The sequence below is a fragment of the Schistocerca americana genome, chromosome 6 (assembly GCF_021461395.2).
Source record: "Schistocerca americana isolate TAMUIC-IGC-003095 chromosome 6, iqSchAmer2.1, whole genome shotgun sequence".
Lineage (NCBI taxonomy): Eukaryota > Metazoa > Arthropoda > Insecta > Orthoptera > Acrididae > Schistocerca > Schistocerca americana.
The window spans coordinates 468,219,309-468,363,487 of record NC_060124.1 but is presented as its reverse complement, the minus strand read 5'-3'; positions in this window follow the sequence as shown (position 1 = coordinate 468,363,487).

Below are 144,179 nucleotides of genomic sequence, written 5' to 3'. Positions count from 1 at the left end.
AAGAACAAGTATTCATTACCTTCGAGATAGAGGGAGAAGAATACGAAGCAACATTTTTGGTGGTGGCTGGATTGAACACATCAATTATTTTAGGGATAGATTGGTTGAATGAAGTTGATGCAGTAGTGAGTTTTGATGAAGGTACTATCAAGGTCAAAGGAAGAAAGGGAGAAGAGAAGAAAGTTTGCTGAGGGGAGTGCAATCGAAGAAGAGGAGGAATTCAGAAGGATAAATTTGTCATGAAGAGGAACCCAGCATGGGATACAGGGAAGAGGAACTAGAAGAAGAAGTGTTGATATACCTTGAGGGATTAGCACGAGAGGATAGACATAAAGAGGATAAGATCAGTAAAAAGTTGGAGGAGATGACACACCTAGATGAGGGGACTAAGAAGAAATTAGCCACAGTATTATACAGGTGTTGTAAGGTATTTTCTCAACGGCCAGGTGTCATGAAAAGGGTGGAGTGTAAGCTAAAGATAAAGAACCATAAACCGTTCAATATAAAGCAGTATTCCATTCCCCAGGCGAAACGAAGAGCAGTAGATGAAGAGATACAGAGAATGATGGACCTCGGTGTTATAGAAAGGGCCAACAGTCAATATAGCAACCCCCTATTTGTTGTTGATAAGAAGGATGGAATGGTGAGGATAGTTTTGGATGCACAAACAGTGAACAAGATCATCGAGCTGGAGCGGGACAAACCTGAGACTATAGAAGAACTGATTCAAAAATTCCGAGGAGCAAAGGTGCTTAGTAGTATCGACTTAACTGCTGGTTACTGGCAAATACCATTGGCCACAGAGTCCCGCCAGTATACAGCATTTACTTATGGAGGGAGGTGCTATCAATTTAGAGTGTTGCCATTTGGGCTTAATGTGTCAGTGTCTGAATTCATAAGAGCGATGGATAAGATACTAGGCGAGGAGTTACTTAAAAAGGTCACCGTATATGTGGATGACCTCTTGATAGCAAGCGAATCGTGGGAAGAACATTTGAATAGATTGGATGCAATCTTGGCAGCTTTTGAAACCGCAGGGGTAATTGTAAACCTGGACAAGTCGGAATTTGGCAAATCAAAGATAAAATTCCTGGGCCATATAATATCCGAGTAGGGTATCTATCCTGATCCTAGTAAAATGGAGGCTATTAGAAATTTTCCGACCCCCCCTAGTAAGAAGCAGTTGCGAGCATTCTTTGGGGTTTGCGAGTTTTATAGAAAATTTGTCAAAGGATCTGTACTTAATGCCCCGAGTATGAGGGAACTGACCAAGGTGAGGATGCCGTGGCATTGGAGTGCAGAGTGCCAAACCGAGTTTGAGAATATCAAGGAAGCACTATATAGTGCAGATATATTGTACCACCCGGATTTTTCCAAGGATTTTTATTTAGGAGCAGGCAGCTCTGACTATGGACTAGGAATACATTTGTACCAAATGGAGAGGAGCGGAAATGGTGAGAGTGTAAGAACAATAGCGTTCGGTAGCAGAAGTTTAAATGCTTGGGAGAGGAAATATTCGATTACTGAAAGGGAGGCATTGGCAATTGTGTGAGGGTTTAAGCGTTTCCGGTATTATTTGGCCGGGAGGCATGTGAAAGTAGTGACTGACCATAAGGCCCTTACATTTCTGACCACAAGCAAGTTGAGGCATAGCAGACTAACGCGATGGGCCCTGGCATTACAGGACTATGACTTCGAGATAATTTATGAGCCAGGAGCAACACATATACTACCTGATGCTTTGTCAAGATTACCAGCTGACTCGAGAGGAATGTTGGTGGACAGGCCAGAACGAGAAGGAGTTAGAATTAACCTGATGAAGGGAGTACAGTATGAAGAATTCATAAGGAAGTTCCTAAAGAATGTGCGCAGGGAACAGAACGAGGACGAGAAATTAAAGACAATTAAAAACAAATACAGGTGTGCAGGAGAGGAAAGAATTCGCACATTTTATTATATTCATAATGGGATACTTTATAAAAGAAACAAGGAGAGTGAGGAGAACTGGAAACTCTGTGTGCCTGAGCATGTGGTAGAAAAATTGATTTGGTATACGCACTATAGTAATGCACATTATGGACCGAAGAAGTGTCTGAAAAAGTTGAAGTTAGATTGTGCATTCAACAACATGGGAAGGCGTATATGTAAGATACTGAGTACATGTGACACCTGTCAAAAATCTAAAACGACTACAGTACAGCACAAAGGATATATGCATCCAATTGTACCAACAGCAATTAAGGACATAGTTGCAGTGGATCTCTTTGGGCCACTTCCTGCCTCACGAGGGAATTACACACAAATCTTAGTAGTGGAAGAACTGGTTTCCAAATACATAAAATTTTACCCGTTGAAGAAAGCCACTAGTAGAGCCATCATTAACCATTTTGAGAAAGACTATTTTCAAAAGGTGTGTATTCCTAAGCGAATTTTGAGCGATAATGGGTCACAATTTAGGTCAAAGGAGTGGACAGAGATGCTAAATGAGCACAGAATAGAGCAAATTGCAATTTCTAGGTATAGGCCAGCTTCTAACCCTGCAGAACGAACAATGAAGGAATTGAACCGTTTATGCCGAACATACTGTCATAGGAAGCATGGTTCATGGAAAGAATATCTGGAAGAATTTGAGCGGGTCAGGAATCACCACCCACATGATTCTACAGGGTTTGCACCATGTGAAGTATTGCTCAATCAAGAACCCGACAGTATTTTTTGTGAGTTGCTAGTCTACCCACCAGGAAGTTCATTGACTTGGGAAAGGAAATTGGAGCTAGTGGAATTAAGTATGAAGGAGAAGGCTAGGAAAAGACAGGAAAGACATGACAAGCTAGTGAAACCGATAACTTACCGAGTGGGAGACTTCGTACTAGTAAAGGTTCATGCAAAATCAAAGAAAATAAACTCTGAAATACATAAATTCCACCACGTTTATAAGGGACCATACAGGATTATAAAAATTAGTCAACCTAACACTGTGGAGTTGGAATATGCACGGACAAAGAGAGTGCATGGTAAGGAACATGTGGAAAACATAAAAAGGTACTACTCACGTGAGAACAGGGATAACCCAGATGAGGAAGGGGAACTCGATTAGGGCGAATGTCTGAAATGAGAGTCTTAAAGCTCCTTGATGTAGTTGGGTAGGACATGTTTAGAACATTTAGTTGTTAAACGGACATTTCAAAAAGGAAAATGTTTATTTACATTGTGTTTTCTGATGTATTATAATTAGAATTGCATATGTCATATCAACGATTACCTGAGAATGGGTATAAAACCTGTAACAACTAATTTGTAGTATAATAATTCAAATTTCATGTGTTCAAGTAATAATTTTTGATTGTATGTTGTGTGTTTCATTCAATATTGGACTATAGAGGACTACTGCTGTTTGATATAAAAAATTGTAATTTGGACAATGCCATGTTTATGAGGTGTAATAACCTTTTGTAGAATATTCTTGTGGAGGCAGCCCACTACCGGAGTCGAGGGATTATTTGGTGAATTGTAATTTCATTAATTATTTACACTATGTGTTTTGTTCAGATGTAGCAATATCCTTTCCCTTGCCGATTCTTTTACGCCAGTGGCTCCATAGAAGTTTTCCAGGGCGGGGATGTAAGGGGCCCGTAGGCCCCTTACAATATATTGCCCTCGGCACAGGTCGATAGGGCAAACAATCGATAGTGTCGTATTGCGAATGAGAGTGTAGAGTTGAGTTATTTCGCAGGTTGGGGGCCGAGCGGTGTGGAGGCCTATTGCTCTAATGCAAGGTTTACCGACAAAGGGAGTGGCTATCGCCGCAGTTTAACCCCTTTGTGTTAGAATAATACGGGAAAGTGAAGAAGTATAATTACAAGAGTGATCAGTGATATTTCTGTGCCGATATTGGTGGTTCCGCGTCTACCGCGCCGGCATCATTTGGATTGCAGTGTTGGATTGCAGTGATTGAATTTTGCGTGTGACAATAATGAATAGCGAGGAAGCCTGTGCTGAGATTAGCCGTTATTAAATATGTATGATGGAGGCAGTGGCTGTCTCCTTTTTCTTGTGTTTTAGAGACGAATATAGGTTCTTGATTAGTGAAGCTGTGTTGTTGTTCTTCTTGTTACCGGACATTACATTATTACAGCATTTGAGAAGGACAAAATGGAATGTAACAACTCCGCAGCAGTCCGTTCCGATTGCCAGCCCCATTAGGTACACGGTCACATTAATTAATATTTATTTGGGCTGCTATCAGATCCCGATCGAGCGGGATACATAAATCAGAGGTGTTACAGACTCCATGCAGTGCAGAAAATAACAATAGACGCTGCTTAAAATTACTCTGGTAATTTAACTACTAGCTATACTCAGAATTTATGACGCCGCATCCTATAGAAGCTTATCAGTGAAATCATTAGCACGTGGGTTTCTGTGAGACAAAGGTGAATTCACTATCTGTAAGGGAACTATCACTGAAATTTATTTAAACCGACTCAAAAGCAAACACGGAACTTAGCATGAGACAGGATAGAGCACGCTTTTGCTTGCTAGTTGTGACACTGTACCACATGGGATGCTGCCACACAAAGGTATGTTCACTACCCACAATGAAAACATAACTGAAGTTGTCTTGAACCGACTTCAGAGCGTACAAGCAGTAGCTATGACATTATCATCAAAGCATTAAAACCTGAAGCTGAAAGCCTGAAACACTTGGACACTTACACTGGTGGCTTACTGTTCGCACAAAGGTGTGATATCCAAGCTACACTTTCTCCACGGAATTCCTAGAAAATATTTAAAATTAGGGGACCTCGCAACACCTCTCTGACATAGAGAAGTTTGAAAGAAAGGCCTGGTCATCACCCAGGAAAACGAATGACCATCAATGAGAGGGGGGGACCAGACCGAATGTGAGCAAGTATTACACGACAGAATTCGAGTCTACTGTGCATGTTTGACTCATCCCCTAGTCTCTACTCTCTGCAAAAATTCCGGAAGGCGTCATGTTCGCAATGATTTGTTTCCCACTCCTGTATCTCTGATTACCTCCTTCATACATGCAAACTTGCGATCCACTCACAATAGTTCACATAGTAAAACAGAAGGAAACAAAAGGTTCATGATGGATGTGTACCAATAAAAAAGTGAAACAACTGTGCCCATTCCTTCTCAACAGGCTACTGGTTCGGTGAATAGTTCATCTTTTCCAGGTTATTAGCTTTCGGGCCGTACCCATGCAACCATCTCAATAGTAATATGCTGCAATATAAATTGTTCACGACTTTCACCACAACTGCAACTTTGCATAACTGCACATTGCACATTTAATGTATCTGATGATTTTTTGCCTTCGATCTCCCCATCACAACTCATAATATCACTCCTCTGTTTTAAAAATGAGCTTCTGAGTGGCTTCTTCACAGAGTGTCGAAAACAGTCCTTTTCGTAAATAGGCTGTAATCCTAAATTTCTTCTTAATTGCTTTGGTTAGCTTTAATTTTTGCATGGATTGCTCCTTACTTCACAAGCAACTACGTACCTTGAAGTTTTGCTCTGAAATTTCATTACTTCCCTCTATTTTGCCTGTATGTCTTGGATGCCCACCTTCACCCTACTTTTACCTAGCTGCCTTCCTCTGTATTGAAACTACGGCGATACATTACGTTGTGCAGCGTCAAACGCAATTTGTTTGTCCGAAAAACTTAAACTGAACTTAATTTATTTTATCCATAATGGATGCAGTTGCACCCCTAACAGTTCCTTCGCGCAAACACCCACTCAGTTCTCTTGATGAAAAAAAAAATACATTATCAGAGGAACTGCACACAGATGTACACGGGAACGGGTACAACTCAGCTATAATTGATGAACTTCACAACAGTACCAAAAAGAAACAATGTACCCATCTCAAATCAGATTCAAGACAAAAAAATACACAAATTTCGTCAATCCAGTACACAGGAGAAATTTCAATGCATGTAGCTCACCTTTTTCGTAACAGTGGTATCCAAATACCCTTCAGCACTAACAGTAAGCTTCAATAGTACATCAATCACTGCAGCAAGACAGACATACAGGGTGGTCCATTGATAGTGACCGGGCCAAATATCTCACGAAATAACCATCAAACAAAAAAACTACAAAGAACGAATCTCATCTAGCTTGAAGGGGGAAACGTGATGGCGCTATGGTTGGCCCGATAGATGGCGCTGCGTTTTTAAAATAGGAACCCCCATATTTTATTACATATTTCTTTACGTACTCGTAAAGAAATATGAATGTTTTAGTTGGACCAACTTTTTTCGCTTTGTGATAGATGGCGTTGTAATAGTCACAATCGTATATGTACGTAGCATCACGTAACATTCCGCCAGTGCGGGCGGTATTTGCTTCGTGATACATTACCCGTGTTAAAATGGACCGTTTACCAATTGCGGAAAAGGTCGATATCGTGTTGATGTATTGTGATCAAAATGCCCAACGGGCGTGTGCTATGTATGTTACTCGGTATCCTGGACGACAACATCCAAGTGTCCGGACCGTTCGCCGGATAGTTACGTTAATTAAGGAAACAGGAAGTTTTCAAATGGTTCAAACGGCTCTGAGCACTATGGAACTTAGCATCGGAGGTCATAAATCCCCTAGAACTTAGAACTACTTGAACGTAACTAACCGAAGGACATCACACGTATCCATGTCCGAGGCGGGATTCGAACCTGCGAAAGTAGCAGTCGCGCGGTTCCGGTCTGAAGCACCTAGAACCGCTCGGCCACCGCAGCCGGCAGGAAGTGTTCAGCCACATGTGAAACGTCAACCATGACCTGCAACAAATGATGATACCCAAGTAGGTGTTTTAGCTGCTGCCGCGGCCAATCCTCACGTCAGTAGCAGTCTAACTGCGCGGGAATCGGGAATCTCAAAAACGCCGGTGTTGAGAATGCTACATCAACATCGATTGCACCCGTGCCGTATTTCTATGCACCAGGAATTGCATGGCGACGACTTTGCACGTCGTGTACAGTTCTGCCACTGGGCACAAGAGAAATTACTGGACGATGACAGATTTTTTGCACACGTTCTATTTAGCGACGAAGCGTCATTCACCAACAGCGGTAATTTAAACCGGCATAATATGCACTATTGGGCAACGGAAAATCCATGATGGCTGCGACAAGTGGAACATCAGCGACCTTGGCGGGTTAATGTATGGTGCGGCATTATTCGAGGAAGGATAATTGGCCTGCATTTTATCGATGGCAATCTAAATTGTGCAATGGATGCTGATTTCCTACGTAATGTTCTACTGATGTCACTAAAAGGTGTTTCACAGCATTACAGAATGGCGTTGCACTTACAACATGATGGATGTCCGGCATACAACTCGCGTGCGGTTGAAGCGGTACTGAATAGCATATTTCATGACAGGTGGATTGGTTGTCGAAGCTCCATACTATGGCCCACACGTTCACCGCATCTGACGTCCCCGGATTTCTTTCTGTGGGGAAAGTTGAAGGATATTTGCTATCGTAATCCATCGACAACGCCTGACAACTGGAGTCAGGGCTACTCGCTGTTGAGAGGAATGTCGTTACACGTATTGGCTAATGCATTGAGGTAGACGGACATCATTTTGAGCATTTATTGCATTAATGTGGTATTTACAGGTAATCACGCCGTAAGAGCATGCGTTTTTAGAAATGATATGTTCACAAAGTTACATGTATCACAATGGAACAACCGAAATAAAACGTTGAAACGTACCTACGTTCTGTATTTTAATTTAAAAAACCTACCTGTTACCAACTGTTCGTCTAAAATTGTGAGCCATATGTTTGTTAATATTACAGCGCCATCTATCACAAAGCTAAAAAAGTGCTCCCACTAAAACATTCATATTTCTTTACGTACTACACGAATATGTAATAAAAAAGGGGGGTTCCTATTTTAAAAAACGCAGCTGATATCCGTTTGACCTGTGGCAGCGCCATCTAGTGGGCCAACCATAGCACCATCAGGTTTTCCCCTTCAAGCTAGACAAGTTTAATTGTTTCTGTCCTCCCTTCCTTGTGTTTCCTTTCCTTTTTTAGTGCACTCCTTCTCCTCTTGTTTTGCCTCTGTATGTGAGGATTTGGAACTGCGTCAGGTCTGTGTCTTTTAGCTGTTCCCCTTGTTCGTTGTTCGTCTTAGTCCCTTCACTGCATGTGTTCCTGTTTTTATGCGTTTGGGCGCTGATGACCCCGCTGTTTAGCGCCCGTATACCTCAAACACACACACACACAAGTTTCGTTCTTTGTAGTTTTTTCGTTTGACGCTTATTTCGTGAGATATTTGGCCCGGTCACGATCAATGGCCCATCCTGTACAGGGTCACAGAAATAGCTACTTACAAACTTTTATTTTACAACTGCCCACAATTCTACATAGGTAAGACAGGAAGGAGTCTCATTATAAGATACCAGGAACACAGGTATGTCTTCCAGTTAAATAACTTTGATAAGATCACGTTTGCAACACATTTTAAAAGAACATGATCACTCAGCCACAGCCATTGAAGACAATTTGCAGATGCTACATAGTGTCAGCTAAGGAAAGAAGATAAATGTTATTGAAGGGCTAGAAACTTACATCTATAGCTCCATACCACATACCTAATCCTAAGTGAACGAGTACACTTTGCAAAGAAGTCACATGTTTAATGAAATATTTTAAAAATCAAAAACTGCTTCTCATTGCTCCCTCAGAAGTAGCAATTTTTTTGAAAAAAAAAAGAAAAAAAGGGAATCACAACGTCTGTTTAATCTGATGTAATTTGCCACCAACCAGATGTGTAAGAATTTCATTTTCGTAATTTGTTGTATCTACTCTGTATATGTAAGATGTGTGTACTTTTTGACCTAAGCTCTTTGACAATAATGTCTGTTTTCAATGTAAACGTGTGTTGGCTGTTGTGAATATATGTACCACTGAAGTTACTAACATCTAAGTTTCAACTACTTCATGAGAGACATAATATCGATGCACAGTAATTAGTTTGGTGTCTGATACAGTTAAGGTGGAAGGAAAAAAAAATAATTTTTGCAAAAACTGTGATAAATATAATGTGAAACAGATACAGATACATCAGATATATCGAATTACTATAATATTTTAGAATACATGTTGCCTAGCCACCTCCAAATGTGTTATTTGTGTCCATTTATTCATCAGCACATAATATGTTTTTTATTTAAACACCATCTCGAAGACTGAATATGAAAACATGTACATGAATGTAAACCATCTGGTTGTGTGTTAAGTAAAATCACCTTCTACTGTGACTGGTAACACCTGTTACTGTACACACTATGAACGTAATTTCTTCAAATGTAAGAATCTGGTCTTTCACTTTGTTTTGAACTTCATTGGAAAACACATCCCTGCGGCAAAAAAAGTTTTCCATCTTTGCCTACATTACTAACATTGTTTTAGACATCCTCTTAATGTATACATTCATTCAATCCTTTATTCCTATTTAGATGTACTGTTACAAATAAATACAATTCGTTTTTTGTCCACTTTCCATAACGTTGCTCTCCTGCCGTACTGTAATACAAAACAATTATTTAATAAATAATTTAGGGTACAAAACGCATTAGAATATTTACCACGTCATTTTTACCCATTATGTTGGTATAGAACTACTAAACGCATGCTTAAAGCTCGCTACTCGAACATGTTTCTTCAATTGTACCGGCACAATATTGGAAACTTATAGTGACACAATATAGGAAACGTCGCCGCTTTCTCTTTGTCAGTAGCCTACAATCGAACCGTACGATTACAGATTTATGACTTAAAACTAAGGTAATGTACATTCACCCATGAATAATGTATTGTATTGTTATTTACCGTATAACAGCAGTTCTGTTCGACATGTACACAAGAAGTTATATGGGAGCAACAACAAAATCAACGCTCTCATCAGACGCTCGGTTCCTCATCACATGGAACACTTATCTGACAATGTGGCTCCAACAAACGCGTGTTGTCCCCCGTGTAGATGCTGATGTAGAACTAGCAACGATAGTGCAGTCCCAGGTTCTTTGAGTACAAAGACGCCAAGAATGTCAGTGTGACAGAAACTATTGGGGCCTATGGTAGAGTTGCTCAGTCTCTTGGCACAATACTGTGGTTGTCTCAGAGTCACAGAGCAATACCACAGCAGACGAGGAATGGGTGGTTGATGTCGTTGGTGAGTGTAAGTGCAAGCATTTCCAAGATCTTCCAGTTACTTCAGATTCGATTTCCTGATTTTAATCGGTAAGCCAACAGCCAAAAATTCCCTCAAGACGATACCTTCTTCACTGGAATGTACTATCGTCACTATCGTCAGGTACCAGTGCAGTACGGAATACGCCATCATAATTTGCAACTGTTTTTGATTTCTAGCAGATTGTCAATTACTCTCTCTTAGTAGATCTACTCCTTTCAAGATCACTTTCTAGTTGAATGTGGCCATACGGTAACTTTGTAATGTTTATCCGATAACTTAATTTACGTTTAACGTATTGGCATACAAACTCTTATTATAATACAGGTACTAGTCAGTTTTCTTTGCAAACGAAGCAGTAGAATTACAACATGAGATATCACACTACTCAACACAGCAAACATTACAGCTGCAATGCTGCCATGCGAGTACAATAGAAACTAAGGACTGGATCCTTGTTGCTATTGTCTGGAATGCCGGCATATTCCGACAGAGTTTTCAACCAAAATTACGAACTTCATGAGTGTCCCTCGTGGTATTGTGTGTAGCCAGCGGGCGACGCAAATGCCGCAACTTCTGTTGTTGCAGCGTCACATTCTGCTGGCGTGCGCATGTTGCGAGTTCCAGGAATTCCGGAAACGGCTCCCACTCCGTGCCAAACAACAGCGTAATGCAATCCCAGTTCGCTCGAATTTTATAAAAAGCCATCAGCAATGGCGGTCGAAAACTCCCGGTATGTGGAGACAGTCTTGTTCTGTTAACGTCCTTGTCAAAGACGACGGAAACGCGGAGTGATTTTCACCGAAACCTGTTGCCTTTGGTGTGGTAAAATGTTCTGAAAACCGGAACAATCAGCAATGATCGTCGGAATGAAGAAGCTAAAGGCAATAGAAAACACTGTACTACAGACACATAAGGTGAATCCATAGGGCATGGGGCCTGTAATAGAGAAAGTGTCACGAGATCTCCCTCGTGGGAAAAGATTCTGCATTATTCCATCCACTCGGATCATCAGTATGATGTCATAAATATGGTTAACTAGTTTAACTGCAAGGGTCACATTGTCTGGTAATCTGCGGTATTGTGGTCGGAAGCGATCGCCGGAAATGCGTTTGACATCTTACTACTTTGGCAAGCAGTGGCTTTGGTAATATACAGAGCGCTGCGTCCTCGCTGCTGGCCGCTGTGGCACTGTCTGGTGAAGTCCGCGGGGAGAGTAGAGGTCAACTGCGCGCTGCTGCAGGTGTCCTGCAGGAGTTTGATGCGGCCGTGACTGAGGCCCAGGGGCAGGTGCTACGTACTTGGGTACTTGATTACTCCCTGCGGTTTGAATATTCTCCATCAAACACGTGACAACTGCTGTAGGAAGGGGTGGGAATAGTTCCTGATTTCCCGCATGAAATTCAGGAGATTTCGCGGCCTGGGGATAGCCCAGGTTCTATATTGATTGATGGTCGCTTGCAGCAGAACATCATTCATGACCTTGAGATAGATTCCATTAGCAAATCTGAGCACCCGACCACACAAAATGTGCTGCAAACAAAGGTAACTCTAGCGTTGCCCATATAAATCTGTAACATTTTCTTTATTATTTCAATCACAGAGAGATCATTATCAATGTTAAAATAAAATAAGGACACACAAAGTCGAACTTAAACGTCAATGCACAAACATCTGGGTCGAATTGGAACAGGGAATATTGAGTTGGGCAAGTTAAAATACATACCAAGACTAAGTGCAGGCATACACAAAATACAACTTCAAACATAGGCGTTCATAGTGAATAACATACCAACTAGCTGATAAGATTTTAAATAAACATATTTCGGGATCACTTTTTAACTACTTACATGATACCGTAGAACATTATAAATGAAAGACTTTTTACTCTTTCAATAAACCAATATTTATATTACGGTCACCCTATTTTCCAAATGAAGCTTTCCTGGCAGATTAAACTGTGTGCCGGACCGAGACTCAAACTCGGGACCGTTGCCTTTCGCGGGCAAGTGCTCCTCTTCGTGGCAAAGTAGAAGAAGAGGTAGTGGCGGAAGTAAAGCTGTAACGAGCGGGCGTGAGTTGTGCTACGGTTGCTCAGATGGTAGAGCACTTGCCCACGAAAGGCAAAGGTCCCGAGTTCGAATCTCGGTACAGCTTTAATCTGCCAGAAAAGTTTCATAACAGCTGCAGAGTGAAAATCTCATTCTGGTGGTCTGAAAATATTTGCTTGAAGATGCTGCCTGATAGGTGTACTGATACAGTGTAATTCTCGTTATGTCAATATCAAATTTCTATACTAACAGATGAACATTACGAAAAATATGGTAACATGGTTTGATGCTATGAATCAGTAGGAATACCCGCCTTAACAACAAATTTTCGAAGTAAACATTCGAAATACGAATTTAAGGAATCCAGACACTGATGGTTGTAGTCATACAAGTATCGTTGTATCTGACTATCTACGCATCGATCGCACAGGTGGTGGAAGACGGCTTTAATGAGATGCCGAAACTGGTCTTCTAAATATAATAACTTCTGAAAACATACGGCTGTTTGTCGATTTTTGTTGGGTAAATACTTGAGCGACCGCTGCCTCGTGTCGATGACCAACAGAGATCAAAGAGATTCTTGTCGTACGTAAAGCACACCAGTAGCAAGATGCAATCAATACCTTTACTGCACGGAAACAATGCTGATGTTATTGATGACAATACCACTAAAGCAGTTACTAAACACGATTTTCCGAAATTCCTTCACAAAAGACAATGAAGTAAATATTCCAGAATTCGAGTCAAGAAAAAGTGCCAAGTTGAGTGACTTTAAGGTAGATATCCTTGGCGCAGCGAAGTAGCTTAAAACACTCAAGAAAGGCAGGGCTCCCTGGCTAGACTATATACCAGACAGGTTCGTTTCAGACCATGCTGATACAGTACCTACATGCCTAGCAATGATATACAACCGATCACTCATAGTGAGATCCGTACCCAAAGACTGGAAAGTTGCATAAGGTACACCAATACACAAGAAAGGAAATGAGAGTAATCAGCTGAATTACAAACCCATACCACTAACGTCTATTTGGAAGTGCTCTGAGCACTATGGGACTTAACATCTGAGCCGGCCGGTGTGGCCGAGCGGTTCTAGGCGCTTCAGTCTGGAACTGCGCGACCACTACGCTCGCAAGTTCGAATCCCGTACCGGGCATCGATGTGTTTGATGTCCTTAAGTTAGTTAGGCTTAAGTAGTTCTAAGCTCTAGGGGACTGATGACCTCAGATGTTAAGTCCCATAGTTCTCAGAGCCATTTGAAACATTTTTTTAACTTAACATCTGAGGTCTTCAGTCCCCTAGAACTTAGAACTAATTAAACCTAAGGCCATCACACACATCCATGCCCCATTCGAACCTGCGACCGGTAGATGTAATCATTTCACCTACAAAAAGACTGGCAGAACATCTTGCAGGACCATTAGCGCCGATGTGGGACTAGCCGGCCGCTGTGGCCGAGCGGCTGTAGGCGCTTCAGTCTGGAACCGCGCGACCGCTACGGTCGCAGGTTCGAATCCTGCCTCGGGTTGGATGTGTGTGATGTCCTTAGGTTAGTTAGGTTTAAGTAGTTCTGAGTTCTAGGGGACTGATGACCTCAGAAGTTAAGTCGCATAGTGCTCAGAGCCATTTGAACCGTTTTTTGAACAAACAAAATTACTGCGACTTTTAAAATTATTTATTGGAGAACAGGACCAGTTTTGGAAATTAAATTTGTATCTTCAGGTGCTTCATTGTATTCAAAGGTATAAGGAACTTATCAGAAACTTAGCCATGCCAAGAAACGGACAAATAAAAGCAATAAGGCCTATGCCTACTTACAATCAAAAGAATAAAAGGTCTGTTTAAACCAGATAACGCCATTCCCAATATTTATATCCAGGTATTTAAACCTTCAGTCTCACGAATGCTTGAGCGTCTTCGCAGAATTACGGCGGGCTTCCATGCTGCTAGCACGAATTGCTGCAAGAAGCCACATCGTGCATGGCCGGTGTGTACGTGCTGCCGCGCAGACCCTAGACGTCAGCGTTCCTATGGCTACATCTGCATCTACCTACTTACTCCGCAATTCACATTCAAGTGTCTGGCAGAGGGTTCATGGCTAAAATGGCTCTGAGCACTATGGGACTTGAATTCTGAGGTCATTAGTCCCCTAGAACTACTTAAACCTAACTAACCTAGGGACATCACACACATCCATGCCCGAGGCAGGATTCGAACCTGCGACCGCAGCGGTCGCGCAGTTCCAGACTGAAGCGCGTAGAACCCCCGGCCACCCTGGCCGACACAGAGGGTTCATCTAACCACCTTCAAGGTACCTCTCTGCCGTTACACTCTCGAAACGCGCGAGAGTAAAACAAACATTTAAATCCTCCCGTGCGAGCTCTGATATCGCTTCTGACTTCGTAAGCTTTCACGGCGTAGTAAGTGTTGAAATTCTGTTGGGGTTTGCTTCCGGCTCCTAAAATCAACTAAATTCGATATTTCGGCGATCCAGCGGGACTCATCAGCAGAAGCAGCATTCTCCTGAAGATGCTGAACAGTTGGATCGCCGAAATATCGAATCGAGTTGATTTTAGGATCCGTCAAATTCGATATTTCGGCGATCCAGCGGGACTCATCAGCAGAAGCAGCATTCTCCTGAAGATGCTGAACAGTTGGATCGCCGAAATATCGAATCGAGTTGATTTTAGGATCCGTCAGCAAACCCGAAGAAACTTTCAAGTTTGATTTCTCTTATTTCATTATGATGCTCATTTTTTCCCTATGTAGATGGGGGCCAAAAAAATATTTTTACATTCATAAGAGTAAGTTGGTAACTGAAATTTCGTTTGAAGGTTTTGCCGCAGCGAAGAACACCCTTATTTTTATTTACTGTAACCACATCTGACGTACCGTATGCGTGGGACTGTCTCCCTTATTTCGCGGTAATACAAAACGAGTGACCTTCTTTGAACTCTTTCGATGTCCTCCGTTAGTCCTATCTGATTAATTCTATCTGATGCGGATCCCGCACCATACAACAATACTCCAGAGGAGGGCGGAATGTCACGGCGTAAAGTCAGCGCCGGCACGCCGGTCGGGAACGACGAAGAAGAGAAGGCTGTGGGAGAGATCGGCCTATTGCACGCTGACCGACCTCCCTCCAGGACAACAACGCCGTAGCAGCGGTCCTAGATGAAGACGATATAAGCGCCGGTCCCGATTGGTGGAGCCACTTCGATATCAGCCGCAACGTTAGCCACTTTCTTTGTAACACAGACTTGTGTTTATCTATACTGAAGAAGACTGAATTATTTTCTATATCACCCTTTGTTTGCGACACATCAATCAAGTACAAATAATTGTATCTTGTCTTATTGTAATAAAACTCATTAATTCGAGTTGTTTGATTGTCTGTGTAGCTAACTGAGTATGCGGGATTCCTAGACTTAAGACAGACAAACTTAGTGTAAGCAATCTCTTTAGCAGACGTGTTATATTTTGACAGAAATGAAAACACTCCATAAGACACAGCCAAGGGAATTGCTTGCTGATCTAAAGTGCAGGTTCCGGCGGTTTACCTGGACTTGATTGGTAAATGGTGTCTCATCACAAGCTGCATAATATATCTGGAGAATCCTCTTACGTTGTTCAAGTGTTAAACTCCCACTTTCAAGTAACTGATACAAGAGGTTGATAAGTAATTGCCGAATTGGTTGATGTCTGTTGGGGTAACCCACCACATACACAGTAAAGGAACAACCTGTATACTTCCTACACCCTGCGTACACTGCGAGCTTCCAGGCTCTTTCAATCACAACAACAACTTTAATAAAAAGGCAAAGGTAATGTAAATCAGAAGACTGGGACGAGTTGTGGTCTAGCAACTGATTTATTCTTGCTTAACATCATATGACAATTGATGGCTGAAGAAACGCCACACAAACATTTTATCTGACAATGGCTTTCAATCATATGGGGTGTATGATTAACAAAGTGATCAGTTGGGGATCAATTCACCACACTAACCAGAACTAATCGCTTTATCTGACTTCATAAATGTGAATCTGTGGTATGGACCGAAAGCTGCACTACCATCAAGCATATGTACTCTATTATTCCATAAAGAAAAATGTGGTTCCGTAGAACAGGGTGCTGAGAAACATATATAGGAGCCCTACGCCATAGCAGAGAACACTTTACCGCTCCGCAGGTGAGGGCGGCAAAGCACGACGCGCTCGGCGAGTGCAGTCACGGACGGCGGCAATTTGTTATTAATGGCGCGCGCCCGGAAATATGTAAGTAGGCGGTCTCTCACAATCGGCTAATTCGGAACGCAGGTACTTCCCTATGATCCTCTGACACCCCAGTGGATTCCAGTGTGCAGGTGGACTCATTTGCTGGTCTGACAAACCAATTTGACTCTGTGACACGACTATGCATGATGGAATATGTCAAGTGTTTAGACGGCCGACTCAAAATTAATAAGTACACCCAAGCATAACTCATTGTGTGCATGATGCAAGAATCAGTATCTCTGACGGTTAAGATGATGACGGGCACAGGCACTAAGTGGGGCACTAGCAAAGGACACAGGTCTCTGCTGTTCTTGACTTCATATGGTTCAAATGGTTCCAAGCACTGTGGGACTGAACATCTGAGGTCATCAGTCCCTAAACGTAGAACTACTTAAACCTAACTAACCTAAGGACATCACACACATCCATGCCCGAGGCAGGATTCGAACCTGCGACCGTAGCAGCAGCGTGGTTCCGGACTGAAGCACCTACAACCGCTCGGACACAGCGGCTGGCCGTTCTTCACTAACGAAGCGCCAATACAAGAGTGATCTTCTCTTTCTCTACAGCCTTCCTACGCAGCTCCATAGCATAGCATATTTGCATGCCACCCACTTTAGCACAAGACAATTACGAGCTGGGGCTCGACTTTCAAAGCTGGGAGACCGCTCCCCCCCCCCCCCCTCCCCCCTGCTCTGCATAGGCAGATTTGACCAATCAGCGACATTAAAAATTATTTGGGAGAAAAGGAAAAAAGATTCAGCAATACGCTCTCTTTCCCACGCGTTCACGCAGTGTCTTTGATAAAAGCGTGACCTGGATGGAACCACAGCCCTCCATAAAAAGATCGTTATCTCCCCTGTTGCGTCCATTTCAAAATTTCCAAAGAACGGCCATAAAATCGCTAAAAGCATCGTGCCTTCACAAATATGTTCTGTAGTGGAGTCTGGACCCCTAGACGTCACTGTCTTGTCCCACGGTACTCGCAAAATCTCTCAGCCGTCTCGTCTGCTTTCTACCTAACAAGGGCCCAAACTCTGCTTTATTGCTAGCCATCGGCATTTGTCAGCCTACCTGGACACGGCCGCCGACAGACTGGCGCCACCCAATATGTCTGCACAATGAGACCGGAGGACGAGGCTGTTGGCAAACGTTTTTATCCAGGCTCCGCAGAAGAAAGGTCCCCTCAGCTGCCATACACTTTTACTGCTAACAATTAACTCGGCACCCTCTTCCTTCAAACACAGGTAAAGCATGCCGCTATGCCTTCACTAGAGCACACAAGCAAGAGCCTGAACTACTGCCAACTATTTTATCATATGAATGAAGTCAGATCATATCAGATGTAGCAACCAAGTAATAAAGATAACCTTCCCTATGAACATTATGCAGCATGACACAGTATCGGAAGTGAGAGTGCCCTGCCATCTCTCAACACCATGAGCATGTTGGTTTGTTCTGCGATGGAAAATCCCATCGTCCACAAACGATCTGTTGGGTGACTGTCACATGCTAACTAACTAGCTAGTCGCAGTGTACTCAAGGAACACACAAGTACTCTTTAAACACACATAACAATGTCGTACCTAGCATCTACATAGGTTGAATGACACAACGAAATGTCACTGTTAAAACTTTTCAGAATGCGATACCTCAGAAACGGCTCATACTAGACTCCTGCAACAAACACCACTGACATTCTAACGTGCTTCATGTATAGTGCCTTAATATCAATTGCCACTGTTTTATTTACAAAGAATGGTTTGCACAAAAAGTATACTTTCTAAGTATCAGTATAATTTGTTGATTGTCAAAGAATACGAGCTCCTAATAACCAATCCATTTTGTGAAAACTGTACTTCAATAGCAAGTTTTACGTGATTCACCCTGTATATGTTGGAAAGTTGGAAAGTTGTGGTAAGAAGCTTCCTGGCAGATTAAAACTGTGTGCCGGACCGAGACTCGAACTCAGGGCCTTTGCCAGGCTGTGGCTAAGCCATGTCTCCGCAATATCCTTTCTTCCAGGAGTGCTAATTCTGCAAAGTTCGCAGAAAAGCTTCTGTGAAGTTTGGAAGGTAGGAGACGAGGTACTGGAAGAATTGAACCTGTGAGGACGGCTCGTGAGTTATGCTGGGGTAGCTCAGGTGGTAGAGTACTTGCCTGCGAAAGGCAAAGTTCCCTAGTTCGAGTTTAGGTCAAGCACACAGTTTTAATCTGCCAGGAAGTTTCATATCAGCTCAAACTCCGCTGCACGGTGAAAATCTCATTCAAGTTGTGGTAAGTTCCTATGGGACCAAACTGCTGAGGTTATCGGTCCCTAGGCTTACCTACTACTTAATCTAACCAACTTACGCTGTGGACAACACACACATCCGTGCCTGATGGAGGACTCGAACCGCCGATAGGGGCAGCCATGTGAACAGTGGCAAGGCGCCCAAGACCTCGCGGATACCCCGCGCGGCCCTGTGTATGTATTTAAAAGAATTTCTCATATTGTGTGTTGTGACTAAAATGTTCAGTCTGATCTGTGTTTACTGATAATTAAATTCTGAGCCCCCAATGCTAACTGTTGACACTTATTTCAGTTTTATATTAGAACTACAGCATTAAAGAATTGCATTTGCCAGTCTCCTAACATTTTTGTACTATAATAAGCATATAACTACTGCTATTCAAACCATACTAGATCTAGTTTTTGTACGTCCATCCTTTTGGCAGGCGGTCTCTGGGATGACGGCCGTTTACTGCTGTGTCGAAATAAAACACCTACAGGCATCCTTATGATTTGATTTTATTTTGTTGCAACCAGTTTCAACGCTTCAGTGCGTCATCTTCAGGCTGTTGTTGATGCGGTACGGGTTGATATGATCCCCATATACATCACATCAGTTGCCAGCGTTACTGGATACGCAGATAACTTTGAGTTGGCAGTTGATGGTTGGAGTGCTGACACATTATCTGCGTATCCAGTAATGCTGGCAACTAATGTGATTTTTGTAGGGATCACATCAACCTGTACCGCATCAACAACAGCCTGAAGACGACGCAATGAAGCGTTGAAACTGGTTGCAACAAAATAAAATTAAATCAAATCATAAGGATGGCTGTAGTGTTTTATTTTGTCACAGTACTAGATCTAGGTATCACACGTACTATTCAGCTATGTAGTATGAGAAAGTGAATGCTCCTTGAGAATGCAAACAATAACCGCTAAAAATATATAATTATATGAAAACCATCTTCTAATAATTCAGCTGATAAGAGAACCTCGTGTCCAACTTAGTTGTGATCCACCATAAGCAAGATTTTTACTTGTAACGATCTGTATTTGCTGACTTTTTACACAGAAAATGAAGTTTATTGAGAGGCAGTGGTTCATGCTGTGTTGTTTATGCCAAACAAGTGTTACAGTGCTTGCTTAAGTGTACTACTATCTTTTATCCTATTTGCAAAACAAAATTTCAGTAACAAGTATGGTGAACCCTAAGAGTTAATTTTCTTTGTGAAAGGTGTTAGTGCTGATACAACTTTGCTAATTAGGCTGGCGACCGTTCTCTTTTCCCGTAATTGCAGATTACTTATAACTGATAGTATCTTGGATCGAATCCAGCTTCTTCCGCTATTGCTTGCTTTCAATAGTAATTTTTCGAGAACCGAAAACAGTCCGATACCTTTCCATCACCCACGACAATAGTCAAATTAAAATTATTTCACAGAGTAATATAACCGGTCTATTGATAATTTAGTATTAGCCGGTGTTATAACCTATCTGTCATATCAAATTAAAATATTCGAGGAAAATTTCGTTTGACGCTGTTGGCAAATGTCGAAGCATGCAGTACCGAATTTGGTTGTGACCAGAGACAATATCATGAGCTTCAGGCAGTGCAGATTCAACCTCTCACGTGGAGAAACGGCAGTGGTAAGGCTCAGAATTGTGGTATCTGAAGTCAAACTTACCCCCAATCAAAAGTCACACGATGGCACCGAAACGCCGGATCCTGGCTGGTATTGGCAGCAGTCGTTGCAAAATTCTTTGCCTTCGTCTGAGCGATATCTCCGGCTGTTGCTTGGAGACACCCCTGTGTCAGCACTTCTGCTATCGGTGTTTACTGGAAGCCCTCCTGACGGCTTCCCATACTGTTTTTAGAACAAATGGAACGGTTGATAGAGCCGAGCAACGTTTGCCATGACCTTTTCTTGCTCTTTTTGATTATGTATCGAGCTTTGCCTCTCGCTACTCGAAAGGCTGTGAGCTTGAGTGCTGTTGGGCGGCATTTAAACTGTCGAAGATCTGCACGCCTTTCCCGGGAAGACAGAAGTCCCTACTCAAGACAACGTGATCCCCATAGCAATTTACACACTCTGGTGAAGAGGCGAAACCGTGCAGTCATGGGAGACTTTGCCACATTTGTCAAAAGTTGTTTCACTCTTACACCTTAAGGTGGTGTGCCGAAAGCGCTGACATTTGAAACACACCACTGGACTGAAGACATAGGGCTTCACTTAGGCGAATCAAACCTGCCTTTATATGCTCTGGGAGTTTTGCACTACTCAAGGTAAGTAAGGATGTAGAAGCCATATATTACTAGATATCCACCCACTATTTTCAGTATATTTTGCGCATCAACGATCTCTTCTTGAGCTCACTCACCTTTCAATTCCTCCTTGGAAATGTCTACCGAATCACTACATGACAACACCTTTGTTGTAACATCTTGGGTTGTCGGGTGTTCTGCCGGATATCAGCGTCGTACTTGCACGATATTTCGGTCACGTAGCTCGAGACCTTCATCAGGTGCGACCTGAGACTGCTCCTCCAGTGGACCTGGTATAGTATTTATGCCATAGGCCATAGGCCATAGGCATAAATACTGGACCAGGTCCACTCGAGGAGCAGTCTCAGGTCGCACCTGATGAAGGTCTCGAGCTACGTGACCGAAATATCGTGCTAGTACGACGCTGATATCCGGCAGAACACCCGACAACCCAAGATGTCATTAGATCGCCGGGAAAGCCTGAAGAGTTACACCTTTGTTGTAGTTCAATGTGTTGTGCAGCTCCGTTTCTATAGCTTATTTACCAAGTCATTTTTCTTTCCAGAGCTTTGTCGCTTGTTGGAAACTAGCAGTTTCAATTAACAGTGTTCTGTTATTGAATCGCTTCGCTAATTTCAATGTACTTGCGATGCCGCATAAACATTTTTGAATATAAAAAGGTGAAAGCTTCTCAACGCTGCTCTCCTAAAGTTTCAGAATCAAAACCACATTCTGACTAGCAGCATGCGTTCTGTAGCTATTCACTGCAAAGCTCTGTGTAATTTATGAGCCTGAAGGATTGGCTACATGAGCCGTCTTGTTATATTAGGTGTTGATACCTACCAGCGACCCGCCCATTGCGCTGGGAGGAATAAGAGAAAGTTTCCAGGGTCCCATCCATGTCCCACTAGCAGCTAGTGCAATGAAGGTCGACCTAAACAGAGACCCACGTACATAGGTAGCCTTTAACAACTGAGATACAGCACGTTCCCCAAACGTTGCTCGCTAACGACTGTTCAACCGCAACAACCATGCGCCGGTCAGTGTGGCCGAACGGTTCTAGGCGCCTCAGTCTGCAACCGCGCGCCCGCTACGGTCGCAGGTTCGAATCTTGATTCAGGCATGGATGTGTGTGATGTCCTTAGGTTAGTTAGGTTTAAGTAGTTCTGATGACCTCAGATGTTAAGTCCCATAGTGCTCAGAACCATTTCAATCAACAACCATGCAACTCTTCGGCGAGTAGCACACCTTGAGACTGAGGGACTTTTTGCTGAGGTTTTTGTCATCCTCGCGATGCGGGCTGTCAAGACAAGATTCCCATTCCCTGTGACACACAGCGTTCCAGCACCACGCTATACAGTAGTTGCTGAAGGATGCCCAGAGCTTACGGTGACAGAGGGCTGACAGCACTTACCAGTCCCCAGCTCAGGAAACTCGGCATAATCAATCCTGTATCCAGAAAAGGAATGCTGGCCCCCTGAGGGCAATAATACCGCTCCAAAACAGCGGTTTCTTTACACTTTACATATATTGATATAGCAGCACTTTCGTCAACGTCTTTGTGACAGTTACAGATCTAACGCTGGACGACGCTAATGGTACGGGCAATGCCACATCAGTCAGATCATATGCCATTGACATACTCGCCGATGTTGAAAGCGTAAGCTCCACACTGTTACTATCATCTCCTATTTGCGACTGCCTCTGTTTATTTCCTGTCGTATTTTGCGAGGAAATTACAACATTAATGGACTGTGGACATACTGGACACTCATTGAGGTGTTGGCACAGTCGCAACGCTAGGGCATAGTGATAGTGTTTATCACAGTATCTGCATCTGGTCTTTTTATTTACGTTTCTACAAGTCCTTTCTCATATTGATTTCACACACTGTCACGAAGCTATATCGCTGTATAATTTATAGTTATTATAAAAAATGATGTACACTGGAAAGCATGTATGTATGTATGGTCCACAGCTTCTCCTAAACCACTGGACCGATCTGAACCTGGTAGACATGTCACTTACTGTCTGGAAAGACGCCTGCCTGTCAAAGGAGTGGGGGGTCAAAATGTAGTGTACCTCACGAAACTCCAAAGAATGAGAACTCTTGATCGCTTTTAGTAAACTTTACACGTAATTTCAAACCTTATAGAAACTTTTCCCCCAGACAACCATCACAGAACGATGAACGTAAAAAAGTTTATCGCTTACCACATTTTCACTGTTCATGCAGTAAAACTGCCACATGAAGCGTTTTCTTTTAATTTATTACTTCTTTAATAATGACTGCCTTCGCGACACATTTTACATACAGTATTCTCATTTACCACTGAATGTACCAGCAAAATTACATCCCTGTGCGACACATAGTATAGGATAATGACGTCATAAAGTTTGAGATGCGTGAAAAACTGCCGCTTCATGCACGAACGGTGCCCGTATATAACACTGTATACAACTGAAAAATCGGTCACTGCAACACAAAATACAGGAAGTACGACGTCATGAACATTTAGCTGTATGAAAATGAAATTCGCAAGAAATATAGGTGAAAATATGTGAAAATACGGGTGAAATATGTAAAATATACATGAAACATATTTGACGCCGGTCACTGTGGCCGAGCGGTTCTAGGCGCCTCAGTCCGGAACTGCGCTGCTGCTGCGGTCGCAGGTTCGAATCCTGACTCGGGCGTGGATGTGTGTGATATCCATAGATTAGTTAGGTTTAAGTAGTCTTACGTCTAGGGGACTGGTGACCTCAGATGTTAAGTCCCATAGTGCTCAGAGCCATCTGAACCATATTTGACATATGCGTTCTTGGAAGCCGGCCATTGTGGCCGAGCAGTTCTAGGTGCCTCAGTCTGGAACCGCGCGACCGCTACGGTCGTAGATTCGAATCATGCTTCGGGCATGGATTTGTGTGATGTCCTTAGGTTAGTTAGGTTTAATTAGTTCTAAGTTCTAGGGGACTGATGACCTCAGAGTTTAAGTCCCATAGAGCTCATAGCCATTTGAACCATATTTTGCGTTCTTGGGCAAAGCCACAGGTAGGAAGCTCATCTTAAAACCCTTGAACGATGTCAGCTGACTTTGGTACACATGTTCATCTGGAAAGAAATTCTGGAGGGGTAAGAACCTCCAGCCTCCAGTTGCGGTGAGGGTGCTAACGTGGAGATTGGAAGGGTTCGTAGATGGACAGCCAGAGAGGGAGAAGGAGAATTTGGCACAGACAGGGGGGAACGAGGAGATGGACAGAGAGAGGAGGAAGGTGAAATGGATAGAGAGAATGGAGAGCTGTGCAAAGAAAGGAATGAGCAGAAGATAGACAGGGGGAGGAGGGGATGGACAGAGACATGGACGAGGAGGAGATGGCAAGAGAAACTGTGTGGTCGAGATGGACAGAGAGAATGAGAGGAGGACATGGACAGAGAGCGGGGAGAGGAAGAGGTGGACATTGACTGAAGGAAGGAGGAGATGGACTAATAGAACCTTGGAATATACACATACCCAGGCAATGCTTGGTATTCAGCTGGAACATCATAATTTTAATGGCCACAGATTTTTTAAACCTTTATTGTTGTTTCAGTTCTTTATGAGAGAGCGAGCTGGCCACGAGTAAAACCGTTCTTCAGTCCAGGGTTACACATGGGTGAAAGATATTCTAAAATGCATGAAAATAGGTGACAATGAGTTATGTTATCTAACAAAGACAATGATAGACAAAGTATTTGTATTTTAAATCTTTTTACATGATTTTATATTTGAAAAATATTGCTGGAAAAAAAGTATTCCGCCCTTTTAGAGGTTTCCGATTCGCTCAAGATTTATTACTGCAGCATTGCATGAGGAGTTGATTGGGGGTTGTTTGGGGGAAGAGAGCAAACAGCGAGGTCATTGGCCTCATAGGATTAGGGAAGGAAGTCGGCCTTGCCCTTTCAGAGGAACCATTCCGGCATTTGCCTATAGCGACTTAGGGAAATCACGGAAAACCTAAATCAGGATGGCCGGACGCAGGATTGAACCGTCTTCCTCCAGAATGAGAGTCCAGCGTGCTAACCACTGCGCCACCTCAAGGAGTACATGAAATCATTATATTTACAGATCAACAGCACAACTGTTCTACGGTACCAGCTATTGACTCATGCTGAAACAACCATATTAGTATGTAGCGTAGCCTCCATGGACGGCAATGCAGTCGCTGACTCTGGCATCCAGTCGATCGTACAGATGGTGAGTACTGTCCTATGATACATTATGTCAAGGCTACGGCTGCTCGACCTGTTCAGGTAATTCTGCAAGTGGTGTTGGTTGACGAGTCTCACGAGTCACTTTTCGTCCCATCATATGTCATACGTGCTCGCTTAGAGACACATGTCCGGAGATCATGCTAGCGAGGGAAGTTGTTGCACATCTTACAGAGCATGCTGAGTTTCAAGGACCGTGTGCGGGTGAACATCATTCTGTTGGAGCAATACATCACCTTACTGTTGCAAGAATGGCAAAAGAATGTTTCTAACTACATTCTGCCCTACTGAGCGCTGGTTAGTGTCCCCTCTAGAAACATCAAAAGTGAACAACAAACCACAAAGCTTGGATTGTGGCCAGTGTACCTTGGATGAATGCACTCTGCGAGTCAGCATTCAACATGTCTACGTAGTAAGCGCAGACGACTGTAATTTACATGCAGGCAGAAACTGCTTTCTTCGCTGAAAACCACCGCTCGCCATTACTCCTTCCAAGTTATCCTCTGACGGCACCAATCAAGCTGTACACGTCGATGCTGTGGTGTGAGTGTCAATAACCGATTCGCAACAGATCGTGTTGACACGTTTGGGCTCAAAAGTCGTCTTATCTATGATACGCTGGCTGTATAATCTACCACTGCTGTCCTTACAAATGCGACAATCCTCGCGGGTGTCTGTGCTGCGTAGACGTCTACAATATCCCCTAAGGGTGCAAAAAAGTTCGCATGAACACTGATACCGGCATTGTTGCACAACTCATACAGCACGTCCAACTTGTGTGGCAATTCTTCGAAGGACCACCCCGCCACTCAGTAGGCCACAGTTTGACCTCTTTCAAACTCTCTCACTTGGTTTTAGAAAGCACGGGTGTGCCTCTGTGGCATGGTTGCCTGCTTGCTTCACATAGTTATAGCACACTGAAACTTTCGGCTGTGAGCATTCTCTGTTAATGGGTAGACACAAATGACGTTCTGGCTGAAATCATTATCACTACATCTAAACACAGGTGGTGCTGTGGTAGCTACGCCACTGCGCTATCTGTTGGTGGACGACTTTGACACCATAATCAATACATCTAGTATCCCCCAGGTGGCATATGCCATCATCGGATCAAAATCGACGTCGTCTCCTGTGAGTACTAATTTTTTTCCCGCAGTGTATAATCGCAGATGAAAATGTTAATGATGCTATGTTGTAATGCTTTTGCTGATGGTGTGCGAAAATGATCATGGTGATGGTGATGGAATTTTGAGTATCACTACTGGGCCCTATGAAACCACAGGTAGTGACTAAAAGTCAGTGAGGGGAAGAAGTGATGGGGGAAGAAAGTGGAAGGTTGGTGTGAGGTGGAGGTTTGGGCCTAGGGTTCGAATGAAGAGTATATATCGAGACGGATTTCATCGTTGACGAGTGGAGTTATTAGAAACTGTCAGGAGAGGAAGGATATGGTCTTAATGTGCATGGGAGATGGAACATATATATATAGTGGTGCAGTAGGACTCCTGGATTTGTTATAGGTGGGTAGGAGACTGGGTGATGGTAAAGGGTTTTGCGGTTAATGTATTGATCCGAAGGTACTCTAGGAAGAGAGGAAGGTGTGGGAAGTGGATGAGACTATACAAGATGCGAGGTGGAGAAGGTGGGCAGACAAGGAAGGCAGACAAGGAAGGCTAGCAGGAATGTAGGTGGCTGAATGGATGTTTCCTGGTTTTCATGGGACCTGTTCAGTGTAGAACAGGAGGAGACCCAGACAATAATGGCGTAAACTAGGGTGGGGCGGATGTGCAATTTACAGGTGAGGACAAGGTAGGCGGATGTGGACCCCAGATGTGGCCCATTAGTTTATGGGGTTTGTGAGGAGGTGTGCAATTCATGCTATTTTTCTGTCAAGTATTAGTACTAAACAACTTACTGTGTTGCATACTGTGTTGCTGTGTAGACGGACATATGGACATATGGATGACAGAAAAGCCGAGCGCTGGGACCAAAGATGGTAGCTTGGCTTTTCCGTGTCTTTATTTGAAGTTCCTCGTATTGCACCACTCGACCAAGATGTTCAAGTAGCGCTCGAAGAAGGCAACACTCGACCAAGGAATTCAAGTGGCAACGGAGGGATGTGAGGGAGACCTGGAGGTGTGGTGAGTAGGTACATAGGTAGCCGCTGTCATCAGCATGTTGGTGAAAGTAGGTGGGGAATGCTGTTAGTGGTTTTGGTATGTCTGTGGTGTACGGAATGTAAAGGAGGGGAGACAGGACAGAGCCTTGATGTGCATCTACTGTGAGGTGGAAAATGCAGGAGCAGGTGTGGTTGATCGTGACACATGTAGGACGTTGGTGGAGGAAGGATCGTCTGATACCCTTATAGCTGACTGAGAGTGCATATGTTTGTAGCTTGATGACTCATCCAAAATACAATCCCAACTCAGAGGCTCTGTGGATAACAACGGAGACAAATATGGCTGGTTTTCGTTTATTTATTTGAGAAATAGGGTAGGTTAGGTAATGAAGTTGGTCGTAACGGAACAGTTGAGACGGAAGACACATTGGCTGTTGAGGATAGGTAAAGTAGGGATCTGGCTTGCTTCTTCGGTTTCTGTTTGCAAGCTTAAGAAGTAAGATAGATTCCTACTGTACCTAGTGAATAATGTAGACAGACCGAAACTGAAATGGTACAATTTACCTTTTATAGTTAATGTTTGAAATAGGATACCAACATTTTAAAGGCGAAGTGTTCCACAGTCATCAGATAGATGTTCCTTCAATTCAAAGTACAAACAAGCTGCCGTCGTGAAAAGTGGGGTTTATAAAATGATCTGCCAAGAGCGTTACTACTGTTATGTAGGAGAGATTGGGCATTAATCTGTAACAGGTTCAGAGAGTATCACAGAAGCTAGAGATTAAACAAGCCATAATCTCAAATATTCTATGTATGTAGCTGTCCCATACACAGAGGGAAAGGGTGGAAACCCAGTACATTTGAAACATCAGAAATAGAAAAAAAAGAAACTGATGTTTGCATGTGCCAGTAAATGAGCAGACTCAGCTTAACTGTTCACCACATTTATACTTATAATATTGCAATTTCTACACAGGAGGGGAACCTTAGTGCATTCATTCATACATAGGTAATCATACAAATATCCATTTTGTGTAAATAGCTCTACTGTGTATTTTTGTTCGTAGGTAGAGTAACTGCTGTATGTTTGCTTATTCATAGAGTAATTGCTGTCCTAATTGATTTTATAAAGCTATACAATACAAATGTACCTTTGTCAAAACAGTCAACAAAGTTACCTTTTACAGTTTAGGTCGGAAGTTGATCGATTAAAAAGGTGACATGGTCTTACGTTTTATTGGTTCCCATCTCTGGAATCAATTGTATACTGAAAAATGGGCTGACAACCCCGGCGTACAACCGTCTCCCGAAACAAGGCAAAAAAGTTTCTTTTAGTTAATGCAGTATACAATGTTTTAAAAACAACCCACAGTTGAATCAACTAAACAACTTCATCTTACTTTGTGAGGTCTAGGAAAAGATAGCCTGCTTATTTTTATGTTTCGATTTGTTAACAGTAGCATGTTTTCAAATTTTAATTGACTATAGATTAATAAAATTACGAAGCTTTTTGAATGTAATGAAATCACCAAATTACACGGCATGGAAAATTCTTACTGATCACTTAAGTACAAACTTCAGTGTTGACCAAAACGCAAAAATTTAACCTTTTCAACGCTGTATTTACACGTCCTGACCCTCTATCTTTGACACTCCAACATTTCTGATATCGTTGTGCAATATTACTTCATTCAAAGTAAGTTTGCAGTAGACGTTTTACAGGATTTTCTAAGTAAAAATACAATTTGCAGTTGTCTGAATAGGTATACTGCTTTTCCCATTTGAAGCAAATAGCTTCGGGACAGTCGTAAATGTTTCTATCGTCGTGTTTCAGCGTACATGAAGTTGAAAACGTTCTTTAATATCTTGCCCTTTAACTTGTTCACTCAGTGCTGCCTCGGTTTACCTGTTTTGGCAACACAAATCTTTTCTCTCTGCAAATGCTAACTCAATTTCCCTGAGTGTTCTTTTGTTTCAAAATACAGCTGTTAGCAATATTAAATTTTTCATGACACCCCGACATCGGTTGAAGTCGAATAGCACTAATGGTTTCCAGCTATGCGTACTCAGTGTAAAGTGTGCTGGGAAACGGTGATAGCAGCACTGTAGCGAAATTCAACTGCGTGGAAACTCTCGCTTCCAGTATGACGATAATTTCAGATAGGAACGATCCGAGAGGCAGGGATGTTGCAACTTTTTCGTCTAGCTGACGTGGCGCTGTGAAGCCACCGGGGAAGGGCAGCTCATTAATCATCCGACAGATAGGGGCGCCTCGATCGCGCCCAACTTCCGCCTTGTCCCCGGGCCGAGCTGCGTGAAATTTATTGCGTCCACCGGCGCCGCCCTGTACTCCTCATAAAAGCCATCTCTTTTTTTATCCCCCCGCCAGCCTCCCCTCACCATACTTTCTCCTCTGGTATCTACCATTGTCATTTTCACCTCCGACGACCGATAAAAAATTCCCAATTTAACGGTCAGATGCTTGAAGAGAGAAAAGATTCTAAGTCTTGGTTGCCGCTTCATAAATTTCCAGTTTCAACTTCTGTGCCACTTCTTCTAAACGCAAATTTAATTTACTGCACCGAAATGAATGAAGATGCAATGACACGAAATAATATTTTCGGTAGCCTGTCGAAAATGATGAATTCGCGATGTAATTAACATGTTGTATTGGAACTATCTTAATATTCTACGACTTTTATATAGAAACAATAAAACAATTCTGGATCGTAAGATAATTTAATAGAGTTGAAAGAGAAGTGAAATAAAATGGCATAAGATGGCCATATTTGGAATGGGATGATATAATTGAGACAAAATTAAATTAAAATTAGGACATATAATCTACCACAGAGGAATAATTTGGTGTGAAAATTTCTGAAAATAATAATTTTAATATCAGTATTACACATACTGAAATAACTTCGTAGACGATAGTGACAAGTAATCGAAATATGAGCTCACTTTCTTTTGAGAGAGTAGCGCTGGGGTTCGAACCCAGGTCTCCTGCTTATTAGGTAATTGCGCTTGCAATTACACCACACTGGCACTGCAGCTACCATTCTTGCACAGAATACCCTTGTATGTCTCTCTCTCTCCGATACATTACTGTTGTAGACAAATGTGACACTCAGTATGTCTCAGGTACATCAACTGGGTACAATTGATATATCACCCATGCTTGAGATACAGTCAAAATTAACCCCATTTCGCACACGGGTAAGGTTCTGTTCCAGAACTGGAGAGTCTCGGCAATACTTATGCGATTTTGGAAGTGGAACCACTATCGGCTGAGCGTGAGTTGCATTTTGTCTCATGGACCAAGATGTACCAGGAGAGTCTGTGCAGGTTGATAGCCACAGATTCAGGGTGGCATAACAGCTAGCGCGTCTACTTTGTTATCAGAAGACCCAGATTTGAATCCCACTACTGGTAAAAATTTTAATTGATCGCTTCGACTACAACATTGTCGTGCTTGATATATTTCTTCAGAAGAAGCCAATGACCAAATGAAACCAAAAATGCTTTGAAGCAACAAAGGAATACTGCACAATATGATGATAGTTTTAGAAAGTCATCAGAGTCTCTAGAGACGGAGAGTAAAAGCATATGCAACCCAGCAAACCAACAGAATCATGAGACAAACATTTTAAATGTAAATTATGGGAATTCATTTGCGTCCAATAAAATTATGCAACAAGATCAAACTCTTAGAAAAAGATGGTTCCATCGACATAAACGAAAATGTGTAATTAGTCGACAGTAAAAGTTACTGAACTAGCAGAATATGTTGTAAGTACGATGGTAGTCGAAGAAATTTATAACTCAAATGAAATGAGGTAGCTGTTAAACAGAAGCCACTTTTCAGTCACTCGATGGTTACGAAATGATAGAATATACTGAATTGCACAAAAGTAATTGAAATTTTTTTCGCGAGGATGGGGTAACTTCCTATGAAACAATGGTACACGAAACAAAAGAATTATGAATACTTACCTGGAACTCATATTTCAAAAGTTAGGGTACTTATTTGCTTATATGTAAGATGTTAAGCTGTATGTTAGTTACTTAATAATGAAAATGAGTACTTCGCAAAGCAGCACAAGCTGAGTTTTATGAAGCCATTAGAAATATGTAGAATGGAAAGCTCAGATGTGATGATATTTAGCAGAGTTGGTTAACGGTGGAAGCAAAATAATAAAATAATACCAGACCTTCAGAATAGTTTACATGCTGTGTGTAGGGGAGGACATTTTCCCAAGACAGGATCTACAGCCATTTATGGTACATTAGACGAAAGTGCTCAGATAAGGCACGAAAAGCTATAGGCGTGTTCGTCTCCTCTCTAAAATGTACAAAATTGTAACTAAAATTACTTCTATTGGCACAGAGAAAACACTGAATTGTAACTATCTGAAATAACAGCCTGGATTTTGAGGTGGATACAGCATATGGAATACTTGCAAATCGCAAACATATTATAAAACGGAGCAGTGAAAATGAATTTACTCTTTATTTGGACATTAAGAGAATCATTTTGTTTCTATGTACACGGAACTAACAGCCCTGAACAGGGAAAGCATAGCTTGAACGTATGTGAATCCACTGAAGAATATAAACAGTCTCTGCTGTGCATTCTTTTAGACAGGATATTGAGAAAGAACTGAAACAGGAGTCAGACAATCAACCAGAATTTTTCTCAACTGTCGGTGGAATATTTTTCAGATTCTTCAGCTGGAAAATGAATATGGAACAAATGATAATGAAACTGGTTGAAACTTTCTTGGTTTTCTCGTTGACATTCTGCTGTTTATCCAAAGCGCGGATAAACTTCAAGAATGAATGGAGGAAACAATAGAGCAATGTCTCAAATTATCGTGAAGTCAGATAGTATGAGGCTAAAATAACGTATAACTTACGAACAGAAAAAAAGTTAATACAAATTAACACTGAATTCCCATGTCGAGAGGTTTTGTATTTGGGGCAGTTGTTGATACTGATTGAATGGACAGAAAATAAAATAAACATCGTTAAAATGATATCGAGTGAATTTAGTTAAGTAACTATTCTTAACGAATGGTCACACGTGTCTAACGCAAAAATTTTGAAATCTTTGTGCGTTGGCTGTTTTCATTTACTGCAGTGGAGCACGTACTTTCATCTGTCAACTACTGAGAAAGAGGACTGCTCAGCTGTCACTGCGAACATTCATATTGCAATGCAGTAGTAGGAGCACGAAAACAAGCAAACACAGAACAGACCGACGTGGAAGGTATGAAATGAAATGTTTATATGTCATATTTCGTAGGGAGTCCCCTTTCGGGGAGTTCGACCACCTTGTGCAAGTCTTCTTATTTAAAGCCACTTCGGTGACTTGCGTGTCGATAACACTGCAATGATGAGAACAACACACCACCCATCCGCCGACCGGAGAAAATGTCCGATCCGGCCGGGAATCGATCCCGGGCACTTCCCATTGAATTCAGCTGCGCTGACCACTCAGCTTTTAAGTTTTCAGTGAAAATAAATGCTAAATGAAAAATATTTAAGTTATGAACAATTTAATATTTAATGATATTCTTTTTGACTGCACTGTTATGTACAGTATTCAGCTGATGGTAAATAGATAATGTTATAATAACTGATCTCTACTTGTTAACTGTGATCAGTGTCTTATCGAACGAATAATACCTTTTAAAACACATAAATGTTTAAGAAAAAAATTTACAGGTTCCATGGGTTGACCAGTCCATCTATAGCATCCAAATGGTTCAAATGGCTCTGACCACTATGGGACTTAACTTCTGAGGTCATCAGTCCCCTAGAACTTAGAACTACTTAAACCTAACTAACCTAAGGACACCACACACATCCATGCCCAAGGCAGGATTCGAACCTGCGACCGTAGCAGCCGCGTGGCTGTAAAACTGTATCTTGTTTCTTCTACCTGTGTTAAGAGCGATTGGCATGGCAGTGACGGAAGGAACAGCCTTCCTATGTAGACGCAGCCCTCGAATCGACGGCAGTTTTCGAAAGAAAACACCCTGAAGCAAGTCGTCCTATCCTGCCTTACTAATGATAACAAATTAAATATTTTTATTTGATCTGTGATGGATTAAAATATGTATCTAGTTCATCTTCAGATTTGTCCACGATCAGTTGGAAGCTGTCAATACATGTCGTTAAGTTTTGAGACGTAGCTCTATTACTGAAGTGTGTAATAATTCTGTAACAAAGTTTTAAAAGTTGAACAAAAGTGTTTTGGAGGATTTGGAATTCTATCGAAGAGCAATTTTATAAATTGTTGACTTGGATTTTTTTTCTTTAGATCAAGTGAAATGTTTTTTCGAAGTTAGGAAGTGTTGTTTAGTATATGTTTCGCAAAAACTGATAAGAGATAGTAAGAACTCTAGATTATTGAGATTATGTTACTGCCTGTATTTCAGGGTATTTGCGTGAAAGTGACGTTAGCTTTTTCGAGGCTAAACTAACTTTATATTCATTCTGGAAAGAAGCGAAGCGAAGCATAAGCAGTCAAAAATATTGATATCACTGACATTAGAAATTACGATAAATGCAATATTTTTGTGGAATATCATCGTACTTATGAAAATACCAATATAAATAAGATATTACAGACAAACCATTTCTTAGAATCGATTGTACATGTTAACTGAGTTTATACTTCGTGAGATGGTTACTGACTGTTTCAAAACTGAATATTGATCGACCAGCGATACCAAACTGCGTCTTGTTCGCATGAAGTGAATTGCTACATCGACAAGTAAACAAACACGTGATAAGGGCCGGCCGCGGTGGTCTAGCGGTTCTAGGCGCTCAGTCCGGAACCGCGCGACTGCTACGGTCGCAGGTTCCAATCCTGCCTCGGGCATGGATGTGTGTGATGTCCTTAGGTTAGTTAGGTTTAATTAGTTCTAAGTTCTAGGGGACTGATGACCACAGATGTTAAGTCCCATAGTGCTCACAGCCATTTGAACCATTTGAACGTGATAAGGTAATTTTTAAATATTGAGTATTAGAATTGTTATTAATGATCAAAATCTTACGCTCCCGACGATCGACCATCAAAATAGAACCTGCGACCTCGTTAATTTCATCTTCTAAACTATGCAGTGTTGTGCGCCTGTGGTACGAGTATAACATTACAGGAGTTGCAGTTGTAAGCGACAAGGTAGCACATCCTTATATGATGAAAGAAAACCGATGGGCCACTCCAAGGCGTGGGATCAAATTTACAAGCATTTCATTGAACAAAAAATATATTCCTACAGAACTGAAAAATAATGGTAAAAAGAAATTAATTTACGGCCCGCTTCAGCTCTTGAAAGCGCAGTTCAACAAAAGAATAACGACACAGTATATCCCCAACACAAAAAAACTAAATTCAAATCCGTTTCGCCTCCGCAGATAGAATCGGAACAAAATGTTTACAAGAACAATTTATAATATCTGGCCCTCGTTGACAGTCAGAAAAGCGACAACAAAATTAATTTCTTTAATTAACTGCAAGAGAACAAACTGGAAGATAACTCTCTGATTTAGTTAAGATGCTAAATAAGTATCTTCGACTACTCTCATCACTCACTAAAGCAAATATACTATCAGCCATCAATAGGATCACCTACACAAATTCCCCGATACAGTTTTCTGTACGCTATGACATAGAAAACACATTACTCTTGCAGAGGAAAATAAACACATAATTTTCGATAAAATGACACATATGAAATTAGTCATGCTCAGTCCGCCCCTGGTAGCTGAGTGGTCAGTGAGACGGAGTGTCATACCTAACGGATCGGGTTCGATTCCCGGCTGGGTCGGAGATTTTCTACGCTCATGGACTGGGTGTTGTCTTGGCTTTATTGTGGTGTCACCGCCAGACACCACACTTGCTAGGTGGTAGCCTTTAAATCAGCCGCAGTCCGTTAGTATACGTCGGACCCGCGTGTCGCCACTATCAGTAATTGCAGACCGAGCGCCGCCACACGGCAGGTCTAGAGAGACTCCCTAGCACTCGCCCCAGTTATACAGCCAACTTTGCTAGCGATGGTTCACTGTCTACATACGCTCTCATTTGCCGAGACGACACTTTAGCATAGCTTTCAGCTACGTCATTTGCTACGACCAAGCAAGGCGCCATATTCAGTAATTAGAATGAATTGTGAACATACAATATTGTGAATCATGTACCGTCAAGAGCGACGTTCCTCATTAATGGATTAAAGTTAAGTATCAAACTAATTACGTCCGCTTTCTGATTTCTAATTCCTTGTCATGTTCCAGACCTCACGTCAGTATAGTTCTTCCCTCCTCACGCCAGCTTGCGTGAGCTAAAACGCGTGCATTTCGGCATCCTCTAGTAACACGGTGTTGGCTCTTCTGCCAACACAACACTTACCATCATCTTTCATCCCCATCGACACGAAAGTAGCCGAAGTGGCATCAACTCGAAAGACTTGGACAAGTCGAACAGTCTACCCGACGGGAGGCGCTCGTCACATGGCATTTCCAGTCATGCTCGCGGTGTATAAATAACAAATAAATATGGCTCTCGTTTTTAGAAAAATCATCCACACACCCCGCATGCCATCACACACCGAACATAGTACACTCTGCTCATGAAACATCCATGTGTAAAATGTCTGTTCACCCGATACAGTCATTGCAGAGTTTTCACCTTTCGCTGTACGTTAGCGGGTGGTTATGATGAAACTTTCCCTATTCAACACGTTATAACACGGAAACTAACTGCCGTACTAGGACGAAACTTACAGGGTGTCCAGAAAAGGACTCCCTGATTTCAAAATTAAATATCTCGAAAACAAAGATCGCTAGAGGAATGCAGTAAACGGTATGTTTATAATGAAAGCTGTAAGAAGTTTATACAGCAGTTTGAAATAATAGTTACAAGAGCTGCTAACAGATGGCGCCGTACGCTGTATAGCTCATATCAGCATACATAAGTGAAATAGTCGTATGAAAACAATATTTGCAAACAATCTCATCACAATGTTTTCAAAATGTTCACCATTGGCACTACAGAGGCGGCGCAAACGAAGAATGAAATTCGCCATCACATTTCTAGATCTACATCTACATTTACATTTGTACTCCGCAAGCCACCCAACGGTGTGTGGCGGAGGGCACTTTACGTGCCACTGTCATTACCTCCCGTTTCTTTTCCAGTCGCGTATGGTTCGCGGGAAGAACGACCGTCTGAAAGACTCCGTACGCGCTCGAATCTCTCTAATTTTACATTCGTGATCTCCTCGGGAGGTATAAGTAGGGGGAAGCAATATATTCGATACCTCATCCAGAAACGCATCCTCTCGAAACCTGGCGAGCAAGCTACACCGCGATGCAGAGCGCCTCTCTTGCAGAGTCTGCCACTTGAGTTTGCTAAACATCTCCGTAACGCTATCACGGTTACCAGATAACCCTGTGACGAAGCGCGCCGCTCTTCTTTGGATCTTCTCTATCTCCTCCGTCAACCCGATCTGGTACGGATCCCGCACTGGTGAGCAATACTCAAGTGTAGGTCGAACGAGTGTTTTGTAAGCCACATCCTTCGTTGATGGACTACATTTTGTAAGGACTCTCCCACTGAATCCCAACCTGGTACCCGCCTTACCAACAATTAATTTTATATGATCATTCCACTTCAAATCGTTCCGCACGCATACTCCCAGATATTTTACAGAAGTAACAACTACCAGTGTTTGTTCCGCTATCATATAATCATACAATAAAGGATCCCTCTTTCTATGTATTCGCAATACATTACATTTGTCTATCTTAAGGGTCAGTTGCCACTCCCTGCACCAAGTGCCTATCCGCTGCAGATCTTCCTGCATTTCGCTACAATTTTCTAATGCTGCAACGTCTCTGTATACTACAGCATCATCCGCGAAAAGCCGCATGGCACTTCCGACACTATCTACTAGGTCATTTATATATATTGTGAAAAGCAATGGTCCCATAACACTCCCCTGTGGCACGCCAGAGGTTACTTTAACGTCTGTAGACGTCTCCCCATTGATAACAACATGCTGTTTTCTGTTAGCTGAAAACTCTTCAAACCAGCCACACAGTTGGTCTGATATTCCGTAGGCTCTTACTTTGTTTATCAGGCGACAGTGCGGAACTGTATCGAACGCCTTCCGGAAGTCAAGGAAAATACCATGGAGGCTGTATCTAATATTTTCTGGGTCTCATGAACAAATAAAGCGAGTTGGGTCTCACACGATCGCTGTTTCTGGAATCCATGTTGATTCCTACAGAGTAGATTCTGGGTTTACAAAAACGACGTGATACTAGAGCAAAAAACATGTTCTAAAATTCAACAACAGTTCCACGTCAGAGATATAGGTCTATAGTTTTGCGCATCTGCTCGACGACCCTTCTTGAAGACTGGGACTACCTGTGCTCTTTTCCAATCATTTGGAACCTTTCGTTCCTCTAGAGACTTGCGGTACACGGCTGTTAGAAGGGGGGCAAGTTCTTTCGCGTACTCTGTGTAGAATCGAATTGGTATCCCGTCAGGTCCAGTGGACTTCTCTCTGTTGAGTGATTGCAGTTGCTTTTCTATTCCTTGGACACTTATTTCGATGTCAGCCATTTTTTCGTTTGTGCGAGGATTTAGAGAAGGAACTGCAGTGCGGTCTTCCTCTGTGAAAAAGGTGTTTAGTATTTCAGGTTTACGCGTGTCATGCTCTGTTTCAATGCCATCATCATCCCGGAGTGTCTGGATATGCTGTTTCGAGCCACTTACTGATTAAACGTAAGACCATAGCTTCCTAGGAGTTTCTGTCAAGTCGGTACATAGAATTATACTTTCGAATTCACTGAACGCTTAACGCATAGCCCTCCTTACGCTAACTTTGACATCGTTTAGCTTCTGTTTGTCTGAGAGGTTTTGGCTGCGTTTAAACTTGCAGTGAAGCTCTCCTTGCTTTCGCAGTAGTTTCCTAACTTTGTTGTTGAATCACGGTGCGTTTTTCCCGTCCCTCACAGTTTTACTCAGCACGTACCTGTCTAAAACGCATTTTACGATTTCCTTGAACTTTTTCCATAAACACTCAACATTGTCAGTGTCGGAACAGAAATGTTCGTTTTGATCTGTTAGGTAGTCTGAAATCTGCCTTCTATTACTCTTGCTAAACAGATAAACCTTCCTCCCTTTTTTTATATTCCTATTAACTTCCATATCCAGGGATGCTGCAACGGCCTTATGATCACTGATTCCCTTTTGTCCACGAGTCTCAACCGAAATGGATTCACATGCCACAGAGATCGGCGATTCAAGCTCGTCCAGCGTGGCGGGATGCTTCCGGTAGACCATGTATTTCACTCTGCCCCACAAAAAAAGTCACAGGGAGTCAAATCCGGCGAATATGCAGGCCAATCCATGCCTGCACCAGTAAATTTGGTATATTCCAAAGCAATGACTCCATTCCCGAAGTATTCCCCAAGAAAGCGAAACTCATGTTCGGTCCGATGTGGTCTGGCTCCATTTTGCATAAACTATTCAATACCCGGTCTATCCTCTAACGCTTGCTGTGTGGCGACAAATTGTTCCAAAATTGCAACGTAACATGCACCAGTGACCGTTTCTCGAATGAGAAAACGGCCAATAATGCCTCTGCTGCATACTGCGGCCCACACAGTAACTTTAGGAGAATACAGGGGTTTCGCTTCACACCAATATGGCTTCTCGGAACCCCAAAATCGCCAGTTCTGCTTATTCACGTATCCATTCAGGTGGAAGTGTGCTTCATCTATAATCCAGATGCAGCCAACATCAAATCCTTCACTATCAATTGTGAGCATCTGATTAGCAAAGGCAACCCTTTGTTGCACAGCTCGTACGGGTATGGCCTGGTGCGTTTGAATTTTGAATGGAAACATGTGTAAGCTCTTTCTCAGTATTTTCTGCGTGCTGGAACGCTTCAAACCAGTCTCAGATGCAATTCTACGGACGGATGACATTGGATTTCGCTGAATAATTCCAGAAACCGTGGCGATATTTTCAGGCGTAACTGCGATTTGCTTGCGGCCAACATGCCCCACTAGATCATTAGTTACGCTGCCTGTTCGTTGAAATTTTGCGAAGAGCGTACGAACGGTTATCGCATCGGGTCCTTTTGGAACATTAAATCGTGCTTGAAAACTTCGCCTTGTTGCCGTAGGACTCTCTTCTAACCTGCGGTACTCTAGCACCAGAAAAACGCGTTGTTCAATGGAGTATATGGTTTTAATCTCTTCCTTCGGTACGCTAACCTCCTTTCACGTTTCAATAGTGGAACTGATCGCTCTGGGCTTCGGATCACTATTTATACTAGGCATTACGTATGGCGATTACAACGCCATCTGTTAGCAGCTTTTGTAACTATTATTTCAAACTGCTGTATAAACTTCTTACAGCTTTCGCAATAAACATACCATTTACTGCATTCCGCTATCTATCTTTGTTTTCGAGATATTTAATTTTGAAATCAGGGAGTCCTTTTCTGGACACCCTGTAGTAACATTAATGTCAAGGAGATGAGGAAGAGAAATAATGCAGAATCAATTGAACTGGAACACTCTCACTGTTCTGCTACGTTACATCATACAAAGGCTCAGTATGGTGCCCATCAGTGTCCAGAGGAGTCTGAAAGCGCAGGTTTGCCTTCTACATGGCAGAACGAAGCCTGTCCGTAGTTATGCTGGCTGATTCTCGTGATGTGCTGCACTTCAGATAGGCACATGTGTAAATGTTCTCGTGGTAAACCCTGTCCTTCGGGTAGCCCCGTAACCAGAAATGACAGGGAGTGAGATCAGGTGATAGTGCCGGCCAAGCATTCGTAAACGATCAACTGATAATTAGATCGTTTCCAAATGTGTTTCGGAGAAGCAGGTGAACTTCACGAACGATGTGCAGTAGAGCCCCATCTTACATGAGAACAGTTGATTTCAATGCATCTCTCTCCTGTAGGGCGGGTGTAACCTGCTGACGAAGCATATCGCAGTAACGTTGGCCAGTCATACTGCACGTCCTTGGTCCTTGATCGCCAACCTGATCATAAAGAAATGGACCAATGATGGACGTAGCCGTGAAGCCACACCATATGGTGACACGTTCATCATACAGAGGAAATTCATGCACAGTGACTGGAGTTGAAGATCCCCACACTCGGTAATTCTGTGTGTTCACCTCACCTTTGAGACTGAAATGAGCTTCGCCTGTCCATAGGATGGTCAAGGGCCAGCCCTCGTCAACTTCAGTTCTTGCGAGAAAGTAGAGAGCGAAGTCAACACGCCGTTGTTCGTCTTGAGGTGCAAGCTGGTGTACGATATGGATCTTGTACGGATACCATTTGAGAATGGTTCGAAGCACCTTCCGTACAGTGGACCACTGGATGTTCAGCTGTCGTGACACAGCGCGCGCACTGCCTGACGATCGGGAATTGGGCGCAGCAGCGATTTCATTAACCACCTGTGGTGCAACCGGTCGTCGGCCTCCTTCCCGAGCGACGCCCAGTTCTCCAGTTGATTGGAACTTTTTCATCATGCTCCGCACAGCAGGTGGAGAAAGAGGACCCTTCCGTAATCCTTTCACTCGGCGATATTCTCCAAGCTGCAGCATCGGTGTTGTTTTGATAATAGAGCTTCACCAATAATGCCTTGCTCCTTTTGCCCAAGATTGTGTTGACACGTCAACAAGTGTGACTGGTCAGGTGGAAATCACGATGACTGATCGCAGCACCTGGTGGCCATAGTTGGAAATAGAGGGAGGTGCTGTGATACATGGAAATTATGCAACTCATAAAAAGAGCACTGCGTCTTCAGGCCACAAGTAGCCCATCGGTACCATCCGACCGCCGTGTCATCGTCAGGTGAGGATGCGGATAGGAGGGGCATGTGGTCAGCACACCGCTCTCCCGGCCGTTATGATGGTTTCCTTTCACCGGAGCCGCTACTATTCGGTCAAGTATCTCCTCAATTGGCATCACGAGGCTGACTGCACCCCAAAAAATGGCAACAGCGCATGGCGACCTGGATGGTCACCCATCCACGTGCCGGCCACGCCCGACAGCGCTTAACTTCGGTGATCTCACGTGAACCGTTGTATCCACTGCGGCAAGGCCGTTGCCATGCAACTCATACTCTGGACATTAATGCTAACAGGCTTGGTACTCGTACTGTAATTAGTTTCCGTATTATAACGTGTTAAATAGGGAAAGTTTATTTATAACCACCCGTTATATTGTAACACTCGACTAAGCAAAATATTGCTGCCGGTCACTAAAGCACCAAGCTAGCGCTCGTCTTGTTATGTGGACCTCGAGTCTGCGTCTGTACTGGAGTCGCCGTCTTCTCGCCCGGGAAGAGACAGCAACCATCCCACAGGGCTGAGTGAGCCCACACACTGGCCATTCCCTGCGCTGTCAGTCGGTGATGTTTTGTAGAGAGCTCCTTTGCACACCAGCTCTGAGGAGACATCCTGTTCGTGGCTGTCGTCTAGCTCAGGGACTCCAAGTGCTAGCCAGGCAGTCTCCAGACTGCACGAACGGCCCTGTTCGGGCACGTATGGCACCAGGAAAAGTCCCTGCTGACCGCAAGACAACGCCAGACAGCGGACACTTGTCACCACTGGAATAAAGTGGAACGCGCACAACCGGTCACCGACTGCTCTTTCGGGCTCGCCCGCTGGTCGATCCATGCTCGGTGCGGTACCAGCAGTGCCAAAACACCGTGGACCGCACCTCCTATCGGCGCCTAAAGCCGTCGGCACACGGACCGTCCTTTGGAACGTGCTGCTGAACGCTCAGTGACGATGCAGCTGGTGTAATACGATACACGTAACTAAACGTGGTTTTACGCATCGCACCACGCTCCAGCGGCAGTTGTCGGCTCTGTCTGGCTCGCAAATCACACTGTTTACGAAATGGGCGGTCGAACTGCCTACATTAGCTGTAACCTGTAATCACTCACATGTCCTCCTTTGTCTATATACTGCCTGTAATACACACGAATAAAAAAATCAATACCCGTGAACACATTATAAGGCAAAAAAGAAAATAACATGTGTACGTAGGCTGTTAGGTTTTCTTATTGGTAACGCCACGTAGCGCTCTGTATGAAAAATCACTGGCTGTGCTGTGCGCAGTCTGTGGGTAGTTTGCATTGTTGTCTGCCATTGTAGTGTTGGGCAGCTGGATGTGAACAGCGCGTAGCGTTGTGCAATTGGAGGTGAGCCACCAGCAGTGGTGGATGTGGGGAGAGAAATGGCGGAGTTTTGAAATTTGTAAGACTGGATGTCATGAACTGTTATGTACATAGTGACTTTTCGACACTATTAAGGTAAATACATTGTTTGTTCTCTATCAAAATCTTTCATTTTCTAACTATGCTTATCAGTAGTTAGTGCCTTTAGTAGTTTGAATCTTTTATTTAGCTGGCAGTAGTGGTGCTGGCTGTATTGCAGTAGTTCGAGTAACCAAGATTTTTGTGAGGTAAGAGATTTGTGAAAGGTATAGGTTAATGTTAGTCAGGGCCATTCATTTGTAGGGATTTTTGAAAGTCAGATTGTGTTGCGCTAAAAATATTGTGTGTCAGTTTAAGCACAGTCATGTATAATTGTTCTAAGGGGACGTTTCATATGATCCTGGCAGGGTCGCCATATGAAACGTCCCCTTAGAACAATTATACCGTACGTGGCGTTACCAATAAGAAAACCTAACAGCCTACTTACACATGGCCATAAAGTAACGCCGTCAGGTTATACACTGAAGAGCCAAATAAACTCGTACCGCTGTCTAATATCGTGTAGGACCCCAGCGACGACGCAGAAGTGTCGCAACACGATGTGGCGGGATCGAGGGAACTGACACCATGAATCCTGCAGCGATACCCATAAATCCGTAAGAGTACGAGGCGGTAGAGATCTCTTGTGAACAGCACGTTGCAAGGCATCCCAGGTATGCTCAATAATGTTCATGTCTGGGGAGTTTGGTGGCCAGCAAAAGTGTTAAAATTCAGAAGAGTGTAGCAATTCTGGACGAGTGCGCTGTTGCATTATCCTGCTGGAATTGCCCAAGTTCGTCACAATGCACACTGGACATGAATGGATGCAGGTGATCAGACAGGATGCTTTCGTACGTGTCACCAGTCAGAATTGTTGATACGAGAGTCTTTAATCGTACTATGCTTACACACAATATCTTAAATATCATAAAAGAGGAAGTAGGATGGAATCATGGTTGGTAGTCACACTTTATAATTAAGACAATTTTATGACATTACGCCTTTGAAAAATATTTGAGAATTACAAGTTGTGGACGAGCCACTAGATAAAGCCTTGCAAATACAGTTATAAACCCAATGTACGCAGTACTCAAACAGTCTCTTATTAAGAAAGCAGAATTACTGACAAACTTCAGAAATTCAATCTCCCATATAGGATTTCCCTGAATATACATATAATAAAAGAATTACAGGTAAAGGGTTACTGAATGACACTTGAACACTAGTGCCAAGCTAAGATCCTAGTACATAACATGATAGAACCACTTAAATAAAAAACTACAGCAGAAGCACTGATCTTTAAAAATAAACTTTCACGCGCTCAGGCGTATTAATAATAATAAAAAAATACTAGAAAAGGCTGCACAAGGAATTCAGAAGATGCTATGCAGTTTAAGGTTTAGCCACCTGCCAGTCCCTAATATGTAAGGAAACAAGTTCATATACGAACAGGTTACATACAATATGTATTTATGTATCCACCAGCTTAAACCGCCTTGGTGGAAGGAAGATAAATACTAAACTTTGGAAGGCGATATGTGAACAACTCCCAGCTGTGGCCAGGTTCATAAACACTGACAGGCCTAGAGCTCGGATGACATTTCACTGCCCGAGTCACGAAGACATTCCAATAACTCTGAAACATAGAAACATTCGGGAGAACCTTTGACTCACACATGGACAACTGTATTAATAGAGTGCCGGCTTTAAAAACGCAACATAAAATCATTTGAGTGCAAGAGACACAAAGCACTAGTAAAACTTTTGAGAAAACTTTCAAATGGTTCAAATGGCTCTGAGCACTATGGGACTTAACATCTGAGGTCATCAACCCCCTAGAACTTAGAACTACTTAAACCTACCTAACCTAAGGCTGGTTCAAATGGCTCTGAGCACTATGCGACTTAACTGCTGAGGTCATCAGTCGCCTAGAACTTAGAACTAATTAAACCTAACTAACCTAAGGACATGACACACATTCATGCCCGTGGCAGGATTCGAACCTGCGACCGTAGCAGTCGCGCGGTTCCGGACTGAAGCGCCTAGAACCGCTTGGCCACCGCGGCCACCCAAAACTTTCAAATAACGGCCACCATATATCTAGGCCAACTGAACTCTTCCACAACGTCTTAAGGTTCGACTGTGAAAGTCGCACCATAATAATAAAGTTTAAATGGCTCTGAGTCCGTCGGTGAACAAACACCATTACGACGACTTGCTTCATATCAGGTACACAATACGAGGGAGCGGCTTCCACAGCTTCACCCCTTCCCTTCAAATTGTGTTCCCAGCGAAGTCTCCGAGCTGCCCATATCGGCAAAAAGCCCAACCAATTTCACCCCACAACATGAAACCGTCATCACGCCCGTTCGGCAGCCGTTGACACTCGCCTCCCCGAGAATGTCACGAGATCTCGAGGGTTCCCGTCGAAGGCTAGCAACCAACTCGCTTCGCCCGCCAACCCCGAAGATAAGACACGCGAAAAGCAAAGATAACTTAGCTCAACCACAATCGATCCCAACGATACATGAACAAAATAAAACTGGCGCCAGCTCGCTTTCTCAGTTGTATCTAGACATATAAGGAGTCCCATATCAATCCAACTTGACTCGCCTTACACCATTACACAGCGGCCACCAGCTTGAACAGTCGTCTGCTGACAGGCACGTCCATGGATTCATGAGGTTGTCTCCATACCCGTACACGTCCATCCTTTCGATACAATTTTAAACGAGACTCGTCCGAACAGGCAACATGTTTCCAGTCATCAACATTCCATTGTCGGTGTTGACGAGTCGAGGCGAGGGGTAAAGCGTTGTGTCGTGCAGTCATCAAGTGTACACGAGTACTCCGAAAAATAACATCGATGATGTTTCGTTGTATGGTTCGCAGGCTGACACTTTTTGATGGCCCAGCACTGAAATATCCAGCATTTTACGAAAGGTTTGCACTTCTGTCACATTGAACTGTTCTCTTCAGTCAACGTTGGTCCCGTTCTTGCAGGATCTTTTTCCTGCCGCAGCGATGTGGGGAATTTGACGTTTTACCTGATTCCCGATATTCACGGTACACTAGTGAAATGGTCGGACGGGAAAATCCCCACTTCAACGCTATATCGAAGTTGATATGTCCCATCGCTCGTGCGCCGCCTATAACATCAAATCCAAACTAACTTAAACCTTGATATCCGGCCATTGTAGCAACTGTAACCGATCTAGTAACTGCGCCAGACACTTGTCTTACACAGGCGTTTCCGACCGCAGCGCCGTATACTGCCTGGTTACATATTTTTGTATTTGAATATGGATACCTATACCAGTTTCTTTGGCGCTTCAGTGTATAACTAACATAACAAAGAGTGTGATACAAATTGTCTGTAGTTCTCCACTTAAAAATTATTTGATCATTCTCAGTTTTCTGTAACGTCATTCTTGCTTGACCACTATTCCTATACAGTATGAAGATCCTTACAACATGAAAATACAGAATTTGAAACAGAGTGCAAAATGTATTACTGGAAGTAGTGCAAGCTGTCTTGTAGATAAAGCCAATAGAACAAACTCACCCCTCAAAACGAGCGCGCTTATCGGATTCGAGTATTTAGGCAACGCCAAATATTATAGCATATACTTTGATTAAACTAATAAGAGAATCTGAGAACCCATTAGAAAATACGAAGGTTAATGAAAAAGTCTTGGATATTAAAAATCACTTCAGCTTTATTTATTGGTCCTTTATTACATATATTCAGGTGACATGGCTTTAACGCCACGAAACCTGTAGTGGTACAATCATAAAGTATCAAAATACAGCTGAAGCGATTATTAATACCCCAGATACGTATTCATAGTTGTGTTTGCCCCACTTACGAGGTCGCCTAATGGAAAAGTATTTGCGTCTATTTGTACGAGAACGAACAACACATCACCTGTTACCTTAAAATTCTGCGTCTCTACGAATTTCACTATACCTTTACTTTTCTTATTGCCATATCCTCGAAAGCTTTAATCGTAAATGTGTTATTAGGTATCATGTAATCGTAACCGATTATACCACGAACAAAGCGTTTTTATAGGGGCAAATGTGCCTTTTCTTTGAAAGGACATACATTCATAATGCCGATACGCAAGTTACAGTAATTCTTTAACCACCAGTATGCCGTTTCACGTCATTTTATTACAACAAATCCTGCAATTATCCACCAGTTTTTGGAGAGGTCCTTAATTTGCTGGTGCTGAGAAACATCATATATAGAATATATACACATCGGCTTCACCGAAAGCCAAAACGGCGTCTCGCGGCTCTACACTGAAGTGAAATAGCATCACGCGACGTAGGTGGCGTTCTTACATCTCGTCGGTCTACCGTCCAGTGCACGTTCAGAATATCTAATATGCTAGCTATTGCTCTGCAAGTTCGGAAATACTCCCCAACGCTCTGTTTCCACGCTATGACGTCAGAAACTAGGCACGTTCAACGCTCAACATTCAAATGCACAGTCTGTGCGCCGCCTGATTTACGGCGGTAGCAGTGCTAAAGCTGCCGTCCAGAAGGGAGAGGAAACAAGATCTGCTGCGAGCTATAAATTTATGACACATTTCCAGTTCACAATATATAGACCCAATAGTTCATTTCCATCTTTCCGATAATACCTGTGTTTCGTGTACTATAAAAAATCAATTCTGACGCTTCGTCGAGGCTCATTAAAATTCTCCTGAGAGTACTACAGTGAAATACGTAAAACGTACAAAACGGTCAAGGGCGGCAGTCATCGATTAGGCAAGGTGCTTCGCTGGGGACACTTTAGACTGGTTTACTGGAGTGGCTACAGGGTTCAGGATTTTGATGCAGTAAGACCCCTCAATACTGCACGTGTACACGGGATCCTGTAAACTGAATTAAACCCTTACGGGCTACAATTACGGATAACTTAAAATAGAACGATCTAATAGAGAGTGTTGTGGGCAAAGCAAACCGAAGACTGCGATTTATTGGCTGAAAACTGCAACATGTCTACTAGAGAGACTGCTTACACTACGCATGTCCGTCCTCTTCTAGAGTACTGCAATGCTGTGTGGAATCCGCATCAGATAGGCGTGATAGAAGATATCTAAAAGGTTCAAAGAAGGGCAGCTCGTCTGTATTAACGCGAAACAGGGGAGAGAGTGCCATGGAGTGCCAATTGGGGCGGCAATCATTAACACAAAAGCGTGTTTCGTTGCGGCAGGAACTTCTCATGAAATCCCAATCACCAGTTTTCTCCTCAGAGTGTGAAAATATTTTATTAGCACCCACCTACATTGGGGGTGGTGATTATCATAATCAAATTAGAAAAGTCAGAGCTCGAATAGAAAGATTTAAGTGTTCATTTTTCCCGCGGGCTGTTCGAGAGTGGAACCGTAGAGAAATACCTTTACGATGGTTCGATGAATCCTGTGCCAGGCACTTAACTGTGAACTGCAGAGTAATTATGCAAAAGAAGATGTAGAAGACACATTGTGAGTGCGGTTGCGCCTAAATTGGACAAACCGGAAGATCTGTTAATACACGCATTGCAAAGCACGAGAGCTGTGTTCGGTTGCGGCAACACTACAAAATGGTTCAAATGGCTCTGAGCGCTACGGGACTTAACTTCTAAGGTCATCAGTCCCCTAGAACTTAGAACTACTTAAACCTAACTAACCGAAGGACATCACACACATCCATGCCCGAGGCAGGATTCGAACCTGCGACCGTAGCGGTCGCGCGGTTCCAGACTGTAGCGCCTAGAACCGCTCGGCCACTCTGGTCGGCGGCAAAGCTACAGATCGACATTAACGGAGAGCACCATCGAGGCTGCACATAGGCACTAATACGTGCAAGGTAATCATGGACGTACACTCGCACAATAGGGGAGGCAATTTACATTCTGAAGCAGGCAGACAATTGCGGTGTCAGCCGCTATCCGGTCGCAGCACTTCGAAATATGTGCGACGCAGCTTTTCCTAGAGCTGCCACCATGCCACAAGAGCGCTGCCATGAACGATAAGCCTACGCCACATCCAATCACATGCAATCAACCACTCTTCGGACCTCCGGCGGCGGGTATACTAGCGCTCGAACATCCATATGCTGATCCCGTTTTGTGTGTTGGACACAGCAGGCGATGTGAAATTTTTTTTATAGGAGGTTTTTCGTCGATGTATGAATTTCCATGAAATTTATTAAATATCCGATTTTGTTCTTAAGGCAATCCGATAAGGAGCCATAGTATGTCACCTTGCTTAGAGCCTTCTTCATGTACGTTTTGATCAGCCACTCTGATAGTCCCCTATTATGTCCTCGGCGTGGTGATTCTCTGCGGTAGCTTACGTGACAGTAATTAGTATGCTATCACTAGTGGGAAAATTCATTTGGAATACCTGCAGCTTTGTTTATATCATTGTTGTATGTACGGACACTGATTGATTGCTTCCGTTCGTCTGGTATTCGTGCTCCCCGAAGTGTCAATTAACTGACCGCGTGATAATGCACGACCAGAAGTTTATCGCCTAAATAACACTTACATCGGCTCAACCCTGTAGCTCGGATACTCCACACGTAAATTTAAAGAAAATGGTAGTATGCAAAATGAGGAGTTATTTGTTGTATTGGTAACTGATGTATCGCACTGTCTACATAGAAATGGCACTATATACCTTTTTACGGCGTCGGGGACCACTTGGAAAGTGCCGATAAGACTTCGCAGTGAAATTTCCACAGAAGTAGCTATCTAACTTTTTCAATACAAGTTGCAAGTCAGGCCGCAAGTCACCAACCCTCCTTCGCAATGTTCCCTTTACGACATCTGTGAACCAAATACTAACACATGTTTAAGTAGACACACATTTTTCAGTTAAACCTGAGGGAAAGTGTGAACACTTATTAGTCCTGGTGTTTTGCTGCTTAACCGAATCGTAAATTAAAAAGGCTATAGAATGAATACCCTCCGATATGTACGAGTGGACTTCAAAAAGTAAGTTACGCGTTGTTATGGCAGACCAAGTAGCATTTTTTGTCACTTTAAAGTGACACACACACATAACATTATTGTTAAACATTGTCACCAACTCACTGTAAACTACGCTTGGGTCTTTCTACGCGTCCTTCAGTTCCTCAACGATAAAAATCGACTCCTTGGTCATACAGTCATTCGACAACCGCTGTGTGAACGTCCTGATCACTGGTAGTTGGAAAAATCTGATTCCCCGTATGTTCCTTCAGCTTGCCGAAGTGATGGAAACCAGATGGTGCAAGGTCCAGAACAGCATCACACTCATTTTGGCGAGACTGGTCAAGTTGTTGGCATCATTTCATTACGACTGTCCGGAACATTGCATTTGGTAAACATTTCGGCATAATTTCGCGTAATGCGTAACTGACCACCAGATGTGACGAAAGGCAGTATAAAAAGGGGCGGGTAGTACTGTATTGGCAGCAGAGAAGAAGTAACTGCGGATAGGACAGGTCGCAGAGCTCAAAGACTTAGATCACTGAGTACTCATGGGATGACACTTGAGGAACACACTCATAAGTGACATTTAATCCTTAAAATGCTACTCAATTGTGCTGTTGGTGATGTGACTGCAAAGTGGAAACAACCGCAGCTAAACCAAGACCAGCCATATTTAATTTACTTTATTTAATTTAATCGTATTGCTAGGGCCCCCCATCGGGCATACCATTATCCGGGTGCCGGTCATTGAATTTGACGCCACTTTGGCGACCTGCAGTCGATGAGGATGATAGGACGATGATGAGGACAGCACAACACCCAGTCCCTGGGCGGAGAAAATTCCCTGACCCAGTCGGGAATCGAACCCGGGGCCAGAGGATTGACAGTCCGTCACGCTGACCATTCAGCTACCGGTGGCGGACATTTCAGGTACTGGCGGAGAGGGACAGTCGTGCAGTGAGGAGGGCGGTACTAAAAAATGACGTGAAATTAGCGGAAGGAATTCAATAAGGACGTTCATAATGCTACCAGCAATCCAGCTAGCAGGATGATTGTGTGTACTCATTTAAAAGAATAGTCCAACAGCTCATCATGAACTACACATTTCTGTAGTAAATATTAAAGGGCGTTTGACATGATGTAAAGGGAGACCCCACTGGACAGTGGATGAGTTGAAACGACTGTTTTGGAGTGATCAGTCACGCTATACCCTGAAGCAATCCGATGCAATTGTTTGGGTTTGACAAATGTGTCAACAATGTACGGAGCAGGTGGCTTTATGATGTGAGTATGAATAAAACGTTCTCGGTTTTCCAGCCGCGTCCATTCAAATAAAATCCTCGAGCTTTCAATGGCCATCTCCACCATCATCGTCAGAAGTTCACTGACTGCCGGGGCTGTTTTTTTTTCTTTATTGTGATTTCATTCCCCTGCCCCATATGAACAGGGGAGGGCTGTCAGCGGCACAATCCGCCGCTCTTCAGCCGAGTGGCATGACAACTTAAAATAAGAATAAAATGTTACATACATAAGGCTATAAAAAAGGGGAACTTTTTTTTGGTCATCAGTCTACTGACTGGTTTGATGCGGCCCGCCACGAATTCCTTTCCTGTGCTAACCTCTTCATGTCAGAGTAGCACTTGCAACCTACGTCATCAATTATTTGCTTGACGTATTCCAATCTCTGTCTTCCTCTACAGTTTCTGCCCTCTACAGCTCCCTCTAATACCATGGAAGTCATTCCCTCATGTCTTAGCAGATATACTATCATTCTGTCCCTTCTCCTTATCAGTGTTTTCCACATATTCCTTTCCTCTCCGATTCTGCGTAGAACCTCCTCATTCCTTACCTTATCAGTCCACCTAATTTTCAACATTTGTCTGTAGCACCACATCTCAAATGCTTCGATTCTCTTCTGTTCTGGTTTTCCCACAGTCCATGTTTCACTACCATACAATGCTGTACTCCAGACGTACATCCTCAGAAATTTCTTCCACAAATTAAGGCCGGTATTTGATATTAGTAGACTTCTCTTGGCCAGAAATGCCTTTCTTGCCATAGCGAGTCTGCTTTTGATGTCCTCCTTGCTCCATCCCTCATTGGCTATTTTACTGCCTAGGTAGCAGAATTCCTTAACTTCATTGACTTCGTGACCATCAATCCTGATGTTAAGTTTCTCGCTGTTCTCATTTCTGCTACTTCTCATTACCTTCGTCTTTCTCTGATTTACTCTCAAACCATACTGTGTACTCATTAGACTGTTCATTCCATTCAGCAGATCATTTAATTCTTCTTCACTTTCACTCAGGATAGCAATGTCATCAGCGAATCCTATCATTGATACCCTTTCACCTTGTATTTTTATTCCACTCCTAAACCTTTCTTTTATTTCCATCATTGCTTCCTCGATGTACAGATTGAAGAGTAGGGGCGAAAGGCTACAGCCTGGTCTTACACCCTTCTTAATACGAGCACTTTGTTCTTGATGGTCCACTCTTATTATTCCCTCTTGGTTGTTGTACATATTGTATATGACCCGTCTCTCCCTATAGCTTACCCCTACTTTTTTCAGAATCTCGAACAGCTTGCACATTTGTCGAACGCTTTTTCCAAGTCGACAAATCCTTTGAAAGTGTCTTGATTTTTCTTTAGCCTTGCGTCCATTATCAGCTGTAACGTCAGAATTGCCTCTCTCGTCCCTTTACTTTTCCTAAAGCCAAACTGATCGTCACCTAGCGCATTCTCAATTTTCTTTTCCATTCTTCTGTATATTATTCTTGTAAGCAGCTTCGATGCATTAGCTGTAAAGCTGATTGTGCGATAATTCTCGCACTTGTCAGCTCTTGCCGTCTTCGGAATTGTGTGGATGATGCTTTTCCGAAAGTCAGATGGTATGTCGCCAGACTCATATATTCTACACACCAACGTGAATGGTCGTTTTGTTGCCACTACTCCCAATGATTTTAGAAATTCTGATGGGATGTTATCTATCCCTTCTGCCTTATATGACGGTAAGTCCTCCAAAGCTCTTTTAATTTCCGATTCTAATACTGGATCCCCTATCTCTTCTAAATCGACTCATGTTTCTTCTTCTATCACATCAGACAAATCTTCACCCTAATAGTGGCTTTCAATGTATTCTTTGCCCGCATCTCGTGGTCGTGCGGTAGCGTTCTCGCTTCCCACGCCCGGGTTCCCGGGTTCGATTCCCGGCGGGGTCAGGGATTTTCTCTGCCTCGTGATGGCTGGGTGTTGTGTGCTGTCCTTAGGTTAGTTAGATTTAAGTAGTTCTAAGTTCTAGGGGACTGATGACCATAGATGTTAAGTCCCATAGTGCTCAGAGCCATTTGAACCATTTTTTTTGTATTCTTTCCACCTATCTGCTCTCTCCTCTGCATTTAACAGTGGAACTCCCGTTGCACTCTTAATGTTACCACCGTTGCTTTTAATGTCACCAAAGGTTGTTTTGACTTTCCTGTATGCTGAGTCTGTCCTTCCGACAATCATATCTTTCTCGATGTCTTCACATTTTTCCTGCAGCCATTTCGTCTTAGCTTCCCTGCACTTCCTATTTATTTCATTCCTTAGCAACTTGTATTTCTGTATTCCTCATTTTCCCGGAACATGTTTGTACTACCTCCTTTCATCAATCAACTGAAGTATTTCTTCTGTCACCCATGGTTTCTTCGCAGCTACCTTCTTTGTACCTATGTTTTCCTTCCCAACTTCTGTGATGGCCCTTTTTAGAGATTTCCATTTCTCTTCAACTGTACTGCCTACTGCGCTATTCATTATTGCTGTATCTATAGCGTTAGAGAACTTCAAACGTATCTCGTCATTCCTTAGTACTTCCGTATCCCGCTTCTTTGCGTATTGATCCTTTCTGACTAATGTCTTGAACTTCAGCCTACTCTTCATCACTACTATATTGTGATCTGAGTCTATATCTGCTCCTGGGTACACCTTACAATCCAGTATCTGATTTCGGAATCTCTGTCTGACCATGATGTAATCTAATTGAAATCTTCCCGTATCTCCCGGCCTTTTCCAAGTATACCTCCTCCTCTTGTGATTCTTGAACAGGGTATTCGCTATTACTAGCTGAAACTTGTTACAGAAGTCAATTAGTCTTTCTCCTCTTTCATTCCTTGTCCCAAGCCCATATTCCCCTGCAACCTTTTCTTCTACTCCTTCCCCTACAACTGCATTCCAGTCGCCCATGACTATTAGATTTTCGTCCCCCTTTACATACTGCATTACCCTTTCAATATCGTCATACACTTTCTCTATCTGTTCATCTTCAGCTTGCGACGTCGGCATGTATACCTGAACTATCGCTGTCAGTGTTGGTCTGCTGTCGATTCTGGTTAGAACAACCCGGTCATTGAACTGTTCACAGTAAAACACCCTCTGCCCTACCTTCCTATTCATAACGAATCCTACACCTGTTATGCCATTTTCTGCTGCTGTTGATATTACCCGATACTCATCTGACCAGAAATCCTTGTCTTCCTTCCACTTCACTTCACTGACCCCTACTATATCTAGATTGAGCCTTTGCATTTCCCTTTTCAGATTTTCTAGTTTCCCTACAACGTTCAAGCTTCTGACAAAATTCACGCTCCGACTCGTAGAACGTTATCCTTTCGTTGATTATTCAATATTTTTCTCATGGTAACCTCCTTCTTGGCAGTCCCCTCCCGGAGATCTGAATGGGGGACTATTCCGGAATCTTTTGCCAATGGAGAGATCATCATGACACTTCTTCAATTACAGGCCACATGTCCTGTGGATACACGTTACGTGTCTTTAATGCCGCGGTTTCCATTGCCTTCTGCATCCTCATGTCGTTGATCATTGCTGATTCTTCCGCCTTTAGGGGCAATTTCCCACCCCTAGGACAAGAGAGTGTCCTGAACCTCTATCCACTCCTCCGCCCTCTTTGACAAGGCCGTTGGCAGAATGAGGCTGACTTCTTATGCCGGAAGTCTTCGGCCCCCAATGCTGATTATTTATCAAAATTTAGGCAGTGGCGGGGATCGAACCCGGGACCGAAGACCACTTAAAACAGAATAATGGGAGAAAATGGAGGTAAAAATAGACTAACATGGAGACGTTCATGGAGGACTGTTAAAAAAGTCACTAGAAAGTTAAAAAACACAGTTGGCGATTCTTAAAAAACAGAGAAGACACTGAAGGGACATGCACAGGTTAAAAGTCGTCCATAGTATTAAAAACACTCCAGAACAACACACTTAAAAACCACTTCGAGCACACACGACGAAGAATAAAACTGCCAGGTGGGACCTGCCGAGGGAAATGTCAGAGCGGTTGGAAAAGGAGGGAAGAGCAAGGGGCAGCAGGGGAAGTGGCGGGATGAAGAGAGGAGGGGCTCGGGGATGTTACGGTCTCTCACTTATATAGGCATGATGACATCATCAGCAGCCAATCAGATCTATCCAATGTGGCGCGCGCGTGTAAGTCGACCTGGGCAGCTAATGGAGCTATTGGCCGTGGCAGCACCGATGACGTCAGGTGACGCCAGGGGCAAGCGCCACGTTTGAAACTGCCGCTCCCACGTCGCGCATCTGTCTCTGCTTTCTTTCGATGTCCAACGCCCGTCCCCATGCCCTGCTGAGTGTGTATCCCTGGTCTCTGTCGAAACTGTTGTTGTTTAAGCGAATCTCGGCCACTTCCTTTATAACGGAGTCCCAATATGTAGACGCATGAGCCAACACTTTTGTATTTCCGAACTGTATTTTATTTTTTAGGCAATGCTCCGCTATGGTCGACTTGTCAAGCTCCCTTTGTGCTTGTACAACGCTCCGCTACCGTGCGAATTGTCTGTAAAATGTACATGCTGCCACATTCACGGGGTACACCATACACACCGGACACATGAAGAGTAATGTCGTCATTTTAACAATTTTTTTCCTGTCTTTTATCTCACAAGCCGTTCAAAACAAACCGATGACTGACGACACGCGAATTTACACTATTCAGGTACTAAAACGCGATGCTACAACTCTCAAATACTATAATACTCCCGAAATTTGTGAATTAAACTACGCAAGTGCCAAAAAACACGCAAAGAAATTAAGAATTAAGCTATGAAACAAATAAGTGAGCTGAGAGTGCAACTTGCTGCTGGCTGCTGCTTATCCAACGGCGGCAGGGAGCTTCTCCCTCCCCCAAAATTCTTTGAATAATGGAACTCCCATCTATAAAACAGTTTCAAACGTCTGATTACTTTACAAATGACGTAATATGTCAAATATTTTGAAGACACAAAACCATAACGAATTTTGTTTTATCAGCTATGGATTATTCACGGGAAAACAAAGGAAAACGCGAAATCCAAAGGATGTGAAATCATGCACAAAGTTTTTTGGAAATCACTAAGTGCTCTCAATGTTGAATACGCATGAATAGATTCTATGTAATTTGTATGCCATGAGGTACGCTAGCTGAAGACATATACACAATTTCTAATTTTAATACTTCGCTTACTGTGTTAACTATACAACACAAGATTATATCTCTTAATGAGTAGATAACGAACGCATTTACAGTTTTTAAATTCGATCAATAATCGTATGAAATACTGAAATTCAACTTTTTGTTCCTTCTGAGAAACGTTAAGTGGGCAACAGGAAGAGGGTGACTGGGTGTTATAGGTGTCATAGCTTCTACTGATAGTAAAGTCAACTTGTGTAAAAGTCACTTACCACAATTTTAATTAAGTTCATATTAGTGCAGTGGAGCACATTTATGACTATTACAGCTATTATTATAATAGTCTACTCATACATTGCCTCTATTGTAGTGGTAAGCTCGGTAAGGAAGCCTGTCCGATGTAAGGTAGGGGCTGAAGACCATGATATTTCTAGGTGAAACAAACGCGCAAAGTATGCAGGATATACTTCAAGAAATGGTAAATATTCAGAGATGTGACAGAAACTACGTTTGGAAGTAAATATGCCTAGCAAACATGAGCTCTAAAATATACACCGTTAAGAGCTATCAGCGTAGCTTCATCTTCGATACTGTGAAACCAGTGTGTTCTATTGCAAGTTCTTCCCTTTCCATACATTAAGAGGTGGTAGTATGGACCAAACAAGAAACAAATATCTAGTCAACATGGGTTCTAAGGTGCATAACTTAACAGTTATGAGCAATTGTTCACCTTGGGTTCAGTGAAGCGTATGTCGTCTATTAAACAAATGCTCGTAGCTCTTAAAGTACGCATTTTAGAGCGAATTCCTAGTAGAACATTCTTTCTCCAAATTATGGAAATCAAGAATCTTACAGTAGAAGAGATTTGTTTTACAGTAATGAAAATGATGAAATGTACATTCCTTTTAAGGTATGCATTTTGGAGCTCATGTTTACTGGACTTTTTTGCTTCGAATGATCGTTCGAGTCATATCCCTTAATATTGATCATTCCTACTGATATGCGTTCTGCAAAGAAAAAAAAGGACATATACATGTTGTACAAATGGCAATACCAATAACATCAAGCTTTATTGGTTTGCAACCAACGATCGAACATGTCAAACACACTATAACGTTAGGTTACTGAGTTTCTTTCCTTTTGTGCTGAAACAAAGGGTTATTTCTGTGTTGACACTGTGTTTCTCATAAAAATTAACGTCGTGCCTAGTGAGCTCTGAGCTGTTCTGGGCCCGCAGTGAATGACATCTCTCATCCTGAACACGTGTAAACCGTAGTGTGGGCGGGGTCAGTGCTGGCCTTCGGCCCAACTGATTGTATCGCACCGGAAAGAAGGAAAAACGCCGACAGCCTGCAGTCGGTGGCTGAGATTAAAAGCCGTACATCTGGCGGGCTGTCGCGCTGCGCCAGGGGACCCTTGACAGGCCAATTAGCGGACTCGAGCTCCCTGGGTCCAGTGGTCAGCCCGTAGCACGGTCTGTCTCCAGCTAGCCCCACCAACCCTTGTGCCAAGAGAGGACCAATACGACGCACGGTCATTGATTTAGATAACTCCCGGTCCTCATTTATTACAAAAATAGCACGTAGCATTTCCATGCCTTCCAATCATACCCAATTTGAGAAACCCATTTCTTCATCCCTCATTAACGTAGTGACACCTCGTTAGTGTTAATCGATTCGAAAGAAGAGAACAAAACATTTCAAGTTCGTTACGCCATGCAGCGTTTTCGAGCCTGATATTTGATTTCTTGGGGTACTTACAGTTGCATTCTTCTCTAATACGGTACAAGAACTGTATATTGTAGCGCATGTAGTGAAACATATATACAGTAGTGTTGGGTGACGGGGGCTTGGAAGTAAACATGGGACATTGTACGTAAAGTTTTCAGGTCCCTAAAGCAAAAGTCCACCATTCTCAACTTATCAGTTCTATTCTAGAACCTCACAGCAGTCAGCCACTTACAAAAATGGTTCAAATGGCGCTGAGCATTATGAGTCTTAACTTCTGAGGTCATCAGTCCCCTAGAACTTAGAACTAATTAAACCTAACTAACCTAAGGACATCACACAGATCCATGCCCGAGGCAGGACTGGAACCTGCGACAGTAGCGGTCGCTCGGTTCCAGACTGTAGCGCCTAGAACCGCACGGCCACTCCAGCCGGCGGCCACTTACAGTTAGATAAAATGCGATAGTGCACTTTTGTACGTTTTCGACATGAAATTAGTGTAGTTTTGAGTGTTAGGAGAATCTAAATGTAGAAATTGGATAAATTCGGTAGTGTAACAGGCGGCTGTAAGCATACAAAATCCTTTCTGAACTCCATGACACCAGTTCTGTGTGTTATCTGTAGAGTTCTGAAAAAAAAAAAACGGAATCAGATTAAGGTACGCAGGTTTTTTGTGGCAGAAGGTCGTAGGGCGTCCTTTAGCCCATAAAGAGACTACTTGTGAACTTTTACCCCATAATCTGTACCTTGACCTTTTAGTGCCTTCTAGCGTATTCAGTATATTTTGCTGGTGTTTACTTACCTTAGACGCTTCACTATTCATCTCAGAGAACTTAATTCTGAAGTTTTTCCTTCGTTGGGTTGTGGTTTTTTCAAGCATACTCACCTTTCAAACTCACTTCATGTGTAATCAGTTCTTCCGTACTGCCATACCTCTTCCCAGATACTGAGAACATCAACTCATCAACCACTAACAATACTCTTAACATTATTAAAAATGGGAGCTGAATACGGCAATCATTCAAAGGTACTGGGTTTACAGAGGCAGCCTTTAGAAAACGTCTTATAACTGGCAAAGGTAGACAGCTTCTAGGCCTAATCACAACTACCTTTTCATTGGAGGAAGTATAGGGATAGTGCTGCACTATTTGTTTCGATAGAAGTTTCTTCGGCCTTACTCCCTTACTTTTTGAAGTCATCGAAAAACAAAGAGTTCCTAAATTGTTTCTTCATGTATTTATTGTAACCCTTCTTATTTTCCTTGGGCGTAAAAGTACGTACTATGTACTTTTGCCCAGGCTCGTCTACTCTTACCCTGCAGCATGGAGTAACTCTGTCCAGAATTTATTTTTCAAAAAATGGCTCTGAGTACTATGGGACTTAACATCTGAGGTCATCAGTTCCCTAGAACTTAGAACTACTTAAACCTAACTAACCTAAGGACATCATATACATCCATGTCCGAGGCAAGATTCGAACCTGCGACCGTATCAGACACGCTGTTCCGGACTGAAGCGCCTAGAACCGCTTGGCCAACGCGGCCGGCTTTATTTTCCAGGAAAACTTTTGTTACTCCTCTAATACTAATCACATTACAATGAAACTTTTACACAATATTACCAAGACGTTAAACTATTTGTTGTATGCACAGTTCATATTATATTGCTGGAAGACTTTTTAAAACATGTAGTGCAACCAAGAATGCTTACTCTTACACCTACCTACCCTATTTAAATCTTCCCCAAGTGACAATTTCACTTGTCTTCATGGAACTACTGCAAATAAATATTAAGAAATCGTCGCTGACACAAAGACTAACAATATCCATAGTAATAATTTCAAAAGCCTTACGTTTCAAGTGATCGAACATCATCTCAGGAAATTCTTATGGAATTTGTCTTCGATAGCATTGTTACTTAGATCACACCCAAAATAAAATTAATGAGAGAGATTTCATGAAATAGTGGGAGTCACCCCAGGTACTTCTGCCCCTAATGTTCAACTGCGCACTTGCGACGTCATCGTTGAGTGGTGAAAAGGAATGACAGTGGTGTTGAAAGAGGGTTTCGCGATTGGCTTTAATCACATTAATTTGACAGTTTACTGCCTGGCACTTGGAAGCGACCTCGCATATTTCTCTGATTCGCTGGACACAGCTACAAGAGACCAGAAACGGAATGAGTACTAGCCCAGTGTTTCGGGTTCCATTCACTATAGGTCCGGTCAAGCATACTGGCGGGTGTGTGCAAATGAGCTGAAGCCACAGTTGTACCTAATCTGGCGTAGCGCTCCGTCTGTAGTATTCGAGAATGGCAACGCTGCCGTCCGTAGTCCTCTAGTTCGAGCGCCGGCAGAGCATCATTGCGAGGCCGTGTATAGAGTTTCGTGCAGTTCTTCTTCCCCATTCTTGCTTGAGTTATTAGTTTTGACAGCTGGCTCGAAATAAAAAGTGTATTTTCTCGTATTATTTGTGCAGTTTTTTTACTGAGTGGCAGTGTTTGTTAAACTGAAAATGGAAAAGCAGGAAAAAGAGAGATTTCTCTTGTGCTATGTAGGTCGGGTTTACAAACAACTCCAACAAAACGCACTTTGACAGCAGGAAGAATGCGACTTAAAAAGGCAGCTGAGCTTCGGCTGCAAAGCAAATGCATAATCCACAGAGTCTATAGATATTTAAAACATGTTTTAGGCAATAATGGTGAAGTGTTGGCCTCTAGATGGACGTTCATTATAAAAGCTTTGCTAAGGGTAGACATAATCAATAGCTATGATCTCAAGAAATAGAGCGATATATTACCGAAAAAACAACAGTAGGAAGAAAAAAAAACAGACTTGCCAATGTATAGGTCATTTGTTCTGCAGCTTGTGGCGTTGGTTTAAGAAGTATCCATCGTATATGACGTGAAGGAAAATACACGACTGTCGATTCTCCCAGGAAAAATTGTAAATAAGGAAGCTCTTTAACCAAACTGAACGACTTTGATGAAGACATTGTGAGGTGGACACACAGAGATGTCACATTGGGTTCCAGAGAGAGCTGGTGTGCTCAGCGACTGTACAGTGATCAGAAAATTAAGATAGCAGTTCTTCACGCAGTAATCTGGCTTTATTAAAAATCTAGAGTTCATATGTTTTGTAATTAACATCATGCATTTTCATTAGTGTACTGGTTTGCTAGATATTCCGGTAGTTATAATTTTTTACACTGACTTGCATTTTTTCACTGATTTACGTACATTCATACTTCATAGAAACGTACAATATCTAGTATTGTCTATAATAATTTTGCACACTGTAGACTGCAGATAACGAATTGAATGACGAGGCTTCTAAAATGTTTTAATATGCAAATAATGTAAATGTAACGTGCTTAGGTCACGGGCAACTCGTTCCCTCTTCTAGCGTGGCGGACTCAGGCTGGTCTTCACTTAGTACGGAAGCTGAATGCACGAGCATGTTGTTATAAAGTAGCACTGCCAGGGCGAAAATGACCGAGTGTCGGGATCAGATGCTCTCCAACGAAGTTGTGTTTTGAGAGACTGGGGACATAAAAATTAAGTTTTGCAGAGTATGCAGTTGCAGATGTGGTCCATTAAAGGAAGAGCGAAGTCCTGTGAAAGTTGGATGCCAAAGCTTACAATTTAGACAAATATGTAGAAATTTCGCTTAATACGTACGAAATGGTTGTACACTCCTGGAAATGGAAAAAAGAACACATTGACACCGGTGTGTCAGACCCACCATACTTGCTCCGGACACTGCGAGAGGGCTGTACAAGCAATGATCACACGCACGGCACAGCGGACACACCAGGAACCGCGGTGTTGGCCGTCGAATGGCGCTAGCTGCGCAGCATTTGTGCACCGCCGCCGTCAGTGTCAGCCAGTTTGCCGTGGCATACGGAGCTCCATCGCAGTCTTTAACACTCGTAGCATGCCGCGACAGCGTGGACGTGAAGCGATGTGCAGTTGACGGACTTTGAGCGAGGGCGTATTGTGGGCATGCGGGAGGCCGGGTGGACGTACCGCCGAATCGCTCAACACGTGGGGCGTGAGGTCCCCACAGTACATCGATGTTGTCGCCAGTGGTCGGCGGAAGGTGCACGTGCCCGTCGACCTGGGACCGGACCGCAGCGACGCACGGATGCACACCAAGACCGTAGGATCCTACGCAGTGCCGTAGGGGACCGCACCGCCACTTTCCAGCAAATTAGGGACACTGTTGCTCCTGGGGTATCGGCGAGGACCATTCGCAACCGTCTCCATGAAGCTGGGCTCCGGTCCCGCACACCGTTAGGCCGTCTTCCGCTCACGCCCCAACATCGTGCAGCCCGCCTCCAGTGGTGTCGCGACAGGCGTGAATGGAGGGACGAATGGAGACGTGTCGTCTTCAGCGATGAGAGTCGCTTCTGCCTTGGTGCCAATGATGGTCGTATGCGTGTTTGTGCGCCGTGCAGGTGAGCGCCACAATCAGGACTGCATACGACCGAGGCACACAGGGCCAACACCCGGCATCATGGTGTGGGGAGCGATCTCCTACACTGGCCGTACACCACTGGTGATCGTCGAGGGGACACTGAATAGTGCACGGTACATCCAAACCGTCATCGAACCCATCGTTCTACCATTCCTAGGCCGGCAAGGGAACTTGCTGTTCCAACAGGACAATGCACGTCCGCATGTATCCCGTGCCACCCACGTGCTCTAGAAGGTGTAAGTCAACTACCCTGGCCAGCAAGATCTCCGGATCTGTCCCCCATTGAGCATGTTTGGGACTGGATGAAGCGTCGTCTCACGCGGTCTGCACGTCCAGCACGAACGCTGGTCCAGCTGAGGCGCCAGGTGGAAATGGCATGGCAAGCCGTTCCACAGGACTACATCCAGCATCTCTACGATCGTCTCCATGGGAGAATAGCAGCCTGCATTGCTGCGAAAGGTGGCTATACACTGTACTAGTGCCGACATTGTGCATGCTCTGTTGCCTGTGTCTATGTGCCTGTGGTTCTGTCAGTGTGATCATGTGATGTATCTGACCCCAGGAATGTGTCAATAAAGTTTCCCCTTCCTGGGACAATGAATTCACGGTGTTCTTATTTCAATTTCCAGGAGTGTATTTTTGTTTACTCTACCTTCACCATCAGAAAACATATATGCTCCATCAAACGAAAACTGCGCACAGAACAACGTCGTTATATGTCCTGTGACCAAAAAGCGCACTATTTGCGTATTTTTTTGGACTTGCCAGCATGTTTTTATATCCTAATAGTGAGCTATGTATATTATCATTAATATCTTTAACCTTTCGTAGAATTCTCTAAATTTATTTCAATAAGTAATCACCATTACAGAACACTTATTATCCTCAAGTTCTGTATCCTTGTTCTATGGGCACAGACTCCGTAAAACCTCGAAACTGTGTGATGTCGACGTAATTGTTACAGATTATGTGAATTGATATTAAATATGAAAATAAATTGGTAAAGTTTTGTGTGTGAAATGTGATGCCTCTGACTTTATGTGAAAGCTCTTAAAACTTTTTAAATAAAACAAACATCATTAACATTCTACATCTATATCCTTCAAGTCTCCATATTAATTTCCCAACACAGTAACCCTGGAAACCAACACATTTCTCCCAAGGGGAGACCAAGTTCTTGATAGATGAAGGAGGGTGATCTTAGATGATAGAATGGACAACAATGACAATAATGATACGGGTTTCTTTATTACATTTTTCAGAACTAAGAACACACAAGTGGTAGGAATCGGTTTCGACTTCTTCGTAATGTACAGTCAGATGATCTGTTTAAAAACGAAGAAAAATGCGGATATCATGATACAAAGAAACTAAACTAAAAACGATTTATACACCAACTGCATGTGCTTGATTACGTTACATAAAAATATATGTTTTGCTATCCACGTCGTTTTTGTTTTCTTTTCAAACAGATGATCTGACGATGATTCGTAAGAGATCGAAACAGTACCATTTGACATCACTGTTGTGATATATCATTCATAATATTGCATGCTCGGTGTGTTCCAGAGTAGTTATTGTTTGAGATCGTGATATTAAGCATGGAAGTATTAAGGACATCACAAACTGGAAGCAGACGTCCGCCATGTTATATGCAGAAAACATTAGCTTTTGGTGAAAGAGTTTTGATCAAATCTGCCAGATTACGTCATTTTCTGGTGTACCAATCATTCTGATTAAGGTCTAAATGAGAAAGGAATCACATTTCATTCGGAAGTGAGCTCATTCAAGCGATATTTTCTTTCATGTACATGAATTTTTTTTGCACTGCTTACTTTTAGTGTAGTGGCTCTACACGATACAGTCACATTAATGTGGTCACCGCCTATGTTCGCCGTCAACTACTCACAAACGCATGTGGCAGCACTACCAGGGTAGTGTAGGTAAAGCTTATCGTAGTGACGGGGGAAACAGTGGAGTCGTTATCGTAATGCGGAAACGGAGCGATTTATGTAATATGCAAAAGGATAGCCGGCCGAAGTTCCTTCTCTAAATCCTCGCACAAACGAAAAAATGGCTGACATCGAAATAAGTGTCCAAGGAATAGAAAAGCAACTGGAATCACTCAATAGAGGAAAGTCCACTGCACCTGACGGGATACCAATTCGATTCTACACAGAGTACGCGAAAGAACTTGCCCCCCTTCTAACAGCCGTGTACCGCAAGTCTCTAGAGGAACGGAGGGTTCCAAATGATTGGAAAAGAGCACAGATAGTCCCAGTCTTCAAGAAGGGTCGTCGAGCAGATGCGCAAAACTATAGACCTATATCTCTTACGTCGATCTCTTGTAGAATTTTAGAACATGTTTTTTGCTCGAGTATCATGTCATTTCTGGAAACCCAGAATCTACTCTGTAGGAATCAACATGGATTCCGGAAACAGCGATCGTGTGAGACCCAACTCGCTTTATTTGTTCATGAGACCCAGAAAATATTAGATACAGGCTCCCAGGTAGATGCTATTTTTCTTGACTTCCGGAAGGCGTTCGATACAGTTCCGCACTGTCGCCTGATAAACAAAGTAAGAGCCTACGGAATATCAGACCAGCTGTGTGGCTGGATTGAAGAGTTTTTAGCAAACAGAACACAGCATGTTGTTATCAATGGAGAGACGTCTACAGACGTTAAAGTAACCTCTGGCGTGCCACAGGGGAGTGTTATGGGACCATTGCTTTTCACACTATATATAAATGACTTAGTAGATAGTGTCGGAAGTTCCATGCGGCTTTTCGCGGATGATGCTGTAGTATACAGAGAAGTTGCTGCATTAGAAAATTGTAGCGAAATACAGGAAGATCTGCAGCGGATAGGCACTTGGTGCAGGGAGTGGCAACTGACCCTTAACATAGACAAATGTAATGTATTGCGAATACATAGAAAGAAGGATCCTTTATTGTATGATTATATGATAGCGGAACAACCACTGGTAGCAGTTACTTCTGTAAAATATCTGGGAGTATGCGTACGGAACGATTTGAAGTGGAATGATCATATAAAATTAATTGTTGGTAAGGCGGGTACCAGGTTGAGATTCATTGGGAGAGTGCTTAGAAAATGTAGTCCATCAACAAAGGAGGTGGCTTACAAAACACTCGTTCGACCTATACTTGAGTATTGCTCATCAGTGTGGGATCCGTACCAGGTCGGGTTGACGGAGGAGATAGAAAAGATCCAAAGAAGAGCGGCGCGTTTCGTCACCGGGTTATTTGGTAACCGTGATAGCGTTACGGAGATGTTTAATAAACTCAAGTGACAGACTCTGCAAGAGAGGCGCTCTGCATCGCGGTGTAGCTTGCTGTCCAGGTTTCGAGAGGGTGCGTTTCTGGATGAGGTATCGAATATATTGCTTCCCCCTACTTATACCTCCCGAGGAGATCACGAATGTAAAATTAGAGAGATTAGAGCGCGCACGGAGGCTTTCAGACAGTCGTTCTTCCCGCGAACGATACGCGACTGGAACAGGAAAGGGAGGTAATGACAGTGGCACGTAAAGTGCCCTCCGCCACACACCGTTGGGTGGCTTGCGGAGTATCAATGTAGATGTAGATGTAGATGCGGTTAAAGGCGCTGCAGTCTGGAACCGCAAGACCGCTACGGTCGCAGGTTCGAATCCTGCCTCGGGCATGGATGTTTGTGATGTCCTTAGGTTAGTTAGGTTTAACTAGTTCTAAGTTCTAGGGGACTAATGACCTCAGCAGTTGAGTCCCATAGTGCTCAGAGCCATTTGAACCATTTGCAAAAGGATAAGAGCATGGGCTTCGGGGGAAGGGTTGAAGCTTTTCCGAAATGGCTAAGTTTGTAAACTGTTCGCTTGCAGTCGTGGTTAAAGTATACCATGCATCACAACTGTACTGCCTACTGGCCATAGGTATGACTGAGGGTATATGTATGGGTGAAGAGACGTGTAACTGTTGAGCAACTGAGGGCCCAGGTGAACCGAGGGTATTACCTTAACGGCCGTCCCGTGAACACTGCTGCATATGGGCCTCTACAGCAGGCGGGTGATACAGGCGCTCTCACTGACTCCTGTACATTGGCGACGAAAGCTGTAATTTTCATGCCTGTACCACAACTGGCGTCCACTGAGTGGCAACAGGTGGAGTTTTCTGACGGATCATGTTTATGCTCCATCGTCAGATGGCGTGTACGGCGTGAAACGTCTGAAAGACGTCACAAGGGTGCCGGCCGGAGACATTCCATGGTATAACTGCCCACGTCGTGTTGTGCCGACTCCACTGTAGCTTGAATGGATTTTTAAGTTTGTTTTATATGCCCGACTTCTAATTTCACCACACAAGTCTCCAGGGTTGAGCACTTATTGCCCGATGACGACACGCCATACAGTTTGTTAAAGCGGAGTTGGCCGTTATTAATTATGTTTTTAGATTTAATTTTATTACTCGTACAGAGACTCAACTTTCCTTTGCTTAATAGCGCGTCGTCAAAATAAGTATGAAATGCTAATGTCTTTGCAATACATGATGTCGACTATTGAGTTAAAGTTCGTACCCATTTTGCCATTTTAGAGAAGAGAAACCTTAAGCGCTTCTGCTTCTATAGCCTCAGTATCAAATGTTCACTAATTTCAATTTACTTCCTATCTCAGTTCAGTATTTAACACAAATTATATATTAATGTCATTTCAGAGACATTACACCGGTTCCACACTAACGGAATAACACGTAATTGTCATTTGACATCACTTTTATTACTAATCCTTTTCCTTATGACGTAAATGTTAATGATTGATCGCTTTCTAGGAGGAAAGAGGGATTGATCCTAATCATGAGATAATAGCTTTTAATGAGCTCGCAATCGTTAATTAAATAAAAAGTCACGTTCAAGGGTGATATGGGAACAACTTTCGTTACGTCCGTTTTCACATATCTGTCAAAACTAATCCTGTCGCCCACAATTCAAATTAACACTGTCGTTAACCCCTTTTGTCGGAACATCGAATCGTAACTATTATGTGAAAGTTTATTATAGTCCCCGAATTTATTCCTTTCAGATACGCGCACGACCGAACAGCAGAACGGAACACGAACGATTTGTTTTAACAACCGATCAACGCAATGACGTTACATTACGACAATGACCGCCCAATGAACATCTCTTTAACTTTATCTTCTCTACTCTGCTTAATTAAATTATTCCTAATTACAATTTACTCAGCTATTTAACGAAAACATCTAAGAAAAAATAAAATAAATTTATCCCAACGTAAAAGATCCGTTATAATGGGCGATGTCGTTATACTGGAAGGCAGAATGAAGCAACACAAATATGCATCTATCCTTAGAGACCATGTCAACCTCCATATGCAATATGTTTTTCATCAGCTTGATGGTATCTGCTAGCAGGATAGTACAACGTTTCACACAGGTCGCAATGTATGTGCGTGGTTCGGAGAGCACCCGTATGAGTTTACTGTAATACCGTGGTCAGTAAATGCCCTGGATTTAAACCTGTGGGACCGGTTCTATCGGGCTATTCGCACCATGCGGAAACTAGCGCATCTGGCCACGTCACAGGAGTCGACATGGCTCCACATCCGTCTCGGCACCTTTCAGAACCTCACTGCCTCGCTTCCTGCACACCTCAAAGCGATCCGCGCTGATAAATGTCAATATTCCTTTTGATAGTGTATTTCGGTCATTTGCCTTTAGATGTTCCATTAATGCAACTGGAAAAGCTCTCTGGCTCGTTGTGAGAAGGAAAGATTGAAAACCGACCACACAAAGCAGAATATGTTCTCAGCGTTTTCAGAACGAGGACGTAGAGCAAATAGCAGTATCATGAGTCAGTGTTAAGAAAAAGACGGGATTACGAAAGGAACTTTGTTACATTACATACTTCTCTTCTCGCCCAGTGGAAATGTTAAAACGGAAACAAAGTTGCATTAAGGGGAGGTTTACTATCTTTGGCCCGAAAAAAGCACGTTCTTTGAGAATTTTTTCTCGGGATGTGTCATAGATATCAATGTCAAATATAGTCAAAATGTTTATTGATATTTCCGCTACAAACTGGAATTTTTTCGAGTGGAAATGTCGAAGATCAAAGGCGGAAGGGCCGATGGAACGAAACAAAATTTCGATGTAGACCTCCACGCGCGGTATGTCACAGGTCATCCGGCTCGTCTGAAAACAAAATTGAGTTGACGTTAGCGAAGTTAGGAGTTGTACCTCGATTAAGTTATTTGGACCATAGGAAACAAAATGGCGGCCATTTGGAAAAAAATAGGATTTTTTCAGGGATTTTTCGACTTCGTCGGCCTTGTAAAAATATTTATAGTTGATGGATAGGAACAAAAGTGGTACAACTCCTAGACAATTTGGTTAGCTTCGTCGGAGACAAAGAATCATCAAATAGATTCAGTAGATTTGGAGTTACCATACTGCACGATAAAAAAGGAATGTCATTTCGAGAAAAACGCGTTTGAAGTTTTGACTACATATAAATGCAATATTATGCAACTCACATTCAATCTGCTACTCCGGGCCAATAAACTAGTTCTTCTTCTTCCTCATAGAGGGCGTGCTGCTCGATCTGGGGCTTTCTGCGCTGCTCCAGAGCCGCTCGTACGACCGGTGAGAAGCGGTTTTCGGCCGCTTGAATCCGGTGACCGTCCGAATGCTTGGTGAACTGCGTCGAATAGAGTCCCAGGGTGACAAACATTTCCGTTCCGTATTCGTAAAAATCTTTTCAGGGGTGGATTATAAACACTTTTAAGGATCCAAAAATGCAATTTCAAAAATCTATTTTTTTAACCAAAAGACAGTAAACCTCCCCTTAACGAGGCTAAATTAATTCTGTTACTCTATCAGACCAAAAAAGTCTGAAAATTTCCTCTGGCTAGAAAGCACTTTCACGTTTACTGTCCGAATCAACTGATGCATTCACTCGAAAGATATGTGCGTGTGAAAATCGCATTAATGGGGTTACTATTGTCTGTATTAGCCACTACTTTCTTTTTGTTAATTATACAATGACGGTAGTTGAGGACTTTATTTTTTTACCCGTATTAATAACAGCATTTGGCACGTTTTGCACTACAGAAATCAATCAGCTTGGTTTATTTGCTTCTGCCTGTTCGCTGGCCATTGACAACCAAATCCCCTTTTGTCAACAATGGCCGGTGAGAAAACAACTAATTTTTCACAACGTGTGTAAAGTAATTTCTAGCTCTAAAGCGATCATCCATGTAGTGTACTGTCGCTACTGTTAGAGCCTTAGCAGTTTCAACATCGTAATGTACTGAATCTCTACATGTCACTAATAAACAGCAATGGATACTAAGGTAAAGTTAATGTTCATTGACATACTTGCGCTATTAAATAAACCGACAATCCAAAATATCAAATAACAGACGTATCGGAGTGAATATAGCTCGAGTTAGAATTTTTGTATTATTAATCAAACGTGAAAAGTCAGAGGTGACCGCCAGTATCGCAGTCTTACAATAAAATTATGACATATTTGGCATCTGTCGTTTTGCAGAAGAAATTGCTTTATGTCTGATTTATCGCGACATGTTCATTGCACGTTTAGACATAATAATTTATATTCTTGTGTAAAGAATGTTACATCGGCTGTGATATTCCCGCGTAATTATCGTCATACCATGTGTACGCGAGAAAGTAACGAGACTCGTTTATCTATATTTTTTGTATTTCAGCGGACTTGTATCCCCTACAATAAAGCAAAGACTGGAATATAAGAATGTAATACAATATGTAATGTAAAATAATAACATATTGTAATATAATGTAGAACAGTATCAAACCCGTCCACAATGTCAGTTTTATAGGTGACTAAATTTCGAAACTTATACTTTGAGGATGAATATATTTCGTTACATTATTTTCTCTTAATACGGGTTTCTGCTTCTTCTTGTTCTTCTTTTACGTAGACTCCTGAATGTTGGTGACTACTGCGCAAAACTACGGTTGATCCTCGGTAACATTGTGGACCTATTTAGTGTTTATGGTAACTCAAATGTCTAATATTTTCTTGAGGTGTATCGTAAATAATAATAATAAATTAATTAAAGCTATAATGAGTGTCAATATCTTTCTTTTATTCATTCACAACATTTATTCATTGTTATTATCTGCTAGCCTGAAGAGTCTCTACTTTCTCATGTGAGACGATGGTTACAAAACTGCCGACCGGCACCACGTTAGTCGTTTATTATTTTTTTTTTACTTATTTAACATTTGATCCTGGTTTCATATATACAGTACCTTTTCACATCAAAGTTGCCTAAAAAATAACAATTTCAATAAGATAAGTACTATTAAAGTGATCTGAGTGTCTATAATAACAGTGAGAATAAACAATACTTACTATGAGCTAATAAAGTTAATACTAGCAGTATTTGTACTGCTTTTTCTGGTACCACTAATAGTGATAGTAGCAATGACGAAAAAATGGTAATAATGACAGTAAAGACAGTGTCAGGTATAAACAGAATTCCTACTTGTACAAAATAGATGTTTTCTGGTATAGCGAATTCTGGGGAAAGGAAATTTGAGGAGTCTGCTCCAGATAAAAATACTGGAAATGAGAAACATCTGTTTGGAAAGAAGAACGTTCAAGGGTAAGTAGTGCGCACAGGGACAGTGGTAGTAGGTACATCTTTCGCTGTCTTCAAATGATAGAGATGTTATTAACTTATCTACTATAATGAACATGGCCGCTCTACAGTCGCTTTAGTGCTACTGAGAAGGACTTCGAGAAAGTTACTGAACGATGGTGTGGGACAGAAAGGATTTTGCTCTGATGGGAATGGTGTTTCTGCTGTGTTGTTCAGGCAACACCGTTAGGGTCGGGCAGGGATATGAGGGATGGTGCATCTGAATAACACAGTTGACAAGACTGAGAGTATTCTGTTGTGGATTGGCAAGACAGCCAACCCACTATGAGAGGAAGCCGAAAGGCACGCGTCTTAGCTCACGCAGGCTGGCGTGAGGTCTGGAACAGGTCGAGGAAATGAGACTAGCAAAAAACGTACGTAGCTGCTGGAATACTTAACTTTAATCCATAATTGGTGAACATCGCTCTTGACGGTACATGTTTTACAGCATCAGTAGTAACTGGTAATGGCGCCTTGCTAGGTCGTAGCGAATGACGTAGCTGAAGGCTATACTAACTATCGTCTCGGCAAATGAGAGCGTAATTTGTCAGTGAACCATCGCTAGCAAAGTCGGCTGTACAACTGGGGCGAGTGCTAGGAAGTCTCTAGACCTGCCGTATGGCGGCGCTCGGTCTGCAATCACTGATAGTGGCGACACGCGGGTCCGACGTATACTAACGCACCGCGGCCGATTTAAAGGCTACCACCTAGCAAGTGTGGTGTCTGGCGGTGACACCACATATTCAAATATCTGTTCTTGTCTACACGCAGCCAGGATAGCGTAGGCGACACCTGCATATAAGGAGGGTAAAATAACAGACCTGCTAAATAACATTAAAAAAATTTTTAACATCGGTTAGCTGCAGAATCCTTCATCATATTCTCAGTTGGAATATAGTGAATTTCCTTGAGACAGAAAAGTTTCTGTCCACAAATCAGCACGGTTTTAGAAAGCGTCGCTGGTGCGGAACTCAGCTTGCCCTCTTCTCACAAGAGATCCTGCGAACCATAGATGAAGGGCAACAGGCGGATTCCACATCGTTAGATTTGCGTAAAGCATGTCACACGGTGCAACACTAGAGACAGTTAACGAAGTTACGAGCATACGGCAGATTCCCAGGTGTGTGAGTGGCTCCACTGCTTCTTACTTAACAGAACCCAGTTTGTTGTCCTCAACGGCAAGTGTTCATCAGTAGTGCCCCAAGATAGTGTGATAGGACCGTTGTCATTTTTTTGTACACATAAATGATCTCGAGGACAGGGTAAGCAGCAGTCAGAGGTTGTTTGTTGATGATTGTGTGTTGTAGTGCAGGGTGTTGTCGTCGAGTGACTGTAGAAGGATACAAGTTGATTTAGGCAAAGTTCCTAGTTGGTGCGGTGGATGGCAGCTAGCTCTAAATGTAGAAAAATATAAGATAACGCAGGTGAGCGGCAAAAAGAAACCCATAATGTTTGAGTGCAGCATTAGAAGTGTGCTGCTCGACATAGTCACTTCGTAACGTTGCCAAGCAATATGAAATGGAATGAGTGTGTACTCACCGCAGCAGGGAAGGCGAATATTCGACATCGGTTTATTAGGAAAATTTAGAGGGGACCGCATATGGGACTCAATTGTTGAGTACTGCTTGAGTGTTTGAGATCCGCACCAGGTCGGATTAAAGGAAGGCATCGAAGCAGTTCGCTTCGGGAACTTAAACGGGAATCTTTGGAGGGAAGGTGACGTTCTTTTCGAGGAGCATTTTGAAGGCAAACAGAGAGCAGACATTTGAGCCTGAATGCAGAACGATGCTGCTGAGGCCAAGTTGTATTGCGCGTAAGGACCATGAAGATAAGATTTGATTAGGGCTCGGAGAATGAAATGACTAGTGGTAATAAAGTACTCTCCGCCACGCACATTTCGGTGGCTTTTATGTAGCTGTAGATGTAGTGTAACTGTGAGTATAATGGTGAAATACGATCCCAGAGTCCAGCATCACAGACATAACGAACACGGGCATTCATAACCATTTCCAGGTAACTTGAACTTTTCCTGAGAAGACCTCGAGAGATAATATCGCTGTAATCGATAATTGGAGGTATAAGTGATTGCAAAAGTTTCTTTTTCAGGTCAAGAGGAAAGAGCTTTTTATATTTTTGTATGACATGGAGAGATGATGCTGCCTTCCTACGCAATGCAGTTACGTGCACAGTACAATTTAGATTTTCACCTATTACTATTCATATAGTCTGGTCGGTGTCAGTTGATCACTGACAACTGATACCACTGTTGTCGGCTTCAAACTATAGAGTGCAAATAGCTGCACATGAAAACAATAGCAGCCGGCCGAAGTGGCCGTGCGGTTAAAGGCGCTGCAGTCTGGAACCGCAAGACCGCTACGGTCGCAGGTTCGAATCCTGCCTCGGGCATGCATGTTTGTGAAGTCCTTAGGTTAGTTAGGTTTAACTAGTTCTAAGTTCTAGGGGACTAATGACCTCAGCAGTTGAGTCCCATAGTGCTCAGAGCCATTTGAACCATTTGAACCATTTGAAAACAATAGCCGCCTACAGAACCCGGTGTAAGGTTTCCTACAATTGTTACGTACCCTCAGCTCACAAAAATTTATTATAATTCAAATGGTCATGATGACAAGGGTATTGAAATGAAATGTTAATATTGATCTTTTCGGAGTTAGTTTACTGAAGATCCAACATGGGCGTTCCCAGAATTAGCATACTGATCAAATGTATGCAGATCCAACATGGGCGTTCCCAGAATTAGCATACTGATCAAATTTAAAAAAAGAAAAAAAAACGAGAAAAAATACATGATGGCCGATGATATGGCTAGCAAAGTTGTTTAGCAAGCTAAAACGATGTTTCCCTCAAGGTAATAGCAACAAAGCTTTTTGAATATGTGAGGTAATAAACGAGATTGTGAACAGCTAGCTGAGCGTCAGTGCGACAGATGAACTCGCTCAGTGCAGACTAAGCCCTCAAGCAAAGATTGCTGATACATCCAGGCTGTCGATATGCTCACCAGCGAACTGCCCAAAGGACGATATGGAGATTGGCAGCCGGCCGGTGTGGCCGAGCGGTTCTAGGCGCTTCAGTCTGGAACCGCGCGACCGCTACGGTCGCAGGTTCGAATCCTGCCTAGGACATGGACGTGTGTGATGTCCTTAGGTTAGTTAGGTTTAAGTAGTTCTAAGTTCTAGGGGACTGATGACCTCAGATGTTAAGTCCCATAGTGCTCAGAACCATTTGAACCATTTTGGAGATTGGCAGTAGGAGTACAACTGCAAAGCCCGCAGTCAGCGTATCGTCGCGCTGAGATGTGACTCTCCGTCAATTTGCCCAATGTACAACATACCTTACCCGAAACACTCTGACAATCCATTACAGTGGACATCTGCGGAATGCCTTGAAAATCTCTCCTCTCATCTCTCCTCGACATCAAATCGTCGTTGAGTTGCCAAAATTTGTCCTCTCCAATGGTCAAACTGCCCACGCAGATTGCGCCAACGGCATCCTTATAGCACCACGCCAGATCTCCCTCCTTGACACAGAGGAGTGGTATTCGTTCAATTGGAAAGTTTGCCTCAAAAATCTACGCTCTCCCCCAGTAATCTTGGCTCCAAGGAAACGCACATGCATTTCACATCTGCGGAGGATAATGCTCTCCTTTCCACAGCAAACCATAAAACTCTGTCAGTTGCACACCCGAGGTGGACAATACACCTCCAGAAGGCACGTTGCTGGCCATTGTAACGCTGAAGACCGGGCCGCCCTCGTGGGCTTACTTTATGCTGAGATAGCACCACCTGCGCTCACAAGCAAAGCGATCACACTCTTGTAAAACCATGAATGCTTTCCTGGAAGTGCCTACGGCTGTTTGACTTCGGCAGCCCTGGTCATGTCTCACTGCAGTCCCCACCAACATAGAAAAAAATCTAACAGAACTATTATTGATAGCGGCAAACAAACTTTGTCATTCCCTGTCATACCTATATTTACTCATCCTGATCTCTCGGTACGTAGCTGTGATATCTGCAATGCTTCTGCAGAGACTACGTAATTAACAAAGGGTGAAAGATGGCGTGACCAAAGTCTCGCCACCTTACACTACCCCCTACTGGCAGAGATGTTTTTCGCTTAGGAAGTGTCACAGTTAGATTACAGTAGTTTGGCATGAAAAAGGAATAAAAAATAAAGTGCATAAAACCATTCTTGTTCTTTTTATCTAAAAGGGGAAAACGTGGGGAATGCTTGGGCGTCTATCTGAATCTACCAGTATTAACACTGAAGAGTCAAAGAAACTGGTACACCTGCCTAATATCGTGTAGGGCACCCGTGAGCACGCGGAAGTGCCGCAACACGACGTGGCATGAACTCGACTGACGTCTGAAGTAGTGCTGGAGAGAACTGACACCATGAATCCTGCAGGGCTGCCCATAACTCCGTAAGAGTACGAAGCGGTAGAGATCTCTTCTGAACACCACGTTGCAAGGCATCCCAGGTATGCTCAATAATGTTCATGTCTGGGGAGTTTGGTGGCCAGCAGAAGTGTTCAAATTCCAAAGAGTGTAGCAATTCTGGACGAGTGTGGTGTCGCATTGTACTGCTGGAATTGCCCAAGTCCGTCAGAATGCACAGAGGACATGAATGGATGCAGGTGATCAGACAGGATGCCTACGTTCGTGTCACCTGCCGTAGTCGTATCTAGACGTATCAGTGGTCCAATATGACCACAACTGCACACGCCCCACACAATTACAGAGCCTCAACCAGGTTGAACTGTCCTCTGCTGACATGCAGGGTCCATGGATTCATGAGGTTGTCTCCATAACCATACACGTCCATCTGGTCAATACAATTTGAAACGAGACTTGTCCGATCAGGCAACATATTTCCAATCACTAGCGGTCCAATGTCTCTGTTGACGGGCCCAGGCGAGACGTAAAGCTTTGTGTCCTGAAATCATCAAGGGTACACGAGTGGGCCTTCGACTCTGAAAGCCCATGTCTCGTTGAATGGTTCCCAAGCTGACACTTGCTGATAGCCCAGCATCAAAATCTGCAGCAATTTGAGGAAGGGTTGCACTGCTGTCACGTTGAACGATCATTTTCTGTCGCCGTTGGTTCTGTTCTTGCATGATCTTTTCCCGGCCGCAGCAGTGTCGGAAATTTGACGTTTTACCGGATTCCTTATATTCACAGTAGACTCGTGGAACCGGTCTTATGGAAAAATCCCCACTTCATCATTACCTAGGGGATGCTGTCTGCCACTGTTCGTGCGACGACTATAACACTACATTCAAACTAACTTAAATCTTGTTAACCTGCTATTTTAGCAGCAGTAACCGATTTAACAACAGCGCAGACCATTGTTGTCTCATACAGGTGTTGCCGACCGCAGTTTCGTATTCTGCCTATTTACATATCTCTGAATTTGAATACACATGCTTGTACCAGTTTCTTTGGGACTTCAGCGTATATGTGTCACCAATGTCAGATACGTATGAAAGGAGATCAACCCACTCATCACTTTCACACATACTCTCTGCACACATGGGCTGAAAGCCATGTAAGAATCTGCAACGAATAAATTCATGAATCTTCTGGTTACAGTAACCACTTCGAATAGACTTACCTTTTTGCTGGCAATCAGTATTAAATGGGAACACGGATGTGTGCAGTAAAGCAACAGTCACTCGCTTGTGGAGGCCAGTGTTATAATTATTCCAGTAAAATCGTAAGTATGGCACAAAAACATCTTTTGACGATGATCTGCCTGAAAAATCCAAATTAGTACAAAATTTCTCCTTAACTGAAGTTCCTTTCATACCAAATACTTTTCACAAAGGCACTGATGTAGCTCCATATACACACACATATCTTGCAATAAAATAACGGAAAATAAGTTACCAAACAGCGTAAAGAATAGTGAATATGACATGTGTACATCATCTGTCACTGTGTCGCATGTGAGAAGGAAAGCGTAAATGCGATAGGTTAAGAACAACATTACATAAGAGACAACATGTTTACGTCGTGGTTAGCACATACTGTTCCAAAAAATTGACTCTTGTCGATCGCTGTCACATCAGTGTCCTAGGCATGGAGATAAACGTTACTGACAAAGAGGTTTTCGTCACTCATTCACACAACATTGAAAACTTTTTTTTGTATCTCACTTACTTCTGGTAGTCGAAGGAAGCTGTGTTTTGATGCGGTGCCGGAGGGAGAGTGTAGATCTCACAGGTAGAAACAAGATTATCTGCGGATGTACCACGGAGTGTGATATCTTCGTAAGCGATGTCGGACATCCTTCCTTCAGTCGTGGGAGATAGCTCGACTGGACCGTGGCGTTCTCCGTGGAGGCGAAGCCGTACATGACTTCAGCAAGCAGCGAGGTCGACTATTTGCGAGGCAGCACGGTAGGCTCAGTATAAGAGGCTCGTCGACAATGCTGTAACTGAGGGCTTGTTATTTCATGATGATGTCGTCGGTCTTGTCTGGGAGATTGGTATTTCTTTCAACTGTCAGATGACAGTGAGAAGGAATGTCTCCTGTACGTGCAGATAGTGGGTGACTGGAATAGTTCTTTGAGGTTCAGGATACTACCATACAATGTGATAGGCTGTTGATACTGGTGATAAAAAAGAACTTCGTTATGGCCGATAAAGGGCGTAGTTCTCCCAATGAGAAAATTGGATACTATATGAATTCTGTTCCTAGGTCAGACAGTTACAGGCTGGCCGAATGGTCGCTTACGTACACGCTCGTTGTACGGATGTAATTCTGTGTCTCTCTTCACCTCAGTCTACCCTCCGTTGCTAAAGTGGGCGTTTAGTGGAGAAATCGGTCTACATTATAGCTCTGCCTTGTCACTGCCCACCGTTCTCCCTTGTGGTGAAAGGGAAGACGCGTGTCTCGCCAACCTCCCGCACGACAGTCGATTTCCTCTCTTCTTAGTCGCAGATGAGGATCTGACGGTGAGCCGGTTCGACACGTGACTGCGAAGTCCCTCAACAGGCTGGCCACGTCGAACTGCGGCCATCCACCGTCCAGGAGGACCGCTTTTTGCAGAGGCCTCTGCGTGTCACCTCTTCTTGACCCCGTGAGGTACTTCCCTCACTCCTCTCTGCCTCGCGTGTTGACTTCTCGTGTCACCAGACTCCTGAGCGCTGCGTCTCTTACAATTCATATACGTCACATAGATGATTACACATCGACATTGAAAAATAAATCCCTTAAGGTAGAAAAAATACATAATTCTATGATTTAAGCAAAAGTTTTGCATCAGACAATTAATAATAGTGCAAGTAAAAATGTGATATGGAAGTAACTGTGCATGGTGTCAGAGTCCGATAATCGGTTAGTCCTGGCTCTTCTATCTACTAGCCCAAAATGTGTCAAAATGACCCCAGTCTCCATCACCGTTGAAGCGTTAGTGTCTTCATCATGAATAAAAAATGTAGTTCCTCTGACCAATAAGCATGGCAACTTGGCCTAACATGTACAAAATCACCTAAAAGTAATATTAGTCGGTATCTCAATTACGCTCGTTTCTCTCTTTTCACCAACTCATCCTTGTCTTTCTTTGGAAAGACCAGATGATTGCCTTGGTCCCTCTGTGTACAAGATAGGGCACACAAAAACAAAACAAACAAAATCGTAAATCCACATGTCTTAATTAGCCTCGAAGGGTCTGGTCTACTTCAACTCCTACCTCTTATCCTTCAGTTCACAGTTACCGACTGAGGTGGATATATGATGTGGCAACGACATTGAAGTGCCTATCTGTGTATAAGCTAACGATTTTCTCATCATGGTTCCCCCTCCCCCTTTGTTTTTGTTTCTGAAACTCACAAAGCCACGTTAACCAAATGCTTCAAATTTCTAATTCAGTGAGATAAAATACAGCGATCAGACATTATAAGCATTACAGCGTTCATTTGTGCACTACACTGCTGCTCCTTCCATCGAAACCAAACCGTCATATTCCTCCTCTTGGTTGACCTATTTTTTTCGTCCTCCGTCTCATGCAGTCAGAATTAATGGCGCCCTGGACTCAGTGCGCGATAACCGACGTCATAGCGAGAGAGAGAGAGAGAGAGCGACCGCGCGATCGCCTTGCACGCGTGCTAAGACGTACGACGTTCAGAGATATCTCTCACAGCAAAAATGGGGCCGGACCGCTATCCTTGCGCGGACCAAGCCCTTTAGGCTTGCCACGAGTAATACCCGCTCCAAAGGCGCGAACACATCAACACACCCACGACAGGAAAAAACAGGCACAGCGCCTCAGTTCTGTGGCCAAACACATTGCCACCAAACAAAATACCTAACACATTGACTATCGGCAATAAACGACAAAATCTAGCCCCTTTGGCTCATCTCGAATAATACACGCGTCCCTGGTACAGACACAACCGATGACGCCCACTTAAATCTAAAGCAGAACACTCAGTGACGTGGGCAAACGAAACGACACAAAACGAACACAACACCGTCTCTCAGCAGAAAGCCGAAGATGACACGGAAACTAAACAGTTTGGAACACGGAATGTGGATGAGGGCAACAAATTACCTCATGTAACACGCAATATAAGTAGAATGTAATGGTCCAGTTCACATTCCTGAACCATCTCTCCAGAAAAGTAACGAGAGTGAAGTCTGATTCTGATTTCTGCCACCTAACTGTTTCTTTTCTCTATCTACATTGGACAACCTAATTAGCCACAACTTACAACTACAATGCTGAATTTAGTCCAATAGACACATACACAATCTATTAATGACATAATTAAACATTCTTAGCCACAAAGCTCAAAGGAGAAACCTCAACTCTTTTTGTTCGCATACAAGCTTGTCCAACGGTAATCTACATTGCAACGTACCATAAAACTATTCAGTTTATCATAACAGCAAAAAATGCCATCTTTCACTTTCTTCCTTATTCTATGAAACGTTTTGTGTGGCTGACATAGTGGACGCCGTTTGACTTCTAGCACATGTTCGTAATTCACGACCTGTGGCGGAGTGGTTACACGACAATAACGTCCCTGTAATGGACTGGCCTACACAGAGTCCTGACCTGAATCCTACAGAACATCTTTGGGATGTTTTGGAACGCCGACGTCGTACCAGGCCTCACCGACCGACATCGATACCTCTCCTCAGTGCAGCACTCGATGAAGAATGGGCTGCCATTCTCCAAGAAACCTTCCAGCATCTGATTGAACGTATGACTGCGAGAGTGGAAACTGTCATCAAGGATAAGGCTGGACCAACACCATACTGAATTCCAGCGTTACCGATGGAGGGCGCGACGAACTTGTAAGTCATTTCAGCCAGGTGTCCGGATATTTTTGATCACATAGTGTACATCAGTACATACCACACTAGCAAGTTAACATTATCGCGAGACTAATTTTTTCACAATCTCTTCCTGAAACAAAAAATGACTATATGACTGCGTATCATTAGATTCAGCCAGTAAGATCCTGGCTGGCGACGTCAACTTGTGAGGTTTCCTACCCATGTTACGTATCATTAGCTCACAAAGATTTATTATAATTCAAATGGTCAGTACGAGCAGGTTACTGAAATGAAATATTGCTCTTTCCAGACTCAGTTTATTATAAATCCAAGATGTACGTTCCCAGTTAGCGTACTGATAAAAAGAAAACGAGAGAAGATACATGATGACAGATGATATCGATGTCTAGCGAAGTTACTGAAAGGGGGGCGGGGGGTCAAACTAAAACGATGCCTTCCTCAAGCTAATACCAACAACGTTTCCTGACTATATGTCAGGTAATAACCGAGATTGTGTACCGCTAACTGAGTGCCAATAGGACGCAGATTAGTTGGAACACAGGGCTGCAGCAAATATTGACTCTTTTCAGTGAAGACTAAGTCCTCAGACAAAGACTGCTAATAGGTCAGTGCAAAGTCTCTACATGGCAGCGAATGACGCACATGGTTTACTGTAAGCAGTGGCGTATCCACCTTGTGCCGTAAACTTTCCCCCTAAGATACCACTCTAAAATATATTCCGAAATTTTCAGCTCTAACGTTCTAGTAAGATCACGTTGCTGCTACATACAGGGAAACATCCCAGTTAAGCATCCCTTCGACCTGCTTTAACTTGTGTCACTTCTTTCCTCGCCGACTCCTCAGTAACCAAGTTCGTAATACCTGTCCACAGAAGATCCTTAAAGTATCTGATTGTTATATTTTAAATTGCTTTATAGTTGTGCCCCTTATTACAGCATTTATGTCTTTACTTACAGGACTTCATATATGGAGAAACTGTCCCGCAAAATCTGCAAATTTACAAATATCACAATTTTCAAGAAATAAACAGTCTTCAGTTGCGTTTTGTTTGTACCACACAATTATTTTTCATTTTGTATCTGAGTTATTGTAACATGATACCAGTCACTCAGATAGTAAATGATTTGTATGTCCAGGTTCTAAAATTTCAGGTGCTTATTTATTTGTGTACAAGTATTGATGACCTTTAACTTGCCAAGATAAAGAATAAATAAACATATATAGAAAACTCTTTGCCACATTTTCCAAAAATGAATAACTGTCCTCCGTCAGATTAGGTTTGTTGTGTGTGTTCACCAGTTTCAGTGCGTATTGCGAGAATAATAAGCAATATTGTCAGGTCATGATGCGCAAATACTACAATGGAGGCAAGAGTGATCTTTACGCAGTCAGTTACATCTACATCTACAACTACGTGATTACTCTACTATTCACAATAAAGTGGCTGGCAGAGGGTTGAATGAACCACTTTCACGCTGTCTCTCTACCGTTCCACTCTTGAACGGCACGCGGGAAAACGTGCACTTAAATTTTTCTGTGTGAGCCCTGATTTCTCTTATTTTATCGTAATGATCATTTCTCCCTATGGAAGTGGGTGCCAACAGAATGTTTTCGCAATCGAAGGAGAAAACTGGTGATAGAAACTTTATGAGAAGATCCCGTCGCAACGAAAAAATCTTTGTTTTAATGATTGCCACTCCAATTCACGTATCATGTACGTGACACTATCTCCCCTATTTTACGATAATACAAAACGAGCTGCCCTTCTTCGTACTTTCTCGATGTCATCCGTCAGTCCCACCTGATGCGGATCCTACACCGCACAGCAAAACTCCAGAATAGGGTCGACGAGCGTGGTGTAAACAATCTCTTGTAGACCTGTTGCAATGAATCGAAGTATTTGGTGTTCTCTACCCACAACATAATCTAATTGATCGTTCCAATTTAGGTTATTTGTAACTGTAATCCCTAAGTATTTAGTTGAATATACAGCCCTCAGATTTGTGTAACTTACCACGTAATCGAAATTTAGCTGATTTCTTTTAGTACTCAGGTGAATAACTTCGCACTTTTCTTTATTCAGGGTCAATCGCCACCTTTCACACCATACAGATATCTCATCTAAATCATTTTGCAAGTAATTTTGATCATCTAATGACTTTACAAGACGGTAGATGACAGGATCATCTGCAAACAATCTAAGACGGTTACTCAGATTGTCTCCTATGTCGTTAATATAGATCAGGAACAATAGAGGGCCTGTAACACTTCCTTGGGGAACGCCGGATAATACTTCTGTTTTACTCGATGACTTTCTGTCTATTACTACGAACTGTGACCTTTCTGACAGGAAATCACGAATCCAGTCGCACAACTGAGGTGATACTCCGTATTCACGCAGTTTGATTGGAAGACGCTTGTGAGAAATGGTGTCGAAAGCCTTCTGGAAATCTAAAAATATGGAATCAATTTGACATCCCATGTCGATAGCACTTATTACTCCATGAGTATAAAGAGCTAGTTGTGTTTCACAAGAACGACATTTTCTGTATCCGTTCTGATTATATGCCAATAAATCTTTTTCTTCGAGGTACTTCATAATGTTCGAATACAGTATATGTTCTAAACCCCAATTGCAAATCGACGTTAATGATATAGGCCTGTAATTCAGAGGCTTACTCCTATTTCCGTTTTTGGGTATTGGTGTGACTTGAGCAATTTTCCAGTCTTTAGGTATGGATGTTTCTGTGAGCGAGTGGTTATATATAATTGCTAAATATGGAGCTATTTTATCAGCATACTCTGACAGGAACCTGACTGGTATACAATCTGAGCCGGAGGCCTTGCCTTTATTAAGTGATTTAAGCTGCTTTGTTACACCGAGGATATCTACTGCTATGTTTGTCATCTTGACAGTTGTTCTTGATTGGAATTCAGGAATACTTACTTCGTCTTCTTTGGTGAATGAGTTTCGGAAAACCGTGTTTAATAACTTTGCTTTAGTGGCACTGTCATCAGTGACTTCACCGTTGTTATCGCGCAGTGAAGGTATTGATTGCATCTTGTTTTATGTATGTGCTTTATGTATGACCAGAATCTCTCTGGGTTTTCTGCCCGGTTTCGAGACAGAATTTCGTTGTGGAAATTAATAAAAGCATCTCGCATCGAAGTACGCGCCATATTTCGAACTTCTGTAAAACTATGCCAATCTTGGGGATTTTGCGTTCTTTTAAATTTGGCATGCTTTTTTCGTTGCTTCTGCAACAACGATCTGACCCGTTTTGTGTACCATGGGGGATCAGCTCCATCACTTATTAATTTATGTGGTATATATCTCTCAATTGCTATTGATACTATCTCGTTGAAAACATTCCACAACTTTTCTACGCTTACATGATCAGACCGGAAGGAGTGAAGACTGTCTCTTAAAAAGGCGTTAAGAGAATTTTTGTCAGCTTCTTTAAATAGATATACTTGGCGTTTCTTTTTGATGGTTGTAGGTGTTACGGTATTCAGCCTAGCAGCAACTGCCTTGTGGTCGCTAATCCCTGTATTCGTCACAACACTCAATATTCGTCCCGGATTATTTGTTGCTAAAAGGTCAAGTATGCTTTCGCAACCATTTACGCTTCGAGTGGGCTCATGAACTAATTGTTAAAAATAATTTTCTGATAAAGCATTCAGTACCATTTAGGATGATGTTTTATGCCTGCCGCCGGCTTTAAACGTATAATTTTTCCAGCATATCGAGGGTAGATTAAAGTCACCACCGACTATAATTAAACTGGCATACGGTTAGAAACGAATGGACATAAACAATAGGGATGATTACGAACATCTGAAAACCATCGTACGTTTACAAAATACTTGCAACATACAAAGTGCACCATAAAACTAATACAGTTCCCATCTAAAACGCAAATGAGCGAGTGGCAGATACCGTTCTGCTCCGCTCACAAGGCTAATAGCCGGAGATGACAAACAGATAAGCAATTACTGCAGCCCGGCTTTTACAGCCGTTGAGTCGCTGCCTCTGTCAAACAGCACCTAGCGCCGATCAAGTAAACCATCTCGATCTTCAGTTGAAAGTAGTACTTCGTCTCTCTAGAGAATGTTTGCAGATAACTCTCACACAAGCACATTCATCCAAAGGAATTGTGACATGCTGCAGTTAAAAATATTTTTAAAAACGTCATTAACTACCAACACGTGTCCGCTATATGAAGCTTTTGCATCATACCAACTGAACAGTTCTAAAGAACGTATTAGCCGGAATGTTCAAAAATGGTTCAAATGGCTCTGAGCACTATGGGACTTAACATCTCTGGTCATCAGTCCCCTAGAACTTAGAACTACTTAAACCTAACTAACCTAAGGACATCACACACATCCATGCCCGAGGCAGGATTCGAACCTGCGACCGTAGCAGTCGCGCGGTTCCGGACTGCGCGCCTAGAACCGCTAGACCACCGCGGCCGGCAGCCGGAATGTCCACCACGAAAGTATAGAGGTATGGTTTCTTTCAAGACTGCAGCACTACAACCCTAGAAGCTTTATCTGTAAATTTACTCACACGACACTGGGCATTAAATTTCATACTGACCGCGAAATATGGTTATCGACTGTTCCGAAACAATTCTTTCAAATTAGTACAGGACGTACAGAACATCGAAATAAATGTTTCGGTGAGGAACTTATGGACTGAAGTCATCTTGCAATTCCAGGGAATATATTGTTGGAGGTACTGACGTAAACTGCAGTATCAGGGTCTCTGACTGAGAATGTGTAGTGACATTAGAATATCCAATGTTTGGGCACGTGTGAATCCACTGAAAGGGTCCTGTAGCCACCTTTGATTAGTCCGGTAGCCCATTTTCACTAGCATTTCTCTTTCCTTGTTTATCTTTTCTCATAACTCTCATAGTGGTGTGATTGAATGAATGTGGTTGTGTCACGCTGCTAGACGGTGGCGTAGTCTGCTGCAGGAAGTCTGCGATAGGGATACAGATTCAGCAGCAATTGTACAGAATAGCCAACTCTCGTAGTGGTCAAGTAGGCAAAGAGGTTTGCACTACTTGTGAGAAATCCACCTGCGTTAGGTTGGTGGCGGAAATGGCATCTTTGGGTTTCCCGGGCCACGCGGAGCGTGGAGGAGGCTGGAGATGAAAAATGGAGGCAGTCTGCCGCCGGTACGGGAAGCGTCCACAGCTGTGCTCCAGTCGAAGAAGGGTGAGTCAGACTGACCGCCTGGCGCGTTGTTACTTGGCGAGTGGAGAGCTGTTAGCTTTTGGTCTCGCTTTTCAGCTCTGAAGGATTGCTTTGCCTTGTCGCAGCGAGGAATGCAAAACTTCGGCACATTTTTCTTTTAGCAAATTTCTATAGCAGACTTGGATCCGCCGGAAGAGCGTCACACAAAGGTGTCGATAAGAAGTGAGCACTCGCTTCTGTATGAATGTCTGTTTGCCTTCAGCTGTGCCTGTGTAAGCTTTCATTTTTCTAAATATAGCTTTGCCTTCTCGTAAATTTTCCTTGCTTTATGTATATTTCGTCCGTGGGGAGCCGACCACGTGGTTGACATTAGAGTTTGTTGGGCTACCGTCATCACTAACTGTCCGGTCTCATGTTTATTTTAAAGAATGTTAACAGTTCATGATTGTGTAATGTGATATTGTTGCAACTTGGCCACGATACCTAGAAATTGCGTCTCCACAAACCACGTGGGCATCCGACCTCCTGCTCAACAACAGCGATTCTGTGTTATTGTGTGGGCCAGCGCTCTTCGTGGTATGTTGACTGGACCGACGGGGGACATATGTTGCCAGATTGCCAGAACAACTGGAGGATGCAGCTCTGATTGTTATACAAAGGATGTAATTCCAGCATTATGGGGCACCAGCCTATTTCAGCACTGCTGTGAGGAATCATCTAAGAGCCACCTTCGGGAATCAATGGATGGGCCGATGTGGCCCTGTGAGCTGGCCACCCAGGTTACATGACATCACATATCTGGATTTCTTCTTGTGTCAGCATGTGAAGCAGGTGGTGTATGAAACCGTTTTGGAAACACAGTACCTCGTCGGTAGAATTGCTCTCGCTGCTGGTGCCATGCCATTAATCTTCGAACGGTGACGACAGTCAATAGTCGGACGATGTACTAGCGTGCATGCAGGCCAGAGGTCGCACGTCTGGGCAGTTCCTGTGAATGCCACTGCTGGTTCAAAAAATGGCTCTGAGCACTATGGGACTCAACTGCTGAGGTCATTAGTCCCCTAGAACTTAGAACTAGTTAAACCTAACTAACCTAAGGACATCACAAACATCCATGCCCGAGGCAGGATTCGAACCTGCGACCGTAGCGGTCTTGCGGTTCCAGAATGCCACTGCTGTAATTATACCCGGGCAGGGGAAACATGTCACTTGACAGCTCGCGTGTGGTTGGCTGCACTGCGATTGCGAGGTTGCAATATCCGCCACCGCACACTCCCACATCTCCGAAGTACGTTCTGTAAATGTAAGCTACACCCGAAGTTAATGACGATTTCAATGAAAAGTCGTTCCAAATTGTACAGTAATAACTACATGTAAAACGTAGTATAATAATGTAAATCTAAGCATACCAAATAACACGCTATCCACACTCATAGAAAGAAATAAAGCAAAACACGCTTAGCCTACCGGATTGCAGAGAGAAAAAGAATTAAATCTGTATTCATTTACACTCACCAGTTTACGATGTCAGTTGCGCAGTTTGATCCAGTTTTACTTCTCTATCATCGGCATCGGCGCTAAAACCGTTGTCTCCGTCGTCATAATCATCAAAAGAAATCATCACTTGTTCGTTTTCGTTTATAATTCCATCTGTGGTGTCACCGCCAGACACCACACTTGCTAGGTGGTAGCCTTTTGCCGACCGCGGTGGTCGTGCGGTTCTAGGCGCTTCAGTCCGGAGCCGCGGGACTGCTACGGTCGCAGGTTCGAATCCTGCCTCGGGCATGGACGTGTGTGATGTCCTTAGGTTAGTTAGGTTTAAGTAGTTCTAAGTTCCAGGGGACTGATGACCTAAGATGTTAAGTCCCATAGTGCTCAGAGCCATTTTTGGTAGCCTTTATATCGGCCGCGATCCGTTAGTATACGTCGGTTCAAATGGCTCTGAGCACTATGGGACTTAACATCTTAGGTCATCAGTCCCCTAGAACTTAGAACTACTTAAACCTAACTAACCTAAGGACATCACACACGTCCATGCCCGAGGCAGGATTCGAACCTGCGACCGTAGCAGTCCCGCGGTTCCAGACTGAAGCGCCTAGAACCGCACGGCCACCGCGGCCGGCTAGTATACGTCGGACCCGCGTGTCACCACTATCAGTGATTGCAGACCGAGCGCCACCACACAGCAGGTCTAGTCTAGAGAGACTCCATAGCACTCGCTCCAGTTGTACAGCCGACTTTACTAGCGATGGTTCACTGTCTTCATACGCTCTCATTTGCAGAGACGACAGGTTAGCATAGCCTTTAGCTACGTCATTTGCTGCGACCTAGCAGGGCGCCATATTAAGTTACTATGCGTCTTCTGAGCAGATAATATTGTGAATCATGTACCGTTAAGAGCGACGTTCCTCATTAATGGATTAAAGTTAAGTATCAAACTAATTATATCCGCTTTCTGAACTCTCATTCCTTGTCATGTTCCAGACCTCACGTCAGTATAGTTCTTCCCTCCTCACGCCAGCCTGCGTGAGCTAAAACGCGTGCATTTCGGCCTCCAGTTGTAACACGGTGTTGGCTTTTCTGCCAACACAACACCATCTATAGTCTGTGCTTCTCTTATCAGTTTAGCAACATGGTCTACATTTCCTCCATGAGGTAGCGTCTACAGTAGCAAGACCTTCACGTAGCAGTCTTTCCACTTCTGTTACAGTAAAAGTCTTGTTGTTACCTCTGATGTACGCCTTAACTTCACTCCAAACCAATTCAATTGGATTAAAATGGCATTAATAAGGCGGTAGCCTAATTACCAAGTGACCCTGTTTGCTTGTAATTTCATCAACAACGTATTTAGGCGTCGCAGGCTTATTTTGTTTAAGGAGAGAGTATAACAGCAGCTTTGTCATGCTCATGTTCGCAGCAATGTCTCTCGCCTGCAAGCATCACAAAAACTGTCGGAACACTAAACTGGATCAACAATTTTTTAAATCACTGTAGAGACCGTGGGTGATCCATTTCCTCATGACAGCCACCGTTTTTTTTTTTTTCGATCAAAGAACTAGAAGTCCTTCAGGCAGAAAGCCGTTAGGAGATCCTGCATGGGCCACAATTAATGGGGATCCTCTTCCTGTTGGCTGATGACCGCAGCTATTCGGAGTATCATCTGTCCAGCATTTCTCAACTGATTCTCCAGCGTTGACCCAGGTTTCGTCTAACCATATCACTGAGTGTATGTCGTTTCCTACTGTTTTGCGTAAGAAAATGGTACGAGCTGCAACATGAGCTTTTTCTAGTACAGTTTTCGTCCATATAACTTTTTAAAACGAAGGCCCATACTTTGTAATATCATCTTAAGCGACGTTTTCCCCCCAGAGAAAAGTTCACTGTATTTTAAAGAAATTAGCAACTTCGCCATTGTGGGGTATTTCTTCCTTTTATAGTATCCGTGTGTGTGCCGACGAATTGCATCGGATTGTATAGAATCAATATCTGTTATTACAGAAGCTGCTTTTATTTCTTGCCCAGAGTACTTAAAAACACACTGTTTCTTCCACAGGGGCTTTCTTCTACACTGTTTATTTCACTGTCTCGTAAGTCTTGAAGTAGCACCCCTTTCCTTATGACTGTTCTTTCACTGAGTCCTAGAGTTTTCGAGGTACGCTCTGAAACTTTATCGGCAGGAATCGACGCATGCCCATGAACAGAAACAAATTCTTTTTTTTTCTCGTAAAACTCACGCGTCCTCCGTAGCAATTCCAAAGCCTGACTATTTAATGGCACTCCACGGCGCAACGGATTGTCGCTTGGTGAACGACATCGTTTTGGAGACATTGTTTAACAAACAAAAACTGTAGTCGAGGCGGTAACACAACACAGCAGCAGGCGTTCGTGTACTAACAGACAATGTTTACACGGAAGCCGGCAACGTGGTAGCGTCGACGTCGGAACCGGCTTTTGTTCGGTGCTGCTATTGGTTCAGAAGACGCGGCGCCTCCCGTTCCTCACTTGTTTCTTAGTTATACTACGAACTCTGCGGCGCTTGGGGAGTGACCTTGAAGCGACATGTTTCATCTGCCCAGGTATAAGATGCTGATTCACCTATACTGTAAAACATCTCTTGCATCAGAAAGTGCTGTCATGGGCCATAGATACCATGACTAAAATATATTAGTTTTGATATTCTGTTCTCTCGTATTGATTTTAAGGAGTAGCTTCGAAATAATCTGTATAAAAGACTTGAATGACTGGGTTATGTGGGAATGACAACACGACTAAGACACACGTATTATTGTACATAGTGTTTGTCGAATATTTCCAACTGTACAAACTAGGATATGGTTGGAGCATCATAGCCTGTCAGAGGGCATGATACATTTCAAGACTGGCCGTTGTCCTTAAGCATAATTACTTCCCATATACCACAAAATAGGGAGGAGCATTGACAGGAAGATTAGGTTTAAGCGTCACATCGACGATGGGATTGTTAGACACGGAGTACAATCTCAGACTGTGGAGAGACAGGAAAGGAGATCAATGGTGCCCTTTGAAAGGCACCGTCTGGACAATAGCATATAGTTATTTAAGGAAAACAAGGAAAGCCTTACTCTGAATAGCCACATGGGGATTTAAACAGCCATCGTCCCGAAAATGAACCTAGTGTCTTACCATGCGACGATCACACAGGTCTGCAACAATTATTTTTTTTAAGTTGTTTGAAATTTGGTAACTGACTTTTATGTACTTTTCAGCGGTGATTTCAAAAATGCAATCAATGTTTTGTATCACGTCAGGTTTTTTCACAAAAAGGGAATATTTTTTGGTATAGTAACAAAATTTAAGCCATGTATCACATTTTTTACAACGTCATAAAATTTATTTTATTTATAAATCACGATCCAAACTAAATTTCCAGTACACTTCCATTTCTCTTTAAGCTCATAAATCCTTATTATAACGCTTTCGCTCTCTATCGAAGCTTCTTTTACTGCTTTTCCTGCTGTGGACTCCTTGAGAATCGTCTCTTTTTACGATACAGCAGTAGTCCGCTATCATGTTGACGTTCCATCTTCTTTGATATCTTTTTTCTATTTCTTTGATGCCTTGGTGGAATCTTTCGCCCTGCTCTTCACTTACATCACCAAGGTTTGCAGGGAAGTAGTCAAGATGTGAGTGGAGAAAATGAACTTTAACGCTCATGTTACAGCCCAGCTTCTTAAAGTTGTCAAGCATGTCTGTGACGATTGTCTTGTAATTTGGATCTCTTTTGTGTCCAAGGAAACCGGTAACAACTAATTTAAATGATGCCCATGCTGCCTTTTCTTTTGTTTCCATTTTCTCCACGAAGTTGGTATCTGTCATTAGTTTTCTAATGTCTGGTCCGACAAAGATTCCTTCCTTCAGCTTTGCCTCGGATAAACCAGGAAACTGTCCACAAAGATATCTGAACCACTCCACTTCTTTTTGGCAATGGCTTGACAAATTGTTTAATCAGTCCCAACATAATGTGAAGTGGTGGAAGTAACACCTTTTTGGGATCCAGAAGGTTTTTCCTCTAAACATTTTTAACTCCTATCTGTAAGGTTTTTCTCAAGGGCCAAGCTTTTTTATGTAGTATTGCTTTCTGGCTCTGTTGTCCCAGAGAAAGCAAGGGAGATAGCCACTTTGTTGATCAAGCAGCATTGAAATCTCTTTTAAATCCCCACATAGTGTCCATTTGTGGTCTGAATAGCAGAGTTTGCTTAAAACCAGTTCAAGGTTTTCGTAACATTCTTTTAAGTGAACCGAGTGTCCAACTGGTATAGAAACACACTTATTGTCGCTGTGTAGAAGTACTGCTTTAAGGCTTCTTTTTGAAGAATCAATGAAAAGTCTCCACTCACCAGGAGCATATTCTATTCTGAAACGTGCCATAAGTCCAGAAACATCACTGCAAAACACCAGGTCACCTTCTTGAGAGAAGAAACATACAAACTCCTTTTCCCTCGATCGATACCAAGAAAGGGATATAACTGGTGCCAACATATATATATCTTTCAGCCTAGAGCCTAAAACCTCTACCGATTCTTTAGAAAGGCCTAGGTCTCTCAGTAAATCGTTCAGTTCAGATAATGAGAATGGAATGGGATCGGGTGTGCCAGAATGCCAGGATCGTAGCAATCCCTGTCTTCTTCACTATCACATTGCCAAGCCAATGGCTTGTGATCATCTATATCATCCAAAGAACCAGGGGGAGAGCGTATTGGTACTTCGGGCCCATGAGGAACAGGTCGAATGGCTGATGATTGAATGTTAGGGTAAGAAATGTCTTTTTTGTTTTACAAACTGAAACGTCATACGCTGCAAGAACGAAAATAGCAGTCATCACTATGATTTTTGGGGTCCCTCCAAACCATTGTTATTCCAAAACGCAAGGGCTGCTTTTTACGTTGAAACAATTGCCTCAGTTGTTCAACACGCACTGAACAAACTTTGTGTGGGGCCCAAGGCTTATCTTGATCGCCTAACTTTATACCAAAATAGGCGAAATATACTTTTTCAACAAAATCGGAAATGTTTCTTTGTTACTTTTTAACAGTATAGTTACCACAAATATAACAGAAGCAATCTGGCGAGTTTATACATTCCCTGGTAGCTATTGTCCATTGTCCATAAAACAAATTCACAACACAAGAAGACAGTCACTGCTTTAAAGCACTAGTAACATCAACTCGTGAACAGCACAGAGTGAAGACGTACTGTGAACTGAAGAAGCTCACTGCTTGGTGATGTTGGGGGAAGGGGCAGCGCGACAGACAGGCACTGACATGAAAATACTACTTGTTTCTCCTAATTACTCATTATTTTACGTATATCTAGTATAAAAACGTCTAAATAACGGTTTATGGAGACCCTGAAAACCAAAATTCAAACTCACTAGAGTGCTGAAATATCGAAAAAAGCTAAAACTAGACAGGCAGTTTGTGAAATATATGTATGTGATGGAAGCATTTCACATCTCTAGAAACTAGATTATTGCACTGAAGAATAATGCAGGATTCATTCTCTCTGGCATTTAATAGAGTTGCCTAAAAATTATCTGTTACAACTACCAATTTTAAAGAATGTCATACACTCGTCTCTCACAGGAGAGCAGCTTCTGTTATGATGTCTGTGTCCACTAGTCGATATCTGTGTAATCACTCCCGACTCAGCTACATTCATTTGTCTTAGCTAACGTCTTTGCAATGAGCGGTGGCTCAGCGCATGAGAAGTGGAGCTGGCTTGAGGTTTTGAACAAGAATAAAGATTCTTATTCTGTTCTAGTTTCCGTCCTGTGGGGTTCTTATGTGTTTCGGTGTGGTAATAGATATGGCTGCTCTAAAATGTTCCGACAATGATGGGAGAAAGGATTGCAACGTAACCTTCCAGTACTGGTGGTGGTAAAACTCTACCTAATTAGGAAGATTACCGTCAATTTGTCATGTCCTACACCTCCTGCAAGCTACTGACTGTAGTATATGGTTTCTTAAATTCGTGTGATCCACGGAATTACTGGCCCCTGCGAGTTATTGCCGGGTATTAATAATTTATAGCGAAAGGTTTTAACCAACCTGTAAAAATTTGAACGCAACGGATAACGCAATATTTTTTTGAACCACTACAGATGCCCCCCATACAGGGCTTAATAGGCAGTATATAGGTTTTATTTGCTTTCATGACCAGGAATCGACTGTGGTACTGACTTTCACCTATTCTTTGTGATGGAGGGATCAAATAATCAGTAAGGGTAGAGATTAATTGATATTTATTTAGTACCAATGGCATTTCAACAACTAGCCGTGTTTCTGTTGCCATATATTTCATCACATCTCGTCTCTCTAGTTAACGTGATTGAGTTTCGCCACGTAATTATGGAATGGGAGAGAGGAGCGCACTCATGGCTTCAATAAAATTTTATACAAACACACAATTATACCTAAACCTATGCTTACTACATCCAATTGCTATAGGTGACTCTGAACAAGTTCAGCAAAGACACTAAAAGCAAACTAGGTCAGGGCCCAAGAGTGTTTCGGAAGTCTTTATCAAATCAGTGCGCATTAAAATCTGATACTTTACCTAGTGGCTCGTGTTTATACTATGTCTTTTTTTTTAACGCACAACATTACCAACAAATCAAATAGCTATGGGGGAGCACAAGAAACAACATCACCTCAATGCTTTTCAACACACGTGGCCAAGTTTTGGTAGCCTACAGAAATCCAGAAAAATACGGACACACAAGATTATTCCTTCTCTATTTTACACTCGCCCACTATCGTAGGGTTATTCATCGCGTAAAATACATTTTCAGATCTAAACTACAATTTATGAATGTTGCGGTTGCTGCAACCGACCACGTGGCAAGCAGGCAAGTTCACAAAGGAAACATGTGAAAAATAAATAAAAAAAACCCAAAATATTACTGGAAATTAAAGAGCAGATTAAAATACATTAACTGAGTGCAATTCCGTGAAGCACAGAGCAATAATGTGACCGTGACCTTAAGGCCGATGGTGCGAGGCCTGACCAAGGCACAAACGCAACGTTCTACTGAAATTCGAATAAATTATGAAAATAAATTCCCTTATGGGGGTTTAGTGGTAACCTCACACCAGATTTCAACATCTGGATTTCAGACAAAATCGAGAGCTGTGTCTCCACGTCCGTCCAGCGAAGCGACCCAGGAACAAGTGGACCTCCAGACACCTCGCCTAACCGTTGTTCGTTCAAAAGGTGGTGGAGGCTATGGTTCGCCAACCTAACACAGCCAATACTCGTGCCTTCGCGACCTCTCTGACCTCATTCGCCCACCACCTTTGCCAAACTTTTTCACGTTTAGGGGTTGGTACTATCCTACTACAGAACGACTCTACACATGCATTGCTACGACCTCTGGCCAGAGCTTTCTGCTACATCACATACTATCTCATTCACACAATACAAGGTCGCACACGGGAAAGGATACAGGGAAACGTGGCACACAAGAAATAAAATGAATAAATTAATAAACACCACTTGGTCCATTCTCTTCTGTTTTTACACAAGGAATTCACTTTTGCAGAGTCAGAACACTTTGGTTAGGTTCTCCTGTACCGGAATTTATTGGAAAAATGTGGAACGGGACAACAATTTCCGTCTCAGGATGACTGCAGCCTTGGTCTGTATGCTGAAATTACAATGAGAAATGGTGACAGTATTTCTCTGTCTATAGTGCCGGATAACAAGGTAACATTTCTACAAGTGCGAGCTGGGTGAGCCGCATTGAGGCAAGGGGTCTTGTCTGTAATGAGGCTTTACTGGTAACGATGAGGGACTTGCAGTTTCTGTTAATGTGGGTCAGGATTTCGTTCCCTCTACACAATATATATGTGTAGAACCGAACTGAGTAAAGACATTCTTTATTCACCTAACACTTCTTTGCATTACCATTTTCCTCAGAATACTTTGTAAACGAGGTCTTTATGTTGCTATGGAACAGTCATCACATGGTTCTTGCAATGCTGATTATGGTATTTCATGTAAACTGACTGTGTCTTTTAGGTTTCAGTTATTACAAAGTGATATGAAATCTACTGCATTTATTTACATAACATACCGTAATTAAACTGAATCTATACTTATTTGTTAGTTAAAGTTGAAACAAATGAGCCCTCGGTCACAATTTTTAGTCTTAAGTCTACACATACACCTGACTTCAACATCTGGACTTCATTACCGAGCAGATTTCAGACAATCTAATTCCTTTGTTAACAATCTCTCACAACAGACAACGCAGTGACTGACGGCCTTGAGTTAACAACCAAGAATAGCAGAGATTGCGTAGAGTTGTCAGTGTAAAAGACAAGCATCACTGCGTGAGATAACCGCATAAAACAATGTGGGACGTACGATGGCGTTAATGGGCTATGGTGTTAGAGGACCGACGCGAATGCCGTAACTAACAGCATGACATCGCTTGCAGCACCTCTCGTGGGTTCGTGATCAAATGTGTTTGTTCCTGGACGACTGTAAATTGTGACCCGGTCGGATCAGTCCCGATTTCGGTCGGTAATAATTAATGGTGGGGTTCGAGTGTGGCGCCGACTCCACGAAGCCATGGAGCCAACTTGTCAACAAGGCACTGTGCAAGCTGGTTTTGGCTCCATAATGGTGTATGCTTTGCTTACATGGAATGGACTGGGTCCACTGGTCCAAAGGAACCTGTCACGGTCATTTTCGGCCACTTGGAGACCATTTGCAGCCATTCATGGATTTCATGTTCCCAAACAACGGTGGAATTTTTATGGATGACAATGGGTTCTGTTACCAGGCCATAGTGGTGCACGACTGATTTGAAGAACATTCTGGACAATTCAGGTGAATGATTTGGCCACCCACAACGCCCGATATGAATCCCATCAAACGTTTACGGGAGATGTCAGTTCGTGCACAAAATCCTGTGCCAGCAATTTTCCCCAATTATGGGCAGCTGTAGAGGCAGCATGGCTAAATATTTCTACAGGGACTTCCAACAACTTGTTGAGTCTATTCCACGGCGAGTTGCTGCACTACCCTGTGCAAAAGGAGATCCGACACGGTGTCAGGAGGTATCGCATAACTTTTGTGACCTCAATTTAGGCCTATGTAACTAAGTTGTAAGTCACAAATATTCTACAAAATTAATAAGAATATTCACATCTCCCTCAGTTAAATCATACACGCAGCACCATGAGGAAATTGATGAAACCTTTAAGAACTGTCTTGCTTCTAAACGGCACCAGTAGACAGTGGCTCACACAATTGTGTCAGTTCCTACTGTTGTTCCGTAGATGGCGTTACCAACCAGAGCACTTCAGGGCGAAAGTTTTATTACGATATCAAATGACCGACATTGCACATATGACTGGGATTCCTGCCATTACTCCTACCTTCACGGTCGTATTCTATTGATGCTTTCATATTCATGTTGTGTTAATTACAAAGTGGCTACTGGCACTTCGCCTACTGGTGGGCTCATAGATCCATTAATTTAAAACAATTCGACTTGTATCCAAAGCCTGCATTCCTAGGTGCGCTATTTTGATTAAATATTTGTCGTCATATTCGATAATCTGTCTGTAATTTGAAGGCTCACACGGTAACATATCGCCCACGCGGCTTCTGGCAAATGCGCACTAAGATTTCCAACACTTCAGCTATAAAAAAAAAGCATTTATAACAGTGGAGTTCTCACTGCCAGGCTCAAAGCAAGGTATAATTGCTCAGATGTCTATTATGGAGAATGTTCTCAAGATCTCTGAAAATTTTTCTAATTAAATAATCCGTAAAAGCTTCTTTCACGGCCTTGCTGAGGAATCGCTTTGTAGGTCTAGATCTCGGAGGATTGTATTCATTTGCGAGAGTGAACTTTGAAGACAATTGCTTTCTCTAGTAGGAGTGTCGTGATTCAATGTAGAAACTGAACTACTCTGTTACACTCTCTTCCAGATTTACTAAAGTGCAAGTTACATCCCCTCACGATTCATTACCTACTAAAAAGCAAAAAAGTTAATGTCTTGAATTAAAATTACGAATAACCAATAAACAATAGTTGTATTCTGATGAGGCTCCACGCCAGAGTGCTGAAACAGGTGGACGGGGGATACTCTTACAGGGATGTACAAAGACACACTATGTGATAAAAAATATCCGGACACCTGGCTGAAATGACTTACAAGTTCGTGGCGCCCTCCATCGGTAATGCTGGAATTCAGTACGGTGTTGGCCAAGCCTTATCCGCGATGACAGTTTCCACCCTCGCAGGCATATGTCCAGTCAGGTGCTGGAAGGTTTCTTGGAGAATGGCAGCCCATTCTTCACGGAGGGCTGCACTGAGGAGAGATATCGATGTCGGTCAGTGAGGCCCCGCACAAAGTCGGCGTTCCAAAACTTCCCAGAGATGTTCTATAGGATTCTGGTCAGGACTCTGTGCAGGCCAGTCCATTACAGGGGTGTTATTGTCGTGTAACCACTCCGCCACAGGCCGTGCATTGTGAGAAGGTGCTTAATCGTTTTGGAAGATGCAAGTGCCACCCCCGAATAGTTCTTCAACAGTGGGAAGCAATAACAGGCTTAAAACATCCATGTAGGCTTGTGCTGTGATAGTGCCACGTAAAACAACAAAGGGTGCAAGCCCCCTCGATGAAAAACACGACTACACCATAACACCACCTACTCAGAATTTTACTGTTGGCACTACACACGCTGGCAGATGAAGTTCACCGGGCATTTGCCATGGCCTCACCCTGCCATCGGATCACCACATTGTGTACCGTGATTCTTACTCGACACAACTTTTTCCCACTGTTTAATCGTCCAATGTTTACGCTCCTTACACCAAGTGAGGCGTCGTTTGCCATTTACTGGCGTGATGTGTAGCTTATAAGCAGCCACTCGACTATGAAATCCAAGTTTACTCACCTCCGGCCCAACTGTCATAGTACTTGCAGTGGATCCTGATGCAGTTTGGAATTCCTGTGTGATGGTCTGGATAGATGTCCGCCTATTACATGTTACGACCCTCTCCAACTGTCGGTGGTCTCTGTCAGTCAACAGACGAGGTCGGCCTGTTCGCTTTTGTGCTGTACGTGTCCCTTCACGCTTCCACTTCACTGTCACATCGGAAACAGTGGACCTAGGGATATTTAGTAGTGTGAAAGTCTCGCGTACAGGCGTCTGACACAAGTGACACCCAATCACCTGACCACGTTCGAGGTCTGTGAGTTCCGCGGATCGCACCATTCTGCTCTCTCACGATGTCTAATGACTACTGAGGTCACTGATATGGAGTACGTGGCAGTAGGTGGCAGCACAATGGACCTAAAATGAAAACCGTATGTTTTGGGGGGTGTCTGGATACTTTCGATCACATAGTGTATATCACACTGAAATCACGAAGGTGTGTGAGAACGAACTCATCTCTGATGCTTCTTCACCATCCTTGTAAAAGTATTATTTGTTCATGACGTCGTGGCCGAGTTTATTATCCGGGTGTGGGGAGACAAAGAAGCAGGCTTTGCCCCCAGAAGCTCAACAGTGGACAGCGCGGGGAGAGTGGAAGTGTGTGTGTTTTGCGGGAAGGACAAAAGCTACTCCTTCCTCATGCAGTGCTGGCATTGAACGGCACGGCACGTTGGTCACTTCTTAATCGTTACTGTACATACGAGTACTGGGTTTTTAAAGTGCCAATGTTGGCAGCAACTGCCACAAAACTCGTGTGGTCGGAAGCCAACCGAATTTCACCTCCTTTACTCGATCCAGATGTGGAGAGTGTTCGGTGAGGACGCCTTGAGTTAAATATTTGTGACAAGATGCTCTGTAAGTCACTAAGGCTCTGTCTTGTCACCTGCTTCTTCTTTGTAGACCATTAATGTTTCTGCTGGAACAAATACATAAAATTCACTCTTAGATGGTAAATTGCAGGACACCAAGTGTGACGACAATGGATAGACTGAAAATAGCCTGTTTAATGTGTGATGCAAATTTGCATCTGCTGTTGGTTAGCGCTAGATTGAAAAATTGTTATTCATTATCCACTTTTTAAGTTTTGACAAAAAATGGTTGATGAAAATGGACGGTGGGAACTGATAATGACGAATCAGACTGGCCTTAAGAGAAAAAGGGAGATTGTAAACCGGAATTAGAAAGGAAGTAATATCGAAGAATAAAATTCATTTGTGATTTAAAACGTAGTTTCAAGGAAGGACATTTTATTCGATTACCTCTGTTGTCGCCCTTCTCTAAGTGAACCGAATTAACTGGTTTCACCAAGAAATTGGAAAAGTTTTCCAGCTGCGTAGGCGCACAAGAAAATCCGGAATTCAAATTAACACAGATACAATCTTCAAATGAGGTACTTGCGACGGAAACGGAAACTGCTTCCGGGAATACGTCCAAGTCAGCAAGCTGCTTGCCCTGACAAATAAATGACATTTTCGGCGTAGGTGATTGAAGATGCAGTGAATTTTCTGTTTCTTTTCCACTCTAAACACAGTTTGATTTTAATAATGTTGCACATACGTTTTTGATGCAGTAGTACTAGTTAAGGCTTAATAAAACTGTTCCATTTACTTATAAGTCCGCAGCTCGTGGTCTCGCCGTAGCGTTCTCGCTTCCCAAGCACGGGGTCCCGGGTTCGATTCCCGGTGGGGTCAGGGATTTTCACCTGCCTCGAGATGACTGGGTGTTGTATCGTCTTCATCATCATCATCATCATTCATCCCCATTGCGGTAGGGGGAAGGCAATGTCAAACCACCTCCGCTAGGACCTTGCCTAATACGAATACAGCGGTACGGGTCTCCCGCATCGTCCCCTACGCTCTGGCAAGGAGTATGGGAGTTCATCATCATCATTTAATTATAAAGGAGTACATGTCCACCTTAAAGCTTCATATATGAACTGTAGTTTATCGAGTACCAAGGTCAGTCAAAATTATTTAGAAACACATAAAAATAACAAGATAGAAAACATTACTCTTTCTTAAACATTTAAATTATTTTGACACTATTACTACGCAGGTGCGTTCCGTGAATTATAAGAAGTCAGTTATGATTCAATTCACGTGAGGACCTTTGCAGTTATTTGACATTAAAACGACACGTGCATCGTGAGAACACACCTCAGGACCGAGCGAGGTGGCGCAGTGGCTAGCACACTTGACTCGCATTCGGGAGGACGACGGTTCAAACCCGCGTCCGGCCATCCTGATTTAGGTTTTCCGTGATTTCCCTAAATTGAAACGAGCGAGGTGGCACAGTGGTTAGCACACTGGACTCGCATTCGGGAGGACGGCGGCTCAATCCCGCGTCTGGCCATCCTGATTTAGGTTTTTCGTGATGTCCCTAAATCGCTCCAGGCAAATGCCGGGATGGTTCCTTTGAAAGGGCACGGCCGACTTCCTTCCCCGTCCTCCCCTAATCCGATGAGACCGATGACCTCGCTGTTTCGTCTCTTCCCCCAAACAACCCAGTCCCTAAATTGCTTCAGGCAAATGCCGGGATGGTTCCTTTGAAAGGGCATTGCTGACTTCCTTCCCCATCCTTCCTTAATCCGATGGGACCGATGACCTCCCTGTTTGGTCCCCTCCCCCAAGCCAACCAACCCACACACCTCAGGTAGGAACGTGTCCTTCAGTCGGTATAAACTGTTCTGTCTGGAGCGACAGATGCGCTCTTAGCCACTCTGCCACGAAGATTCGACTGTTGGGGAAATACTCTTTTGTTACACTCAACTCATATGAGACATTTTTTCCTGATGGCATGCTAGAAAGTTGAAACAATCTGTAAACCCAATATTTATGTCGTTATGAGAGACCACTGTAGTAGAATTAGTCAATATTTTATATTTTCCCCACATCTGCCATGGTCACAGATATAACACCTGGATTTGTTTTAGTTTTGTCTTCTATTCGTTTACAGAGATTTATAATTACGAAGTCCACATCGTAATTTCATAGATTTTAAAGTACACCAGGCAGTGTAATATTAAGTGAAATCTCTTTTTAAAATGGCAGTGATTTGTGTTTCTTGTAAGTTTGCCTGAAGTATTCCTTGTAGATGTGGAAAATTCCTGTTGTTCGTAACACATCTTCCTCTTCTTCACTAATGATCATCTGCTTGTTTTCAAGTACTAACTTTTTATGTGCTCGGCAATCAGATACAGCTGTTTGCTAAGCCTTTCCACCCCGACGGCACCTTGATATGGTTGAAACTGTGTACATTCTTCACTGTTACTGCAATACCTACAGAAGGCGGTACATTGCAGTTTGCACACATGAATTTCTTTGGTGACACCTGGTTGCAACAAGCATTTGATGTATGCATGTATGATAAATGTGGTGTTTAATTCTTTGCTGTTAAACTGAATTTAGTGAACTGTTTCTACACTTTGATAATGATAACAGTGACTGGCCCGAATTGTGAATAATTACCTGAACGCACTGCCAAATACTCCTTAATGTGAAAGTAATATAAACAATGCTCAAAAACTTCCATGGAATGTTCGTGGGCAGTAATACTACTATATGCCAGTATCAAAATTCTTTTAATGTAATGGAAATGGTAAATTTCTGTGTTTGCGATGGACAGCATCAAGAGATTCACATATTGTTTCAAGGCATAGAATGGAACCACATTCATTTCTTTCCTTCGTGTTCTTCTGTGCCTCCTACATTCTCAGGGTAGTGAATTCCGTAAACATTACGGCTTTATTTTCATTGTTTTTCTTAAATATTCCAGGATTCAGTTCTGCATGAAGTGAAATGTTTACGAAGTTTAATGCATATGACTAAGAAACACAATTAATCACATGGTACACATGGTCATTTGATGGGTAAAATCCAGTTAGAATTACCACATCAAGTAATAATCATCATTATTTGAAAATTTAATACAGCACAGTTCTTTCCATTCACTCTTCATGATTTTATATTTATTCCCACACAGAATCCTGTATTCATAATAATGTTAATACAAAGCATCATAATTTGTTTAAAAGGCCACCCAGAATCACAATGGTTGGGCATCATTCACTGAAGTCATTGGACAGTGTTAGAGGCGCATTATTGGTGTTCATATACATTTCCCTAACCTCACCCCACCAGGGAAGCAAGAATTTACAAACAAGTGAGAAATTTATCCCAACAGGCAGATTCAGCTCCCGCACTCTGTTGGTGAAAACCAGGAGACATGGAGGAAGAAAATGTTCGGGATCTTCATTTCCATCAAGACTGATTATTAATTCCATTTTTAAAAACTCGGTCCACACGGGCCCATTCTAGACAGCGATCACCGATTTTGACAGGCTTTGTGAATAACTCTCCCATTGTTTATAATTATGTACCTAAATTACTACTTAGTTTCAAAGTCCACAATATCTACAAAGTTTAGCCTACAAAGACACTTATTCATCCGTCTTCGTCTTCCATCGTGTGCCAACTACTGCATCCCTTCGACCACTGCTCGATCGGGTATTATACGACAGCTACTTGCAGATTCAGCAATACTGAATGAGAAGTATCCTAGAGTTACAGCAAGTTAGGTGAATTTCTTTGCATTCATAGATATGGTAAGATGTGAGTAGACGGCAAACTGTCAAAATCAATGTACCTCAGAAACTATCGTAACGAGTGCCTCAATGGTAGATCATGGCCCGTTTCACAAAGAACAAGATGAATAAAAAATGGAAACACGTAAACTTGTTGGTAGTAACTTTCATGTGTGAGCTGTTTTGGTTGCACACTGCTACATGGCTTGCTATGCCTGGTTGCCTTGGAATAGGAGGGACTGGACCAAAGGGGCACTGAACACCATTAGTGGCACCAAAAGGTTTTAAAATACATTACTTGTACGATCATCAAATCAGAAAACCAATGATCTGACTTATTAATGGAAAATTATTCAAAAGGTAACACTTGAGTGAGCAACTAGTGTTCTTGACGTTAAGGAAAAATCACTGAAAACGTTGCTAGTTACGGCAAGTTAACGAACTTAGCAAAGCACATAGAGAGAACTGGAAAAATATGTAGAAAAGTAATCTCTGCTTGCAAGTAAGGTATTACTCCCCTTCCCAGTTTCCAGGCTCCACCTCTCTAAAACATAAGTACCAACAGATCACATACATTTGCAGCCATTTTGGGACCCGTCCCGAGGTCCAATTAGCGTTAAGTGACAACAAGTGATGAAAGCCCACGGATCGGCAAGTTTTATTAAAGTCCAGAAAGGGTTAGAACAATTATTTTGGATGTATTTAAATGTGTCGATAATATTTACAACGACAAGGCTTCGACTCAGAACATTACGGAACCCCGCGATGACAGAATTAATGTATTACTCGTACACGATACAGGCAAAATACAATAATAACTATATCAAAATGTAATAACGCTTAAAAGGCCAGCTTGGAGATGGGTGCCACATGCAACGAGAAAGTGAGATCACGACGTTAATAATTAACTTAAGCCTGGGAAAAGAGCAGTTCGTTTCGCAATTTTAGTAGGTGAGAATTGCACTACAGGCCAGAAAAAGTTATTAATTCTTGTCGAAGTTTACAGTCTTAAATGGCGACATAAGCGCTGGCCAGCCAACAAGGCAACACAAGAATATAGTTCATTCGAAGCTTGCAATTAAATCCAAGCCATTTTTACGAAACCGCTACCAAAATATAATTCCAGGAAGATTTCACAAAATTTAAGGTACAAGCGAAACACATCCTGAGATGAAACAATCGGCCAGAATACCCAATTCGCGTATCAATGGTTCCTCTCTTCAACAAGCAAATTCTAAAACTAACACTCAGCGAATTTATACACCATTACCACTTCTAGTAATCATGGAGAATAAATGATTGAAATTCGACCGTTAATGTTGTTACTCTGAAACTCAAGGGTACACGGAATCAACAGTCTTGCGAAGTAATACATACACGTGTATAACGATACTGTGTCAGACGGCTTAACACTGAACATGAAAATTTCCGAGGAAGAATTTCTCGAAGCTGCTCACCGGGCGTAATGCAGAAAGGTCAGGGCGGAGACAAAGAAGCTTAGAGAGGCTAAACATGCTCCCATTTGCTGGAGATTACACTGCTTTCCAAAACAATGTCCCATGGAAGAATTCCGCAATCTAACGGCGGATGAATTCCTGCTGACCGGACGGCCCAAACTCAATCCTTAACCGCCAACGAAGTACGCACCTCGTACTCTGGCCAACACCAGGGAACGGACCGATGGATCTCTAGAAGAGGCCCACTCGGCCACAACACTGACCGACTCGACCGTTGTCTCCGTTAAGCCACTTCCTCTCTCACCGCGCACGTCATCGGTCGCTGCCCAAGTCGCTCTCACTCTCTCGACACTCCGCCACGCCTCGCGCCCTCTTCTCCAAAGTCCATACCGAAATATGACTTATCATTTTTTACTTATTCGGGTTTGTTATGAACCAAGTAAGCTTTGCCTTTCTTTTTATTGAAGAGTACATTCCACAAGGCGCTTCTCAGTAGTTAGTTGTAGCTCGGCAAAGGCGACGCGCTATCAAGACAAGAGCAGTCTCACAGTGTTTTCATTGTGCAGCAGGTAAGCCGAAATCAAATAATAAAAAAAGGTGAACACTGAATTTTTCCAGTGCAAATGTATTGGTTTAAAAGTTTAATGGTCAACAGTCTCAAATTCCGACAGTATTCTTACCATTAAGAATGTTTAAACAGACGGGGGATCAGATAGGCGCTTTGAAGTTACTTTCTTATGTTCAAAGTTTACGAATTCCTGTGTTGAAAGTTAACATAAGCTTCCAGATAGTTTACGCTGTTAGTGAGCAAACCTTTTAATGAAAAACAACAATCGTATTATTTTTCAGAAATCAAGAACTTTGCCCAGTTCATAACCTCATCTGAACGAGTCAGTGTCATACTGCGGGACCAACGAGTGATTCAAAGTTCTGATGAAATGTGCTTTCTTGACTATTGTATTTTGTACTGCAAGAGAAGTGACGCTTTCATAGTCAATGACAGTTGTATACTATCGAGCAATCCTGTGGCAAAGAACTGTATCAAAGTTAAGATAATCTTTAATTCAACTACGTAATAAACTGAGATAATATTTTATGTTTTCTAGTTTAATGAGCCTTCTCCCAGAGCAACAAAGAACCCTCAGTTATAGGAAAACGAAAGTAGTTTCATCTGGTTTCAACAAGGTAGTATTTCAACCAGGAAACAATTAGACATTACAACGTACATAAAGAGTTCGGTGGAACAAAGGTAGATCATTTCCTCAATTATTTCCGAGCAGTCAAAGAGGTAGACTGCCCTGATGAGGGACAACGAAAGTGTGCACATAATATCAGTATCTCGGAGCCACAAATGACTGAGGCGGTGTAAAAGTGAGCGGCATTTGCAAATGTAGAGTTCGCACTTCCCAGCGTGTTTGCTAAGAACTCGTTTATGATATATTGCAGTTTGGACCTAACTTAGTCAGTGGTACTAAGAATACAAATTAAGCGAGCGTTTGAGTTGAAGTCAACACCCCTTGAGGATAAATTTAACACTGAGACAAAAAAGATAAAGAACCGTTCGTGTGCCTCATGGGGGGACGTTGATGAAAAACACATACTAGTTCAAAAATGTAACAAATCCACAGTTTTGGAGATATCGCAATGAAATTTTGTACCAAGCTATACATGAATGTAACACATTTGCATATAAAATCCTTTGATTATATTTAATCAACTTTTTTGAATGAAATTTGAAGTTTTATTTTCAAAAAATAATGTATCTTCCTTTTTATCAGAAAGTCCCAAGAGATTTCTACAAAAATTTCTCTCTTTCACCTATTTTTATGTTGTAAGCTTCTCTTCTGAGGTTTTTGGAATAGGTCAAATAGGAGAATTTTCATAATTTTTTAATTATAATTCCACAGGTACAATTTTAAATTCATGCAAAATTCCAAGCACTTTGCCCCATATCTCAGCTTTCAATCAGAATTTCAAAATTGGCTCTTGACACAACGTTTATTAGATTTACGGAAATATGTGTACCAACTTTCATAATTCTAGCATTCATAGAATCTGAGAACAAAGTACATAAACTTAAAAAAAAAAAAAAATTTCAGACGACGCAATTTAAAGTTCAACCTAACTTTCTTCCTTATGTCACTTCTTCAGAGGGCACCACATTTGTACTTTGGGTTGTCTTTCCCTTCAAGGCTTCTCTTCTGGTTTCTTGTTGTCTGTCTTCTTTCTTTTATCAGGTCTCGAACTGACTTTTAAGCTGCATAGACACGGTGTAAATCTATTTTTCTCAGGATGTCTTGAGTAAAATTTCCTATTTTGAAGCGAATTCTTTCTAATACCTTCATCCTTCCGACGTTCCCATCATTAAATACAAAAATTGAATTATAAGTTGCAATTCTGACAAATGTAGCAGATGCAAATGTGTTTTGAGGGCATCGTTTCCATATGAGTGAATTTAGTGACTCATTTGGATTTTGGGTTTTGGCATGAACACACTTTTTGAGAAGTGCAGGATCGCCCAAAGATGTTCTATAAAACCAAGGAGTATTCTCAAGGCCTTCTAGATGTATCCCGCACACGTTTGGTTGAAAGTAATAGACAGAATCGTTGTTCACTGAGCTGGTATTGAAGTGCTGCTTGAAAACGTGGGCATGGCAGTGAGGCCGCGTCACACTTTTAATTAATTTTCAGGCACTTAGCATGCGATTTCAACTATGGGAACATATTGTCCATGAGTTGTACTAACAAATAAAAAATAAATCTGAAAATGACATTTTTGGTCAATTTCATCAACATCGCCCCTTATGTTGGACCAATCTCCGGAGAGATTGGTAGACTGCAACGGAAACGTAACAGCCAATATATTTCGGTCCACTGAACAAAGACAAAAAGTCTTCTTTGTAATATATTGAGGTGATAAAAGCCATGGGATACCGATATGCACATATCCAGATGGCGGTAGCATCGCGTACACAACGTATAACAGAGCAGTGCATTGGCAGACCTGTTATTTGTACTCAGGTGATTCACGTGAAAAACTGTCCGGACGTGACTTCGTCCACAAGATGAGAATTAACGGATTTTGAAGCTGGAATCGTAGTCGGAACTAAATGCACGGAAAATTCCATTTCGAAAAACGTTACAGAATTCAGTATTCCGAGGTCCACAGAGTCACAACGGACAGCGCAGTGGCAGACGGCCTTCACTTAACGACGGAGAGCAGCGGAAATTGCGTAAAGCTATCAGCACCAACGGATAAGCAACACTGCGTGAAATAACGGCAGAAATCAATGTGGGACGCTCGACGAACGTATCTATTAGGACAGTGCAGCGAATTCTGGCGTTAACGGGCTATGCGTGCAGACGACCGATGCAAGAGGCTTTGCTAACAGCACGACGTCACCTGCAGCATCCCTCCTGGCCTTGTCACCCTAGACGACTGGAAAACGGTGGCTTCATCAGACGAGTTGAAACGTTCCCGTCTCCTCTATATCTCTTTTGTTACGCAACCTTCCCTTCTACAATAACCAATGAAACCTTCCCTTAGGATTTCTTGCTTAATAATAACAAATGAAATCTTCCATCTGAAATTAATTCTCTTTCTCAATAATAATAAGTGCAATCTTCGCATACAAATTTAAATGCTGTTTGTTAAAAGTGATTTGCTGATTGTTTCGACGAAACATAGAATGTGTCGTCGTCGTGGCCCTCAGTCGTTATCTGCAATAACCCAAAACTGTTCCTTACCTTTTTTACTGTTACTGGATCGCTATCTGACTGCTAGATCGAACTGCGACATGAATATACTTACTCTGTTTTGCTATACTCTATTAGCTGCTGGTGGGCTGTCATAATAAGTGGCTGAATTTATTACCAAAGCTGACGTTAAAAAAATGGTTCAAATGGCTCTGAGCACTATGGGACTCAGCTTCTGAGGCCATCAGTCCCCTAGAACTTGGAACCACTTAAACCAAGCTAACCTAAGGACATCACACACATTCATGCCCGAGGCAGGATTCGAACCTGCGACCATAGCGGTCGCGCGGTTCCAGACTGTAGCGCCTAGAACCGCTCGGCCACTCCGGTCGGCAAAGCTGACGTTATTCTTTAATAAAAAAAGCTGACGTTATTCTTTTATTAATTTGACTGAAGTTACGTAATTCGTAGTTAAACTTTTTCTTGACAACAATAAAATTTTACTAAATTTTACGTTGATGGTTTTTGGGATGGATTACAATTAGTAATGCAAACTGCTGTCAAAAATTAATTATATTCTGAAAACGATTCTTCAAATATTTACTGTTGGTAATGAAGTGATTACAAACCAAATAGGACTTACTTTTTACAACAATCTTAAAAAAAAAAAAAAAAAAAAAAAAAAATTCAATAATATTAGTTCCTCTTATGATAATAGTTATCTGATGTCTCTGTACATCCGTTTATAATCTCTTGTGAATCATAGATGGTGGCTGGCAGGCACACCGCTCCTCTCAACCTCTCGCTTCAGACCTGCTACGGACTCGCTTCACATCCCGCTTACTACTGACTTCCTACGAACGCTAAAGTGCGCTCTCTCCCGCCAACAATGCTTTCTGGTGCAGACAATCCCTGCTACGATTACAAAATGTATCAATGCGCGGCCTTTCCCGCTATTTTCTAATAATGTATCCATACGCGGTCTCTCCCGTGTTTTTTAAAATTATATCAATGTGCGGTTTCTCCGGCCAACAATACTTTGGTGCAGATATTCCCTGCTACCACAATTATTTCCAAAATGACAAATATTAATTATTCCTACTTAATCCTGTTAACAAAATATAAACATCTTTCATAAATTGTGGTTTGACGGTGGACAATAGAAATATACACCTCTTAGACAGTGAGGATTTTATTTGGTGAGATACAGTGGTAGGGTTCGAGTGTGGCGTAGACCTCACGAAGCCATGGACGCAAGTCGTCAACAAGGCATTGTGCGAACTGATGGTGGCTCCACAATCGTATGTCCTGTGTTTACTTGGAATGCACCGGATCCTGTAGTCCAGATGAACCGATCATTGATGGAAATGGTTAGGTTCGGCTACTCCGAGACCATTTGCAGCCATTCCTGCACTTCATGTCCGAAACAAAGATGGAATTTTTATTGATGACAGTGGGCCATGTTGCCGGGCCACAACCGTTCACGATTGTTTTGAAGAACATTCTGAAAAACAGCAGAGAATGATTTCGTCTCTCATAGAGCCCGACATGAATCCCATCGAACATCTATTGGACATAATCAAGACGTCAGTTGGTGGACATAATCAAGAGGTCACCGAGGTCAGTTTGTGCACAAAACAGCGCACCGGCTACTCTTCCGCAATGATGGGTGGCTATAGGGGCATCATGACTGAATATTGCAGCAGGAATCTTTCAAAGACTTGTTAAGTGCAAGATACATCGAGTTGGTGCACTACCCCGCGCAAAAGGAGGTCCGACACGATATTAGGAGGTATCCCATCACTTTTTTATTTACACTACTAGCAAAAAATGGTTCAAATGGCTCTGAGCACTATGGGACTTAACATCTATGGTCATCAGTCCCCTAGAACTTAGAACTACTTAAACCTAACTAACCTAAGGACAGCACACAACACCCAGTTATCACGAGGCAGAGAAACACTACTAGCCATTAAAATTGCTACACCACGAAGATGAGGTGCTACAGACGCGAAATTAAACCGACAGGTAGAAGATGCAGTGATATGCAAATGATCAGCTTTTCCGAGCATTCACACAACGTTGGCGCCGGTGGCAACACCTACAACGTGCTGACGGGTATTCACTGGACAAGTATATTACACTAGAACTGACATGTGATTACATTTTCACGAAATTTGGGTGCATAGATCCTGAGAAATTAGTACCTAGAACAACCACCTCTGGCCATAATAACGGCCATGATACGCCTGGGCATTGAATCAAACAGAGCTTGGATGGCGTGTACAGGTACAGCTACCCATGCAGCTTCAACACGATACCACAGTTCATCAAGAGTAGTGACTGGCGTATTGTGATGAGCCAGTTGCTCGACCACCGTTGACCAGACGTTTTCAATCGGTGAGAGATCTGGAGAATGTGCTGGCCAGGACAGCAGTCGAACAGTCTCTGTATCCAGAAAGGCCCGTACAGGACCTGCAACATGGGGTCGATCATTATCCTGCTGAAATGTAGAGTTTTGCAGAGATCAAATGAAGGGTAGAGCCACGGGTCGTAACACATCTGAAATGTAACGTCCACTGTTCGAAGTGCCGTCAATGCGAACAAGAGGTGACCGAGACGTGTAGCCAATGGTACCCCATACCATCACTCCGGGTGATACGCCGGTCTGGCGATGACGAATACACGCTTCCAATGTGCGTTCACCGCAATGTCGCCAAACACGGATGCGACCATCATGATGCTGTAAACAGAACCTGGATTCATCCGAAAAAATTACGTTTTGCCATTCGTGCACCCAGATTCGTCGTTGAGTACACCATCGCAGGCGCTCCTGTCTGTGATGCAGCGTCAAGGATAACCGCAGTCATGGTCTCCGAGCACATAGTCCATGCTGCTGCAAACGTCGTCGAACTGTTCGTGCAGACGGTTGTGTTCTTGCAAACGTCCCCATGTGTTGACTCAGGGATTGAGACGTGGCTGCACGATCCGTACCAGCCATGCGGATAAGGTGCCTGTCATCTCGACTGCTAGTGATACGGGGCCGTTGAGATCCAGCACGGCGTTCCGTATTTCCCTCCTAAACCCACCGATTCCACATTCTGCTAACTGTTATAGGATCTCGAACAACTTGAGCAGCATTGTCACGATACGATAAACCGCGATCGCAATAGGCTGCAATTTGACCTTTATCAAAGTCGGAAACGTGATGGTACGCATTTATCCTCCTTACATGAGGCATCACAACAACGTTTCAACAGGCAACGCCGATATACTGCTGTTTATGTATGAGATATCGGTTGGAAACTTTCCTCATGTCAGCACGTTGTAGGTATCGCCACCGGCGCCAACCTTGTGTGAATGATCTGGAAAGCTAATCACTTGCATATCACAACATCTTCTTCCTGTCGGTTGAATTTCGCGTCTGTAGCACGTGATCTTCGTGATTTAGCGATTTTAATGGCTAGTAGTGTGTGTTTCACACAGCGCGTTTTCGGAAATGACTTCCATTTTGAAGTGGATTTTCTATGTGCTACCTCATTTATTCGTGATGCGTTTGATGGATGAGGTGCTGCATTGCTATGTCGTCGTTACTGGAGTACATTAAAAAAGCGCCAGTTTATGTTAATAGATGTTTATAAGGAGTCAGTGGCGAAACGTAGAAGAATTCCTACTTACTACATTTTTGTGATCCACTAGTGCAGAAGCTCAAAACATTAAATAATCACACATAATTTCCTGTGCTCAGTACATACTGAAAGTAGTCAGCGTACATAAGCAAACAGTTAACAAGACGTTCTTACATGTCTTCAACAGAGATAACAATATAGGCACCAATATGGTGTTCGAAAGAACAGACCCCATTAGTGATCTTGTAGCTCTCGAAGAATGAAATTACAGTGAAATATAGACTTTTGTATCTGCTTACAGGCATTGATAAATACAAACGTGGACAGCCGAAAATGTGTGCCCCGACTAGGCCTCGATCACGGGCTCTCCTGCTTACATGGCAGACGATCTATCCGACTGGGCCATCGAGGACACACATGACAGTGCGACAACAGGGACTCAGGGGAGCGCGTCAGAGATAAGTCCCTGCAGTCGCAATTTCCTCTGTGCCCTAGATGGCTCAGTCGGATAGAGCGTCTGCCATGTAAGCAGGAGATCTCTGGTTCGAGTCTTGGTTAGGGCACACATTTCCAACTGTCCCCGTTGACATTTATCAATCCCTGTAAGCAGCTACAAAGGTCTGGATTTCTGTGTAATTTCAACGATATAGGTTGTCCACAGAGTATGACATACTTTCGTTCGGAGAGTACTTACCTTAATATCTTGGATGATTCTTTGTTTACATACTTTTAAAATACTGCTTACATCTATGTGGCACTATTTTTAAATGTGCTGTCGAAGCAGCTGAATTAATTCACTACGTCACTTTCCAGTTTTCATTGTAACATTTTGTCTTCACATTTTTGTAATGTGAATATATCTGCAGTTCTCCTAACAAATCCATTTTGTGAACTTTACTCAGTCAGTGGAGTACCTTGACATTTTGATATACTTTTCCAGATGAGTGTCCTGTAGGGAGTATACGTGTTGCTATTGCAGATGTTTTGAGTCTGGCCGCGCGGGATTAGGCGAGCGGTCTCAGGCGTTGCAGTCATGGATTGTGCGGCTGGTCCCGGCGGAGGTTCGAGTCCTCCCTCGGGCATGGGTGTGTGTGTTTGTCCTTAGGATAATTTTGGTTAAGTAGTGTGTAAGCTTAGGGACTGATGACCTTGGCAGTTAAGTCCCATAAGATTTCACACACATTTGAACTTTTTTTTTGAGTCTGCTGTGTGTAAAGGCTTTTATGTGCTGTCTATACGTGATGCTGAAATCTCGGCCTGTTTGCCATAGGTAGAACATGGAGCATTCCTGCCATCTAATTTTGTACACTGCAGAGTCTTAATGAGGGTCATGATTGCAATTTTTTTATTTATTAGATTTATTGTAGTATATTACTTGTAGAAAACTAACATTTTAATTTGTGGTTTTTGAAAATATTTGCAATCTTCTGTGATCTACAACATTGGCTATGTGTGGAATTCTAGATTTACATACGCCTTTGTCTTGTTCTTCTGTAGCGTTATTTGTGTCTGGATCTTTATTCACTTTGCCTAGTACTATGTTAACCAAGAAGCACCACATTCATTAGCAACACCTATCTGTTACGCTACATCTGTTTCTTGTCACTCATTTTTTGATAACAAAGGTATTTTATTTTTCCTATGCACGCTGGCCTGTATTCTGCTTGTTTCTGGATGCTTATGTTACATGAAGTTGTCGAGATTGTTGTGTTGGTAGCTGTATCTTTGCTATAAATTTTGAAGTGCGCGTGTTGTTGTGTGTTTTGTGATATTTAAGTCCAGCGAATTGGTGCTTTTGTCTCGTTCACGCCCACTGAAATTTAATTTTCTGGTGTAGACTATGAAAGCAATTTAGAATGTCTACTATGTCTTTGACATTTTCTTTACTAGTAGCAGTGTGTCTGTTAAATACCTCTTATGAAATACAAATTTCTTTAAGCAGCGTTTTTTGCTGTTAGTTAATCTTTGCTCCAAATAATTTATGTAAATATGATTAGCACAGTTACGTATACATGTAACTGGTTGCAAATAGAGGGTACCCGGTAATTCACTATAGTTCATTGGTCTCACATCAAATTAGTATATACAACGGAACAAGGTGTGAAAGAAATGTAATGGAATAATTCATTGTGGAGTATTAGTATGTCTGTCTTTTTTTTGTTGATTGTTTTCAATATTCTTAAATTGCTGGTGTTTATAATTTGATTTGTTTCACCTATCTAAAGGAGAATGGATGTTAACTGCTTCATTTTCCAGTTCCTCTTTGTAACCACCTATTTTTCTTCGTTTGACAATACAGCTCGCCATGAAACCAAACTTTTTTAATCTTCTAATTTAAGGTTTGTTCGGTTGCGTGTCAGAAACCATTTAAGACACTGCAGGCACTGGCGAAAACCTCAGTATAAATATGGTTTGCAAGTGACTAACTACAATATATTGTGTATCTGTTACCCCAGAACTTTAATAATATACCGAATCTTAAAAGGCGAAATAAACATTAATTATTTTGTAGAGGGACATCCGACCCTTCCTCCATGTAGTGATATAAGAAATGCTCTTTAGAGGAACCATCTCGAAACATTTAATATTAGTTTCAAGTGCGGGTTGCACTTCAGACTCTCTAGAAGAATAAAGTGTCAATGGGATCGTGATGCTTAGCATCATTTTATCCTCTTTCCTTGCTCACGGAACACCGAAACACAAACTTGTCCTTTGCTGGTTTAATTGCAGAGAGACAGCAAGCTTGTAGCAACCTGGATAGCCCAAAGGAATCAGTACATTTTCATTTTACCACAGTCTAAAATGCGGAAGTACTCGTGCCTTGTACCGTACCTAATCACACACAGTATGTACGCCATTCAGTTCAGTGTGAACGCTGGTCAGCGTAGGTGCATACTGAGGCAGTGTAGGGGATCTGTGTTTCCTATTTTTGTGTTCCGCACAGACGGACAATATCAAGGTGGGTAAAAAAAATGGCGTGAGACTGGTTCTAAAATGGGAAGTGTAATGGACATGACAATATCGGACGAGTTAGTTCAGGTCTACAACGAAACCCAGAGTGATTGGTCGGTCGCCATCACAGACCATTACAAATAACGCTCACGTCTTTCCACAGGATTGTAAAACAGGTTTCAAACTTACATCATTATAAGCTGCTAGTGTCTCGAATGTGGTGCAGGGAGATAAAGTGAATACACGCAATTTCTGCAGAGCATTTCTGGATAAAATCGACCAGGATGACGCGTTTGACAGTAATTTTGTCATGTCTGATGAAGCAAACTTTCATCTGAATGGGTTTGTCAATAAACAAAACGTTCGATGTCATTTGGTTTTAAACCTGTGTGTCATTCATGAAAAGGCCCAGGGAAGCCCAAACGTCGGTGACTGGTGTGCTATTGGACCGTCAGCTGGAATCTCTGGGACGTATTTTATTGAAGAAACCAACGGCCAGCCAGTTAGTCTCATTTACGAGTAACATGTTGATATTACTAAAGAATTTCTGCACAGCTGTTGGGAAATTGCCGTCTAAAAGCGATGTGTATACTAAGATGGTATCTTTTCTTTCGGAAAGAACAGATACCATCGGTGGCCATGCAGCTCGTTGCAATGAAATGAAAACCCTTAGCTGCTTACAAGCGTTGACATACGTCAACCGGGACAGATGAAAATGTGTGCCCCGATCGGAACTCGAACCGGTGACCTCCTCGGTGGCTCAGATAGATAGAGCGTCCACCATGTAAGCAGGAAATCCCGGGTTCGAGCCCTGGTCGGGGCACACATTTTCTCTGTCCCCGTTGACGTATGTCAACGCCTGTAAGCAGCTAAGAGTTTTCATTTCGTTGTAATTAAACGCGATATCGTTTCAGACATGTCGGGTTGCAACCCACAAGACCTTAATTCCATGATAACATTGGGTCAGAATCCACATCTGCCCCTGGAAAAGTCTTACAATTTAAAACCTGATTCCTAAATCTCTGTCTTACCATTATATAATCTATCTGATACCTTTTGGTATCTCCTGGATTCTTCCAGGTATACAACCTTCTTTCATGATTCTTGAACCAAGTGTTAGCTATGATTAAGTCATGCTTTGTGCAAAATTCTACAAGGCGGCTTCCTCTTTCATTTCTTCCCTCCAATCCATATTCACCTACTATGTTTCCTTCTCTTCCTTTTCCTACTGACGAATTCCAGTCACCCATGACTATTCAATTTTCGTCTCCCTTCACTACCTGAATAATTTCTTTTATCTCGTCATAAATTTCATCTATTTCTTCATCATCTGCACAGCTAGTTGGCATGTAAACTTGTACTACTGTAGTAGGCATGGGCTTTGTGTCTATCTTGGCCACAATAATGCGTTCACTATGCTGTTTGTAGTAGCTAACCCGAACTCCTATTTTTTTATTCATTATTAAACCTACTCCTGCATTACACCTATTTGATTTTGTATTTATAACCCTGTAATCACCTGACCAAAAGTCTTGGTGGGAATTTAAGGAGATGGGACCTGGATAAACTGAGAGAACCAGAGGTTGTAGAGAGTTTCAGGGAGAGCATAAGGGAATAATTGACAGGAATGGTGGAAAGAAATACAGTAGAAGAAGAATGGGTAGCTCTGAGGGATGAAGTAGTGAAGGCAGCAGACGATCAAGTAGGTAAAAAGACGAGGGCTAATAGAAATCCTTGGGTAACAGAAGAAATATTGAATTTAATTGATGAAAGGAGAAAATATAAAAATGCAGTAAATGAAGCAGGTAAAAAGGAATACAAACGTCTCAAAAATGATATCGACAGGAAGTGCCAAATGGCTAAGCAGGGATGGCTAGAGGACAAATGTAAGGATGTAGAGGCTTGTCTCACTAGGGGTTAGATAGATACTGCCTACAGGAAAATTAAAGAGACCTTTGGAGAGAAGAGAACCACTTGTATGAATATCAAGAACTCAGATGGCAACCCAGTTCTAAGCAAAGAAGGAAGGCAGAAAGGTGGAAGGAGTATATAGAGGGTTTATACAAGGGCGATGTGCTTGAGGACAATATTATCGAAATGGAAGAGGATGTAGATGAAGACGAAATGGGAAATAAGATACTGCGTGAAGAGTTTGACAGAGCACTGAAAGACCTGAGTCGAAACAAGGCCCCAGGAGTAGACAACATTCCATTGGAACTACTGACGGCCTTGGGAGAGCCAGTCCTGACAAAACTCTACCATCTGGTGAGCAAGATGTATGAAACAGGCGAAATACCCTCAGGCTTCAAGAAGAATATAATAACCAATCCCAAAGAAAGCAGGTGTTGACAGATGTGAAAATTACCGAACTACTAGTTTAATAAGTCACAGCTACAAAATACTAACGCGAATTATCTACAGACGAATGGAAAAACTGGTAGAAGCGGACCTCGGGGAAGATCAGTTTGGATTCCGTAGAAATGTTGGAACACGTGAGGCAATACTAACCTTACGACTTATCTTAGAGGAAAGATTAAGAAAAGGCAAACCTACGTTTCTAGCATTTGTGGACTTAGAGAAAGCTTTTGACAATGTTAACTGGAATACTCTCTTTCAAATTCTGAAGGTGGCAGGGGTAAAATACAGGGAGCGAAAGGCTATTTACAATTTCTACAGAAACCAGATGGCAGTTACAAGAGTCGAGGGGCATGAAAGGGAAGCAGTGGTTGGGAAAGAAGTGAGACAGGGTTTTAGCCTCTCCCCGATCTTATTCAATCTGTATATTGAGCAAGCAGTAAAGGAAACAAAAGAGAAATTAGGAGTAGGTATTAAAATTCATGGAGAAGAAGTAAAAACTTTGAGGTTCGCCGATGACATTGTAATTCTGTCAGAGACAGAAAAGGACTTGGAACAGCAGTTGAACGGAATGGACAGTGTCTTGAAAGGAGGATATAAGATGAACATCAACAAAAGCCAAACGAGGATAATGGAATGCAGTCAAATTAAATCGGGTGATGCTGAGGGAATTAGATTAGGAAATGAGACACTTAAAGTAGTAAAGGAGTTTTGCTATTTAGGGAGTAAAATAACTGATGATGGTCGAAGTAGAGAGGATATAAAATGTAGACTGGGAATGGCAAGGAAATCGTTTCTGAAGAAGAGAAATTTGTTAACGTCGAGTGTATATTTAAGTGTCAGGAAGTCGTTTCTGAAAATATTTGTATGGAGTGTAGCCATGTATGGAAGTGAAACATGGACGATAACTAGTTTGGACAAGAAGAGAATAGAAGCTTTTGAAATGTGGTGCTACAGAAGAATGCTGAAGATAAGGTGGGTAGATCACGTAACTAATGAGGAGGTATTGAATAGGATTGGGGAGAAGAGAAGTTTGTGGCACAATTTGACTAGAAGAAGGGATCGGTTGGTAGGACATGTTTTGAGGCATCAAGGGATCACAAATTTAGCATTGGAGGGCAGCGTGGAGGGTAAAAATCGTAGAGGGAGACCAAGAGATGAATACACTAAGCAGATTCAGAAGGATGTAGGTTGTAGTAGGTACTGGGAGATGAAGAAGCTTGCACAGGATAGAGTAGCATGGAGAGCTGCATCAAACCAGTCTCAGGACTGAAGACCACAACAACAACCACATTGAGGTGCCACTTTTTCGTCGTTTAGTCCCACTGTTCGTTGATATCCTGTATTCAGCTAGAGCACCATTCCTGAAGTCAACCCCTCACTTTTTTCTGTGGGGTCATCATAAGAACAAAGTCTTTTCACAGACACTCCAAAACAGATAAAGATTTCAAAGCTGCAATCCGGAAAAAGTCAGATAATATTCCTGAAACATTGATAGAGAACGTAATGAGTAGCTCCCGCCATAGACTTCAGCAATTCATCTCCAGGGATGTAAGTCAATTTAGGATGTGATTTCTAACAAATAGATTCGTGTGATGATAACGTGTGTAGAACAGTTACCTATAAGTTATATTGGTGCAGATATACGCTAAATCTCATAGTAGTATTTTATTTCAGTTAGGAGAAAATTTTGGGAAGAAACTCCATTTGTTATATGAAAAAGTTAGCTTTAATGAGGCCACAGAAACACTTACACTACTGGTCATTAAAATTGCTACACCACTAAGATGAGGTGCTACAGACGCGACATTTAACCGACGGGAAGAAGATGCTGTGATATGCAAATGATTGGCTTTTCGGAGCATTCACACAAGGTTGGCGCCGGTGGCGACACCTACAACGTGCTGACACGAGTAAAGTTTCCAACCGATGTCTCATACACAAACAGCAGTATATCGGCGTTGCCTGGTGAAACGTTGTTGTGATGCCTCATGTAAGGAGGATACATGCGTACCATCACGTTTCCGACTTTGATGAAGGTCAAATTGCAGCCTATCGCGATCGTGGTTTATCGTATCGTGACACTGCTGCTCAAGTTGATCGAGATCCTATAACAGTTAGCAGAATATGGAATCGGTGGGTTCAGGAGGGTAATACGGAACGCCGTGCTGGATCTCAATAGCCTCTTATCAATAGCAGGCGAGATGACAGGCATCTTATTCGCATGGCTGTAACGGATCGTGCAGCCACGTCTCGATCCGTGAGTCAACAGATGGGACGTTTGCAAGACAACAACAATCTGCACGAACAGTTTGACGTTTGCAGCAACATGGACTATCAACTCAGAGGCCATGGCTGCGGTTACCCTTTACGCTGCATCACAGGCAGGAGCGCCTACGATGGTGTACTCAACGACGAACCTGGGTGCACGAATGGAAAAACGTAATTTTTCGGATAAATACAGGTTCTGTTTACAGCATCATGATGGTCACATCCATGTTTTGCGATATCGCGGTGAACGCACATTGGAACCGTGTATTCGTGATCGCCATACTGGCGTATCATCCGGCGTGACGCTATGGGGTACCATTGGTTACACGTCTCGGTCACCTCTTGTTCGCATTGACGGCACTTTGAACCGTGGACGTTACATTTCAGATGTGTAACGACCCGTGGCTCTACCCTTCATTCGATCCCAGCGAAACCCTATATTTCAGCAAGATAATGCACGATCGCATGTTCGACTGCTGCCCTTGCCAGCACATTCTGCAGATTTCTCACTAATTGAAAACGTCTGGTCAATTGTGGCCAAGCAACTGGCTCGTCACAATACGCCAGTCACTACTCTTGATGAACTGTGGTATCGTGTTGAAGCTGCATGGGCAGCTGTACCTGTACACGCTATCCAAGCTCTGTTTGACTCAATGCCCAGGCGTATCAAGGCCGTTATTACGACCAGAGGTCGTTGTTCTGGGGACTTGATTTTCAGGATCTATGCACCCAAATTTCGTGAAAATGTAATCACATGTCAGTTCTATTATAACATGTTTGTCCAATGACTACCCGTTTATCATCTGCATTTCTTCTTGGTGTAGCAATTTTAATGGCCAGTAGTGCATTAATGGACGTCACAAGGAGGACGCTTCAACCGTGCAGCAATTGGCCGTGGACACCACCAACGTGAGCACTGCGGGGGCAGCGACAGCGGCGACTTCGGGGTCGGCGACCACAGAGGGGGCGGCGAGTGCGGGTGCGGCCAGCAGTGGCTCCCAGGTAACCACGATTCTCGCGCTGTAGCTCCTGTTGGCAGGACGCCACAGCCACAAACGCGACCAGGTCTACCACTTGCAATAGCGACGGACCGCGGCTGTCACTCAGTGACACCACAACATCTCACTTACTCTAGTGGCCTCAGCAGCTCCTCAACAAATACACTTTAAGAGAAAATAAAACGACGCGCTGCGAAGGAATTATCCGAATGGAACGGAAATCGGTATGTCATCTACAAATGATTACAATTTCAGATAAAATGGGTGACTTATTAATCAGGAAGAGCTTCACGAACTGAGCAAATCAATAACACGTTGATCCACTCCTTGTTGTTGTGATCTTCAGTCCTGAGACTGGTTTGATGCAGCTCTCCATGCAAACAGTAAAGCTGCATGTTCTCGGGAAGAATTACGGCTGTAGGTTCCCCTTGCTTTCAGCCGTTCGCAGTACCAGCACAGCAAGGCCGTTTTGGTTAATGTTACAAGGCCAGATCAGTCAATCATCCAGACTGTTGCCCCTGCAACTACTGAAAAGGCTGCTGCCCTCTTCAAGAACCACATGTTTCTCTGGCCTCTCAGCAGATACCCCTCCGTTGTGGTTGCACCTACGGTACGGCCATCTGTATCGCTGAGGCACGCAAGCCTCCCCACCAACGGCAAGGTCCATGGTTCACGGGGGGGAGGGGGGGGGGGGGATCCACACCTTACCCTTATGAAAACAGTTATTTGGCATCACTGAGTTTTTGGATGTCCTGAGGCATATCGTGCCAAGTTCTGGTCGACTGGACAGCGTTACGACGTCGAGCTTATGAGATGGGTCAATACGTTCTCAATTATGGAGAGATCCACCGACCTTGGTGGGCACCGTAGGGTTCGGCAAGCACGAAGGCAAGCAGTAGAAACTCCGCCACTGTGCACTTGGGAGTTATCTTGTTGAAATATAAGCTTAGGATGGCTTGCCACGAGAGACAATGAAACGGGGCGTAGAATGTCGTCGACGTACTGGTGTTCTGTAAAGGTGCCTCGGAGACAGCCAAAGGGGTCCTGCTATGAAAAGAAATGGCACCCCAGACCAGATGTAGAGCATATATTATTAATACCGACTTTCAAATCGCGCAAATGATTACCATGCAAAGATAAGGGAAATTAGAGTTCATACTGAGGCATTCAGACAATCGTTTTTCCCTTGCCTTACCCGCGAGTGGAACAGAGGGGGAATATGACTTTGACGCGAACTGTGCTCTCCGCCACGCCACACACCGCTTGGTGGATAGCGGAGTATAGATGTAGATGTAGATAACTCCAGTTTGTAGGGCCGTACGTGGGCGAAAGTCAGGCTGGTATGCCACCACTTTCCAAGGATTCTCCAGATACATCTCCAGTCGTTATCGGATCTCAGTTCAAAGCGGCAGTTATCAATGAAGACAATTCTGCTGCTGTCAGTGAGATTCTAGGCCGATGACGTGTCTGCAGACACCCTGCACAGCAGTGGGGGCTACCAACCTGACTGTCGCACGCCGTATGACCGCACAACCAGGAGTGATGATCTGGGATATCATTTCTTTTCATAGCAGGACCCCTCTGGTTATCAAATGTGGCATTCTTACAGCACAGCCGTAGGTCGACGATATTCTACGGCCTGTTTTGTCGCTCTTCATTCCAAGCCATCCCGGGCTTATATTTCAGCAACATAATACCTGCACGCACACAGCCAGATTTTGTACTGCTTGACTTCGTGCTTCACCAGCAAGGTCTCTGTATCTCTCCCAAACTGAGGACGTTTGGAGAATTATGGGCAGAGGCCTCCAACCATCTAGCGATTCTGACGATCTAACGCACCAATTGTACAGAATTTGCCACGATATCCCTGAGGAGGACATCCAACAACACTGTCAAGCCATTCCAAGCCGCATAATTGCTTGCTTAGTAGCCGGAGAAGGACCGATGCGTTATCGACTCGTTCAGTCTGTAAAGTCCTTTCTCTTGAATAAATCATACAACTTTCCTGAAATTGTAATCATGTTTTTGTCTGTAGACGTACATTATATCTACGATTTCTGTCCCATTTGGGTAATTTCTTCGTGGTGCGTCGTATTTTTGTTAAGAGTGCATGTACTATTTGATGATTTGATTACACATCAACCGAAATCAGAAACCCTATGATCTTGAGCTGATTAGTTTTGTAGAGCTGATAGACATGGCTGTAATATCTAGTCATGAGAAATTGTGAGCCTGGAAAAGCACAGCCACAAAGAAGGATACGTGCGGGGTTGATTCGAGAAAGTTTTTCCCTTCTAGCAACGTACCATTTGCTGTGCCGTCCCTCAACAGCACCTGCTTTTTCTTGGGTTTGAGGTAAGACTTTTAAAAATAAATCTGATTCTAGTGATCGTGGAACTGGGGTGATGTCTCTTTTGTTATAACTACCACATAGTCCTCCATCTGTAACAGAAATAGATTTGTAACTCTTGTTCCATACCTAAACGAGAGATGAAATGAAGGAGTCGTTTCCAATTGAAGTAATTACTGAAATCTTTAAAAGTTTTCAGGAAAAAACTATCTTTATTACGAGGGACGTTCAATAAATAATGCATAACACTTTTTCTCTGCCAGTTTAGCTTGAAAAAATGCGGAGTTTGTTTTGGGACATCGTGGAATACTCCTGCAGTTTCATGAAGTTCCGATAGATAGTGGTGCTATAAGTAGGCGTCTGTAACCGAGATGCGATCCAAGCAGACAGCTGTCATTGAGCTTCTTTTGCGGAAACCAGAGCTCCGCAGATATTCATAGGCGCTTGCAGGATGTCTATGGGCACCTGGCAGTGAACAAAAGCACGGTGAGTCATTGGGCGAAACGTCTGCCATAATCTCAAGGTCGCGCGGGCGCCCGCACACAGTTGTCACTACTGGAACGAGTGGACAGTCTCATTCAATGTGATCTACGGATCACAGTCAAACATCTCGCAGCTCGATTGGATATCTCTTTTGGGAGCGCTGGCACATTCGCCACATGCCAGGGTACTCAAATACTTGGGTGTCTACTGGATTTCGCGTCGCCCAACAGGAGTTTACATAGAGCAACGAAAGACCATCATGCGCGTACATTGATGATGGGAAGGTTATTTATGCAGTAAAATGCTGGCTCTGACGTTGACCAGTAGAGTGGTACCATGTGGCATACAGGCATTGCCAGTAAGATGACGTAAGGACCTTGCCGGATAATCAAGGTTTTGAGCAAAGTAAATTTAAAGGTTGAAAAGATATCCTCAGGCAAGTGTTCCCGGGTTCACCTAAGTCAAGTAAAGGCTGCCTGATCTCTCCCTCGGTTTATGGTCCTTCATTGTCAGTCCTCCAGGAAGACGGTCTGGGTGGAGGGAGGAGGTATGTTCTCGTTTTTTTTGGGGGGGGGGGGGGGGGGGAGGAGATTGAGCCGTGGCGGCACCGGCGCCAGTAGTATCTCTGACATGAGTACGATCGATTTCCTAGTGCAGAGGTGTGTTTTTGGGCTTGGGCCGGCTTGGACCATGAGTAAGGAGAGAGTACACAACGCTGTGAGAACGGAACGCAGCGGTGCGCAAGTCGGCGATTGGCTGCCGAACAGATGTGAAGACGGCGTGCCCGAAGCCGGGCAGCGGTTGTCACGTGGTTGGCGGGAGTTGGCTGGCGCTGTGCATTCTCCGGCAACCTCGTGAGCTGTGGATATGCCCGCTTCCTTGTTTTACTGTACAACAATGAAAGACTACAACTACAAAGGAAATTCTCTCTATAATTATGTGCTAGCAATAAACTAAAGCTACACTAATTACACAAACTTCAAGAAAAATAATCAGAAGATTCCAGTGAGGTATCCTGGCAGGATCGCCATATGAAACGTCCCCTTAGAAAAATTAATGAATGACTGTGCTGATAAACCTCTTACGTTATTTGATTTTCAAACAGCTGAGCAGAACTGAACGTACTCAGACATTTCTCTCTTCACCTATTCTGATCATCACTAAATTGACACAATATTTTTAGTGCAACGCAATCTAACTTTTAATAATCCCTACAAAAGAATGGCCCCGACTAACAATAACCTACACCTTTCATGAATCACTTACCTCACAAAAATCTTCGTTACTCAAACTACTGCAATACAGCGAGCGCCAATACTGCCAGCTAAATAAAAGATTCTAACTACTGAAGTCACTAACTACTGATAGACATAGTTAGCAAATGAAAGATTTTGATGAAGAACAAACAATGTATTTACCTTAATAGTGTTCAAAAGTCATTATATGTATATATAAGTTCATGACATCCAGTCTTACAAATTTACTGTCTCTGATGGACACACATCCAGATCATCCGCTCTCAAAACTCCGCCGTCTCTCTCCCCATATCCACTGCTGCTGACGGCTCGTCTCCAACTGTGCAACACTATGCACTGTTCACATTCAGCTGCCCAACACTACAATAGCAAACAACAATGCAAACCAGCCACAGACTGCACACAGCACAGCCAGTGATTTTCATACACAGAGCTACGTGGCGTTACCAATAAAAAAAACCTAAACAGCCTACTTACATAGCCCCCATGCTTCCCACAAAAAAAAATTACAAATTGTTTTGAGCGGTGGCCAATACAGATTTGAAAAAAAATTTTCATAATTACAGTAACAAATGCACACACTTATTAATACAATCTTGCTCAAAAGCTAAAATTTTCTCACAGTCGACAAAGACAATCGTGATCATTCATTATTATTAATAACAGTTTTATGCACAAAATCTGAGCATTAAATGAAAATGCACACAGAAGTAGTGGATTTCCATGCAGTGTTGAAGAAGTAGTGTTGTCCTTTCAACGGAAAAACAGTGCTGACTCTTGACATGCAGACAGGTAATGGGCCACAACAGAGCAAACCCACAGCAGAGTCAGTCGAAGTTTTGATGAATATTGGTAAGTAGGTCATCACAGAGCAGGCCCACTGTAGTCCTGGTAGAGATTAAGGTATAGGTGGGCCACCAGAGGTGCAGACCCACTGCAGTCCTTGTAAAAATAATGGTATTGGTGGGCCATCAAAGATGCAGACCCACTGTAGTCCTTGTAGAGACGGCCAGCAGCTATCTGTTGCCAGTGTGCAGGTGCACAATCACCATCGAAGAGTCTTGCAGACAATACAGCAAGTCCATAAACCACCATTTGCGCACTCACAAAGTTTTTGTAATTGTCCTTAGAACCAGCAATGCTGTTAACCAGTCCCTTGCTGAATTGTCAACACACGTGCAAACACTAACAGTCCCAACATCTCATCTATTGTGCAGATACTATGACCAACAGAAACGTGTGGAGTTAAATGTAACTTAATTTGAAGAACTGGTGTCTATACAATTATAAATTTACAGCATAAGAATACGATTACAAAGGTACAAAATACATCATTAAAGAACATAATAGTACAGATAACATTTGTGGTAATATGGGCTTTACAAAAGAACATATACATCAGTGTTACAGGGATTATGACATAAGTAAATACATAAAAGGTCAGAATAACTTTTGAAACATCAACTTCACACGTGAGCATTAAAAGAAAACAGAATAAATAATGTCTAAACGTTTTTACAAAGTAAATAACATATTATAAATGCTAATTATATTTGAGGATGACAGTATTCCTAGTCATAGTGAATGTAGCTGAGTATTAGAAAAATTCTACAACATAAATCTTATTAGCTAAACACATAAAGACAGGAGAAACACAAATACACAAGGTACGCAGACACATAGTGGAATGACACAAAAGGACAGGACAGGGTTTGTTTTGAGTGTGATATTTGGTACTGTAGTCCAACCCAAAACATCACTTCATAGATGTTTTCTCTTATTTCACCCTTTTTTTTTATAACTTTTCAATGCATTACTTCCAATTCATCACAACTCATTCTCTTATATAGCCTACCCCCTCTTAAGCTAACTTAAATCTACTGAGCTCAGATGCTAAACTAAGGGATGAGGCAATGCAGCAGCACAAAACAATTAACACAAACAGCAATGACCAAAAATTCAAATTGGCAAAGCAAGCAGCAATATATCTAAATCAGCAAAGCAAATGCAATATTACAACTAATATAAGGCAATGTGCAGCAAACAAGAAAAATAAATCAGTAGTAAAACTGGCTTAACAGAGTAATATAAAGTGAAATTTAATAGCACTATGCCTGGCAAGCAGCAGCAGCAAATGCAATAACTTATATCTAAACATGACAAAGCTGAAACAGAAAAAATATTACACTAAATATGGCCATGTCTAATACCTATGTCACATCTTAACACTAGAGTGATGCATCACGAGAACTTACTCTAGCAGACAAGTTACCAAATCGTAAAAAAATTATTTATGCAATTCCTGTGAAGGGAAATGTCTATTTATGTTCCCTCGTTTCCTTGAAAGTAGATCATAAAATTATTATTTACCGGATCTGTAGGCATGAAATAACTATATTAGTACATCTATTAAATTTTATTTTAACCAGTGCTACAGTGCAGCTAGAAACTAGATATTAACCAAATTGAGCAATCTCTCAACTAGAAAGACAATCAATGTAAAATGTTTCTCATCATTTTATTAGGCATTTTAATAGATATCATTAATTAAGAGCTCCACGGTGTAATCATATGTTTTCAAGTTCGAGCGTGTCGTATTTGCGATGCTTTCTACAAAGAAATGTCAATAGCGAGCATAATGGCCTCTTTTTTTCCACCTAATGGCTTTCTTTTTTCAGGCGATTGGCACAGCTGGACGTCCACAAAGCATTACGTCAAGGTTACGTATCTTTCTTACCGAAATATTTACGACAGCAGTTTCTGCTACGGTGATAGTCTCATACAAAAATTTGACAAGTCGAGAATTTGCGTTACAAATGTGTAGAAACAAAATCCTATAAATATAACAGTGCCCAAAAAATTTTCGCCAGCATTGTGAACATTCACGCATGTACACACATTTCATAACTCTTAAAGTATGATTCTTGGTTTCCAACATCCATTTTCACAAATCAGAGTCCCTAACCACTGCTCATTATACCCTTACCTTATTACGCGTATACATATTTGTCGACACTTCTTCAATATTTCATCATAATAAATACGTAGCATAATCAAATTCCTCATATAGCATCAGCTTATTGATCATAAACATACCTCAACAGCAAAATACACATCGTCGTCATAATAATATCATAACACTTCAGTCAAATCTCAAAATCGTCGTAGCTTCCTCCAATAATTTCAAAACCTACAGAAAATTCTCTGCTCATTTCAATAGTGTCATCCACCACAAAAGTAGTTTAAAAATCATGTTCCCATACCAAATACATAATTGAAAGCTCTCATAGTATCACAATGGTTCCGAAAAAATATATGAACATTTCACAAAGTACAGACAAAATACAATTTCATAAGTGTGAAGTTATCCAACTGTGTAATTGCGTAAACATGTGTCACTGACATAGTAAAAAGAATGTTTGTTTCTCTGTCAAATAATCAGATAGCTGTGTAATTCTGTGTTAGAGAAATATGGTATCGATGTGTAAAGTTGTATAAGCAAATACCATATTAGCTAGGGCACCTTGTGTTTGCCACACACATGGTACACAAATTAAGCGTGTACCCTCCTCAGGATTAATGTAATTATACCATCAAGTGTTACAAATTACAGCTATGGAATGAAATGTATCATGGAAAACCTTTGTATCTTTATAATTCAAACATCTTTAAAAATAAATGTTAGAAGTACAAAATTAATCACTCAAATACGTGTACTGTAGCGCTAAACTATGCATCTTGATGTAAAATAATCTCTGTCATTACTTAAGGGTACAAAAGTGTGCCAAGTGTCATAATTACCGTCGTCCGTAAGTAAACTTCATTGGAAGTCAATGTACTTATCTCGTAATAAACAAAAGCGAAATGCTATGCGTATAGATATCGTAGTTATTACGTACAGTACCGTATCAAGAAAGTACTATACTGTAACGTATTGTTGTGCTATGAAAAAGGCTGTCTCATTGTAGCTATACCACAAAAGTTAGTACTAAAACATGTTTTACTTTCCAGAAGAATTCAGAAAAACTGTGCGCATATAAAACAGATACACCGCAAAAGCAACAATGTACATTGTGTCACATATTAGTAGCATCTTGATATAGTCGTGTAGCTGTCAAATAAACTAACAACTGTGTCATCTGGTATCTCTCAGAAAGCACTTTAAATCAATAATGTATTTTCAAGTAAACCAGAATGTTGCATTTAAATCTCATTAGCAGTGTATGTTATAAGTATGTAAGCCGTATATTCGTTACATAATAGTGCAACCAACAAGCAAGAATGTACAGATAACAACACTACGCCATCTGTTCACTATAACAATGCATTCGTAATTACTGTCTAAATATGTTCTGTAGGTTCTAGGCTGGATAGTTAACTGTAAAACATAGTTGCATGTTAACAGTTTCTAAGTATGACGTGAAGTGAAAAATTTTATTGCAAAGACTAAGTTAAAAATCAGATTATCTCTCAATAAACGGTTTTACACGTGAAATGCCGTGCAATTTTTTACTCTTTCTAGTGCACAGAGTTTCGACTTCAAAGCAATTATCATGTTGTATACATCGGTAAGGAATGCTAAAAGTTTTCTCAAGGTTAGCGTCTATGTCATCTTTCTCTGAGCCAGCCGGCGCACGTGGCTGCCTGTGGTGCGAGTCATTGTTGGTCTCTTTGTTGGCGCTCGTCGTTATTGGGATTTGGAGATCTAACTTCTGCAAATTCACCTTGTCGAGAGGGCCCTGCCCTGTTTGACTCCCGCCAGTTCTGATGAAATTCAGGTCTGTCGTTTTGTCGGTAGATTGCATAGTTTCTTTCTTGTCGGTCACGTGGTGGAGAATTTCTCCTAGAATCGTAACTGCGCGCTGAACTGTTGCGTCTGAAGTTATTCTGTCTCCCTTGATAATAATTGTTTTGGTTCCCATATTGTCTGTTTCTATGGTTGTCTCTGTCATATTCATTACCGCAGAGAGGTGGTCTTTCCCTGTAATTCTTACTACTGTGCCAACAGTTGTCATATGTGTAGTGTCAGTTTTGGTCACGATTTACAATGTCAGAATAGCCTTGTCGTGTCCAGTTATTATTTCTGTCATCGCGGAATTGTGATGCATGTGACCTGTAATTGTTGTGCTCCTGTTTTCGCGTTCCGCGATTGCCAGTGTCAATTTCCAATTCTTGTAACAGTCCCTGAAAAGCTTCGCTGTCGTCTTTGCAACGTCCTGCCATAATAATATGTCGCAAATGTTCAGGCAATTTTATTAAGCAAATGCGGATGAGTTCTGAGGGGCTGTATGGGTTTGAAAAATACTGATTCTTATATAACATGTCTTCGAAATTTTGACAAGACTGGAAAATTCAGATTGTTCGAAATGTTTCATCATTATGATGCTATGCTTTACTCGGTCCTGAGTAGCTTGAGACCAATATGCTAAGTGAAGGCATTATAAAATTATCCTTCACTGTGACAAGCGTGAATGACCGATCGCATCCTTACAGCTGGTTAATTCTCTAAGTAGCCACACGTAAATTCTAACCTGTGCTCCAATGACCAGTTGGGAGGAAAACAATGAGAGAATTGATGGAGCCATGCTTGTGGATGAATGTCATTGCCAGAATTCTTAAATGTTTTGAATTTACGTGTAGCAATGAACAACTTATAGTCAAAATCATCATGTCGGCGAGTCGCATATCGGTCATTGTTACTTCGTTTGACGGTTCAGTCTCAAAATTCGGTGCCCCTTGCCAATTTCTTTCATAATTTCCGAAATGCCCTGTGTTATTATTTTGTGGTTTTTCCGTATTTCTAAGTCCCTCTTCCCGTGTTGGAGCGCGAGTGTCTTCTGAAATATGTAATTCTTGTATTACCTGTGTCAACTGATCTTGTACTTCCCGGATTTCTGTTTTGTACTGTGTATTAATTTGATTTTGATTTTGTTTGAATTTTCTACTTTGTTCATACTTTTCTGTGTCAGTGGATAAGTTAGTGAACTGATCCGAAAGTTCGGCTACTTTCTCCGATAGTGAACTTATTTCCTCAGTGTGTTTTTCTGAACCAAGTTTCAGAGTGTCCATTTGTGTTGAAATCGTATCTACTGTGTCCTTTAAGTTTTCCTGAGTTTTTGCAAGTTGCGTAACCGAATCGGTAGATGCAACTGAGTCAAATTTAGCTTGCAGGGTGTCGTGATTTCATGAAAAATAATTTGCAGTTCCTTTATGGCTGCTTCGTGATTCTGTAATGCATTTTCATGACGCAAAAAAATAGGTTGGAAATGCTCACAAATTTGTGTTTTTACGTCATTACAGACTTTTTGACATTTCAGTTCGATTTTAAGTAACTCAGCAATTAAACCTTCACGTGTTTGTTCAAGTGTGGTGTCTAACTTTTGAAGGTCTTGCTGTGACTCTTTTTGATTTTATTCCATTGCGTCTAAATGTAGCTGTGTTTGTCTCTGGTATTGTTGCATTGTGTCTAACTTTTGAAGATTTTGTTCCATTGTGTCTAATTGTTGCTGTGTTTGTCTCTGATTTTGTTTCATTTGTTGCATTAATTGCAATAATAATGTATTAGTGTCTGGAATTTGTTCCTCTATGCTTATCGACAGTGCATTTGCACCGGCAACATTCACATTTTGAGGAGCACAAAATGTTACTTGACTTATTTGAGAAAACGGTGAGGACGGAAAACCTGAATCTACAGTATTTTCAAGATTGTGTCCTGTGATTTCAAATTCCTGAGGCGAACTGTTTCCGACTAATCGATAGATAGTGCTTCCCTGTTCACTAATTGTTTCACTGCCTACACCATTATTTGCCGCCCGCTAATTTCATTATGCACAATTACCAAATTACTACTTTGAATGTCAGTTAATTCATTACATGGTGGTGGTGACAATCATCATTTCTCAATTTACATTGGAGCCTAGAGTTACTTTTTTCACACATCATAATTATCATGTATTTCACAACATGACAAGAAAAGTACAGTTTGAAGAGCAAAAATAAGAAAACACATTAACATAGCACTGCAAATAATATCTAGTTAATCGCAAGCGCAGCTGCGAAATACTTGGTACAAAACTACATGCATGCCACAACTGTTTTACTGTACAGCAATGAAAGACTACAACTACAAAGGAAATTCTCTCTATAATTACGTGCTAGCAATAAACAATAGCAACACTATTTACACAAACTTCAAGAAAAAAAGTCAGAAGATTCCATTGAGGTATCCTGGCAGGGTTGCCATATGAAACGTCCCCTCAGAAAAATTAATTAATGATTGTGCTGATAAACCTCTTACGTTATTTGCTTTTCAAGCAGCTGAGCAGAACTGAACGTACTCAGACATTTCGCTCTTTACCTATTCTGATCATCACTAAATTGACACACAATATTTTTAGCACAATGCAATCTGACTTTTTATAATCCCTACAAAACAATGGCTCTGACTAACAATAACCTATGCCTTTCATGAATCACTTACCTCACAAAAATCTTCATTACTCAAACTACTCCAATACAGCGAGCGCCAAAACTGCCAGCTAAATAAAAGATTCTAACTACTGAAGTCACTAACTACTGATAGGCATAGTTAACAAATGAAACATATTGATAAAGAACAAACAATGTATTTACCTTAATAGTGTTCAAAAGTCATAATATATATATCAGTTCATGACATTCAGTCTTACAAATTTACTGTCTCTGATGGACACACGTCCAGATCATCCGCTCTCAAAACTCCGCCATCTCTCTCCTCACATCCACCACTTCTGGCGGCTCACCTCCAACTGCGCAACGCTATGCGCTGTTCACTTCCAGCTGCCCAACACTACAATAGCAAACAACAATGCAAACCAGCCACAGACTGCACACAGCACAGCCAGTGATTTTCATACACAGCGCTACGTGGCGTTACCAATAAAAAAACCTAAACAGCTTAGTTACAGCTGTTAAGGTCTTGCGAAGTGATGATCTGGCACCAAGACACCCAGTTAAACAAGCTAATTACTAAGAGCGCTTATTAACAGTGATTGTGATCGCTCTTAGTACCGTTAGACGTTGCACGACATGTGATATTATGCTTATTCGATTTGATTTGAGGCCTCCTACTAATCGTGTGCTCTGCTTCCGCATAATATTGATGTATTTCCGGATGTGTGTCATTAAGGTATAGTGAGTGCCGGTTCTCGTGAGCCAGTTCATTTCCCACTCTTAATGTTTGTTTATCAAGTACTGTTTCACTTAAAGGAAGGACTTCCTGGTGAAATTAGTTGTTGTTTAACCTTGATTTTATAGAGTTAATTTACTGGTCAATCTTAAATGTTAAGTTTAAGAAGGGTTTTTCTGCCTTTTGTTATCGGATGTGGTCTGTGGGAGCTGAGGCAGCGGGCAACCGAATCGCAGGGCTTCCCTTTAGAGTGCAAGTTTGGCTTACGGGCGGTTGACTTCGCCTGAGCTCGTGTGTTCCTCCTCGGCAGCGTTTGCTTGGTTCACATTTTGGTGGCCTACTCGACGTGGAGTTGCAAATGGAGCCACGTCTTGCTTCGAGGTTAAGTGTCACTTCTCTCCGTCGGTTCCACCACTCGTGGTTGAATTCGGCCTTACAAGCTTGGAACTTGCTTCTGTTGTTACGCATTTATCATTGTACAAAGTTGTAACTTTCTATGCCCTAAAAGTCCATCTTACAAGTCAATGGGCGTTTGAATAATTTCGTTGTAAGCTCCACAAGATTAAACAAGTTACATTTAACAAATATGTTTTAAGTATTCATGTTAAAGTTGAGACTGTGTGTCAACTGTTATTTACAAGTAATGTTAAAGTTTGGAATTGAAAGGGTCTGAAATAATGTGTCTTAACTAGAGTTGTTTTGTTAAAGTTATGGATAAATTCAGCGTTAGTAGCTTCTGTCAATTTTGGCTGGAGATCGTGGGCTAATGTTTTATTATGATTTTATGTAATGAGTGTTATTTCATTATTTTGCCTGAGTAGCGGTTCTTAATGTTTGACTAATGATTTATTAACTTACTTATGATTTATGTAATGAATGTCTCTTAAACAATCTTGCCCTAGGGGCGCCTGTCAAATTTTATGTGAGATTGTTTTGGATAGTTAATAATCCAGTTGGAATTGAAATGATGACTTTATTGGGTGAGCCTTTCCACCCCCTTTAGATTTAAAGGTTAAACAAAACAGCTGTTAATTAAAATCGTCCCAAGTGTTACAGCAGACACAGGTCTGGAAAGAATTCGTTTGAGAGGCATCTGCTAAGGTATGTTTACGAGCCGCCAATGGCTTCTGTATGAAACATTCCTAAGTAAACATTTATTTAGAAAATAAACTTTTCGATTAAATCTGTAAACATAACTGGACTCAGATTATAACCATTATCTACCTTATCTTGTGCAACGTTGGAGAATGTGTGGTTTGTGGTTGATGGGGCTTAAACAGATTTTTTTCTACTGATATACGGCTGCATCTAACGCGTCAATGTGGTGGAAGATGATCAGTTCAGACACGGTCTGTAAGTTGACCCCCAAGTTCTTCTGACCTCGTTAAATCCTATTTTCGTTATCGGGTGTCATCTCAAAAGTGAAGTGAACAGTACTCACGATGATACGATTGAAGAAAAGGAGGGGGGAATTGTACAGTGTTCTCAAGTTTTACGAGAATATCGTAGGGTGCTTCAAAGAACTCGAAACACACTACAGAGGGGAACGCAGTGTTATGCCCAAATGCACTGACAACATGTGAGACATCACTTTCAGCAGGTACGAGTGTATATTTATTTGTAGCATCTAACATGCTAAAGCACTTTTGTATTTTATTTAATTTATTTTTTTGTTAAGTTAGAGGTTGGGTGAAATTTGGCCGCAATTCCGGTCTCAGCTATGAATAACTGTGGCAAAGGATTCAATATTTGGGGAGAATGTTTCCGAAACAACTAGAAACATAGTATTGCATCGTAACACATTCATTTACTTTATGTACATACATCAAAAAAGGTTTTGCATCACCTGGATTCTGAGAGTTCCGGAAGCTCTACAGAAAATTGGAATTGAGATCAAATTAACATCATTTCCGCCTTTTTCATTGCTCATGAAAACTACACATTACATGTTGTATCACCATATAGCAGGACCTTCAGAGGTAGTGGTCCAGATTGCTGTACACACCGGTACGTCTAATACCCAGTAGCACGTCCTGAGGCACTGATGCATGCCCATATTCGTCGTGACTTACTATTCACAAGTTCGTCGAGTCACTGTTGGTCCAGATTGTCCCACTCCTCAACGGCGATTCGGCGTAGATCCCTCAAATTGGTTGGTAGATCACGTCGTCCATAATCAGCCCTTTTCAATCTATCCCAGGTATGTACGATAGGGTTCATGTCTTGAGAACTTGCTGGCCACTCTAGTCGACTAGTCGAGCGATGTCGTTTCCTAATGGAAGTCATTCACAAGACGTGCACTATGGAGGCGCGAATTGCCGACCATGAAGACTAATGCCTCGCCAATATGCTGCCGATACGGTTGCACTATCGGTCGGAGGATGGCATTCACGTATCGTACAATCATTACGACGCCTTCCACGACCACCAGCGGCGCACGTCGGCCCCACATAATGCCACCACAAAACAGCAGGGAACCTCCACCTTGCTCCACTCGCTGGACAGTGTGTCTAAGGGTTGCCTCCAAACACGTCTCCGACGATTGTCCGGTTGAAGGCATATGTGACACTCATCGGTGAAGAGAACGTGATACCAAACCTAGCGGTCCATTCGGCATGTTGTTGGGTCCATGTATTCCACGCTGCATGGTGTCATGGTTGCAAATGTGGACTTCGCCATAGACGTCTGGAGTGAAGTTGCGCATCATGCAGCCTATTGCGCAGAGTTTGAGTTGTAACACGACGTCCTGTGGCTGTATAAAAAGCGTTATTCAACGTGGTGGCGTTGCTGTCAGGGTTCCTCCGAGCCATAATCCGTAAATAGCGGTCATCCACTGCAGTAGTAGCCCTTGGGCGGCCTGAGCGAGGCTTGTCATCGACAGTTTCTGTTTCTCCGTATCTCCTCCATGTCTGAACAACATCGCTTTGGTTCACTCCGAGACGGCTGGACACTTCCCTCGTTGAGAGCCCTTTCTGGCACAAGTAACAGTGCGGGCGCGATCGAACCGCGGTATTGGCCGTCTAGGCATTGTTGAACTACAGACAAAAGGAGCCGTGTACCTCCTTCCTGGTGTAGTGACTGGAACTGTTCGATTGTCTGACCCTTTATGTCTAATAGGTGCTGCTCATCCATGGTGGTTTACATCTTTGGGCGGATTTACTGGCATCTCTAAACAGTCAAAGGGACTGTGTCTGTGATACAATATCCACAGTGAAGGTCTACCTTCAAGAGTTCTGGGAACCTGGTTGATGCAAAACATTTTTTGATGTGTGTATGAAATAAATGTGGAACTTCTGAGCCCTGTCATGATACATTCATCGTATCTGAACAGGTTATTAACTTACTGCATTAGTTATATCAATTCACATTAACTAAAACTACCACATTATAAAAATCAAAAGACTATCGGTAATGTCCTTCCACTTCATCAGGACCCGTAAATTCTTACGACAAAAAGATCGTCCTTCTCTCTTTCCACTGTTGGGAGAGATATTGAACAGCCACAGCTACACAAACATCTCGAGAGGATGACAATGCATGAATTCAAGTCTATGATTCTAGACAGTAGACGGGAAAGGATTAAGCGAAAAGTTTGCGTTTCAAATACGTTTGTACTAAACCATTATTTGACATCGAAATTATGGCGTTCGTAAAAACATATTCACAGTTATCTCGTACACAGCTCCTGTTATTATGTATTTTCACGCATGCCACTTTTGGCTACAAATTACAATACATCCCGTATAAAAATTTTGCACTTTCTGCTTGGAGCCCCAAGCGTCCACTTGTGGCGCTTTTGCCCCAAAGCCGTCCCTGGTTACATGCTAATGTTTAGCAACAGGTTTAGAATGGTGCAAGTGGATATGGAATAATGTCACTAACTGAACGAGAAGAAAATGGAAGAGTCTCAAAGAAAAGAAGGAAACGAAGACTAACCATAGCTTATTACTGTTAAATCTCCCAGCGTTCGGTTGACCTGCTTAATGAAAACTGTGGGAACATAGGCCAAGTTTAGCTGTGGTTTGAAACCATTTTCTGCGGAATAACAGCGCAGTTGTAGAAGGCTGAAAGATGAGGTACCGCAAAGCCCCTACATTGGTCTCCGTAGAAACCAACTGTAAGCCATAGACTCACTTCCCTACTATCGCCGATTAAAAAGAATGCTTTCGGTATCATTAGCGTCGCTTTCTTGATACAGAAGCCCTGCTATCACTTTCAGGCGAAATTTTTTAAAAAAGAAAGGGGATGCATCGGGTACACGTCGAATTACGAACAGTAAGACTGAATCGGAGTCACACGAGATTTAGCGCTCATTTTACTTTTTCAGCCACAGAGCACTAATGTCATGCTGGTATACATCTCCTAGCGTCGTTATAATAAAGAACTGCTTACGCAGTTTTCTTTACCAGTGATTGTGATTCCACATAATTAGTAACTAAACAAATAGTTGAGCTGTACTCTCAAGCATGCACTCTTTCTCTGAAATTGCCAGCAAATTTACTAATGCAAGAGAATATGAATGATGTCCCAGGAATAGAAATATGAAGGAACGATTATTCGAAGCAAACAAGTCTAGTAAACATGGGCTGTATCAGCACGTATCTCACCTTCGATATTGTGAAACAAATCTCTTCTGGTGTAAGCCCTTGGCTTCCCATAATTTGAGAGGAGGTAGTATGGATCAAAAGAAGGAAAGATTTTCTGGTAAACGTGGGATTCAAAATGCATACTTTTCTGGCGTAACCAGAAGCGCCGGTACGAAGGCCGGAAAATCAGAGAAGGTGGTGAAGAAACGTCAGCCAGTAGCCCGCTGACAAGAACCAAGCCGTGCCAGGAGCTCCCCCTGCAAGAAGTGAATATAAGCGCCGCTCCTGCCAGCCTAGGCGGCCCAGACCGCCTCAGTGTACTGACGTATTGGCGGAGCGTGCTACAAGAACAACTAGTTGCGATCCTTATCAGTTACTTGTCTGGACTTCGGCTATACCGAAGAATCTTACTGTTTCCATGTTACTTGCAACAACGATGTAACTCCGAAATTAAGTATTGTCAACTGCTTCATAGAAATAAAATTTCTAATATTATTTGTTTGAATTGTTATATAGCATTTCGAGAACGCTGCATCCGTTAGACACCCTATAAGCGGGCAATATTCAACACATCCCTTATGAGCTACGAGCACTTGTTAAGTAGAAGAGATGTGTTTCACAGCAGCGGAGATGAACAAGTGGTCATAGTTCTTAATGTTGGATTTTATGGCATATGTTTACTATACTTCTTTGATTCGAAAATCATTCCTACCATATCCCTAAATACTGACCATTCTTCTAGGGAAGCAATGTATTACAGTTACACGACGCTGTAGAAAATTATAAATCGTAGAGAGTATTTCACCGCAACGGTTTCTTTTAACTGTCGATTTTCTCGACAACGACTGAGAAGTGCATCTTGGTGCTTTGCCACATTACACCTCTGTCCATGAGCTTTTATTATGCGCAGTATGAATCGAATCTGAATTTCACAATTGGCGGCCTCCCCTTGTAAGATGCGTCCCGTAAATGTCTAGAGGGGCACCGAAAACAATCTCAATAATTTTCGATCTGCAAATGGTATAAATGTTATCGAGCGAAGCACCTAGACACTTTTTTCAAAGAAGCGTATTTGTGATCTCCGTCTAGGCTCCTACTTACTTTTCCTATCACCTAGCGCGAATTCTGAGAAGGTGTCTCTGATGGGACTAATTTTCTATCCAATTCTTCTCCAATTAGGACATCTCATTCGTATGCTGTGGCCTCAACGGGAAGGCATTTTTCGCCTCTTTCTTTGATGTTAAATGTTAAATGCAGTCCAACTTGCTGTCTGTGCCAACAATGAGTGATCTCCAGAAATGACAGAAATTTTAAAAAATGTGGCACTTGCGTTTTGACCTCGAGATATAACAGCGTGATACAGGATAAGTCATGCGGCGTAGTAATTGGCGGGTTGACTGTACTTCTGCCGCCTATAGGTATTCTCGCTCAGGATCTACTTTTTAAGGGTTACATGCTGTAGTCTTCTGGAAGGTAGAAGAGATAAGGAATACGTTCTCATAAAAAAGAACTCGTTCACTCGACGCTCGAGTATTGTTCGTCTGCTAAGGCTATGACCAATATCAATTTAGGAGAGAGATCAGAGATCAGCGGCGCATTCCGTCAGGGTTCGTTCAGCCAGAGATAGTGTCACAAAAATCCTTAGAAATTTCGGTCTAGAAATTTCAGGAAAGAGGGTGGCGAGTAAAGAAATACGTTTCATTTTGCTTAATGATAATGACAACCATTCTTCTTGTGTACTTTCCGCGAAGCCAAGAGATAAATGACTCAGGAACAATATTTAATCTCAGCAGATATAAATCCATGTACTACCAGGTTCATCTGCTCCACACAGCAATATTTTGCCAACCTCAAATGTCATAGCAGCAGTATATTCACGTTACCAAGTGATTTGACTCTATTGCCTATAGATGTTTGGAGAACCAGTGCTGAGGTCATCGTGTGTTTGCCACTGACCACTATACAGCAGCGCTTTCCAAAAGCTTCATGTTGCTGTGGAGAAAATTGCAGCTGTATCTGCAGACTGCATGGAGCTGACTTATATAGCAGTGTGTCGGCCATTATCCCAGTGTGCGGCATTCCGCGGCGTCAAGGGTAACAAGGAGAACCAGGTATCATGTAACTGGCTCTCATTCATCGGCTAGTGGCAGCTGAAGGCGTTCACCCTGGACACGGTACCGTTCCCTGAGTCGACTTTCAAAAGCAAAATACTAAAATGCTCGCTGCTGCACATGAACAAAGTTACTTTTAGGAATAATACACAAGCTGATTCCGTGATGATGTTAGAAACTTTCAGTGATGATGGAGAGGGAGGCAAACGTATCAATTTGAAGCAGGGGCCATGATCCGGAAACGACCTAGTCGAATGTTATCAGCGAAAATCGTTCTGACCCATCTACTAGTAGAATACATGTATCAGGTTGTTTTTGTCAAGACTTTAAGGTACGTAAGTCTTAGAGATGGGAGTATGGACGAAAAGAAGAAGAAAAAATCTCGTTAACATAGGCTCTAAAATGCACAGATTAAGAGCTATGAACACATGTTTCCTAATGAACAAGTGCTCATACCTCTTAAGGTATGTATTTTAGAGCCCATATTTACTGGAGACTTTTTTTTTCTTCTTTTCGTCTACACTAGCTCCTCCAAAGCCATGGAAACCAAAGAATTAGTAGCCGAAGAAAAATTTTCCACACTATCGAAAATGATGGCTCTGAGCACTATGGGACTTAACTTCTGAGGTCATCAGTCCCCTAGAACTTAGAACTACTTAAATCTAAGTAACCTAAGGACATCACACACACCAATGCCCGAGGTAGGATTCGAACCTGCGACCGTAGCGCTCGCGCGGTTCCAGACTGTAGCGCCTGGAACCGCTCGGTCACCCCGGCCGGCATCGAAAATGAACAAGTGTTCATAGCTCCAAAGGTATGCATTTTAGAGCCCATGTTTACTAGGCTCTGTTTTCTTCTTTTGGTCCATACTACAGCTCTGAACGCTGTGTACCTTACAATCTTAGCTACGACAGTACCGGTACATGTATTCCACTGTCTGCGGCATCAGAATGATTTTCACTTAATAACTTACGACTCGATCGTTTCCGGGCAAGTGTCCCTTACCTCAGATCAATACTGAGCCGTGCGGGGCTAGTGTTCGTGCCATCTCTTATTAAACATCCTGTTTTTACCGTACTGCCACCACGTTCTTTTAGTTTCAATTACTTGTGTCACTGAGCTGCAACTTTGCCTGCCCGTAAGCGGCAGCAGGAGCGCTTATCGATATAAGCCCTACCATATTATCTTTGCTGGACCGCTATTACTTCCCGGTCGTCGTGCGTCGACCAGTGAGTTGGAACGTGCCAGCAGTTAGTTCGGACACGTAGCACAAGTTCAGTCGGGGCGCGGCAGCAGTGAGGTCCGGACCGCTATGACTCGCCCGACGGTTGCCGACACACATGATTGGAGTGGCGACGGCTTTGGTTGGTTGTCGGTCGGTCGTCTTGCCGGACGACGTATATTTGGCCGGCGATCGCTTATGGGTTGGCTGTGTGTGCCGACTCGTGATTCGTCCCTGTTATTGTACAGTCCTTGCTATTAGCATTGTCTGGTTCTTCGTGCAAGTGTTCGTGAAACTGTGTGTAGTTCGTGTGGTTTTGATTGACAAGTTATTTTAAATGTAGTAGGCGTACTGGCTCTGAGGAGTTGGTCGGTTGGCGTGGAGAAGCGAGGAATTCTCGGCGGGGCGTAGTTTGGCTGCGGCCCGCTGTCGGTCTCTACGTGGTGTCGGAGTGTGTGGCGCTGTTCCCATTGCTACGAGGTCCGTGGCTCACCTACCCTGGACACGAAAGTTGAGTTTTTATTTATCGTACCAGCAAGTCAAGGCTGCTTACATTGCTTCGTTTGGAGTTCGTTGTCGGCTGTTGGGATATTCCCACGAACAACAACGTGGTTCCAAGTTGGAAAATTCTAGCCACCCTCCGGTGGAGTTTCAGTGTATTTGGGTATTTGAACTGAAGTGCACCAGCGGAATATTCTGTATTGTGGCCGTTAACGTTCGGCTTATCTGCCCTGGGCCTGGACGTAAATTTCAGGCAGTGTAGTTTCTTCGTCGTGTTGTTGCTGTCCAGCACGGTGTGTAGTTTGACAGCTCAGTGTATGATTGGTTGTGGGCACCAATATCTTCTAAGTTGCTCTGTTGAATTCCCTGTTGTGCCCTGGTCGGGTGAAGTGGAAGTTATCTTGTCAGTGGGTCCGCTGACTGTCGTTCGGTTGGGTTGACGTCGGATCGTGAATGGTTGGCCCGACTGCCTGTCTCACCTAAGTGAGCGTTAGTGTTTGAATTACAGGCCGACACTTGAACAGCTGGGCGCCCTTATGTGTATTGCCTTTTTTTTAAAAAAATTATTCTTGTTGTTGCTACTTGTATGGCTTTCAGCCGTTTTTGTGTTTTAAATTAAAGCTATTTTACTCTGAAGGCATTCAGCCTAGTTTAAAATACTGTTTCATGTAAGCCCCTTGGCATCAAAAAATTTTTTTGAATTTTTAAGTCTTCGGCCTCCAGCTGATTGGAATTTAACTTGTTTCCTTCAGCCTATTGAATTTTTAAGTCTTCGATCTTCATAAGGTTTGAGTTTCAGTTGTTTGTTCTTAAGGTCTTTGGCCTAAATTAAAGAACTGTTTCACGTAAGGATTTTGGTATTTGAAAAAAATAATGTTTTGGAGTTTTAAGTGTTCGGCCATCAGCCGACTCGAATTTAACTTGTTTACTTCAGCCAAACTAAAGAACTGTTTTAAGATAAGGCTTGCCTTTTAAATTTCTCATTATGCTTGCGTTTTAAGTTATCCGCCTTCAGCCGTTATTAAATTAGTGGCGTTCAGCTGCTAATTAAGTCCCAAAGATTAAAGCTGTGTGTTTAAAATTTTTTTGGGGCCTTGTAACGTTTGATCAAATAATAAAGTTGTATGTTCGAGTGTAACTGACAGTCCCTTATTCTGTCCCCTTTCCACAATTTATTCTCTCTGTTCATTCCTGCGGGTTTAGCTGGGCGTCTCAAATACATTAACGCCTCTCCATCTTCCCTGAATGTTTGTAACATCATCATGGAATCACTCTGTAGTGCTAAGCAGACGACGGTTTCGACATACATTTTTAGCAGATACTTCACCAAGTGGGAGGGTGAATTTCGTTGGGGAGGGAACAGGTCGTAAAGGTGATCATGTATATCTGGTTTCAGTGTGCACCCATTCATTTCAATTGAACCAGCTATCTTTTGAGCGTTTTCCGTTCACTATTTACTGACTTCCGTTTGGTGTTCCCCACTGTCCTGGAGGTGCTTCTTATCTACCTTTGTACCATCAGTGCGCTTGCTGCCTCTGGTATCAGCGACAGAGAAAGGACTGAGGGTGCGTGAAAAAGATTCATCTGCCTTCACAAGACTGTATGTTCTACACTAATGTATCCGTCACTGTTGACAATGCATGAACTAATTTATTGACTTGACTCGTTTTTATCTGGTCGATCGTGCGCGGCCGCTTTAAGACTCTGACACTTAATAGAGAATTAATACTTAATTGTTTTGAGTAAGTAGACTAGTCAGCGAATAATGTGTGTGAAACCAATTTTTTGCGTTTTAAATCAAGTGCATACATACTGAATATTATTTACACATGTAAGAATGGTGGCCTCACATAAACTGCACCTTACAAAGATTACAAGGAAAACAGAATCAAATAATTTTTAACCTATGCAGTGTGCTACAGCATCGAATACACAAATACGTGTGTCAAAGTTCATGTACCTGCACATAAACTCATGTAAATCATTTGCTAACGTAATGTACATTGTCCTAAACGCACCAAATATTGATAACCACTGCAGTAAATAATTACAGGGCACCACTGCCTCAATTCCTGCAAACAGAATTAAAATTTGTATAACTGCACAAAAGCAATCACAAACGACACAGTCAAGCAATATACATCCAGCAAAAAGATTAAGTCTCTAACTTGTGCTCACAAAACTATTCCAAGGCCTACAAAAAGTTTAGGTACGTATGTCATGCAGTTGCTATGCAGCATAGGCACTCGAAAGACTCACCAACACCTTACGAACAACACGCGAAGACAACGCCCTCCTTGCGGGTCGTCCTCAAACACTTTTTGTGACATCAGACGCTATTGAGCCCAAGTAAGAGATTTAAATAATGATCGCCGTTGAACTTCAAAGCTTTTAGTTATTTTGCGACCTCTCATTAATATGTCAACATAGTGTTAAATACACACACACAAAAAATGTTTTGCGTCACCCCAGTTCTCAGAACTCCTGAAGATAGACGTTGACTGTGGATAGGGTATCACAGACACAGTTCTTTTGACTGTACAGAGATGTCACTAAACCCGCTGAAAGATGTAAACATCCATGTATGTGCAGCGCCTATTAGACGGAGGGGTTCCGACAGGCGATCAGTTCCAGGCATTACACCAGGAAGGAGGTACACGGATCGTGTTGTCTGTAGTTCAACCATGCCTAGTCGGTCAATACCGCGGTTCGATCGCGTCCGCATTGTTACCTTGTGCCAGGAAGGTCTCTCAACAAGGGAAGTGTCCAGGTGTCTCAGACCGAACAAACCGTTGTTGTTCGGACATGGAGGAGATACGGAGAGAAAGGAACCGTCGATGACAAGCCTCGCTCAGGCCGCCCAAGGCCTACTACTGCGGTGGATGACCACTATCTACGGATTATGGCTCGGAGGAAACCTCACAGCAACGCCACCATGTTGAATAATGCTTTTCGTGCAGCCACAGGACGTCGTGTTAAGACTCAAACTGTGCGCAATAGGCTGCATGATGCGCAACTTCACTCCCGACGTCCATGGCGAGATCCACCTTTGCAACCATGACACCATGCAGAGCGCTACAGATGGGCCTATCAACAAGCCGAATGGACCGCTCAGGATTGGCATCACGTTTTTTTGATGTGTGTAAGTTATTAACGAACCGTCAAAGCATGCCTGTGTCTGGTTTTGCAATAAGTCAGATTTCCTGCAAAATGATAAATAAATATAAATAGAAAATCTTTGGACCCACCTACTATGAACATTAGGTAAGGATCTTGGAAGCTTATGCTGCTTTCATACGGCATGTAACTGTGGACGATCGATAGTATTGCACATTTGCATTTAAGTTTTTATTAAACTCTTCCGTAGTTGTTCATAAGCATGCATGATTAGAATATAGTTTTCTGTGGTCTTTAGTATCATCG